The sequence below is a fragment of the Athene noctua genome, chromosome 28 (assembly GCF_965140245.1).
Source record: "Athene noctua chromosome 28, bAthNoc1.hap1.1, whole genome shotgun sequence".
Lineage (NCBI taxonomy): Eukaryota > Metazoa > Chordata > Aves > Strigiformes > Strigidae > Athene > Athene noctua.
This window is the reverse complement of record NC_134064.1, coordinates 6,288,017-6,407,211: the sequence shown is the minus strand read 5'-3', so window position 1 is coordinate 6,407,211 and position 119,195 is coordinate 6,288,017. Positions and strand designations below refer to the sequence as shown.

The 119,195-nt window shown below is 55.9% G+C and overlaps 10 protein-coding genes across 22 annotated transcripts; 6 read left to right on the top strand and 4 right to left on the bottom strand.

Annotated features, from left to right (window-relative positions):
* Positions 1–1,694: 1,694 nt before the first annotated feature.
* On the bottom strand, positions 1,695–9,646 carry LETM2 (leucine zipper and EF-hand containing transmembrane protein 2). Its single transcript, XM_074928618.1, has 10 exons — positions 9,182–9,646; positions 8,026–8,446; positions 7,726–7,869; positions 7,260–7,394; positions 6,646–6,849; positions 5,297–5,416; positions 4,576–4,686; positions 4,345–4,431; positions 3,557–3,631; positions 1,695–2,963 (listed from the first exon to the last, which is right to left on the bottom strand). The coding sequence occupies exons 1-10, from the start codon at positions 9,226–9,228 to the stop codon at positions 2,913–2,915; spliced, it is 1,395 nt and encodes a 464-aa protein (XP_074784719.1). The 5' UTR covers positions 9,229–9,646; the 3' UTR covers positions 1,695–2,912.
* A 4,421-nt stretch (positions 9,647–14,067) lies between these two features.
* NSD3 (nuclear receptor binding SET domain protein 3) lies at positions 14,068–58,801 on the top strand. 3 transcript variants are annotated; one of them, XM_074928621.1, is made up of 24 exons: positions 14,068–14,255; positions 22,511–23,238; positions 26,955–27,023; positions 27,449–27,608; positions 28,030–28,184; positions 29,001–29,495; positions 30,308–30,434; positions 34,351–34,451; positions 36,832–36,877; positions 37,371–37,501; positions 38,063–38,191; positions 38,810–38,936; positions 39,298–39,495; positions 40,054–40,224; positions 44,368–44,517; positions 46,703–46,859; positions 47,394–47,596; positions 48,059–48,171; positions 48,857–49,126; positions 51,800–51,916; positions 52,171–52,312; positions 52,878–52,984; positions 53,349–53,553; positions 54,884–58,801. In XM_074928621.1, the coding sequence occupies exons 2-24, from the start codon at positions 22,555–22,557 to the stop codon at positions 55,123–55,125; spliced, it is 4,299 nt and encodes a 1,432-aa protein (XP_074784722.1). In that variant the 5' UTR covers positions 14,068–14,255; positions 22,511–22,554; the 3' UTR covers positions 55,126–58,801. The 3 variants fall into 3 exon arrangements, with proteins under 3 accessions (XP_074784722.1, XP_074784723.1, XP_074784724.1); XM_074928622.1 differs by lacking the exon at positions 44,368–44,517; XM_074928623.1 differs by lacking the exons at positions 44,368–44,517; positions 46,703–46,859; positions 47,394–47,596; ... (5 more) ...; positions 53,349–53,553; positions 54,884–58,801 and adding an exon at positions 44,593–44,649.
* Positions 58,802–60,868: 2,067 nt separating this feature from the next.
* Positions 60,869–64,966, top strand: PLPP5 (phospholipid phosphatase 5). Of its 5 annotated transcripts, none has more exons than XM_074928640.1 (7): positions 60,869–60,938; positions 61,032–61,140; positions 62,438–62,528; positions 62,638–62,701; positions 63,303–63,427; positions 63,803–63,973; positions 64,261–64,545. In XM_074928640.1, exons 2-7 carry the CDS (start codon positions 61,036–61,038, stop codon positions 64,428–64,430), a joined length of 726 nt encoding a protein of 241 aa, XP_074784741.1. In that variant the 5' UTR covers positions 60,869–60,938; positions 61,032–61,035; the 3' UTR covers positions 64,431–64,545. The 5 variants fall into 5 exon arrangements, with proteins under 5 accessions (XP_074784741.1, XP_074784739.1, XP_074784738.1 ...); XM_074928638.1 differs by having other exon boundaries at positions 60,890–60,938; positions 62,482–62,528; positions 64,261–64,966; XM_074928637.1 differs by having other exon boundaries at positions 60,890–60,938; positions 61,032–61,180; positions 64,261–64,966.
* Positions 64,967–67,397: 2,431 nt separating this feature from the next.
* DDHD2 (DDHD domain containing 2) lies at positions 67,398–75,835 on the bottom strand. The gene is made up of 16 exons (XM_074928624.1): positions 75,371–75,835; positions 74,201–74,391; positions 73,439–73,528; positions 72,973–73,093; positions 71,997–72,086; positions 70,792–70,927; positions 70,025–70,233; positions 69,830–69,900; positions 69,603–69,722; positions 69,318–69,413; positions 68,845–68,955; positions 68,608–68,763; positions 68,425–68,527; positions 68,176–68,340; positions 67,767–67,929; positions 67,398–67,514 (listed from the first exon to the last, which is right to left on the bottom strand). The coding sequence occupies exons 1-16, from the start codon at positions 75,543–75,545 to the stop codon at positions 67,424–67,426; spliced, it is 2,088 nt and encodes a 695-aa protein (XP_074784725.1). The 5' UTR covers positions 75,546–75,835; the 3' UTR covers positions 67,398–67,423.
* A 3,423-nt stretch (positions 75,836–79,258) lies between these two features.
* BAG4 (BAG cochaperone 4) lies at positions 79,259–84,221 on the bottom strand. Of its 3 annotated transcripts, XM_074928635.1 has the most exons (5): positions 84,111–84,221; positions 82,792–82,926; positions 82,237–82,494; positions 81,627–81,869; positions 79,259–80,706 (listed from the first exon to the last, which is right to left on the bottom strand). In XM_074928635.1, the coding sequence occupies exons 3-5, from the start codon at positions 82,489–82,491 to the stop codon at positions 80,203–80,205; spliced, it is 1,002 nt and encodes a 333-aa protein (XP_074784736.1). In that variant the 5' UTR covers positions 82,492–82,494; positions 82,792–82,926; positions 84,111–84,221; the 3' UTR covers positions 79,259–80,202. The 3 variants fall into 3 exon arrangements, with proteins under 3 accessions (XP_074784736.1, XP_074784735.1, XP_074784737.1); XM_074928634.1 differs by lacking the exon at positions 82,792–82,926 and having other exon boundaries at positions 84,111–84,202; XM_074928636.1 differs by lacking the exons at positions 82,792–82,926; positions 84,111–84,221 and adding an exon at positions 83,683–84,098.
* Positions 84,222–84,332: 111 nt separating this feature from the next.
* On the top strand, positions 84,333–86,922 carry LSM1 (LSM1 homolog, mRNA degradation associated). The gene is made up of 4 exons (XM_074928643.1): positions 84,333–84,462; positions 84,859–84,927; positions 85,637–85,752; positions 86,416–86,922. Exons 1-4 carry the CDS (start codon positions 84,417–84,419, stop codon positions 86,584–86,586), a joined length of 402 nt encoding a protein of 133 aa, XP_074784744.1. The 5' UTR covers positions 84,333–84,416; the 3' UTR covers positions 86,587–86,922.
* Positions 86,923–88,235: 1,313 nt separating this feature from the next.
* LOC141971339 (G protein-coupled receptor kinase 5-like) lies at positions 88,236–95,552 on the top strand. Of its 3 annotated transcripts, none has more exons than XM_074928627.1 (16): positions 88,236–88,395; positions 91,068–91,163; positions 91,259–91,371; positions 92,088–92,165; positions 92,337–92,437; positions 92,518–92,610; positions 92,702–92,765; positions 92,842–92,982; positions 93,060–93,250; positions 93,334–93,371; positions 93,523–93,612; positions 93,706–93,914; positions 93,989–94,126; positions 94,209–94,346; positions 94,418–94,549; positions 94,653–95,552. In XM_074928627.1, exons 1-16 carry the CDS (start codon positions 88,344–88,346, stop codon positions 94,758–94,760), a joined length of 1,782 nt encoding a protein of 593 aa, XP_074784728.1. In that variant the 5' UTR covers positions 88,236–88,343; the 3' UTR covers positions 94,761–95,552. The 3 variants fall into 3 exon arrangements, with proteins under 3 accessions (XP_074784728.1, XP_074784727.1, XP_074784729.1); XM_074928626.1 differs by lacking the exon at positions 88,236–88,395 and adding an exon at positions 89,151–89,251 and having other exon boundaries at positions 91,264–91,371; XM_074928628.1 differs by lacking the exons at positions 88,236–88,395; positions 94,653–95,552 and adding an exon at positions 89,151–89,251 and having other exon boundaries at positions 91,264–91,371; positions 94,069–94,126.
* An 831-nt stretch (positions 95,553–96,383) lies between these two features.
* STAR (steroidogenic acute regulatory protein) lies at positions 96,384–101,133 on the top strand. 3 transcript variants are annotated; one of them, XM_074928633.1, is made up of 8 exons: positions 96,384–96,882; positions 97,984–98,177; positions 98,716–98,829; positions 99,105–99,232; positions 99,313–99,471; positions 99,959–100,143; positions 100,234–100,327; positions 100,404–101,133. In XM_074928633.1, exons 2-8 carry the CDS (start codon positions 98,114–98,116, stop codon positions 100,593–100,595), a joined length of 936 nt encoding a protein of 311 aa, XP_074784734.1. In that variant the 5' UTR covers positions 96,384–96,882; positions 97,984–98,113; the 3' UTR covers positions 100,596–101,133. The 3 variants fall into 3 exon arrangements, with proteins under 3 accessions (XP_074784734.1, XP_074784732.1, XP_074784733.1); XM_074928631.1 differs by lacking the exon at positions 96,384–96,882 and having other exon boundaries at positions 97,134–98,177; XM_074928632.1 differs by lacking the exon at positions 96,384–96,882 and having other exon boundaries at positions 97,134–98,177; positions 100,455–101,127.
* A 38-nt stretch (positions 101,134–101,171) lies between these two features.
* On the bottom strand, positions 101,172–110,540 carry ASH2L (ASH2 like, histone lysine methyltransferase complex subunit). The gene is made up of 16 exons (XM_074928625.1): positions 110,401–110,540; positions 110,022–110,091; positions 109,111–109,256; positions 108,252–108,340; positions 107,843–107,937; positions 107,616–107,711; positions 107,310–107,405; positions 107,009–107,084; positions 104,845–104,938; positions 104,313–104,530; positions 103,963–104,130; positions 103,427–103,620; positions 102,896–102,988; positions 102,449–102,547; positions 102,119–102,178; positions 101,172–101,739 (listed from the first exon to the last, which is right to left on the bottom strand). The coding sequence occupies exons 1-16, from the start codon at positions 110,532–110,534 to the stop codon at positions 101,632–101,634; spliced, it is 1,836 nt and encodes a 611-aa protein (XP_074784726.1). The 5' UTR covers positions 110,535–110,540; the 3' UTR covers positions 101,172–101,631.
* A 1,225-nt stretch (positions 110,541–111,765) lies between these two features.
* On the top strand, positions 111,766–113,555 carry NODAL (nodal growth differentiation factor). The gene is made up of 3 exons (XM_074928630.1): positions 111,766–111,982; positions 112,388–113,157; positions 113,239–113,555. The coding sequence occupies exons 1-3, from the start codon at positions 111,766–111,768 to the stop codon at positions 113,389–113,391; spliced, it is 1,140 nt and encodes a 379-aa protein (XP_074784731.1). The 3' UTR covers positions 113,392–113,555.
* Positions 113,556–119,195: the final 5,640 nt, after the last annotated feature.

Below are 119,195 nucleotides of genomic sequence, written 5' to 3'. Positions count from 1 at the left end.
GCGTTTCGTTGCCGCTCTTGGCTGGAGCGGGTCTGGGCTTTGAAGCTCGGCTGCTGCTGCAGGTGTGGAGAAAACAGGAACCTTTGAAGTCTGGTCGGTGCTGAAAACACTCCATTACGCTGCGGTCGTGAGTGGCCGATTCTGGGAACTGGCAATTCCTCGGCCGCGATGGGCTCTGCCGAGGGGGCACCTCTGGGTAACGCTCCCTCCTGCGGCTCCGGATTGCCCCTGGAGACACAAACCGTTTCTCAACGCAGCTTTGCCTGCCCCGGCACAGACCTTGGGTTGTTATTGTAGGCTCGCGTGCGAGGAGCAGACGCGCCATGTGCTGCTCTGTTGTTGCAGGGCTGCCGCCAGCTCCTTAAACCGAGAAAGGGCTCACAACGCGCCTCCTACATGTGGCGTTTATGTGCTGCTCGGGGAGCCGGAGCTTGAACCCGGCCAGGCTGTTGGCGGGCGCAAGCTGGAGGAGGGAGCTGCCCCCGTGGCGGTTCCCCTCGGAGCTGGCCCAGGAGCCCCGGGAACTGGGGAGCAGCGGGACCAGCGAGCGCAGCCCCAGCACTTACTGGTCCTCTTCGGAGGATTTTAACTGAGCGTCACCCGTACCTGGCGGCAGGACCCTGGGGTAAATCCAGGGGGTTTCGAGCGCCCCGGACGCACGAGGGTTTGTGGCTGGGTTTTGGCAGGGTTGTGCGTGGCCCCGCAGAGCCGCAGCTCGCCAGCCACGGGCTAGCGGCAGCCCTGCCCGCTGGGGCCGGGCGGCAGCCTCGGCTGTTCCCGAACACGCGGATGAACTCCGAGCCGCCGGTTGCGGGGCCTGTCGGTACGGGACCTGGCCGGCGCTGCTGTCTGCCGGCGGGAAGCGGCCCGGGCGCCAGGCCCAGCCCTCCCCGGGGGCACGGGGCGAGCACCGGCGGGGGCTGGTGGTGCCGCTCGCGCGTAACTAGTCCCGTTGTACTAAAAACCAACCTCCCTCGGCCTCGGCAACATCAACCCCGTGGACAGCGATGGGGCTGCTCGGGGCATCCGCGGCGTGGGGCTGGGGCCGGTCCCTGACCCCGGGGCGGCCGCTTCGGCTAACGGCTCCTCGGGGCCAGGACACGCGGCTGCGGCTCCCGCAGTGAGTGGTGGAAGATCAGGAACCTCCCGAGCTCAGGGCTGAGCTGGCCCCAACCCCCCAGTGACAACCCGCTGGAGGTGGTTTCACCGCTGCGTTTCTTTTGCAGAAAATCCCCCCAGTTAGACAAAAACCTTCCTCCCGTCTGCGACGTTCTTGCTTTGACAGGGCTTAGCGAACAAGGCTGGCTCTGCTAAGCCCGGTTTGTGCTTTAAAACAGGGAATTTCCCCTTGCACAGCCCTTCCCGCTTACCTTGGATTCAGGAATCCCGTCCATTTCCACGCCGCGGCCACCCGACGGGAATTACTCACGTTCCGCACAGAACCCCAGAGCTCAGCACCAGCGAAACCTCGCACGGAGCGGGTTGTTAGGGGCTGGAACGCTTCTCTAGACGAGGGCTCTGCAGGAGTGCGGTCAGTCCTGGTCCAACGACAGCGACTGTCAGGGCGCTCCAGGAGTCCAGGCCTCTGTCAAATGGCCAAGTAGCCACAGGCTACGGTCTCAGCCAAGTACTGGCCACCAGCAACACCCCACCCGTGCCACACAGAGGCAGGAGCGACGCCTGAGCAAGGGGGATTAGTTTATTGCAGTATCTGTTCTCGTTTACTGATCAGCAGTTCAACAGAGGGGCTGCGGGAGCCAGGCAGGGGCAGAGCCCAGGACGTGGCCACGGCAGCCGCCTCCCCCGGCTGCTCCTGCCTTGTCAGCAAGAGCCTGAGTCACACGCTGAAACGCTGATAACACCTGACCTTGGGCGGGTGTGCTAAAGGCTCTCTGACCTCTGGGAAAGACAGCGTCGTCTACTTAGCACCAAGTCTAACTTCAATTTTACAGTAAGTATAAATACACGTATTTAAAATCCGTAATGTAATTTCCGCACATTTACATAGGACAAAGTTAAAAAATTAACGAATGCTAAAAACAGCTTTCCAGCATCCTCCCATGGAGTCTACCAAAACACCAGCCAACACTGGAGTGCGTGAGGAATCCTTGTGTAAAGCACAGCAGGTCCGAGAGCGCGCGCCGAGCCCAGTCAGGTTTAACCCCTTGGGAAACGTGGGGGGTCCCCGGGTCGCTGCCTCACATCACCCAGCGGGACCTCAAAACCACAAGTCTCTGCCTTCGGTGCCTGGCACCTGCTGCAGCTCCTTCCGAGGAGTGTGAGGGTTTTTTCTGGGGGGAGCTCTCCTCTCCCCTGCTCGGCTCTCACCCAGCAAGTTCCAAAGTCTTTCTGAACAGTCAAGTTCACCCACGGCACCAAGGAGTGCTGGTCCCCCCTTCGCTGCCGCTGTTCTCGGCGCAAACGTGACGGCGAAACACAAGGGCTACACGGGTCGTTCTGTGCACTAGTTACTGGTTAAACCGTGCTAACTAGGGTCAAGAGCTCGAGCTCGTAAAGCGGCGGCAGGACAAGCTGCGAGCCCGGGGTATGTTCCTGCAGAGGATTTCAAACCGCAGCAGAGGCTTTACTGGACTCCCGGCCTAGCTCTCTCCGTGCCCAGGCCCGCACGGCAGCGAAGAGCTGCCTCTCCTCTGCTGGAGAGCACAGCCACCAGTTCAGCAGCAGCACGGACAGCAGCACAGACAGCAGCACCGTTATTAACATATTTACAGCAGAAGTTAAGCTGGGGGCAGGGGACGCGGTACAAGAGGGGAGCGGTGCGGCCCCGCCGGCCTTAGCCTGGCCGAGGAGAGGGACTGAGCCCTCCTGTGTCACACAGCCCCTGGAGAACCCTCCTCCAGCACGGGGACAACAGCTCTTCTCTCCCCGGTCAGGGCCTGCCCAGCCTCAGGCTAGACTCCGTTAGCACCCGCCTTGCTGCCCGGAGAGGCTTCCATCGCAGCCTGGGTGTGAAAGAAAGTTACAGACTTTAGGCCGTACCAACACAAATGCTGCTTGAAATTCAAAACCTTTTTTGAAGAAGGGATCCTTCCCATTTACTACGGGAAGCTGCTCTGCAGAGCAACAGCTAAGAACAAATTTCTCCAGGGTAAAGGAGCGTGCTCCTGTCGATAAAATCTAGACTCCCAAACTTGCCCTCAGTGGGCATCCCAGATGAGTAAACAGCTAAATCAAAATCAAATATTCACAGAATGGAAATGGGAAAAAAAAAAAAGGCAAGTCACTGTATAAATATTTTTACAGATACAAAACGGCTCTCAACACTCCCTGACGGGAGCTGCTCTGTCCTTGAGGTCCACAGCAGGTTGCTGGAGTGCACAGAAGGACGTACTGGTACCTCCCCAGAGCTCAGCACCCTCCCCAGCTGGGCTGCAGCCTCTGTCACACGTGCTATTTTCTGTTTAACAGCCCTCAGTGCAGTTCTCGTCCACAATTTTTCCAGTCACTCCTTGAACTTCGCATTCACAACACCCTGCAGCACAAATCTCGTTTCTGAATTGTCCTTTGGAACGTGTAAGGATTTTGAAAAGCTTACCTCTCGTGGGGGAGGCTTAACTGACACTTCTGAGACCGGCAATTCCTCTGTTGGTCGAGACAGAAATTCTTCATTCTTTTAAGGAAAAAGCAGCTTTAAGTGGCAGGACCCTCTCTGAAAACAAATCTCAGCTCGACCCCGTTCAGTCCCTTCTCCTTTCTTAGCGAGGCGGCTCCCTGCAACGCACCTTTGTGAAAGCTGCACGTCGGCGTTTCCACCATTTCCCCTCTGCAATTTAATTCAGCTATTTGGAAATATTTCTAGCAGTTGACACAATATTCTCCTTTAATTTCTGTTGCTGCTTTCACCAGCTAGGACTAATCTAAGGAATTTGCTTCAGCCTTATGCTGAGAACCGTATTCTCTGGCTTTCTTACTCGAGATACTTTTTGTCCTGGAGTTCACTAGAGAGCTGCAAACTGACACCTGAAAGTGGCTTCTCTGAGCGAAACGTACCGGACTGAAGTCTCTGTATTTATGTGAGTAAAGCAGCTTGGGAGCTCAGGGGTGCTCCTCTGCTGGGAGCCAGGAACATGGTACTGAACAGCCCCCTGTTTCCAACAACACGAAGTGCCCCAGCAGATCTCTGAACCCTCTCACTGTCTCTTACACCAGCTGGGAGGCTCTGGGGCAAAACCACGTACAGAGCGCGGGGACGGACACCGCGCTGTGCTCTGCACCACGTGGCAAACATCGGCTTTCGTCGAGCTCTGGGAGGTTTGTTCCCATCTCCCAGGGATTACAGCACTACACACTCATTTCCCGACTTGCAGACTCCGATTTTCTGACCTTTCTTCCCTGTACGACGGGCGCAGGATCCACCAGGGTCTCTTGACCTTCAAGAACAGATGTCACCACTTCAGCAGTGTCACCTGCCTATGGGGGAACACACAGTTCAGCACAGCTAAAACCTCACTCCGCTGGGAGGATCAAAGAACAAGATTCATGTCACGGTGCTTCGTTTTCTATAATGCATAATGGTTAAACTATTAACCTGAAAGTTTTATTCAAACAACTCACCTTATTCTGTGGAACTGGAACAGATTGTGGCTTTATATCTATTAAGTACAAGGCACGGGAAAGCAGGAGCAGAGAAGGTGGAACGTTCTCTTTTAAATGCAGATCCAGCCACTGTTGGAAGAAGCCAGGAGGAGAAGTTATTTCATGTTGGCTCTGCGTCAGTACTTATTTGGATAGTACTCCTTGTCCTTGCAGATCTCAAAGCTATCTTGAATTTGGCTAATCGGTTTAAGTTACCACAATGAGAAGAAATGGTTTTGACGAGTTAAGCACACCGCGTGGGACACACCCCAGAGAGGAAGCTTCCAGCTACTAGTGAGGCACCAGCGTCACCACTGAGAGCCAACAGTGACAGCCAAGCACTCTGAGTTACCTACAGCTTGTCTCAAACACAGCACCCGCAGCCGTACCAGCTCCTTTGAGTGCTTACAAAGGAGCAGTGTTGGCTCTGCCACAGCTCTTGGCTGCTTCAGAAGGTTAAAACGTATTTCACCCCTCACACTTCATCTTGCTTCCAGCAGGCCCTGATGCTACTCGGTTTTTTCTTTAGCCCAAGACATTATCTGGGTACTTCACGCCTCACAGCTCGGCTGTGCAGGTGAGGGCCCATCCAGAAACACGTGTGTGTGTTCCTGGTGCCCCCACACCTGCGGGGTCTGCACCGCAGCCCCCTCTGTCCCGGGGAACCTTCTCCCACAAGACCAGACCAGAGTGCACTTGCCTGCCCGAGCTGCTCCTTCAGCTGCTCCTCCGAGAGACCCAGCGACCGCATTCCTCGGGCTCTGCAGGCACTCTGCAGTTCAGACACGCTTAGACCGTTGACTCCTTCCTTGGCAATCATCTGAAATGAAAAGGAATGTTCCTATCTGGGCCTAGAGTAAGCCAAAACCCTGAGGTACCCGATGAGCTTGAGCCCAAAGAAATGTCTGAAATGTGCATAAAGTCTGACCAGCACAAAGCTGAGACAGAACTGACTGGTGGTAACTCATTCTGTCCTTGAGAGCTGCGAGTCTTCAGCTACAGAAGATGAACAACCTTTGATCCTGATCATTTTGGTTTTCCCCCCCAAAGTCGTGAGACTTTCACTTTCACCTGCAGGTTTGAATGAATCCCACACTTTTCCACGAGATCCTACCCCCAAAGGCCGGTGACCCCGAGAACTGCCCGGACTGCAGGCTCTAAAGCAGAACCTGTGCTCAGCTGCACACGCCTTGCAGAACTGGCCACCTCCTGCAAGCAAGAAGCTTTCTGGTCCTTCCTCTGTGTCGTAACAGGATTCTTAGCGCCATTTCAAATTCCAGTTCCTCCACCAGCACAAAATGTCGGCTGGAAGGGACTTCTGGAGGTCCCCGGTCCTACCTCCTCTACAGAAGAGGGTTAACTTCAACGTTCCTTTACGCTGCTCAGCCTCTTCCATTTATGCACCGAGCCTCTCTAGGGATGTGGATTTCACAACCTCTAGACAACCTGTTCCACCCTTTACCCACTCACTGATTTTAATTTTTTTCTTATCGAGTTGGAATTTCCCTTGACCCTATGACCATTACCTGTTGTCCTTTTGCTGTGCACCTGTAAGTCTGATTCCATTTTCTAAATAACGCCATCAGGCAGTTGAGAACAGCAAACAGATTCTCCTTTGCCCTTCTCCAGGCTAAATAAACCCAGCCACTTTATAAACTAATATAAACTCATGATTCAGCATGGTTAAAATCTGGTGTTTCCATGCATTTATTCCAGAATTGGAACCTCTCTTTTTTACAGGTTAGCATGACTCCAGAATAAAAATATAAGGGTGTTCTAAACAGTGACAATATCTGCAGCACCACGCTCCTTAGGGGTCACCAAAGGCAGCAAGGGTGCAGGAAGATGAACTCTCATTCTGTTTTCTCGTGGAACCTCTCGCAGGGAGAAGCCGACCCCCACCAATATTAAACTTCCCATGTGGGGAGGGAGCGTGGGCAGTGACACAGGCCTTACGTAAAGCAGGCAGTGATTCAGAAGGCAGAGCCTGCGATTGCGAAAAGCCTCCCTGCCTCCAAAGCAGCTACACCTGCACTGTTGTAAACTTACTTCATCGTCTGCCTTGATAGTTCTGAGTCTCAGCAGAAGCTGAAAGCGGAGCAGGTTGTTGGTGCCAATGGGCTGCAGCTCCAGCAATTTGCAGAGAGCCACCAACTGCGGCCGTTCCAAGTGCTCCAGGGTCAGCTCATCCTCAAAGAGCTTGGAGAAGCGTATGATCTCCTGGGTACTGGGCTGGAGGCCGCTGTGACGGATCTAGAGAGAGCAGAGGCATCAGGGCCGAAAGCCAGACCAGGCAGAATCCCAGCCCGTGAATCCCCTTCCCCCTCTAAGGAGAAGCCCTTCCCGCCCTCACACCGGTGCTCCCGTCTCTCGATGAAAACAACGACACAGCTAAAAGGCCAGAGTGAACCGGTGGTTCTGAGCGGCCACTGAAAGGATTTCACAGGGTGCAACTTTCAGTGTTGTTCCAGTCTGCAGCGAGAGCTGTGACAGAGGCAGCGCCGGGAGGGCGTCCCGCTCCCCCCCCGGCAGGACGGCTCTGCGCCCTCACACCTCTCCGCAGCCTCTGCCCAAAGCCCCAGGTCCCACGCTCTCTGCCCAAACCAGCAGCACCAAAGCCGGTGTGAGCACCGCTGCTGCCATCCCCAGCACAGCCGTCCTACCTGGTGCACGTACGAGGAGAACTGTTTTCCTTGGCCTGTATCTGCTTTGTTCCTTTTGGCCATCTCTGCGATGGTCTCCCGCAGGAACTTTGCTAACTCCAGCTTTGCGTTTAATTTCTTTTTCTGCTTTTCTTCCTTCATTCAGGAAATAAAACACAATTAGAAATTGCACGTGAAAGTCAGAAGGGAGGGGATTCTGGGAAAAAAATAAGTCTTCAGTACTGAAAGCAAATAGGCTTTGGTTACCATAGAAAATGAAATTGCTGTGCCCTTTCCTACTGATCACTGTTTACACTACAGTCTCCAAATTCTGCTGTCCTGTACAGGGGTGAACTGGGAACGTCTGGCCTAGACGTGTGTGTGAGGCTGACGCTCACTTCCAGCAGCGGGCAGGAAGCTCTTTATTGCAGCTGTACAGACGTTCGAACGAGCTGGAGTAGTCTGCATCTTCAGAAAGGACACAAACCTTTTTTGACTCCGTCTCAAAGGTCGAGGGCAGCATTTCAGGGAAGAGTTTCAAGAATACAGGTAACAGGAATTCCATGAAGGGGACGATGACAAACACCAGGAAGGGAACCAGCCGGAAGAGATCTGCACACGTTCTCAGCAACTGTACAGAGAAGAGCACAGCGGAGATTACTGGTCAACCTGACACGAAGAAAGGGTATTCCAAGGAAGTGTGGAAACCGAGCAGCTAAACTTCCTTCATTATAATAAGCCTCTTAATACATCATCTTAGCAAAGTGTTCGCGTGTCTGGCACTTACCCTTCGCCTCTCCCTCCTAGTGAGGACCTGACCATGTAAGAGCCTCCACACCATCCTGGCAGCCACCTTAGTGTCGATCCAGAGCAAGTGGAATCCATTGTAATAATGTTTCAGCTCATCCACGACTTTTTGGCGTAAAGACCTTTTTCCCACGGGAGTCTCCACGACTTGTTCTGTCGGCGTTTTCGCAGGCTTGGTACCCTGGTTTGCAGCACTCTGGGGCGGGGGGAGTTCATCCCGCAGCTCCCGGCGCGGGCAGGCGGCCGTGTGAAACCTTCGCACAACGTCAGCCGGGGAGTGAGGTCGGTTCTCAGAGTTTCTTACGTGAGTCCAGTTCAAATGAGAATCCACTAGTTGGACAAGAGCAACTGCTGGAGCGTATGGAGAACTGGAGTGCGCGAGGAGATGGGAGCCTCTGAAACTGCGGAGGGATTTAAGGAAGTGATAGTGTGTTGTGGCCAAGGTACCCGGGCATGACACACAAACCAATGCTCTTCGTGCCAAACTGATTTTGTGGCTGCTTCAGTATCTGAGACTGATCCTCCAGCAACGGATAAAATATTGAGAATCTGTCCCATGCTAACAACTTTCCTCTTGGGGATCCTCTTGGGGACAGTAACTCAAGACTCCAGAGTGCCTCTGGGAAGCCCTTCTACCAACCGTATTGGTAAAATTTGCCAGTTGCAGACAAAGAAAACTCAAATTTCCGTCTCCTCTCACCAAGCTCTCAGGACAGGGTTCGCTGCATTTCCCACCCCCTCCCTCCCCTGGCAGCCTCAGCTGGAAAAGACGGGCTGGAGCGGCTAGCGCTGACAGTCTGCTCCCTTTTTATAGGACTGTGCAGGCTGCTGTGCATGAAAACAACTGCCAAAATCCCTTAGTTTTAGACAAATCAAACTTTGCCCTTCCCGCGCTCAGCTAATTTTGTGCAGCAGTTTGCAGCACTCTAGTTTAAAGCGTTGGTATTACAGCAGCGTCTGTCTCTGCCCGAAACATCCCAGCAGCGCCCGTCACTGTAAGGAAATGGCCGAAGGAAGGCGTTCCCGCGCCGGGAGCTCCCTGCCCCGCTCCCTGCGGTTACCCTCAGCCCGTTCCGCCCCCGGCCGGGCTCAGGGCACGGGAACGGAGCGCCCGGGAAGATCCATCCCCGCCTTACCTGGCCCTGGCGGCGGCCAGGAGCGCGTTCCAGCCGCAGGCGGCCATGGCTGCCCCGGAGGCACCGGCTCAGGCGGGCCGCGGGCGGCGCGGGGCCCCTCCTCTCCGGCGGCGAAGGCGAGCGGCCGGGGAGCGCTGCGGCCCTCGGGGCGGCGGGGCCGGGCCCTGGCGGGGCCCGCCGGGCCTCTGGCGCATCACCCGCCCGGCCGTGCCGCTGCCGCGGGGGCGAGGGGAGCCGTGAGCGGGCGCGGCGGGGCGGGGGGACAGGGCCCGCCCGCCGCACCGGGACCAGTTCCCGGGGGATCGCTCCCGGTCCCACCCCACCGGTCCCCGCCGGGCGGGACAAGCCCCGGCGGCCCGGTCCCTCCCCGCCCGCCCGGCTGGGCCGCCCCAGCCCCGCTGCCCCTCCCCGGGGCCGCTGCCCCCGCCCCGCCGGCCCCGCGCCCCGCGAGGCGCCCGGTCCCGGCCCCGGTCCTCCCGGGCTGTCCCATCGCGCCCTGCACGCGCCGCTCTAGCCCGGCAAACTCTATGGTTCCCTCTCCGTCACGCCATCGCCCCGCGTCACGGGCCCTTCGGAGAGAGCCAATCAGAAGGCAGAACCGCGGCCCTGACGGAGGCCACCCAATGGGAGCGGGGCAGGGCGGGGCTTGACCCGAGGTGCCCTCAGAAAGGGCCACTCATTGGCCGCGAGGGCGGCGGCAACGTCAGAGGGGGCGGGCCTTGAGGAGTGATGTCACGGGCCGGTGCGTGACGCCATCGCGGGGTCGTGGGGCTGCGGGTGACGTAAGGGAGGGGGGAGGGGCCGCGCCCGGGGCCGGCTGGGGGGGGCGGGGGGGCTGAGGCGGGGCCCGAGGCCCACGGTGAGGCCCGAGGCCCGGCTCTCCCGGCCCGGCGCACACGCAGGCCCCGGGGTGGCGGGGCTGGCCCCCTCCTTGGCCCACACTCCCCGTCACTGTCATTGGTTTTCTGCCTCAGCGCGCTCCCAGCATCGGCAGCGCTGCTGCCCCAACCGCGGGGCCCGAGGAGCCCGGCTGGTGGCGGATCTTCACCTTTCGCCTTTTTGCGGTGATTTATGTAGCACCTGGAGAGCGGGAGAGGAACCAGGAACCATGTGCGGAGTCGGGCTCCTGCCTGGAGGGGACCCCCAGGCTCTGCTCCGTGTGCCTGCTGCTTCCCACGAAGCCTCGGCTCCAGTCCTGGCGAAAGGTAGGAGAGTTAAGCAGCCAACTCGCACACTGTAATTGTTTCTTCAGCGGCCACATCGGATGTTTCCTGGTGCATTCGTGGGGTTTTCAAAAGGGAAAACACCATCCGTGGCTCAGCAGCTCGCAATAGCTAACCATATATCCATCAAAATGTCAACATCCCTTTGGGTTTTTTGCGTGGAACAAAAATTTGCTTTTATGTGAAAGGTTCCTGTGGAAGTGATAGCAGTTTGTATCTATATATAGAGCAGAACACGTTCTGAGCAGCTGCGGGTACGATGGGGCCTCTAAGAGTAGAGCCTCCCTTTGTGTGTTATCGCCTGGGAACAGCTTCGCTTGGAATTAGATGTCAGAAGGAAGTTTCAAGCCCTGACGTGTTTGAGAGAAATCCTGTGGGTCTGCAGATCTGATGAAACACGCAGGCAGCTGCAGAGATGTTCTCGATAGGTGACGGGAGACTTGGTTTCTCGAAATGTCTTCTGTGTTTGAGAGACTAGCGGGGAAAAAACATTTTGTTGCCCACAATGAAAAAGGTTTATAACTCTTTGGTGGCTTTGCTAATGGGTGCCTAAACAGATGAATGACATTTTAGAAAGTAGAAAATAAAATTGGGAAAGATGGGTGAGAAATGGGACAGAAAGCTCCCGAGGTCTGCCACCACAGCTCTCGGCACGTTGCTGTGTTTTCCATTGGTTGGAAAGCATGTTTCCCATAAAGGGCTGGTCTCCAAGTCTTTTAAATCCTGACAAAAACCGCCACCCCACCATTAATTAAAATACTTCTTTACTGTCAAAAACATCTCTGCATTGTTAGTGCAGACCATGTAATAGTACAATTTAGTTCCTGTGTGCTTTAGTCTGCCAGAGCTGGTTCTGCTAAACCACATCCCCGGGGACTGCAGAAGAGAGTTTTGTTTTGGTGGGTTTTTTTTTCCCTTGGGAGAGGCTGTTGCTTGAGGAAGTGACAGAACTGGAAATTAAAACTAGATGAGTAGGCAAACACAACCTCCCGTCCTCTGAACCCAGCTCAGGAAGGTGCCCTTTGTTCGTCTCGCTAGCGGGGGATCTGTGTTTCTGTACCAGTGCTCTGGCTTTCAAAAACCTGGAAACGCTGATTTTGTCTCCTTGGGGATGTGTTTCAGTGTGAATTTGTGAGGTGGCTTCTGAGACAGGGCAGACTGGAATCTCTTGGATGTGCTCATGGACCTTCTAGTTTTCATGGTGTTCAAGACTGTGATTTAAACACATCTAGGTTATGTCTTCTAGAGTTTTTCCTGCATGAACGAGGGCCAGACGCTCCTGTGCTGAAGGCAGCTGGTACATGGATGCTCCCTCGCTGTGCCAAGCGCTGGGCCTTTCGGAAGGTCCCTGAAGCGGTGAGGGGTCAGAGCCCTCCACCCCGCCCGCTGAAAGCCCCGCCAGGGAGCCGCAGCTGTTCAGAGCCCCCTTTCCAAAGCCACCCCTTGTTTTTGGGAACGGCGCCGGGCGCAGATCGTTGGTCCGGGAAGAGGCGCCGGTCCTGAGCTGTTCTGAAGGAGGCAGCACGGTTCAGGGCACGGCGTCTGGAAGCAGTTAGCCTGCTGTGCTCAAAGGGGAGCGTTCTGCGGGGAGAACACGCCACCTCTCTGCTTGTCCCACAGTGTTGTTTTCTATAGCGCCCGTCCGCGGGGCTGGTGTGAAGCGCTCGAGTGCGCGGCGCGTGCGGAACGCTGGGGCCTGTCCCTGGCGGAGCTGCGGTCCATCTCCTGGAGCTGGCAGTGCGGAGGCTGGGGGCGAGGGCCCCGGCACAGACGTGCTCGTTCGGGGGGCCGGGGACAAGCGCCCCCAGGTTCCTCAGGGCGGGCTGATCCTGGTAAGGGCTGCAAATCGCCGTGGTGGTACCACGCAGTCCCCGCGCAGGGCAAGCAGGACGGGGGTTGTGTTTCCCTTAGTCCGTGTTCTGTGCTGGCCACGGCACAGACCATCCCGCCTCCCTCGGGGCTGAGGAGGGTGAAGCTGCTGTCGTGGTGTTTCCCTCGTCCGTGCTTGGCTTTCGTGCTGCCTGTGGGTTCCCAGCCAACAGAACATTTACAGTAAAAATGATCAGGAGGGGGAAAAAGTATTGCAAAAGAAAACTGAACAAGAGAGAAATGGAGGAAAAACTAATGCCTGTCAGAACGTTCATTACTTGTCAGAAGGAATCAGAAAGAAATACATTCCCTTGCCTTGAGTGCTTCAGCTGCAGGAACATCAGGACCCACCATACATGAATATTAACCTTAATATTAAGCATTTAGAATTTACAGAAGGGAGGAGATGAGAGAGAGAAGCCTTTTCTAGGTCACCTCCATTTTTGGTGCCTTATTGTGTTGAAGGAGGAGGAGAATTGCTTTTTAAAGTCACTTTATTCCGGCGATTCCCGCCCTCCCCAGCGAGCTGAAGGCCTCCCGGCTCTCCGGGCAGCGGGAGGTGCTGTCGGTGCGGGGGGCATTGCTCAGGGCCTGGCCCAGCCCCCGTCTCCTCAGCTTCCCCTTTCATGTTGGGTCATGTCTCTCTTCCTACCTAATTCTTCTTGGTTTATTTTCTGACTTTATTTTTTTTTCTGGTAACAGGCATCATCTTATCTCCCCATCTTGTTTACTTTCCATTCTCTTGTGCTTTTCTTGCTTTTCCGTTTTCCTTCTTTTTTTTTTTTTTTCCTTGCATGTTAATGCTTTTGCTGCAGGAAAGATTGATTGTGTGCACTTCAGTTGTGTTTTCTTCCACAAAAAGAAAGACTTGAGGGTTATGGAGGAGGGGAATTAATTGCAAACATCTCAATGCACAATTTTTCAGCCAAAATAGGATTAGAAACCACTGAGGATGACAGCATTTTCTTTCACGATCCAACCCAGATGCCAAACGTCAGCAGCCAGACCTAGACTCCGCGAGGCACGTTGTGATCTCCCCGGCAGAACCAGGGTTTTCCCCCCGGCCCTCGTGCCGCCTGGCCATCGTTTGCCCGTTTCCTAGCCCACAGCGTGGTCTGGGGGCTCGGGGGGGCTCGGCGTCGCCTCGGCGTGTGCTGGGCTTCTCCGTGCCGGGCGCTCGGTGCCCACCGGCCCCCGCGTTGCTCGAGCTGCCGTTGTGCCAGTAAGCGGGGCCGTGCCGGTGGGGCCGTGCCGGTGGAGCCGCCGTCCTCTCGCCGCGGCGGGTCTGTGCCGCGTGTGGGGCCGGCCCGGGGCTGAGCCCCGGCGGCTTCCGGAAGGTGCCGGAGCGCGGCTGGGTGGGCGCAGCGCCCCGTCCCCGCGGCCCCGGGACCCGCTCCGCGGGGTTTGTGGTGCGGCGGCCGCGCCGTGCGCCCCACGGGGCGTCGAATATCCACCGCCCGGCCCCTCCGAGCGGGCGGCGGCCGCGCTGCCCGCCCGCCCGCATCAGCGCCCCGGGCCCGGCCCGCCGGACTACACCCCCCATGGTGCCTTGCGGCGGGCGCCGCCCCGGCGGCCAATGGGGCGCGGGGAGGGGCGGGGCGGCGCCTGCGCAGTGCGCGGCGGCGGCGGCGGCGGGGGGGCGGAGGCGGAGGGCGCGCAAGCGGGGCCGGGACCCGGGCAGAGCGGCACGGAGCGCCGCCTTCCCCCGCCGCCAGCGGTCGCCCGCGCCCGCCCGCGCCCCGCCGAGCGCCTCCCCTTGGCCGCACCGGCCGGGAGCGGGCGGTGGGGGGGCGGGCGGCCTCCCGGGGCGGAGCCCGGCGCCAGCGGCGGGGGCGCGGAAATCGAGGCCGGGGCTCCGTCGCGGCCTGCTGCTGCGGGAGGAGGCGGGGAGGCCCGCCGCTGCCGCCGCCCCCGCCGCCGGCCTTTGTCTCCGCTGGGCTGGGTGGACGCGGCGGGGGCAGTTAGAATGGAACAGACTGAAGGTGAGGGCAGCGGGCGGCCGCGCTGGCGGGGGCGGCGGCGCCGGCCCGCCCGGGCTTAAAGGAGCCGCGGCCGCCATGTTTGCTGCCGGCGCTGCGGCGGCGGCGCGGTCCCCGGGGCCGCCCCCGCGGAGGGAGGGCGGGCGGTGGGTCCCGGGCCGAGGCGACCCCGCGGGCAGGACCGGGCCGGGCCGGGCGGCGCGGCGGCGACTCGCCGCCTCTCCGTCTCTCCGTGACGCGCGGAGCCGGGCCGCGCAGGGCCGGGCCGGGCAGGGCTCCGCGCTGCGGGACCCGCTCGCTTGTCCCGCCCGGCTGCGTTCGGGCGAGCGGCGGCCTCCGGCGCCTCCCGGCCGCGGGCGGTTCCGCGGCAGGTAGCTGGGGCGAGCGCCCGGTTTCGGGGCGGGGCGGGGGGAGCCGGTCCTGGCGAGCCCCAGACCTTCTGCTGGGGAGAAACTTGGGGTGGGAGCCTGCCCCGCGCTCCCCTGAAGCGATGCGGAGCCGTCTTTGTGACCGAACCGCGTACTTGTCAACTTCTCCCATAAAAAGCTTCTCGGTGCACGCTCTTAAGAACTGCATATAAGGATTTGTTGTTTCATGGCTTTTTTTTTTTTTTTTCCCGGTACTGTTGCATTGTACTCTACTTTGTTCTGTGTCTCGGCTTGCTTTTGACTGTCAACACTCAGCAATTTTAATACAGGTTTAAGATTTTCAGCTTGTGCTTAAAAAAATCTGAATGATAACATAGTTCTGTATATACCAACCAACCCAAAAGACAACGTAAAGCAGTCTGTAATCAGAGCTGAAGAAAAAATTGTAGCCTGTTTTGGTGATTGTTTAGGTCTTCGAGTGGCTTATGGCAGAGATGCACAGATAATGTTTTGGCAAATTTAATTGAAATGAATTTAATGAACTGATTGAAAAGATTTTGCGCTGGAAAGTGAGCTTGTGCGTTACGAAGTTACAGAGTAAGAGTAGAGGAGGGTGATCAAAGACTCTATGTTTTGTTGTAATACAACCACGTTTCACGTTTTTCAGCTGGCAAGTTTGCCTGAGTTTGCAGCGATTCACATGAGATATGTTGCAGTCATTACACTGCTTTTGAGAAGTCAGAGCATGTCATGACTCTTGCAGTACTTGGTATTGCCAAAGATCTGACTTCTGGGTTTATGTGAATACCAATCCGTGACTTTCCTTGAAGAACAAAAGATTTTCCTCCATGTTTCCTCTTTGAATTCCAGGGCTCTAAAAAGAAGTGAGTACTCTAATTTTCAGGACAAACCCCTTTTCTCTTTCCTTTTCAACACATAGCACTTTGCTGCTGTCCCAGTTGTTTCTTTCCATGTCACCATGGGAAACTTGTTAAAAGTGGCCTTATCAAAACCCTGTTACAGGCATGACTTTTTCTTCTGGCATTTAAAAAAACCCAAAGCACCTTTAAGAAGGTACACAGGGAAGTACTCAGCCTTACCACATGCTTTAAAGTTTGTCAGGAGGCCTCTGATTCACCGTCAGTGTCTGCCAGAAGAGATGGCTCAGTACAGCTGAAGTCAGTAGAAATCCACAGGCTACAGTTTTTCTGCTAATGAATCTACGTGTTGCTGAAAAACTTGGCGTTGTCTTAACGTGTGTAAATAAAACTTTCCATGCGTGATTTCATAAGGACATCCAGCACAAAGTGGGACAAAGCAGACTGCCAATACTGAATGCAGGAATCAGTAAGAATAATTATTTTATTTCTGTCTACAGTTCATATAATTTGAACATCCCGGGATGCTGTTATGGGTGGTAAAGGTGGCCCTCCAGGTAGTTTTTGGTGTGACTGTAGCGAAAACATGGGCCTGTTCGGTGACAGGTGTGTATGCTGAACTTCAGCAAAGTCATAATGTGTTGAGAGGAGGAATGGAAACGCCACAGAAGTCAATTGCATCACTTAAAAAACCTGACTGACCTGGCCTGGCCCAGCCAAACGGCTGGCTGTCTGTCTGTCTGTGGAACACAGGCAGCAGTGACCCGCTCCTGAGAGCGGCTGCTGTGTGGATTGGAGGTTTGAGATGACCAGCACAGGTTAGATATGTTGGAGTGAAACAGCCCAGAAAATGGCAGTAGATGTACGTGTGGTGACTTGGGTAACGAAGTGGTGGTAGGATACGAACAGATCTTTGACTCTCTCTGATTTAGGTCTCTATGGACAGGAGCTGGGTTGTTGTTTGTGCATAAAAATGGCCTAGAACTTCTGCTTTCGAGACTGTTGATAGAAAGCCCAGCTCAGGGTGACGAGGCAGTGACACCATTCACTGAACACATACGACTGACTCAAATTACTGCTTTTTCAACTCAGTCAGTGAGCCAGTAGGACAGTTTCTGTTCTCGGAGCAGATACTTTCCACCTGTGTCAAATGCCTCGTCTCTAACAAGCGCTAACCCAGCTGCTTCGGGCAGGGCTACCCACGTGGTGGTTGTCAACAGAAAAGGGTAAAATTAATTCAGAAAGGCGTCGTGGAAGCTCAGATTAAAATAGGTGCATGCTACACTTGATCAGCAGCTGTGGTCAGCTCAGCACGGTGTGGTAGCTGTGCTGGCCAGCACGGGGCTGTGCTGGCCGGGGCAGGCGTCGGGGGCCGGTAGCCGTGGGCAGAAGGCACACAGCTCCCCACAGGCCTCAGGCTGTCGCTGGGCTGCCTCTGGCTCAGTGCGGCCACTTCCTCCGAATTCTGCATCCAGAGGGCTTTGGAGACAGTCCTGGTGCCTGGGAGCATTCGCCCCGCGCTCCTGGGTGGTGATGAATAGTGGTGGGTGCTTCTGACATTTAGGAAATTCCTCTTACGCATCGCGTAGTTACCGTGTCTTTTCTCACTTTTTTGAGCTCTTCCTGATTGAGCAGTAGTGCAGTGGATAGATGCGTGTTTGTGTACTTTATAGGTAAGTCCTACGTTCTCTGTATTTTGTGCACACCTTCCCTCGCTGGGGGGAAGAAAAGCTTTTCCTCAGATGGTATCAGCATTGTTCAGAATCGCTCGATAATCTGAGAGGCCAGTTATTATTTAGCCTGCTGCAGCATGAAAGCAGTATCTGAGGACTGCGGAAGTATCTTGTTTTCCGAGAGAGAAGTTGCAAAATGCCCATGCTAAAAATGCACTTGGATAAGTGCAATTGTTGGTGAAAAATGTGAACCCAGAGGATTGCTAATCTCTTTGAAACTTTCCCCTAGCTGGGCGCTCGCTGTTGAAGGTGTAACTCATTTTTTCAAGATATGCTCAGTCACGTTGAGAAGCTCGGGACGGGAAGTGAAACAAACAGTGAGAATTTAAGAAAGAGCACTGTAAGAGCTCAATTAGCTTGACCTGCCTTATCTTGCACTGCCTATATTTTTTTATTTAATTTACTTTTTCTTCTGATACTTTGAACTGTGACTCTTCCGAAGGCAAAATGAAAATATTTGCTCAGTGTCCGTAAACAGCTGTGTTGTCCTGCTCGACCAGAAGATCTTACAGCCATGGGAAAGGACAAGTGCAGAGTGCTGGCTACCCAGTTTCAGAGAACAAACTCTTTTTCTATTATTAGGAAATCTAGTTGCAGTTTTGGAGGTATTGTTGATTTCAAGTTGTTTCCCAGCTTGTATAAAGTATCCATTTCCTATAAACCTTGAAATAATTTAATTGTTTCTTTATCTGTTGGTTGAGTTCCAGTGTCATATCAGTGCAGTATCTGTTGTGGGTCATATTTAGAAACTAAATTTTACAGCTTGCAGGAGGCTGATACTGTACTTCAGCAGGGTAATTACTCGCTGTTGTAGTGAGAAGAACTTACTCTGAAATATTTTTTTCTGCAAGATTAACACGTATCACTGAAAGTCACCTTCGCTTGTGGTTTTAGGTGGTGGTCGTCTGCTGAGGAGGGATAGGTGTGACTCTTGGGCCTGCTGTTGGTAATTCCACGACAATGGGGTGTTCTTTGCGTTAGAGCTTGGGAGCGACTTACAGAGTAATCCTTCCTTAGGTTTCAGTGCTGAGGTTGCTGTGCGTTCAGGAGTCGTCGTTTTGTTCCATTATTTCGGTGCTCCAGGGACTGTCCTTCCCCTGCAGCTCAGCCCCTTTGCCGCTTCGCTGGGTGGCAGCTGAGAAATGAACAAACTGATGCAGAGTTTTGGAGAGGAAGGAGGGTGGGAAAATCTGGGTGTGTTAACTGTGATGACAGCGAAAGGCTCGGAAGTAAGAAACTCTGGGTGATGTCAGCTCTGTGGGAGGAGAACAGCCGCTTGTGTTTTAAGACTGTTGAGAGTAGCAATTCCGTGAAGCAATAATCCTGCTTCTGCAGCCTGGATGGGAGGATAATGAGGCAGGTGCACAAATCGCCCGGGCTGTGAAGCACGGGCCGGCATCGAGGACTGTTTTACGTGGGTGAGTTCCAGAAACAAATTACTTAACAAAAAACTAATAGTCAAAACTATTTTCTTTTACTGGTAACTCCTAAATCCAGCGTGAGTCGAGTGTTACGAAGTTCGTTAATCCCCAGTTTCTGTGACGTAACCCGGAGCACGTGACGACCCGCCCCCTGCGCGCGGAACCCAGCGCCTTGGCCGCCTCAGCACCCGGCGCGGCGCGGGCCTGCCCGCTGCCGGGAGAGGTGCGGCGTGGGCAGACTTTGACCCGGAGGGCGGGATGTGGGGCAGATAAGAGGGACCAGGCACTGTCATGCAGCTGTTGAATTCTGTTAATACTGTGCATCTGGCTGTCGCTAAGACCACTTTGGTGGGATAGCTCTACCAAGGTGTCAGCAGAGAACTTCTGCTTCTCGACACTGGCGTAACTGCACTGTTGTTGCCATATCTTATTTCAGCCCTTCTGAGAAAAATAAGCTGTCCTGGCAAGAGCATCCTTTGTCTGTGTACAGGTAAGGACTTTTGCTGGTTGTGCTGACCAAGTGTTGCATCTCACAGTAGACCCAGATGGACGTGGCCGTGACGAGACGCCTGTAGTGTTGTCATAACTTAGTGCTGGAGCTGTGTGACGGGGAGCTCTTCCTACCAGGAGCAGGGCCAGGGCTCACAAACAGTCCTTGTTAAATCCCTCGCCAGTCTGCAGATCATCAGCTTCTGAATGGTGTTTATAGGTGGAATCAGAAGGGTGAACATGAATAGCCTAGTGCAGTACGTTGTAATCAGCCAGATTTGTGCTTGCAACATCCCAGGGAATAAGTAAACCTTGTGTCCCAGTTTATATCCCAACTTTTTAAAGTGTGGAAGCTCTTGTAAGGAAAGGCTGGGAGTTGCCAGTGAAATAGAAAAGGGTCTGTTCTGACTTCCAAGAGATGGGGTAGGGTAATGCTTTTCAGGGCAGAAACCTTTTGCTTAGGCTGTTGTACAATTTCAGTGCTTCTCAAACCGAAATGTCTGGCTGTGGATTGTCTGAGCAGCTTCCTGGTGTTCTGTAAGCAGCCTCACCTGACCTTGTGACTAATTGTAGAGAAATTTTTAAGGAAGAATTAAGTTAATTCAACACACCAACCCAGCAATGGGTTGGACTTTCTGTAATGTTGTCTGCAGCAACGTTAAACTGCTGCCGGAGGAATGAATTGGGTGACCAGATCGTGTAAACCCACAGGTCACAGTAGTACGAGGGGGGATTTTTTCCCTCCCTGACACAAGTTCTCAGTCTGTACTTGGTGAGTTGTGTGACTAGCAGATGGTTGCACAGATGACAGCTCCGGGGCAGTCCCCTGAATGTACATATCCACTGCTGATGTGAAAACCAGAGTTTGTGGAGGCTCTAAATCTGATAGTGGTGGCTGTGTGGGGATTAGTTGTTCTGGTAGCGGCAGGGAGGGTTTTTTCCCTCTTACACCATGAGATACTCGCTTGTTAGGAGTGCAATGAGTAGTCTGCCTTGATATTTAGTATTGTAAGTAAGGCCAAAAAACTGCACCTGTGTAAAAAAGTCTTTTAAACAAATGATCATCCTTTCTCTTTCCTCTCAAGAGAGAAATCAAAAGTGTTAAAATTATTTTACCCCATCAAATTAGCATCCTCCAGCAGGACCCAAAACTTACAAAGTTTCCACTTTTAGTCAGACTTATAAGCAGGAAAACATAAAGCATAATTACTCAAATACCATGTGACATTGGCAGAGTTATTCTTAACAAAGCACAGAATGCTGTATAGTTTGTTTCGCTTTCTGCTAGTTGATTTTTGCTTTTTATAATTCTGGTGTGGCCACACCAAAGTTTGGGTCCTGGCGTGATGTACTTGGACAGATCCTTTATTTAACGGTCTGGTGCTTAGTTCAAGTCAGGAGTAATTCTAAAATTTCTTAAACTCTATCTGCTTTGATTCTCTGCCAGGATGACTGAAGGGCTGTTGCAACTTCTCAAGATATTTATTTTTTTTTAAGCATTCGGAAGAAAAAAAAAAAAATTGAACCTGGTTTTAGTAACAGGTAAAAGCAGCCTAGGGTGCAGTTTCTTACTAGTGTGAGAAATCTGTTGCTTGCTCTGCAGTTTGGCATATGTAAAGCAACAATTAATTGGTAAGTAGTACAAACAGTCCCACTTCCTCTTCCTAGAATGGGTGGTGGTTTCGTGTTTTTGACCTTGATCTGCGATCCTGCCGCTCCGCGCGCTGCCCCTCAGATGTGCTGTCGCCTCGACAGAACCGTTGTGTTGGTTTTGTGGCTGACGTGCAGAGAGCTGCTGGAGAGAGGGGATGGTTTTACAGCCACGAGGTTTAAAAGTTACTGCAATGAGTGAATTTTGCTGCATAGCGTTGTGCTATTAAGTAGTTTCCCTAAGTCACTTAATTGCGGTGAGGAATGTGCCCCTAGTTGATGGCACAGGGCAGTAAAGATGAATACAAACATCAGTTAATCTGAGTATGGAGTCCACAAAACATAACAGCAAAATTCTGGTCGAGTTCTCACTTGTTATCGTTATAACTTAATTTTCTTCTGCAGTCTCAGAGGAGGGAAGGGTTCTGAGTGTTTTGAAAACTATTAGATAAGGTATTGAGATGTGTCGCACTGGGAGGGTGAGAATTCAGTGTGGGCAGGGTTATATGTAGATTCTTATAATGAGAAATAGCTGTGGGATGTGTTAATGTCGCTTCAAACCCTGGCCAAAAGGGCACAGTAACTCTCCTCTATGCCTACACAGAGACAGAATAAATAATACAGAGCTGTGTTTACTTTGGAAGGGCTAAATTGACCTTGCTTGGAAGTAAACTTGTATTTCGTACCTGAAGTTTAGGTCACTTTCTTGTTAAACATTGAGATTATTGAGGGGAATGTCTCTGAGCCAGTAGTTGAGACTGGAAATGTGACTTTTCTAGTCTGATTTTGGTGTTTTGATATGCAGTGGAAAATTGAAAGTGTGTATGACAGCTTTCTCAGCTGTAATCTAATTCTGCAAATAACCTCAGGTTTTGGTGATCTTTTGATGCTGAGACTATTTTTCTCTCCCTCAGAACCACGTAGTGTTTAAGTGTTTAACGTGAAAATAAAGTGGAGGGGTGGGGAGTGAGGAGAACAGCCCTCCCCACTTAGCTGCTGAGAGCCAGCGGGTGCAAACTCTGCTCTGCTCTTCTGGTGAGGGAAGAGGTTGGGAAACCCCGTCTGAGGCTGTCGCACAGTATGAGCTGGTTTCCCCGGGAGCTGAGGTGGAACGACCTATTCCCTTTAATTGTGCCATTGTCCAGAAAAGCCCGTGGCTTGGGGCTCCCGCTGGCCTGCGGGCTGCTCATCTGTCTCCAGTGTTGGTGGGGAGGAAGAGAAGAGCTCGCTCTCTTATTCAGGTGGTCTTACTGTGCTTTCTCTGGCTTGTTCAGTCTGCAGTGACTGTGGTGTCAAGAGAACTTGGTATCTTCTGTAGGCTCGAGGGTCAGAGTCTGCTGTCTTAGTGCTTTGTGTGAGAATAATGCTTCCTAGTGCCAGGCTAGGAGGGCTGTGGAGAGCAGTTCAACTTCAGCACCGTTATTCTGACTTTGTAGCACTTGAGCTCGTAGTTTTTAAGCACTCGTACATGCTTATAACATGTCTTTAAATGTCGTGGAGAAGAAGAAAGTGGTCGTGTAAAAAAGCTGTTCTGCAGAAATGTGTAAATAGCGCTTTTTAAAGGTTCAGTATTACCAGTCCTCTCTAAATCCATGAGAGGGTGGCTACTAAATGGAGATGGGGAAATTGGTCTCTTTTTTTTTTTCTCAACAATTTAATTTGCTTAATTACTATCTTCTGATTTACACTGACTTCTTATTTCCCTTCCCCCGCCTTTAGGCCCTATGAGAAAAAGGGAAAGCTAAGGATGCTGGAGCAGAACAATGGATTTCTCTTTCTCTTTCATGCAAGGGATCATGGGAAACACAATTCAGCAACCACCTCAACTCATTGACTCAGCCAACATCCGCCAAGAGGATGCCTTCGATGCCAGCAGCGACATTGCTGAGGATGGTGGGCAGACGCCCTACGACAGCGCCCTGCAGCAAGGCTTCCAGTACCCGACGCCCACCACGGAGGACCTGCCGCCCCTCACCAATGGCTACCCGCCCACAATCAACATCTACGAACCTCAAGCCAAATACCAGACCTACAGTCAATACCCCAATGGTTCAGCCAACGGATTTGGTACAGTCAGAAACTTTAGTCCCCCAGAGTATTACCAAATGGAAAACTCTAATGCAAGGCCGCATGAAGTTCTGGAAAAATCCTCCCCTCCGCAGCCGCCACCTCCGCCACCACCTTCAGTTTCACAAACGGTGATTCCAAAGAAGACTGGCTCACCAGAGATCAAATTAAAAATAACCAAAACTATCCAGAACGGCAGGGAATTGTTTGAGTCCTCTCTGTGTGGGGACCTTTTAAATGAAGTACAAGCGAGTGAGTATGCTAAGGCGAAACATGAAGGGAGAAAAGAGAAAAGGAAAAAAAGTAGCAAGCATGACTCTTCCCGATCGGAAGAGCGCAAGTCGCACAAAATTCCAAAATTAGAACCAGAGGAGCAAAATGTAAGTGGAATAATGGTTTCGGCCATCTGTATCCCTGATATTGTTGATGGAGTATGCGCCTTCGGCAGTGGTTTTTCCCTTACTTCTAGTTGTGTACATGCTTAAAGTCACGAGGCTTTATTTACTTGTCAGATACCTAATATTATGTTGCTAGGAACCGTATTTCTAGGACAACACAGTTTTGGTTAAAAGACTGCATATGAAAAATAAACTTTAGAAAAGGTTATGTAATGTTTCTGAACGTTTAGTGTTTTAGCATGTTCAGAGTTTGCTACGCTTTGGGCGGTGTTGAAGATGGAGCTTTTGTCCAAAAGCGTACAAGCATACACAATCCTGACGTTGCCTCGCAAAATAAGGCAGGGTTACGCAGTGGAAAGTCAGGTTGCTTGGAGTATTCAGCACTGCAGCTTTTAATTCATTTTTGAAAGATACTCTGACTGTCGCGTTGAGGTACAAAACCCAAGAGCTGAATGTGGAAGCCAGTAGAAATTAGTATTCTAAAACGGTCGGCAAATGAGAAACATCAGTTGACTCAGCAAACTTTGGGAAGATTCAGTATTGATGGTTATTACCATTTCTGTCCAGTTTGTAATAGAGTTGTGCATCTCCAGGGTGTGTATATACAAGTGGTGTTTTAACTCGGATTCCAGGAAGTAGAGACACAAATCACAGGTTTTTGATGCTCAGCCATTCTTTTTTTTCTTCAATTTTGTAAGCCACTTCTGTTTTCTTTTGTCTTGGAATCTGCCCACGCTGTGGTACTGGTTTCTGTTTCCCAGTCTGGGGGGAATGGGTAGCAGCGTGGTGAGTGTCCGCAATGGGGAAGTTGCCCTGCCAGGCCAGGCCAGAAATCGCCCGGGGCTGGGCTCTTACAGTATGTAGCTGAGTTTCCTGTAAGTTCTGTGAAAGCCCTCGGTCCTTGCTGCTTTGGGAGGTTTGGGAGGAGATCCTGGCCCGTAGGGCTCAGGACTCATCTAGCAGAGCAGGTTCGTGTGCTTGATGTGGTGGTGGTGTTTTTAGCGGCAGACACGCTGATTTCCATACGCACCCTCACCAGGAACATCAACAGGGTTTATAAGTGTTCCATCTCCTTTCTGGTAAGCCGACCCCTTCCGGAGATCAGGCTGGGGATGCAGCAGGATTTTGAGGTTCCGCTCCAGCACAGCTGACTCTCATCGAATGTTGTCATCCAGACTCGGAAGGGACCATCCAGTTAAAACGAGCCCCCCGTGGGTGCAGTTGTACGCAGGTTCCTTGAGCTGGGAGGTGCCGTTTGAGGCCGTTCCCAGTGCCCGTAGCAGCTGCCGTGCCCAGCTGGCCCCGGCCCCCGGCAGCAGTTCCCGTGGAAGGGCAGAGCCCCCCGCGGCCCCTCCCTCGCGCTGGCCAGGAGAGGGACAGCGGCTCCGTCCTCGCCGCCGGGGCTCTGCTGCCCCGGTGCTCATGCGCCCCTCCTTTGCTGCTGGAGTCAAACGCTTACCCCCGGGTTTCGCGTAGATCAGGCCTCAGTGAGTCTGGTTCTTTCAGAGTTCAGCTGAACACACGCTCCCGTATCCAGGCTTCGGGCCTCTTCTCTAGACTCCCCCCCATCAGGCTGCCAGTTTTGCCTTAGCGTTTTGTCCTCCCTCTGACCAGGGACCCAGTTCCACTCTTGAAGCTTCAGCTGTGCCCGTCCCTCTGACTGGTGGTACCTGGTTATCATCGGCACAGAATCTTCTGGCTTTCCCAGGTTGAACTCAAACCGTGCCTCTCGGGTTTCGAGTTCCTACTAGTCACATGTGTCACACAGAATTCACCAGAACACTTGGTCTTGCTTTTTTCCTCCTTGTAGCTTCCATTTCCCTTTCAAAAGGTGTTGTTGCAATAAAATCTTCTGTGTTCCTCACCCTCGTTTCAGACAGCAGATCGCTCTGACGTGAGCAGGATTTTGCGCTGGTGGTTTTTGTTGCAAATTCTCCAGTGCAGTCTTAGTTTCCTCCTCCCACCATTTGGCTTTCCACTACACGGTTTCATCTTCATGTACGTTCATCACGTGCACTTTCATCATCTTTAGTGTCAGTGCTACGAGACTTGTGACTTAGGATCATCTTAATAGGAACAAACAAAACTTTTGGTACAACTGTGGTTGTTTTACACTGCTGCACTCAGCCTGGCTATTGGAAAGGAAGGTGGTCTGCACTCGTTTCCTCGTTCTGACATTACAATCTGTGGAAACCCACTGACTCTGTGGGGATGCTCATACTGGAAAGGTTGATTTGAGATGAAAATGTTATGAAAACACTGTTGAACTTTAAGCTCTGAACACTTGTTTTAAGAATAAGCTGCTCTGCTCGTCAGTTGTATTCTGCAAGGAGATGGAAGTTTGCAATCTGTGTAATCAGCTTGGCTCTCCTGGCAGAGATGAAGTTGCCACTAACTCACTGTAGCAGAAGAAAGGCAGGAGTCCTTGCTGTGCTTTCTGCTGTACCAGGGAGGGAGGATTTCTGCCCAGCAAATATTAATATGAACGGTCTTAAATGATTGTTTCTGCAGACAGCTCTGAAGGAGAGGCTGACCTGTGCCAGAGCTGCCCTTGTTCTAGACGACACTTACACACGTGTTCCCTAGTTGCTGTGAGCTGAAGCATGCCGTGTGACTCGCAGAGAATCACTGAGGTTGGAAAAGACCTTTAAGATCGAGTCCAACCGTTAACCCAGCACTGCCAAGCCCACCCCTAACCCGTGTCCCTCCCTTCTAAACACCTCCAGGGGTGGTGGCTCAGCCGCTTCCCTGGGCAGCCTCTTCCCGTGCTTGATAACCCTTCAGTGAAGAGATCTTTCCTAACACCCACTCTGACCCTCCCTGGTGCAACTCAAGGCCTTCGTTTCAAATGGGCTAGGCGTCATTTGGATGAGCAGCGGTATTAGTTTCTCACTGCATGTGTCTGACTCCTCTTTTTGCTGCTCTTTGAGTGCTTTGACCACCGCCTGCTCCTGCGCCGCAGTACAAGCGAGTGTCTGTCTGTCTCGTTAGATAGTTCATGGGCCACCTCTTATCTTCTCAGCTGCTGTGTCATCACACTTCCTATCACAGCCGCTCCACCGATGGTGTGAGCCTCTGTTCTGTGGTGATCTTTCTTCTGTCAAAACCTTTTCCTGTCCTCCTCTGCCAGAACAGACTGCGTGCGTGCCTCGCTTGTATATGCACTGTAGGCTTTATGTTACTGACTTTTGATCCTCCAAATATATTTGTCAATTATATGCGATTTAACATCAATTTTACGATTTTCATATTGTGTGTTTACTCTGATTTTTGTAATGTAGTTTTTGCAAAGAACTGGTGTACAGTGAGACTCATCACGTTACTATGGATATCCTTCGTATGTTCTTCTCTGTTTCTTTGAAATTGTGTATTAATTTAGGTGGAAAGTTATTGGGGTTTTACTGTCCCTGAGTGTGTGTTCTTCTATCGCCTGTTACAGGAGAACGTCGTTGTATGTAGGTGTGGAGGCAATGTAAGTAGTGTAGGGAAAAAAGGTGTTTTTTGATTGTGATGCTGCTATGTTTTGAATCAGGCGTAAAGAGTCATCGTATTCGTATTTTTCCGGGTTTCTGGTTGCCTTTCTCTCTGTGAATTATTTTATCTGCCTGGTTTCAATATTAGCTTTTTTGTTTTATTGTCCCCTTACCTTGTTTGTGTTTGTTTTTCCTTTTTTCTCTTCATTGTTACCCATTTCCTAGAGACCAAATGAGAGGCTTAGCATGCTATCAGAAAGACCAAGAGAAGATACAGTGTTGGAGGAAGCCCCGGTTAGTACATACACTAATTAACACTTGTTGAACTTCTGGTGTGCTACTATTTTTGGACTAATTATTACGGGGATTCTTTAATTTGTCAGATGAATCAGTTGCCATTTCTTTGAAACTCTTAATAATCATTATTGCATCAAAACATCTCTCATTGCTCTGTATTTATTGCTTTAGTTTATCCCAAAAGCAACATTCTTAACTCCTGAAGCAGAAGGGGTTTTCTTGGGTGGGGGTGGGAGTGGGGTTTGCTGTTGTGTGTCGTGGTTTCAGTGAGTATCTCGTGTAAATCCTAGCTGAGTATAACTCCTTTCTGTCATGTTTCTAAGGAGTGTTTCTCTCGTGTTAGGTTATCAAAGCTCAGGGATACCTGTGGGTTGTGTGTGCGTCTCTGAGTTCTGTGGCTGAAGCTTGCATTTTCTTTCTAGGTCCAGCAGTTTTTGCCTTCTCTTCCGACACAAGTCACCCATGACATCAAGTTTCAGGTTGGCGATCTGGTTTGGTCCAAGGTGGGAACGTACCCGTGGTGGCCTTGCATGGTTTCATGTGATCCACAGCTTGATGTTCATACCAAAATTAATACAAGAGGTAAGGGAGGAAGATCTTTGCCAGAGTATATCAGGTGTCTGTAGCTGGTCCTTTACTGAGAATACCTTCTCTTTAAACTCGCTTTGCAGGATGAATTCTGCTCGTGTGTTTGCTAAACAGGAGTATTGCTGAAAAGTGTAAAACTAGTAGCTGTCAAACGGCCTGTGTGGAGGAGCCTGTGCGAACTAGGCCTGTGCACAGGTGCTCCTGCTCCTCTCCAGCCAGCGAGCTTGAGAGGGGGCTGCTCACGAGGGGTGCTCACCTTCCCGTCTCCAGCTGTTCTGAACCTAGGCCTGGCTTACTTCTGAATGTTAGCCAGGCACTTCCACCCGCAGGAATTGAAGGATGTGGAGGGGGAAGGCGTAAGCTAAACCAGCAAAGCGATGTTATAAAACCGCTGACTCGAATTTTTCATTTCCAGGTGCCCGTGAATACCACGTTCAGTTTTTTAGCAACCAGCCGGAGAGGGCGTGGGTGCACGAGAAGAGGGTTCGGGAGTACAAAGGACACAAACAGTACGAGCAGTTATTGGCTGAGGCTGCTAAGCAAGCCAGCAACCACTCTGAGAAACAGAAGGTATGACGAACGCTAATTGTGTTGAGGGTTACGTGCAGGGCCTGTGAAACTGAAACTCTTGTGGGGCAGCTCTGAAGCTGTAGTGCTGTCCCTGCGAAGGGTCTGCATTTCATGGTGGTTTACACAAAGATAACAAAAATGTTTCCATGCTCTTACGACTTTCATGTGGAAAAGGCTGACAGCTGAACCTGCTTTGTCGGCTCTTCGTGCTGGTAGTCCTCCTGGGCAGTGGAGATAATTTTACATCTGTATTAAAATCCTAAATAAAAATGGTGCCTGTGTGTTCACTGTTAACCTGTTCTTTGGAAAATACCGTTTTTAAAGGACACTCTTCCAGCCCCTGATACTAGTGGATGTGTTCTGTTCCATTGTCCTATTGGAAAGGAAGTGTTAGCTACAGGAATTACGTACTGTGTAGAGGACTACTTCAATCAATATTTATGCTAATCAAAATATTGATGCGGAAGGAAACGTGTGTGTATAGAAAAATGAAGAGGATTTAAACAGTAGATAAATTAGGATTAATTCTGTGTCTCGTAACAGAATTACAGGCTCGAATACTGCCTGTTCTTGTCTTTAGTGAGGTTGTAATTCAGGACAGACACTTTTAATTGTGATGGTCATATGATCCAGCTCGAGTGTCTGCTTGTACTCTGAGCAGGGGATTCACTGTCCACCTTTCAAAAAACGCCCTGAAAATGGAGAGCAAGCTTAAATCTGCTGCCTGAGAGATGTAAAGAACCTCAGGGCTGCATTTTAAGTGCTATACGTGGCGAAATCTTCAGTGTAATTTGCTGCTTGTCTTTGTTCCTTAAGATTCGCAAACCAAGGCCGCAAAGGGAGCGTGCTCAGTGGGACATTGGTATTGCCCATGCTGAGAAAGCACTGAAAATGACTCGGGAAGAGAGGATAGAACAATACACCTTCATTTATATAGACAAAGAGCCAGAGGAGGTTTTGTCAAAAGCCAAAAAGACTGCTGCTTCTAAATCAGAGACCAAGAAGAACCGACGCCCGAAGCCGGCGCTGAACAGCCAGGCAGAGCAGGGCGGCACCGCGGCGCCCAACGCTGAGGGGCGCAGGCAGAGCCAGCGGAGACAGTCCAGTGTGGAGGAGGAGGAGCCACCTCCTGTGAAAATCGCGTGGAAAACAGCCGCAGCTCGGAAATCCCTACCAGCCTCAATAACCATGCACAACTTGGATCTTCAAAAATGTAACATGTCTCCGGTTGTTAAAATTGAACAGGTTTTTGCCCTTCAGAATGCTGCTGGGGACGGAAAGCTCATCGATCAGTTTGTGTATTCCACTAAGGTGGGTGCCTCGGGTAGTGACTGCTCTTTGTTGGTGAATTCTCCCGAGTCTGTCTTACTGTGGAGCTTAAGGCTGTGTCCACCAGGCTTTCACAAAACATGTTCCTTTCATTGGAGAGAATCAGTCTAGCAAAAGACAGATGTGAGAACAGAAACTTTTAGTGCACTGAACTCTTAATTTCGGTGCATCCCGAAGTCTCTGGCAGTCACCCCTTTGACTGGTGGCAGGGGAGCTCCCTACAGACGGTCACGTTTTTCCTCGGAACACATTCAGAATATTAAAACCGTTTAATTCCAGCTTCCTAGTTGAGATAATCCAGAAATTCTCTGTAAATGTTAAAGTCAGTGGATTTGTGGGAAACAGATGAGACGACAAAACTGTTAATGATGTCCTAAAAAGTAATAACTACATTTTTTGTAACAGACTTTTAAAATGAGTTCTGCCTCCTAGCTTCCTTCAGGTGCACAGCAGCTTCTCACAGTCAGTGTAAGGAAAAGGTTTAGGACTATTTCTCTGCCTCCTTCTTCTGCCTCTCTACCTGGAGGGTATTTATTTCATCCTAAGCATTTTAGAGAAGGTAACGTTTAGAAAAGTCACTGGAATTTGATTTTTTTTTTTTTTCCCCTTGTGTATAAGGGGAGATGGCGAGGGATGGGAAGTTCTGCAGGGAAGCAGCTCAGCAGTAGGTCTCACCGCGTGTACGTGTCGCACTGGAGAGCGTTCTGATATTTAGGAGTAGATAACATGGCTGTCAGCAACGACACCTGTATAAATAGGGTAAGACAATCTTATCTTTTTTTTTTCTTTTTAAGGGAGTTGGTAACAAAACAGAAATAAGTGTCAAAGGACAAGAGAAACTTAATTCTTCATCAAATCAGAGAAATGAAAAAGCAGCGGTGCAAAACGCGTCCTCTCCTGAAACAACTTCTGGGTCAACAGGTAGGCAAGATGCAGAGTCCTCGTCTGAACGTTAGCAGTCCAGCATTTAAACCCAGAGATCGAAACCGACCTTTTCTCATTAGTTAAAAATGATTATTAACGTCTTTCTGTTTACATACTAGTTGTAACAAGCATGGCTAATAGAACGCATGATGAGCCCAGATGCTTGGGGAGCGCGGGATGTCTTTGGGATTAGCTGGTTTGGCCTCTGAACTGTTAGCGTCTGCCGCGCATGGTGTCTGAGCCAACGTGTGAGAAGGATGGATGCCTTGTGGAGAGCAGATGGCACGTTGTTGTAGAAGACAGCACAGTGGATGGATGTGTGTTAGCAGAGTATCGTAATGGCTTTTGGCACCAAATGTAGAATCCAACAGCAGGGATCAGAGGAGGAGGAGCTGGAAGTGGCGTAGCTCAGTAAGGAGCGGCTCTGAATCGGGACGCGTGCTTTCCTAGACTTTGTTGTTGAGTTCCTGCATGACCTTTGTAAAGGATAGTGATTTTTTTTTTTTTTTTTTTTTTAATGGCTTCAACTAACTCCACCAGTGAAATGAGGTAATGCTTGCTTTCTGAAGGCAATTTAGGGGTCCTGTCATAAAGCACTAAGTTGTGAAGTGTCGTGTCTGAGGGAGAAGAACCACTGAAGCAAATAACGGAGCTCGACACTGGAAAGGGAAACCCTGGAACAAGCTGTTTGAAGTTTGGTTTGTAGTAGAATAGTAGAGGAGAATGAGAAGGATAAAGGGGATGAGTGCTTTCTAGGCTTGAACAGAAAACCAACGTTTTTTTCATGTTTTGGTTTTTGAGACAGAGCTAATGGGATTTCTTCCAGAGGGATTGAGCCTTTCCCCACCAGCAGAAGTTTGCAGTATGTCCTCTCGTCATCCTTGAGAGGAGACAGAGACCCTTTGGTGAAAGGATGGAGGTTCCTGAAAAGAGGCAGCTTTGAGTCATCCTAAACCAGGAGCTTTTCAGGTTCCTCCAGTCCTTACAGTGACTTCTGTATTTCAGCCGCAGGTTTTGTACAGGCCAAGTAAACTCCACGTTAACTGTTGCGTGTTTGTTACTGTGCTTGTGATCGTATCCTTGGTATAGTCTCAGACGTAGGTAGTTTTACATTGGGCATGTAAAAGTCAATTTTAGGTTGCAGCAGAACACCTTGATTTCCTCTCCCAGTAGGGTGTTTGCTCACGGTATGGAAGCAAAAAAAGATGGAAGACTGAATGCAGTACACGTGCCCAAACCCCCTCCTCTTGAGAAAATGATCTCACGGTGCTGCCAAGTGTCGCTCCCACTTTGTCTGTCTGTCTGTTGGGTTCCTTCTCCCTTTCCAAATGTAAAATGAGATTCCAAGTCAAAAACCTCAGTGGTCAGCGTGCATGAGATCCCTGTCCTCTGCAAACACGCTTCAGTTTCTGCAGTTTTAGGTAGGCTTATCCTTACACGTGCTGTTTTGGGGACTGTGTTTGGGAACTGCACAGTACAAGCTGAGTACTCCGGATATTCTGGTGTCAGTGGGGTTTCCTTTGCTGTTGTCGACAGTGGTTCTTCTTTCCAGGTCTAGTTGCTGTAGCTGCTTCAGTTTTTTCACACAGTTGCTACTTTAATTGCCTTGCAGCAGGAGAGGTGATCGCTGTTTTGTTTCTCTCACCTGGGAACTAAAGGCTTCACCTTCACAATGGCTCTTCAGACGTAGGGGGGTGAGAATTCTGAGCCTCTCTTTTTTCATTTTCTTAGGTTTTTTGGATACGTAAAACTCCACCTGATAACACCCTATAGAGTGCATGAGCTTTCCTTCAGTATACACTCCAAACAGTCACTTTCAAAGCCATTTCCAAAGTCCAGACAGTTATTGGTCCCCTCTCATGGAACATAACTGCGAAGTCCTTTTTTCAAATTTAAGGTCACCGGAACTTCAGAATACCTTTACGGTAAAGTATTTTACAGAATGACTCTGGGAGTCCTTATTAATAACCTGCAGTTAGATATGCAGAATTCCATAATGCCGGGAAAATAATTCTGTAACTTGAAACCTGATGATAAGAGAACAACTCTGAGAGTTCGTAGTGCCTCTGGTCTCCACGTACAGCTGAAACAGGATTAACCTGACCTGGCCAGTAGGGAGGTAGATCGCTGGTCTGAAATCTGTCCTGAAACTCTGGATCAAACTGTGCCTGAAGACGGGACAGGAGCATTGTGGAGGTGATGCTCTGCATCCTTGGAGAGCGGGAAGAGGAGGAGGTGCCCGTTGCCTTGGTCAATGTTGCTGTCAGCCAGCGGTAGATGCACTGATGCTGGAGTTTCTCCTCTCATACAGGGCTTGCATCTTATTTCCTTTACTCCAGTGGGGCAGCACAGGGAGAAAATACGTTGTTGGTTAAATGAACTGTTTGGTCACGCTTGCTCAGATTTACTTTCAGCTGCTTCAGAGGATTTTGGCCGAGTACGAAGGTGACAGAGGATGGCCCCTGGCTCTAGCGTTGGGCTCCCTTGTAGTTGTGCGTGTCTCAAGGGACGCGGCTCCTCGGAACCGGAACTTACACGTGTGCTAACATGAAGGATCTTGAGCCGAGTTATTAATTTCTGAATTATTAATAACTCATTGCTATTATTAATTAGTTAATATGCTGTAAAACTTTTTCCCTTGAAGAAAAACAGGGTTTTTTCCCCCTCAGAAATACAGCTGTTGTAAAATGAGTTTTTCTCATTTGTTGTTAGTGAGATCCTCCTGAGCCATGCAACCTTGATAAAAACGCTCAGCTAATTAATCAAGATGGTTTTCCCTTTTTTCTTTTTCTTTTTCTAGACTCCTTTTGAAAGACTTTCTTTCAGTGTCTGATTAAACCCTTCCCCTCCCTCTAGATATTTTTTTCTCCTAACAAGAAGATGCAGGTTTACAACTTCTAACAGTAAACTAACTCCTGGTCCCAAGAGCTTTCATTTTTGCTTGGAAGAATACAAGGTATTTTATATTTGTATTGTCTTCAGGTGAAACACCCAAAACTGAAAACCAAGAATAACGCTTCACAACAGCTAATTGTAAATTTTCAAAGCGCAGTTTCCTACCAGCTCAGCTCGAAGTGTGTACTTTGTCTCAGAAGCGTTGTGTGCATGTTTCTCTATGCCCTTTTTGGGGGTACTGTAGCATTGAAAGGTCTTCTGATTTTTGCCAGCCTTAGTGTCAAAGTAGCTCCTACTTCACTTCTTGAAATGTCATGATAACCTTCGTTAATCTGAGTTTGTTTTCCATGGTAATACTTTTTAAAAGTCGTTTTTCATGTTAATAATAATAACGCCACATCATGATCGCTGCTTCTGCTTGTGCTGAGTTTTCCTTCACCTCTCAGAATCTTCAGCTGAGCGTTCAGATGTCGTATTGATGACACGTGTTATAGCGTGGCTCCTGCTTTAAGTTTGTGTTAGCCAGGTCTGAGAGCAGGCCACCCCCGCAGAGCAGGGGCCCAGAACTGGTGTTTTGAGTGAAAACTTGGAAGCTGTGTTTTGCGTCTTAAATTTCTAACTTGCTTTAGTTCAAGAAGATGATTGTGATAACCTTCCCATAAACACCAAAGATGGACTATTTGGTTAAAAAATGCACCAAAGCAAAGACTGTGCTTGAGAGGTGTGTTACGAAAATCGGCTTGCCCTAAACTGGATTCCAGCTTTTTGTTTTGCTGTTACTGGTGTCTTTTTTTTTTTTTTTTCCTGAAGCTGATCACTCTGTCTATGGAATCAGAACGCATTGTCGGCAGCCACAGCACCAGTTGGCAAATAGCTTGGAACTGAATTTAAAAATAAAACATTCAAAAGAGGAAAAAGTCTTGGTTTCGTTACTTTATGTGTTAATTTGGTGTTGAACATCTTTCTGTACCGCAGAAATACAAGGAATCGTATAATGGAAACCTTTTTCCTTCTTCAGGTTCTGTAGAAAAGAAGCAACAGAGAAGATCGATTCGAACCCGCTCAGAGTCTGAGAAATCCACTGAAGTTGTGCCAAAGAAGAAGATCAAAAAGGAGCAGGTTGGCTTCCTCCATGTAGAGAGTTAAAATATATTGTATTCATAAATGTTGTGGCTTATATTGGTGCCTTTTTATTTTTCTCCATTTTTCCCCATCGGGTTTCGTTTTGGACTATCCTTCATGAAATCCCCCTGTCAATACCATTGCTGTGACTCTGCTACTGGCATCTTCACAGTATCAGTCAGGCTATGGAAATGGGAACTCAATGATGCAAGACTCCTAACGAACCTGCCATGTTTACTTTGAGATTTCTGTTATGGGCAAAATGATTTTGTTTCAGTAATTTCTATTTGATGGAATTGCCACCAGGTTCCTTCCTTTTGCTCTTGATTTAGCTGCTGGTTTGTATTGAGGTTTTGTTTTTCAAATGAAGTTAGACTGATTAATCCGACCACTCTTGAAAATGGACTTTAAGAATGATTTAACTTAAAGATGAATAGTCAGACTTTTATGTTGGCAGACATCAGCAAAACAGATCTTCTGAGATATACGTTTTCTTTTTCCTCAAGTAGATCTAACGTGTACAGGGCATTCCTTTAATCTGGATGTCAGACAGACAAATGTTGTTGCTTTAAAAAAAAAAATATATATAAAAAAAATTCTGCGTGGAAATGAGTAGGAAAGTTCAGTGGATGGACGTTAATATTAAAAACTGAATACACTTTTTTAACAAGTTTGTCAAAGTTGTTGGTTCTTTTCCTTACATGGTCGATTTTCCCTCTTCAAGGGCCTCTCCACTTGAAACCTGAGAATTTTATATAAGATATTTTGTAGTATAGCTTTTACCAGTGAGAATTTTTAAAAAGGGACAGTCAGGCTAAAGATTTATATGGGAAGGGGAAAAATTGTTTTTATCTCTTTTAATTTATTCTTTGCTCTTTATGCTTTGTTTTTGCACTTCATTCACTTCAGAGATTGAAAGTGGACCCCGTTGCCTTTTCTTTCCCCCATATTTTTCTTCTGATGCCGTAGCATTTACATCTGTTCAGCAGAAGAATGCTCTAACTCTGGAAAGTTTCTCAGTGAAACTTTAAAGCAACTTAAATGTTGGGCGTAAGATACCTGACGTAGTCCCTTAAACCTCTTGTCACGAGGTGCTGCAGCCTCCCTATTTTCAAATGAGTTATTTTATGTTTGTAAATGTTTCTTAATTTAACAAAGGTATAAGAACCAACAATATGAACTTCATGGATCCCAGTTAGCTTTGCTTGCTTATATTATCTAGCTAACTAAGACTATGAACATGAAAGTGCTTTTCTCAGGAAAAGTATATGACTAAAAATTAAACACAGATGCACTGTAATGCGCATAACCTTGAATGTATTAAGTTATATTAAAAAAAAAAAATCTTACTAACTTCTTACAATTATGCAACAATATTTGTTACCCAAAGTCAAGTTTTCTTGCAACTGATTCCCCAATTAGTCTGCAACAACTTGGTATAAAATCATAACTGGAACGAGTACAATTAATGGGAAAAACAAAATGTTAATGCTACTGTTACAGTGACTAGTGGAGAAATAAAAGTGATTGTTTAGATTTTATATTTGTATTACGAAATGTATCCTATACAAATCCTTCTATTGTATGTTTTTACCTATTGTACAACAAAATAAAATATTTTTTAAAAAAATTATAGAATAATCCTTAAATATTTACTAAATGTGTTTCTCCATGCATATGTAACCACATTGTAAAGAAATAACTTGTAATTCTTAACCTTAAAACCAGGATTTTAGGCAACAGCTTTCTTCTCTAGTTATGATTCAGTCGCCAAATTCTGACGTGTTCCATGGACACTGGCAGAGCAGTTTCTAAACTTGCCCTCCTGATCTAGGGCCGAGAACTGAGGCGCTTTGGCGAGGTTGTGGAGGTTTCTGCCGGGGGGGTCCTGCCGTTGAGTTTCCAGCTGTATAGAGCCCTGCAAGGCTGCGGAGACCCCCCGCCCGGCCCCTTGCAGGGCTCTATACAGGGGGGGCCGGGCCGCAGCCCCCGCAGGCTGCGGAGGGGCCTCGAGGGTCCCCCAGCCCGAGCGTCCTCCCGCTTGAGGGGAGCCTGTGCTTACCCAGGCGTGGGGTTTGACAAAAGCGTCAGGGTTGGCTGCCAAAACGAGCCCCGCTCCTGCCCGCGGACACGGGTAAAGCTTTGTCACCTTCGTGCCCCAAGGGAGCGATGGGGAAGGACCTGGCTAGTGAGCGTGTGGCCGCCCTGGCCTAGGCACTAGGATTAAACCCAGCAGGACCGAAGGCTCCCCCCGAGAGGGGATGGCAGACTGCAGCCGAGTTCAGAGATGCTAACCGCTTAAACTTGAATGTTTTCTTTTTAATACTAGGGAGAAAAATTCCTCTGGTTTTAACTCTGGATTTTCCTATTCAAACAGGTTGAAATGGTTCCACTGACAGCAGTGAAGACAGGATTGCAGAAAGGTGAGTTACGTACGAAAATAAACTTTATTAAACCTTCCTGGCCGGTCGCACTTGGGCAGTGCTGCTCGTTCTGTGTCGGAGGCAGAGGTCGTGCTTTCTGGTGACGAACGTGAGAGATGCTGATCTTAGTTTCTCCTCTCAGGGCTTTCCAGGGGTGTTTCTGTTGTTGCTTGTTTGTGCACTGCTAGTTGGAAAGAGTGTAAGTCTTTGCTTAGCCTTATTGTAAAGGTGGATGAAGGGGAGGTAACTTCATAAGGTCTTGTCCTCTGTTACAGACAGTTAAGTGGCTTCCTGTGCTCTGTCAGCATGTTCAGAAGTTTGTCAGAAGGTCTTCTTAAGGTTTTCATTTAATCAGCTCTTCAGGGAGAATTAAACTAGTATCAGAATTACAAACAAAATTAAGGCTAGCAAATAAAGTGCAGTTTCAGGCTATTAATTTTAAGCAAAAAGTTGAGAACATATATTAAAACTAATTTTAGTATGTTGTGTTAAGGTGCCAGCGAGATTTCAGATTCTTGTAAACCTTTAAAGAAAAGGAGTCGTGCCTCAACTGATGTAGAACTGACTAGCTCAGCTTACAGAGATACATCTGACTCTGATTCAAGAGGACTTAATGATTTACAGGTAAAGGCATATTGTTTCTCGCAGGGACTCGTTTCTTTAACCTGTCAGCATAGCAGGCTTTTCAGATGTGTATTGCTAAACACGTGACTGCTGTATTTTCTACAAATTTCATGTCTTTTATTGTCTAAAAAATTAAAGCCTAATCTTCTTTCTAATCCCCTTCCATTGTATTGATATAAAAAACCCCCAATATTTCTTTACAAATTTTCCTGTTTCCTTGTCTGGCAAAACATTGCCTTAGATCGCTGACTCGGTTTGCTCTTCGGGAGGTTGTTGGATTCTTTGGGAACTGGGGGACGCTGCTGTATCTTGGTGTAAACCTGAGGCGTGGGGGGAAGGCGAGATGGATACCTGTGGGGTTTTTGCTTGTGCAGGTGAAAGACGTCAAGAAGGCAGCACTTCTGTATCATTCTAACGAAGTTCAGCGATTTTCAAGGGCCTTTGTATCTCATGACATGTCGAATGATCTTTCTAATCGGCGGTGACGTAAAAGTTTTTTCACAATGTGGTTGTCCTCTGCAAGTGTCTTGTTTGAGTGCCTTGGATTTTTCCTCTTTGTAGGGTAGTTTTGGAAAACGTTCAGACAGCCCATCAGCTACTGCCGATGCTGATGCTTCTGATGTGCAGTCGGTAGACTCTAGCTTATCGAGGAGAGGAACTGGAACAAATAAAAAAGACACTGTTTGTCAGGTAAATGATGGTACTGTAAAGAAATGGATACTAAAGATGTATCATCCATTTCTGTTAGTCAAATTGCACTACTTTGTTTTAACCATGTCTCATAATTTGACATCAGATAAAATATCAAGGCTTTTAGGAGTTTTTATGCTCTGGAAATTATTCCTAAGCCCTCCTGCATGCTCAAAAGCTAGAAATCCGTACCTGCTAGCAAAAGTAAATCTCATTTTCTGCTCTGTTCCAAGATTTCAGATGGCCTTTCAGGGTAGGGCAGAGTGGGAATTTTCCAGTATTCTGGAGAGAAAATCCTGGAATCTCTGGCCAGTTTCCTGGTCGATAGCAGAGGGAACAAGCTGCTTTTGCTCTTCAGGTGCATGAGAAAATGAGGGGTCCAGATGGATCCTGTAGTGCCTCTCCTCTCTTAGAAGAGCAAGATGCAGAAAGTGCTGGGATTGTCTCCAGCCCAGAGGCTTCCCAGGTCCGCCCGTGGGATGTAGGCCAGTTCTCCTGCCTTATCTTGGCCGTGAAGAGATTTCAGCCAGTTTCTGGTCTTTGTTAGCATCTGGTAGTTGTTTGCACCTAAGCATGTCAGTACCCTTTGTTCTCTGACTGGCTCTCTGCATGTTTAAGATCTGCGAGAGCTCTGGCGAGTCTCTGGTGTCCTGCGAGGGCGAGTGTTGCAGCGTCTTTCACCTGGAGTGTCTGGGCCTGAAGTCGATGCCTGATGAGAAGTTCATCTGCACCGAGTGTAAAAACGGTGAGTGTGTTCCTGTCTCTGAAAAACGGGATTTCCCACTCTGCGGAGGAGCCATGTTCTGGTCTTGGCTTATTCTATTACTTTTTTTAACCTCCGAGGCCAGATTCTCATCTTCTGCTTGGCAAGTCCCGGGTAAGAAAAGAAGTGATAAACTGCTTAGAGCTTTATTCAGAATAAGAGGCTTTTATGTTAACAGCCATTATGTAGTTACTGTGGATTATAGTAACTTGCCTGGTGAAGGGAAGGAGCCTGTGTGGCTCAAACCAGTGTAACTGTTAGCTTTAGAATTATTTTTTTTTGACCACAGTATCTCAGAGAATTGGCCGTTACAGTTGGGCTTCCTTATTCCTTCTTTTCCAAGGAGAACACACGTGCTTTTCCTGCAAACTTCCTGGCAAAGACGTGAAGCGCTGTTCCGTCAGCACGTGTGGCAAGTTCTACCACGAGGCCTGCGTGCGGAAGTTTGCCACGGCGCTCTTCGAGGCGCGCGGCTTCCGCTGCCCGCAGCACTGCTGCACGGCCTGTGCCGTGGAGAAGGACATCCACAAAGCAAGCAAAGGTGAGGACGGAGCGGGGCGACGCTCCGGCGCTGCGCGGGGCTGGCTCTGCCCTCCGCAGCGCCAAGGCTCTCCTCCTTAATGAGCTCGTTAACTTAAATCTGTCACGGGTGGGAAAGGGGCGGCCTGAGGCTGCTGCTGGAGAATCCCCGGACCCACAACACTCGAGTTACCTTTTGTTGCTGCTTTAATGGAAGCCGAGGGTTAGTAGCGCAAGACCAAAGAATGTGGTGTGATGATTCATTTTTAAGACAGTTGGTAGTGGCCTTTCGAAGAATTATTTCTCAAAAAAACCCAGAATCCTTTTAGAAGTCAACCAAAATATTAAACAAGTAGACTGTAGAATGATGAAAACCATGTATTTTTTTCTTAAGAGAGTTTAACAGTGAAAGTTAAAAGTTAACTTTTGTGAAACCTTTTTTTTTTTTTTCCTAAATGTTTCTTTTTAATCTAGTACTCTGATGGGAATAAAAATCAGCCTTGCATCTGTCTGTGGTGCCTTCTGCCATATCCTGCCTCCAGGGTGACATGGTGCATTTTTCTGCATTTATATTGCACAGGTCGCATGGTGAGATGTTTCAGATGCCCCATTGCCTATCACTCAGGAGATGGCTGTATTGCGGCAGGAAGCTTGTTTGTGTCATCCCACATTCTCATCTGTAGTAACCATTCCAAAAGGAATCACTCCTCATCAGCTGTAAATGTAGGCTTTTGTTTCGTTTGTGCAAGAGGTGAGCACACTTGTTTTTTCCCCTGTTTTATAGTTCTGTGGTCACTTGTGCAGTTTAGTGATACAAATAATGTATTTCATAAAGAACTCCTCCCTTAGGGCTCTCTGGGATTTAAATGCTGCCTGTGATTTTTGTTTGTTTGGTTTTTTTATTTTGGTCAACAGTTCTCATGAGACTTCCACTTGCTATTTTGGTCCGTTATATTTGATATTCAGACACAGCGATAGGTACTCAGAAGCCTACTTGTTTTGCCAGTAGGAAAAAGTGGATGCCAAGCCCCCAGTTCCAGCCATTGCAAGCTGAGAATGGATGCTGTGTTATTCACTGTCCGTTAAACGGAAGGGGATTCTTTCACCAGTCACAAACTTAGAACTGTTTAAATTTTTAAGGCTAAAAGGTAGGATTTACTCATGAACTAGAAAAAATCATTTTAATTTATAACTGCCATCACATTTGAGAACTTTGAAAGAGAAGCATTTGCAGTACCGTATGAACAGGTTTCATGCTGGGATTTTCCATATGCCAAAGTTCTCTCTTTTTTCTTTTTCCTTTTTTTCTTTTTTTTCCACTTGTTACTTTTATGGCTCTTAAGCCACTAGTCTTCTGCCAGCTAGCAGGTTGAAAAGCTTCAGCGTATCAGTGGCTTTAGTCTCATAATGCAAAAATATCATTATTCTCTCAGGTTGATCGAAGTGACATGATTAGCTGTTTGAATAGTAATACGTATCTTATACAGTATTTCCAAATTGTTGGATGTATTCTTTTGAGCCCCTTTGAGAGTCACTAGTAAGGAAGTGAAAATGAGGTGAATCCTGGAGCTGACTTGTTTTCACTTGTGTTCATTTGGTTGGAGGTTTAGTGTGGGAAAGGTTGCCTTGAACTTGCAAGAGCAGAGTAGTAATGAAAGATCTCTGATTGGGAAGGGAAAGATGATGCCAGGGTAATTTCCTCCCTACCTCTCTTCTTTCTTTCCCTTTTCTCATTTCTGAGTAATTTAGGAGCCATCACAAAGGATCGAGTTTAAAATAAAATATAAAAAAAGTTCAGAAGCTCAGAGAGAAACGGTAACTTTTAGAGTGAGCTTTAGAAAAGTTCCTCTGAATGGGTAAAAAGACGTGTATGCCATGGTTCAGTGTTTCTCCTTGTGTGGGCTTATTTAGACATTTTGGGGCCACCCCAAACCAGGATACACGTGATGAGAATCACCTCAGCATAAATGTACCCGTGCAAATCTGACCTGGTACGTGTCTCTACACTCTTTTATTTTAGGTCTTTAGGTAGCCTTATGTATGTTCTTGAATTTTGCTTGGTAGTGTTGTTACCTGTACAGTCTGAACTACTAAAGCAAGCCCGTTGCCGTGTCTCTGGAGCGGAGGAAGGTGCAGAGGTGGGAGGGGGTGTTCTGTGAGCCGGGGGGGCTCTGGGTGTCCCACCAACACCCAGCCTGCATCACTGCTTGAACCAGTGGTTGTGGGCAAAAGCCAGCCTAAACAGGTGGCAAGAGGCGGTTTGTTCTCTGGAGCTGGAGTAGAGTCATTAGAAGCCATTTCTGTGGTAGGCAGAGCAGTTCCAGAAGATTTTCAGTACTTTGGTTTTGGGGTTTTGATCTCGGTTGTCTGGAGTCAGTCTGGTACAGCCTCAGACAGGGGTTTATGACAGAAGAGTTTCTGTGGGTCTTCCCAAGATTCCCTAATCGGGGATGTCAGATTAGACTGTCTCCGGGCAGGGGCCAGGTCTGCCCCTGTGAGTACCCACGGGGAGGTGGGTGCCTGGCGCCGCTCGGGGCTGGGACCGCAGGCGCGAGGGGACGGCGCCGGGGCGAGTGTCGCTCATCTCGGTCCTGGAGGCCGAGTTTGTCCTCGGCTCTGAGCGCGGGCCTGGGCCAGGCTTCTGCCCTTGGGCTTCTCCTGAAGGTTCTGGTTTCTGCCAGTCTCAAACACCGTGAAGCTCTAGTATCCAAACGCACTGGCCGACCCGGGAGGGCTGAGTTTCTCTGAAGGTGCTTTACTGGACCTTGGCCAGCTGCGACAGGCGCCTGAAGCTGGCCTGAGATCCAAACCAGAGAAGAACCTGCTGAGGTTGTGAATCTGCCGTAGTTTGTTACAGATACAGGTGAGGGTGAACCTCTTGGGGAGTTTTTTCTCCAAGTTTTAGCGACTTACTCTGTGACACAAAGGTGTGAAATTAGAGGCCTGCTACTTCTCCTGGGCAGAACTTATTTCAAAGCTTTATGAAAAGCCATACCTGCTATATTTGGCATCCCTCTTTATATCCAACACAGAAATCGGAATTTAGGAGTAGAATTACAATAGACGAGTCTTATGGTTGCTGAAGATGCAGACCTGCATTTATTTCTAAAAAAATAAATGACGTGCAGAAGAAAATTTTCATGCTTTTTTCTTTTTTTTTTTTTTTCTTTTCATTTGACATTGCTTTAGTAATTCTGTTTATACCTGAATCTAGCTTCATCAGAGATGAAACTACAGAAGTCTGTATTTTCTCCTGGCAATATAAGTAACCTCTGAACCCCGGCAGATGGAATTTCCTGTCCTGTATATCCACTGAGTCTTAGTTACGAGAACTTTAAAAAGTTACAAACCACTTCCACTGACTGAATCCTCTGTATTTTACAGCAACTGTGTACTTGTTCTTCTAGAAAATTTTTGTGGGGTTTGTTTCTAGTAGGCATAGCTGGAATCGGGAGGCAGTGTGCTTCACTGAAGAAAGATTGTGTGAGGTTTGCATTTAGCAAACGCCCCCGGCTGGGTTGAATTGAGTCCTCTCTAGTCATACGTGGTCAGCGTGAGGGGCATGAGGTGAGGACAGTGTCTGTGGAGCAGCACGGAGCACCTGCTCAGAAAGCAGTGGGGAACTGAATGCTCCAGAAACACTTGGGCGTCTGGATGGGAGAATGGTTATTTAATTAGTTTTAGTTGATGTCAGATGGAGAAACTTTGTATTTAGATCCAAAGCATTACTGAAGTGAGGAAATGCAGATAGGAGACAATCTATAAAATACACAAACTTGCTTGGCATGAGGTACTGCAAATACGGTATATTTTAAGACTTCCTGTTCACCTTCCTGAAATATCCTTCATTAAGAGTTCACCTAATGGCATGTGTAGGTCATACTGGGTTTAGGACTCCTGAGGCCACGCTCTCCAGGTAGGCTGATGCCATTCTCCTCACAGCAGTTTTTCAGGCACCCCATTTCCAAAGCTCCTCTACAGCACTCAGCTCTGCGTGTGTCCCACGAGGGGGAGAATTGGTGGCTCTCTTGGTAGCTCATCTTTCCTGCCTCTTTGGGTCTCAGTTGCTCTGCTCTTCCCCTGAATTACTGGCCAAATGCTTCTCATCTGCAGCTGTGGGGCTCTCGCCTGGGCTGCCTGGCTCTTGGGAGCGATGAAGAAAAACTCTTCTTGGTGGGGAAGGACAGAGAAATGCAAACACGTTGCTCGCAGTGAAGGCGTCTGGGGGAACAGGGAGCTCCCGAGGAGCTGTGGGAGGGGACGTGGTGGAGCTTCACTAAAAACAAGTGGTGTAGGGCAGAACTCTCGCCTGTTCTTTCCCCTCTGGTGCCTTGCAGAATCGCTGACCTCCCCCTTGATATTTTTCTTTTTCGACACAACTATAAAGGCAAAACACTGTCCTAGATAAGATTTGAGAGTCAGATTTGTAGTAAGTGGGATGATGAGCTCTTGTATGCAGCATCTGCTTTTTCAGTTTGTAGCCCCAACTAACGGCGTGGCCTTTGTCACCCCCCAGCTCTTCACATGAGCTTGCTTTTTCCATTAGCTGGGGGGGGGGGGGGGGGGGCATCACACAGATTTCACATTGGTTGTTTTTCTTGTGCTTTTCTATAAATGCACAAATTAAGGGTAAAAAACACAACTGAAATTCCACTTAGAAGCAGCTTATTCATCGTAAGTTATTCCAGTTAAGTTTAATTTAGTCTCTCCAACATAAAACCTCTTTCTTAGCAAAGAAACTTTCTGTCAGACTTTTCTTTTTCTTCATTTTATCTTTTTTTTTCATTCACACATATATGCATTAGAGGTGTTCATTTGATTTATTTTATTTTCTCCTTTATGGAATCATGGGTAGTTTCATTGCAACTCATCTCTTTCTGTTTGTTTCGTATAGGGTTGGTAGTGCAGGATCATTCAGACCCCCTGTTCAGTTCATATGCCTATAAGTCCCACTACCTACTGAATGAATCAAATCGTGCTGAGTTGATGAAATTACCTATGATTCCTCCTCCTTCGTCAGCTTCCAAAAAGAAATGTGAGAAAGGTAACCAAAATAGTTTCTTTCTCTTTAATTTACTTTCGCTTTTTCTATTATTTCTCTCTCTTTAAATCAAACAAGGAATGTCTGCTTGTCAAGCACCTCTTACTGCTTTTCAGTGAACTTCACTCATTGATTATTGTGAGCCTGTGTTCATGTTGTTGGCAATTTTTTTTTTTTTTTTATTACAAAAGGGCTTAAAATAATTGCTGTCACTAAATTCTCCTCGGAAGAGGTTAAATCATTTTGTCCCTGGCCCAGGCTGTTCCAGCCTCAGGGCAGGGTCTAGGCAGTGAGGTGGAGAGGAGGCAGGGAGGTGAAGAGGTGCTGTGCAGTTCAGTGCTCGCCAGGGTGGCGTAACCAGCTGCTTCACTTGGTTTCACGTATGACAGAGGGGGGGTGCTTGTGGCAGATCTTCCCGGCAGCTGGCGCAGAGCTGAGCGAAGAGAGGCGCCGGCAGGTTGAGCGGGGCGGGTGGCGCGTCCGTCCCGAGGCCGCGGGGAGCAGCGAGGCTCTGCCCGACACGGATCCGTCCGTCCTTGGGCCTCGCCCTGCGCCTCTGCTCGCCCGGCCGGGACGGGGCAGCGCGGGCGGGCGGGGGCCGCCTGTCCCGCCGTCACCCCACGCTGCCGCGGCACCTCCCCGTGCCTGGCATAGCTCTTGTCTGTCTCAGATACTCAGATCTCCCGATTTTATTCCCCACAGAAATTTGGTTTCCCGAGAGCGTTCAGAAACGGTGCCCCGTTAACCAGTCTGAAGTTAGGTTATTTTGAACGTTGCTAGATTGATGGCTTTCAGTAGTTCCTGTAATTCCTGAAAACAAAAATTATTTTGAGCCCTCTGCTTAGCTTGAGCAGTATCTTACTAATGCATCCTGAGAGCAAAGTGTTGGGTTTTTTTCTTGCTTAGCACTGAAAGTTTTGTGTTTGATTTCGTTTGATTTTTGCATCTCTTGGCATTTTACCATGTTGGGTAATGTTTCAGTAATTTACACTGGCTCTGTATTTCCTCTGAAATAACGTTTGCCAAAAAACATTTTAAAAGTTAAAATTTTATTATGGGTTTGGGGAGCTCTGGAAAATCCGTATCGTTGGATTTTACTGGTTTTTAGCAGAGGAAATACAGTATTGGTCATGCAACTGATTTGTTTAAGGAATGCTTATTGTGACATGCAACAATCAATTAATGCAGTGATGTTTTTGAAAGTCTATAGGTGGACAAGATTTTCTGATAAACGTTTGAAAGTTAGGACTCACACTTTGGTATTGTGATTGAAAATTGCTTCAGATACTCTCAAGTCTCTCCCAGATTTTCCATCTGGGACACAAAAACTTGTTAATTTTTTAAAATATTTATATATGTAGAAAACCGTGTTATCTATATTTTATATATTTACATATATAAAATATTACAGAATGTGTAATGTATGAAGTCTTACTGTATGAGCTTAGAGATGTGCTGTGGCTCTCCACATTGAATACATCTGCCAAAATACAAGCCAGCCAAAAGAACTTTTGTCCAAATAAGTGTAAACTTCAGAAATTAACATCAACCACTGCACTAAGATTTCCTTTGTGCACAGAAGGAACGTTTGGGATGGGGACAGCATGTGTGGTGTCTCATTCTGCACTACGTACCGTGCTCATGCTGCTGAACTCTTCTTTTTGTGGAACACACACGCTTAATCCTTGCAATTCTTTTATCATGTCCTTGGTACAGAAAAGCATTGATCAACCTATAGGCTGTGGGGTTTTGAATGCACACTAACTGATTGCTGGGGGATTCAGTCATAACGATGTTGATTGAAAAAGTGATTCTTAAAAATATGGTTATTTGTCGTTGTTTTGGCCGTCACCAAAGAAGCGAAAGCTGGCAGCACTGCTTTCAGGTGCAGCGCTTCCTTCAAGGGTGCTGCTTCTGCCAACTTACCTCACCTTTAAAAAACGCTCAGCTGCTTTCTTGTGTCTCTCCGATGCAGCTGAGAGCCACAGCTTGTACGTTAGATGATTGCCCTGCACGGCCTTTTTTAACCAACATTGTTAAGTTTGACTTGATCCCTTTCTTTTGCCTTTTTTTTCTGTGGGGCAAAGGAGAATGTGGAAGGGGTGATTTAAAATGAATGTCAGTGGCAATGCACAGGGGGAAGCAAACGCTTACTTCTATAAACCAAGCAGGATTTCTTTGTTTAAAGGTGGAAAACTGTTGTGCTGTGAATCCTGCCCAGCTTCCTTTCACCCGGAGTGTCTCAACATAGAAATGCCTGAGGGATGCTGGAATTGCAATGACTGTAAAGCTGGCAAGAAGCTACGTTACAAGCAGATCGTTTGGGTCAAGCTTGGAAATTACAGGCAAGTTCACTATTTTTGTTGAACGTTTTACGTGTTCCTGGGGAAGCACAGACACAAGAGAAGTGCTTACTCCAAATTTTGGAAAAGCCTTTTAAGAACATCCGTGGTGTGAGAGCGGACTTCTGAGATCACCTCTAACCGCCTGCACGCCTGCAGTGACCAACAGCAAACACAAACTGGGACACGCTGGTTCAACAAGTCAGCCCCTGTTTCTCCATATCACTGTTACACTCTACACTAAATGCAGGCACGTATCCACCATTGCCTGGAAAAAGCAGGAGAATTCAATTTCAAGGGCAACATTGACGTCTGACACAAAGTAGATGAATTATTGTATCTCTAATCCTTGTTTACAAAGACTGAGCTGCTCTGAGTTACCTTCCTGTCATTCTGTAGTGCATTAAAAACACGTGAAACGTTGCCAGAAAGCGCCTTGGTTGCACAAAGGAGGAGTTAATTTCTTTAAGTCAGGCAAACTCAGAAGCTAAGGCTATGGTTCAGGCAACTTACATTCTTTTTTTTTCTACCTTTCAGGTGGTGGCCAGCAGAGATCTGCAATCCCAGGTCTGTGCCTCTCAACATACAGGGCCTCAAACATGATATCGGGGACTTCCCAGTATTTTTCTTTGGTTCACATGACTACTATTGGGTACACCAGGGCAGAGTTTTCCCTTATGTTGAAGGAGATAAAAGCTTTGCTGAGGGGCAAACTAGTATTAACAAGACCTTCAAGAAAGGTAAAATCAAACAAAGTTTATAGTGGTTTATGACAAAAATTCCACGTGTTTGTGTCTCCATCACCACTTAACCTGCATGGGAATATTATGTGACTAGTGTTCTGTGTTCACGTAAAACTGCAGACATTATGTAGATCCCTTGACTGCAGATAAAAATATGTTTCTTTAAGTGCCTACTCATTGTGTATTGTTGTGGGCAAGTTCAGTTCTGCCACAAGCTGGGAAATGTTAAGATGGAGCTTGGGCTCTGCTGCATGGGATCATTGTTCAGTATCTCAGTACCTACTGAAAAGTACCTGATGATAGATTCATTATATACTGCAATAACTCATTTTTAGCCTGTGTTTTTGTTTATAGAGTTCTATTCCCAGCTTTAAGAAACGAAAATAAATACATACATGTATATAGTTGGTTAACAGCAGCTGGTGCTAATTGCTTTCCATTCTGAACTCCCTTGCACAGCACTTGAAGAAGCAGCAAAGCGCTTCCAGGAGCTGAAAGCACAAAGAGAAAGCAAGGAGGCATTAGAAATTGAAAGGAATTCAAGGAAACCTCCACCTTATAAACACATTAAAGTGAGTTGGCCTCATTCTTTTCCCGTTTTTATTCTGTGCATGGGTAAGCTGTGTATTTAAACCAGTACTTGCGACAATCCAAGTTTAAGGAAATTCAAGTAAATCATTTTGCTGTTCTTTTCAGGAATCTTTTGTTCTGTCTTATAATACTGTAAAACATTCTTTTAGCAGAGTATTTGTGAAAGAGTTAACAGCTGAAGAAGAGTTTTACCCCAGGTAGAATTTTGCTGATGGCAAGTGCATCTCCTGTGCCTTAGACACCGGCTATCGCAACTTACTGAACTTTGTCAGGCTTAGCTGGAAGAAATCCCAGTCATGTACCTGATAAACTTTGTGCGCTTTGAGTTCCTGAAACAGTAATTTTACTGGGGAGAGACTCACATTGTACTGTCTGGAGTCAGGAGTTTTAATATTCTTTGCTTAAATTCCTTGCTGCTGGTTTCTCTGAACAGTGTGTCCCCAGTTAAGTGAGCAGCAGAGGCAAAAGCACGTGTGTGTGTGTGTGTGAGAAGCGCAGGAAGTGTTCTTGTCCTGCCACACTGTCCTTCAGAAGGCTCTGGAGGAGAAAGAGTGAGGTGATGGTTATTTTCTTGCCTTCTGTCAGCTGACGGTTGGTCTCCAGTAAAGCTGTCAGTCTATGTTCTTTGTGTGTTGTCTTCATAATTCTTTTCTTCCTCTGTTGCAGTCCAACAAGGTAATAGGGAAGGTTCAGATCCAGGTCGCTGATCTGTCGGAAATCCCTCGCTGTAACTGCAAGCCGTCGGACGAGAACCCCTGCGGCCTGGAGTCGGAGTGTCTGAACAGGATGCTGCAGTACGAGTGCCACCCCCAGGTGTGCCCCGCCGGGGAGCGCTGCCAGAACCAGTGCTTCACCAAAAGGCTCTACCCTGACGCTGAGATCATCAAAACTGAGCGACGTGGATGGGGCCTCAGGACAAAAAGGAATATTAAAAAGGTAGACTTATGAAGGGCAAAGGTTGTGTGTGGTTTTACCTGAAAACACTGTGACTCTGTGCCCCTTAGGCAAGGTCATAGAAAAATTTCAGCACTTGGAAGTCAATGCTTTGTGTGAAAAAGATGAAACTTCTGTAGGTGAAGCAGTAATGGTGAAATCTGCTTAGCTGTTTTGACAGAAGCGTCTTAACTTTGATACTTGCAGAAGAAAAGCTTGTTCCAGGTGATTGTGACTTTGTGAATTCTGTTGGTGGAGGAAAGGATGTGTGTGTGTGTTCTCACTGCCTGCTGGGCGAAAAGGGAGAGAGCGTTCTGGGGGAGAGTAGTCAGAGTGATGGCTTCTTTCCCCAAACAAGGGCACTGATGATGATGAAATCTTGGAGGACTGGCAAAATAACTTGCCTGAGGGTTTTTTTTTTTCTCTTTCTCTCATCCTTGTCATAAGCCAGCAAATGACAATCACAAAATGTGAGAGAGGCTCAAAGGGTGGGTGGAGTCAGTTTGACTTGTGAGCCCCTTTTCAGGGGGTTACTCCTCTGTTCCTTTTGCCTTTTCACGCTGTTACACACCAACGTGCTGACAGCATTTTCCCCTTAGTGGGTCGCTCGGAGGGAGGGAGTTTGCTTCAGGACAAGTTTCTGTCATGTAACGCACATCCTCAGGGCTCTGCTCTGGAGAACTCTTTTGCCCTTGGTTGCCTTCGTATTTTCTGCAGTTTGAATTTGCGCTCGTCTTAACAGCAACAATATCCTGGAGCTTCTCATCCCGAGGAATTGGGCCCCCGGTTTGGTGGACTCGGCCCTGGGGGGAGGATTCCGCTGCTCTGCTCTGTGGGGAGAAAGTGCCTGCTCTCACAGAATCACCGGGGTGGGAAAAGAGCTTGAAGATCATCTAGTCCAGCCAGAGCTGCTCCAGGCTGGAGGTTCTGCCGTGACGTTTTGGATTGGGTGGTCACTGTGGGACGGCGCGTCGAGCTTCCAGTGTAATCGGAAAGTGGAGAAAAAGCAAAGAGATCTTGAGCTGATTCTTTCATCATTAAGGAACGTGGTGTTGAAGTGTCTGTGCAGGGAGCGTGTAGGATGATCCACCGAGGAGGTCCTGCAGTGCCAAGATGAAAGCTCTGGGTCTGTGTGTAGTCGTTTCAACCGTGAATTCCTTGCTTTTGTCCATTTTCACTAGACGTCTACCTCCTTGGCTTTTCAACATGTAATTTACAGTCTCTAGAAATCTGAGATGGGGAAATATTTTGCAGCGGTTGGTGACAGGCGTGTGTGTGAGCAGGGTGATGCTGGAGGTGTTGCGGCAGAGCGGGTGTGGTGAGGACACTGTCGGTCACTGCAGCTACAGCTGCAAACTTCTGGCTGCATTTGGGACTTTTTTCAGCCCCTGCACGCCTGACTGATGTGACAGGCAGCTGGAGGAATAGTGGGGGGAAAAGTCGTGTTGAAAAACCTTTCAGTACACTACGGTTGTGCCTGTCCCAAGTACCTGGCGAATTTTTATAGCAGGTTTTGGGGTGTTTTATAGTAGAGCTCCTGCGAATTTAATGTGCCGACTTCATAAATGCATTTGTGTCCTGTAAGAGCTTTACTGAAAACTGTTCTGGCTCTGTTGGGTTGTCCAGGTGTTCCCAGACACACAGGCTGCACTGAAAGCAACTTGGCCCTGAAGGGACTTTGGTTTTTTCCCTTTAATTTGGGCTAAAGTTTTCAGACGCATCTAAATGATTTTTATCAAGCGAGTGTGCATTAGATAAGACTCGGACTATTCCAAAGGGCAAATTGATCTTAACAAGTACTGGGCTGCTGGGTCACTGAGGTGGCTTTCCCTCAGAACCGTGACCCAAATTGCCGGATTTCCACCCTTACCCTTCCTCTTACCACTTCTGGGGGGGGGGCTGTGGCTGCGGGGGAGCGTCTGCCCGAGCACGGCTGACAGCGGCGCGCTCGATACCGCGTCAGTGCCGCACGGGAGGAGGTTTTCTTGACATTCCGGGTGCTCGGTGGGCACTGAGTACTTCCAGTAGCTGCTTTTACCCGTGGTGGAAGCCATCCGCAGCTCTCTGACGCCCGGAGTGCTGAGTACTGGCTCCCTTCTGTCAGGGCACCAACCACGTCCCAGGCCTTCGGAATTTCCTTAGGGAACCGTTGGGAACACGCTGCTGGCCTGGAGGGCTGCTTTGAAACGGGGTTTTTAGTGATTAATTTTTTAAAATTTACAATTTTTGTATAATCTGTATTTCATTAAAACTTTATTACTGCAAATGTTCTGAGTTTATTGACTGCTAAAAGTCCTAATAAAAGTGAGGTATGTAGTGGAAATACTCGCCGTTGTAATAGTTCACGTTTCCTTAGGAGTCTGAGTGTTGTCCCGTTGTAAAGAGGAGGCACGAAACCTTGAAGGGTTCTGGAGCACTGCCAGCAGGGCTTGTGCAGGGGACACAGAGCAGTGCTTGCCTCCGCTGCCTTTTTATTTCAGGTGGGCTCAGTGCTTAGAGCACAAATGCCTGGTGCACGTGCTCACTTCTTGCCTAATAGATGGTTAAAGTCTAACGCTCTTCGTGATGGTTAGAGTATATTCTTATAGGAAGTGCTTTTTCCTGTGCTGCTTCCATTCACCATCATGAGAAATAGTAAGTGTGGATTTCTTAATTTTATTTTCCTTTACTTTTCAGGGTGAATTTGTGAATGAATATGTTGGCGAGCTAATTGATGAAGAAGAGTGCAGATTGCGGATCAAGCGTGCACATGAGAACAGCGTAACCAATTTTTATATGTTAACTGTAACAAAGGTAAATATTATGTCTTGCTCAATATAAACTGTCTATCGGGGCAAAATACTGGCAGAGGCATCATTCTGTGTTTGATGTCATCCCACTGGAAGCTAACTGCAGGGAAAACTTACCAATTTTAACTAATTTAAAATAAGCGTATTTTTTACTGCCTAAGACATTAGTCATCGCTTGTGAGCAGGAAACCTTTTTGTGTTTGTGAGTACTAAATACATCTGTCTTTTGTTGGTTTTGTTTCTGTTTTTTATTTGCAGGACCGGATAATAGATGCTGGCCCAAAGGGGAATTATTCTCGCTTTATGAACCATAGTTGTAACCCAAACTGTGAAACACAGAAATGGACGGTGAACGGTGACATTAGAGTTGGATTATTTGCTCTTTGTGACATTCCTGCAGGTAAAAAAGGGCCCTATTCTGCATGTAAACTTTTGTCTTGAAACGGCCAAGTTCCTAACTTGGCCGTGGGTTTTTTTCTCTGAAGTTACTCAGTGCCAGTGACGTTTATAGGAACTTTGTCATTCATTGGAGGGGAGGCACATGTGTGAGTTCAGCTTTAGCAGGGACCTTAGTCAGCAGTAGTGTGAAGCTGAGAGCTGCTGTTAGAGCTGACTGGAGGGTTTGCTGCTGAGTCCAGTGTTAACTCTGTCGTGTGAACACTTAGCGTTGGGGCTTTGACCAGTCGTTGTCCGGTGTGGCATTACCTTTCCATGTTGGTGTTTTACCTGATCTGTCATTTCAACTGGCTCTGCCTGAGGGTACAGCTGCTACCTGCGTCTCATCCGGGCAGAACTGGCCACCTCCAGAGTGTATGAAACGGAGGCACTATTTCTAGCTTGCCCTTAAAACATCTTGCTGCCAGGTCTCACAGACTGTGGGAGGTAAATGCTAATGCAATGTCCTTGTCACAAGCCTGTCTTGCCTCGGTGTCCCTGTGGGTGAATTGTTTTTCTTTGACTTTTAGGAATGGAATTAACATTCAATTATAACTTGGATTGCCTGGGCAATGGCAGGACCGAATGTCATTGTGGAGCAGAAAACTGCAGTGGTTTCCTAGGAGTGCGTCCCAAGGTACATGGACGGAAAGTGAAGCTTCTCTTCCCAAATCCAGAGATCTAGTGAGAGCAGGGCAACGAGAGGTCTTTGTTTTATTTAACTTCTCACGTCTTTGTAGTTCTTCTCACCCTTGAAAGTCTCTAAAGATTTTAGTTGTGCGCTGTAGTGCTGTTGTGTCTAGGGCGAAGTTAATGTACCAAGGGGGTTCATTCTGATACGTGTGGATGGGCATTTCTGGCTTTTAGAGTTTAAAAACGGTTTTTGAGTGGATTTAATTTAAGCATAGTTCATGAAAATCATTACCCAAAAGTTGATTAAATTAATTTTAATGCAAGGGGTTTATAAAGTGACTGTATGCTGTGACCTTTGTAATTGCTAGACAGCATTTGCAACGGCAAATGAAGAGAAGGTGAAGAATGCAAAATTAAAGCAGAAGAAACGGAAAATAAAAACAGAACTGAAGCAGATGCATGAAGACAACTGTTTCCAGTGCGGAGATGGGGGAGAACTGGTCATGTGTGATAAGAAGGACTGTCCCAAAGCATACCACCTCCTATGCCTTAACCTGACTCAACCACCTTTTGGTAAGAGCAGTTGTATGGCTTCGACCCCCCTCTTCCTTCCTGCAGCAGGACAGTGTTTGAGCTGAAATGCAGAATTCGTTGACATTAAATGCAGCGTTTTTGCTTTTGCAATACCACTCATTTTTAGAAATACATCGGGGGAGCATTCCTGAATGAGAACCGATGGCCAGAGAGGCATTGTGATACCTTTTAATGTTCTTGTTGCATCTCTTTCTTGGATCAAATATCCCTCTCTTATTTTGATTGAAATATAAGCCTCATCTTGATGTCCCAAGGTCACCAAGCACAAATCAAATGACAGTTCAAAGCACTGGTGTTCCAAGCGTGATGTGTAGGGCTCGGTTAATCAGTAAATGTGTTAAAATTATCTGCTGTAACCTGATGGCACTTATCTTCTATTTGACTTTTTTCCATGTTAAGGCATATATTTTTGTAGCTGGGGCTCAAATTACTCAGCAGTGCTACACCTTAATACGATTGCAGGATTTTGTACGTGTCCGTATCTCTTTAATCTTCCCTATTCCAAAGACTTCAGTGAAAATAATTGGAAGTCCAGTTTAGTCTATGATTAAATTAACCAAAAGGCTGCCACGAGTGGAGCTGAATCTCAGGTGCTCTGTCCGTGGGGTGTCCCTGTGAAGGAGGGTGCTGGCTGGTTCCCAGCAGTGGCCTGGCCAGGAGGGATCAGCGAGGCCTGGGCACAGCAGCAAGAAGCTTCGGAGGTTCCTTTTTTGTGCTGTTCAGTGTCAGTTACCCCCGTGGTCTGAGAGTTCAGCACACGGTCACACACACATCTCTGACTGGTTTGGGGGGTTTATGCTCAACCATATTTTCACACAGCTTGTTCTTCTCTGAGCCATTTCTTGGTTATTTTTCAAAACTAACACGTTCGGTCTTCTACACTGAAGGGCACTGAGGGTGAACTAAAACTTAATGTGGAGATGCGGGTCTGAGCGAGTGCTGTGCCCCGGTCAGTGAGAGATGCTCACAAATCAGGAAAGTGTACAACCCAGACTGTCCGTCTCGGAAGGCCGTTTGGTGTTCTCATGCCAGAGGAGGTTGATCTAACTGTTTTAAGCATTGGTTATGCATGCAGCAGTGTTTGGAGCCAAATGAGACCTAAAAAATGCAAAATAAGAACTGTTTCCAGTCAGCTTCTTGTAAAGGAGAAGCAGGAATAGCAACTACAGTAGGAGCTGATTTTTCTGAACTTCCTTGCGTTCATCTGAACAATTACAACACGGAGCGAGGGTTAAAGCCAGTGCTGTCCCCAGAATGCACTAACTTCAGCTTCCTGTCTCTCTTTTCTCTCTTCCCCTCCCATCCTCAGGAAAGTGGGAATGTCCGTGGCATCAGTGCGACGTCTGTAGCAATCCTGCAGTTGCGTTCTGTGAGTTTTGCCCTCACTCATTCTGTAAAGATCACGAGAAGGGAGCCCTGGTGGCATCAGCGCTGGATGGCCATCTCTGCTGCTCCGCACACGACCCCAAATCTCCTGTGGCACCCGAGTACTGGAGCAAGATAAAGTGCAAATTGGAACCACAGAATCCTGTAGAAGAAGCGAAGGAGTGAATTTGGTTAAAAACAAAGAATGGAGGGGAGAAGAGGGGCAAACAGGCGATGAACTTGAAGAGACTGCTACGTCACATTCAGTCTTTGTCATCGGAGCCGTTGTGTGTGAGCTGGGAACGGGACCACTAATCTTAGCAAGCAGAAGCAGGCAGTGGTGTTTGTTTTTTATTGTTTGATCTTTCTTTTACCCTTGAATGTGCTACAGCAGCTCTTACTGTTGGAAACCAGAACGTCTTGGCCTTCAAAGAAAAATCTCGACCTTTTGACAGTGAAAAGAATATTCTGTTTAAAAGGTGTTCTTTTGAGTGTAGAAAGCAAAGCATAGCAACGTATTTATTTATTTAATTTTTAAAGGGTATTGAAGATCTGGTTTTGATCAGTCAGTGTGTCTTTAAAAACAAAATAACAAAGCCAACGTAACTTTTAGGTCTGGTTTATGAAAAGAATAAAGCCTCCCCACTCTGTGTAACGTTGAGATGCCATAAAGACAGATGTGGGTTTCAGACCAGGTGACCCTGAAATGCCTCCATCCCGTACTTTATTTTTAAAGGCATTTTGAGAAGGTAGGTTATGTATCATGTTAACTTATGAATATTATTGTAAAGCTTTTCCTGTGAGAAATCAGGTGTACAACTTCTTGGGAGTGCTTGTAACACGAGATCTGGCGTTGTTGAAGGAGAGCAGAAACCATGGTTCCTTGCTCCAGGGCTGTAATCTGTGTTTGCAGACAGGTGGAGACTGGGAAGGAGCTTCACTGCACAGTGGTCGTTTCCTTGTCCCGCCTCACGTGGATAAACCTTCCTGGTTAGGAGTGTCCTGGTCCTCCCAGCCTCGCCCACTGCTGCAGCACACTGGGACTGAAGTGCTGATCCTGCCACTGGGAGCTCTGCCACCGACTTCTGCAGGTGGAGGATTGTTCTGTGCGTTTGTCACCTGCCAGGTCTGCGCTGGCCTTGTGGCCGTTACGCTGGGGGATTCGTTCCTGCTGCCCTCTCAGGCTCCCGTTAGCCTCGGAGAAGATCGGGGCGCTTAAGGAACCCGACCCGTGTGCGTGTTTGTTTTGATTGAATGTTTAGATTTTTTTTAAGGTTTTTTTTTTTTTTGCTGAGAGACATCTTCTAACTTCAGTCTTCGTTGTTAATGAAGCTAAGAAAAATCTCAGCACTTTTTCAATGAACAGGGTATTTTCTGTCTGGGCAACGGGCCGTATTCACAGCAGCCAACCTCCGCCTCATGAGACAGCGCTCTCTCGGATTTCCTGTTAATCGAAGAGAGACAGGCTCCTTCAGTGAGGCTTTTGAAGTGGCTTAGGTGGGCTCCAGCTCCAGATTTTGTTTTGAAAACCTATCCTCCTCCATTTCTCATGCGAGGAGCCTAGGGGGACTAGTTAGTCTTTGGTGAACCTCCTCCCCCGGCCCACAGTCGCACAAAGCGCTGGGCGTCTCCCCCTGCCCTGGGGTAGTTAAGAGTGTACTTCTGACTTGCGTACTGATACTAGCTAACAGTCGTGCTAGCTTTTTGCTAATGGGTATCAAAAATAATCCTGAATGAAAAGAAATAACACCAAGTGTTGGTGGCATCAGGCTAAATTAAGCCTTTGAGTTAAGAATTAAGAATCTTGTCTCTGGAAAACCGCTTACAGAAACCTACAGGAACATGGTGACTTCTCAGTTCAAGGAAAGAGTAGGCTGAAAAAGTACAGGTGGGATTTTAGAACGTGTCTTGCCTCTGGCTGGTATCCTTCTCATCCTCAAATTTATGTACGGGAGGGAGATTTTTTTTGTGTGCAATTGTAAAATTACAAAATACACTACAATCCCTTCAAGCAGCTCCTGTGCCATTTAACTGATCTGGAGGTTCATCTTCTGAAGGTCTGCAGCGGGTGCCTTTCCGACAGACTTGGGGTGTCTGGGGTGGCATGACTGTGCAGAGCTCTCGTGGGTCAGCTGATGGCACGGGGGGCTGGTGGGATCTATGAAGCACTTCATCTTGTGGTCCGTACTACAGTGAATGTCTGAAACACTAATCTTGCTTGAAAGCAGTGCTATATTTTGGTATTTTTTACAAAAAAAAATTTACAAAAAGGATTTTATTTTTCTTAACATTTTATGTGATAAATGTCTCTTTTTAAGCTCTTACTGGGGGTGTTTAACCTTTTCAGAAATTCCAAACAGCTCTTGCTACAGTGTCTGTAAGGCCTGATGTGTTTACTTTATATTATTTATTAGGCTTGGTAACGTTCAAATGGTTTTTCTCTTGGGAAGTCAGAGCATTCTGAGTATCGCAGATACGCCATCATGTGAGTGCACCTACATACGTTTTATCATTCTGTGTCTGTGGTGACTTACTGAGGGGAGGGAGGTGGTGTGGCAGCACCCCGGCCCCTCAGGAGCGTTTCCCGTGGCGGGAGCCTCGACCGTCCGTCGCCACAAGGGACGTGCTGCTGCGACCTCAGTATGGCAGAACGTGGGAAGGTTCACAGAAGGCTTAAAAACTTGTAAAATGCTGTGAATTGAGGCCTGCTGCTACTCCTGTGCCATGCCACTTGATGTCTTGGTTAACTTTGTTTTCAAACTTCTTACAGGTGCTCCTTTTTTTTTTTTCCACCAAATAAAAGATTAGTAATAGCCGACAGCTGGGCTTGGACTTAAAAGGGAAAACAGGAGATTGGTTTATAAGCTTGTACAACTTGCAAACAAAACGTCTGAACTGGATCTCATGCTGTTGGAGAGAAGGTGAATCTTTCAAAAAACTTTTAACATTCTGAGATAAGGAAATACCTAATTCAGAGGATCTTGATAACTGTAGGGGGTTGGTTCTGTATGCCAAACACAAAATGTTAAAATACACATTTTAGCCATATCTTTGCAAACTGAATCTCAATAATGCCATTCCTTTGTAAGGAAAAGATTGAACAGCTCTTCGGGTTAATTGGCATCAGCAGAGGGGGAGTCAGCTGCTGAATTAAATTTGTGTGGTCTCTAATATTGGACAGTTTGGTCATTGCAGGCTGAGACAGGAATCACCACAGAACTGCTGGTGATTTGGGTTGGGAACTTCCACCTGCTGGTTGAGACTGTCCGCTGTTCTGGAACTGGAATGCCCCGTCACACTTTTTTTTTCCCTTTTGTTTTTTAAATTTTTGAGATAGCACCACGCTTCTGGCGAACACCTGACTCCAGCTCTGTCGCCTGGGCGCTCTGTGTAGTGCGGCATCTGAGCTGCCCTGCAAAGTTAACGGGGTTTTGTTGTTTACTGGAGCCTTTACTCTACAGTTTGCACCTTAGCACAGCGCAGACGTTCTGCAGACCGTGGCCAAACGGTGCAACGGCTGGTAACAACCATTTTCTAAATACATGGTGCACGCATTAGTTATTGTAGCTTTCAGATTATTAGTCTAGACTTGTCCTGTCAGTAGACTGTTGAAGGCATTTGCAGCTCAGGAAGGATAATAATGTTAAAGGCAATTTTGTGGGCAAATTACCTTCTTTGGTCACTATCACGGTCTTAGAGAATCTGTAAAAAAGGAGTAATAGGGCTGGAATGTTTAATTTTGGCCTTTCTTCTAAAAAACTTCTTGTATCTTAATTTCAGGATAGAATGGGAAAGACACAATTACTAGACGTAATTAACAACAAGCATAAAAATCTGTATATATTGAAACTTTACAGAAATATGTGGGTGGGGTGGGGGAGGAGGGTGGGAGGGGGGATGTCCAACGCTGGTACGAAGTAGTCACTTTAACATTGAAACCTCTGCCTCATTGAATTCAGGGTTTAATGTACTTGAAGCTCTGCGGTTCCTTTTACAGCTTTTTTTTATTTATACATAACTTTTTTTGTATACTACATTGAAAATGTCTTTTGACTTCCCTGAAGTTAGTTTCTGCTCCCAGTGTACAGTGAATCTATGGCAAATGGGAGAGTTTTTCAAAGCAGCTGTCTCAGACTTGTGTGTGTTCAAGAAGTGTGTTGCATGAGAGACGGCAGCCTTGGAGTAATGCTGTCCGTGTGCTTTCGGTTCTCCATCGACTTTTCCCTTACCATTTATCTTTGTGTAGCAAAAACATTTGCACTTATGATACACTCCTACACTTTGGATGTATTCACAATGTTGTTCTGGGATAAAAAGAAAAAAAAAAAAGGATAAAAAAGGAAAAAAAAAAAGCAAAAAAGAAAAAGAAAAAAAAAGCTGTTTCCTATTATATTCTATTCCTGAGTGACAAGCTCAGGTCCTTATTACCCCTGTGAGGGGCTATCTCACTGCTCTGGAGAGAGGGGAGTTGTTAAGCTGAAACTCTGTCTGTGCTTTGCATAGAAGACTTCTGTAACTAATGTGAAATCAAAAAGGGAAAACGCGTATGAATTTGCCAAAGCCATTCACTCATTCACTGTTGCTCGTGTGGTCCCACCGGCCGGGGCTCGGTGCACGGGGGGTGTGTGTGAGCTGCCGTGTCCTCCGGCCCCCCCCCGAGCAGCTCCTGCTCGCTTTTATCAACAGGCTGGATGGAGGAAAAACAAAACAAAAAAAAAGGTTCCTCTTCACCGGTCGAGCTGTTTCTCATCTCTGGTGTCACTTTTCCTTTCCAAACGGAGCGATGGCGTTGCCGCAGAACACCAGGCGCTCGCTGCCCGTTGGGGCTGGCTGGTAACGGGGGTTGTCCCCGTCGGGTGCGCGTGTACCTGGGGGTGCTGTGAGAAACTAAACCCGTTTGTTTCCGCGCGAGTGACGTTGCACAACACAGATACCTGCCGATTCCGTTTCCATTCCCATGTACTCTTGATCTGTACGGATGAACCTTTGTAGAGTCGTTATTTCCGTAGACTTTGTTTCTCTGTAACAAACTTTGTAGATTCTGTGAAATGTTATTTTAAGGAAATCACTCGAGTCTTTAATAGCAAAGCATCAATATTCACTGAAGTCGGTATCCTAAAGAGTTTTTGGAAGTTGACTAGAAGCTCTTGACACTAAGGAAGTAGTGTTACCTTTCCCTGGCGATGTTCCACTGGGGCATTACTGTATTATGACTTGATGTTGCCGCATAGACTTTGAGATATACGATATTTTGGGGGTTTTGTTGTTCGGCCTATGTTCTCTTGCATAGTGTGAAACCTGTAAAGCTTGGTTACCCTGTATATAGCTAGCTTACTGTCGACTAGTTATAGCGTATCTAGACTTGCCTGTAATATTTTAGCTTCTTACTGAATGTGTGTGATGGTAGGAACATATAATTTTTGTACATTATATTTACTGAGATGTTGCCTTTTTTATTTTACAAACACTTTGGAATTCAGATGTGGTTTTGCTTCCGTGAGGATTAATTTGGAAAGGTTTTTAATGACATTCCACTGATTTGAACTTTTGCTTGAGGTTGACTTCAATAAATCGTTCTGAATGTTCCAACGACGAGAAACGCTCTTCCATCCGCCTCGGGGGGGCCCCGCTCGGGGGGGACGGGCAGGGCGAGGGCCCCGTTCCCTGAGGGGGGGACGGGGCGGGAGGGCCCGGGGCCGCGGCCTTGGCGGGAACCAGGCCCCGCCGCCTCCCGCCGCCTCCCGCCGCCTCCCGCCGCCTCCCGCCGCCTCCCGCCGCCTCCCGCCGCCTCCCGCCGCCTCCCGCCGCCTCCCGCCGCCTCCCGCCGCCTCCCGCCGCCTCCCGCCGCCTCCCGCCGCCTCCCGCCGCCTCCCGCCGCTCCGCCCCGGGGAGGGTGGCGCCGGGCGGGCGGGCGCAGCGGCCATGCGGCGGGCGGGCGGGCGGGCGGCGGAGCTGGCGGGCGAGGCGGCGGTGCGGGCCCTGCTGCTGGCCGCCTTCGCGTGAGTGCGGCGGGGCCCGGGCCGGCGGCCGCGGTGCGGGGGGGCCGGTGCCGCCCGCCCGCCACCGCGGCGTTTGTGCTCTTTCCCCCGCAGGATCATGGAGTTCTTGCCGCCGTTCCAGCGCGTGGTGCAGCCCGAGGAGATGTGGCTCTATAAAAACCCCTACGTGGAGGCGGATCGCGTTCCCACGGTGCCCATGTTTGTGAGTTTGGCTCTCGCCTGCGTTGCCTTGGGCTTTGTCTGTAAGCGACCCTTGGAAATCAAAGCTGGTAAAACCCTTGTATTGCGCATGCCGCTCCTTCTTGCCGCGCGGTACTGAAAGCGCCAGCGAGGCACCGTTTCCAGGCAGGTTTTGTCATCTAGGCTTTACCAGCCAGGGTCGTCTTTGAGATTTTAGCTAAATTTATAAAAACTAGCGGGGGCTTTTCACTCGTGTTCGTAACCAATTTCACATCCGGATTACCGGGACCACGGCAGGTGGCACATCTCTCGCTGCCAGGGGACCTTTAGCTTGGGAGCAGTTATTTCCAGCAAAATAATTTTATTGTGAAGATGTTTTCCCTAGAATTCTAGGCTCCGTTAAAAGGGTTTAATATAAAACTGTAAGCGTTTAGTTTCCAGTAGACGCCCGTCCGCTAAAGCAGCTGTCTCTGCCTCGGAAGCAGGGGGTTCGGTGAGACGCTGTGGCTCCTGGCTTGGGCAAGCACCCACTTTCTTAGCAAACAGCATTTGGGATTTTCTGCGAGAGCCGGGCGCTGAACATTAAAGGACAAAACCTTGGTGTCGCGTTTGGATGTGGCGGTGTAAAGCACGACGGATGCCAGACTTGAGGTGGCAGCCTGTCAGACACCGTGGATGTCCCCGGGGTTAAATCCCACCACGGCTGTGATGTTGTGAATGGGAACTGGTTTCCTCTGAATCAGCGGCTCCTGGATTTTTTGCTGACAAGCAGCATGGGTGCTGCTGACAAAGAGCTAATCCTTGTGCTTGCGGGGGTGGGAGAGCTGAGGTGCTGTGGCTGATGCTGTGGAGGGGTACCCGCAGGCAGGAGCGATGCTCCCGTGGCAGAGGTGCTGTTTGAGAGCCTGGGGAGCGCTGGGCTTTCCTCAGAGGAGGGAAGACACTGCTGTGCTGCTGAGCATGTGCTCGAGTGGGTAAAGCACGGGAAGGAGTGGGATGCAGAGCGGGGTTTTTTAGTGCACTGCGCTATTTATGCTGCCTGGGGTTGTTTTTCCCCTCGCACTTCGGTACAGGCAGTGCCCAGCAACCTGTGGGGTTTGGTACACGAGGCGCTGGATGGCAGAGGAGGAGCAGCCGTGCTGCTCACCCTGCTGCGGTGCAGCTGGGTTGGTTTGGCTTTCTGACGGGAGTGTAACTGTGTGTGGGGAGGACAGGCTGCTGCTTGGCTCCAGGGAAGGAAAGGTGTGTAACCTCCCTGAGCAGTTGCTGCTGTCTCCTGGCGAGAGTGCTTAAGTCCGCTTCTTCTCGATTTGCGGCAGTTCATCGCGTTTCTGTCTCCTTTATTGCTCATTGTCCTGGCGAGGGTGTTCATGAACGCCGACCAAGACGACACGCGGGAAGCCTGCCTGGGTGAGCTCCTCCGTCCCCCCGCGGGGTCCGCCCTGAGCCGGGGCTCTCTCAGACCAGCCCTTTGTTCAGGTGGGGGCGATGCTGATGTGACCTCTCTGCTCTCTCGTAGCTGCCAGCCTTGCTCTTGCCCTCAACGGGGTTTTCACAAACGCCTTGAAGCTCATCGTGGGGAGGTGAGAAACGCTCCTGTGCGGGGATGGGACACGCATCTGCGCGGTGGCAGAGCTCCAACTGCAGGAGCAAGGTCCAAAAGCTGAAGTTGGACGTACTCAGCCTGGGACGAGTGTGCTTTTTCTAGCTGTAAAGGCAATTAAACATTAGAACAGACACTGGTGGGGGGGACCTGCTGTCTCCAGGCATTATTTAGGTGGGTTTGTGCAGGCCTGTGCCAGGGGGCTGTGGGCAGGGCAGTGGAAAGCTGCCTGTGCCGAGCGCAGCTGCAGAGGTTTCTCCGCCGTGTGCCGAGGCCGCTGGGGACTCGGTTCTTGCAGAGCGTTTGCTGTGCCAGGCTGGGCGGGAGGATTGGGATGGGGCTGACCCGCAGGGCCTGACAGGTCCTGCCCCAGCTGCGCTGGGCTGGCGAGGGTGCCCTGCCCGCGCCCTGCCCGCACCGGCAGGAGCAGAGTGGGGCGCGATGCCCAGTTTTGTGTTCTCGCAGCCCGGGTCACGGCACTGTCCCTCTGCACCGTGGAGGGAGCTGGGCGAGGGCTGGTGGCCGCTGGGATGCGGGAAGCGCCGCACGCCCCGGGGCTAATGCCTCGCTCTCTGCCCTAGGCCACGGCCGGACTTCTTCTACCGCTGCTTCCCCGACGGCCGAGCGAACGCGGAGCTGGTGTGCACGGGCGACCCTGGCGTGGTGACCGAGGGCCGCAAAAGCTTCCCCAGCGGACACGCGTCGTGTGAGTTCTCCGTGTCCCCCACCCGCCGCAGCCCCAGCAGCGAGCTGGGGTGAGCAGCAGCCCCTGGGGAGGGCAGCTTGGGTCTGCGTTCACGCACCCCGCGGCTTTGCCTGCGTTCGTCGGCCTGCTGGGAGGCCTCAGCGTTCCCTCTGCCAAGCGACGGGGTGACAAACGTCGTGTGAAGCTGCCTCGTAGCTGCTGGGAGGGGGGATGCTTGCCAGGTACCGGCTTCTACAGCTCCTGTCACTCAGGAGCTGGTGCTTCCCTTGGGGCACAGACATCCCCTTCCAGCGCCGCAGGGGAGAGGGTGAGGCTCTGCTGAGGGCCCACGGCGGAGCCCGGTGCCGTTTCCGAAGCGCCGCGTTTCTCTTGCAGTCGCCTTCGCTGGCCTCGCCTTCTCGGCCTTCTATGCAGCCGGGAAGCTGCGCTGCTTCGCGCCCGGCCGGGGCGGCAGAGCTCTGCGGCTCTGCGCCTTCCTCCTCCCGCTCTTCCTCGCCACCCTCATCGCCGTGTCCCGCACCTGCGACTACAAGCACCACTGGCAAGGTGGGTGCTGTCTGCCTGCAGGGTGCCCGGAGCGTGGGGAGGGGTTCAGAGCCCACGACAGCGGCAGCTTGGGGTTTCGATTGCTCCTCCCCTGGTAATTTTTTTGCTGCCTGCAAGGCGACGCCGCCTTTCTCTTTGGTTTTGAAACACATGCCAAGGTTCCTTTTATAGCCAAGGGTCAAGGTGCCGACCCAGCTCAGCTCTGAGCAGGCTGAAAAGCTGCAGGAGTGAGTCACAGAGCTTGGGAGGGGAACGGGAAGTGAACTCTCCTCTGGTCTTGCCCACAGATGTGTGCGTTGGCTCAGCGATCGGCTTCCTGCTTGCATACCTCTGCTACAGGCAGTATTACCCTCCTCTGATGGACTCCATGTGCCACAAACCACTTCTGTACAAATCCAAAGAATTGCCAGCGCACCAAGAAAAGCCTGCGGCTTCCAGCTTTCACCTGGACGTCTAGTGACGGGCTCTGTCCTGCCGGGACCTCCTGCCCTTCAGTGCCGGGGCAGGGCAGCGCGTGGGGAGGTTGCTCGCGGGCTGCAGGAAGTAGCTGGAGTAAGGACGGACCTGAAGGCCAAGCAGGTTTCTCTGCAGCGCTGGTGAGTTGTCTGCTCCGGGGCCTGTGTCGCTCCTTGTCGGGGTCCCTCCCCTCGGGCCTGCGAGAGGTCGGACCCAGGAAGGTGCTGAAGAACTGGAAAAAAGGACAATCCGGTGTGTCCCGTGCGGGGGAGTTCGGGCGTCCGGGCCAGAAAGCACCGTCGGTCGTGTCCCTTCTGGTGGGAAGGAAGAGCGGGACCGGCTCCCGGCGCCAGGCCTCAGTCCGTCTTTTCAATTGCAGCTGAGCTAATTGGAGTCACGAGCAGGAGGTTGCAGGCTTTAACCGTGGATTAAGCAGGGAGAGGGAAGGTGAAGCTAGCGTGGTTGTTATTTGTGTTACTGTGCCAGCCCTGATTTCTTCTAATTGGCCAAATAAAGGAGTTTAATTTTTTTAATGAACTGTGGTACTAAACACCTTACTTAAGGACTCCAAGGGTTGACTGCTGTACAAACCACTTCCTTTGCTGTGTCTGCAGGGCTGTTGACTCTCTATCTCTTTCCTTGCAGCTCTAATACAGTTGTAAAGAGGTGACAATCAGCAGAAAAGGAAACGGTGTCTGAGATCAGCCCTTCAGAGGCGCTTGTTTCTCTACACCATGGTTTGTTTGCTCAGACAGAGCCGAGGCACAGCTGTGTGGCAGGACCGTTGTAAGTAGTTCCTGGTCACTGGTCTCCCCAGAAATGTCTGTTCCTGACCAGGCGTGTGCACGTGCAGGCAGCAGAGGGGAGGCTGTGCCCCAACACGCGTCTCTGCCAGCCTCGGGACGTGACAGTAATGGGAACACCACCCCATCCTCCTCAGTTTGGGCCACGCGAGCCCTCTGCAACTTCAGTAGAAGTTACAGAAACAGCTTTACTTCCCCCTAAAAATGTGCACGATGGGAATTCTTCAGCCCCCTCCCCTCCCTCTCCCCCCAGACAGGCACCCACCACAGTCATCTACTTATTTATTTTGGCTTTTGCTGGAAAAGACATTAAATAACATTTAAAATGTATTTAACTTTTTTTTAACAAAGTGCTTAAATTAAAAAGCTGATCGTGAGAGTGTCCCGTGTTAAGACTGTTCCTTTTCCTACTGTTGTAGGAGATGCTTTAGCAATCGGTAGTTCAGGCGCCGGCTGAGCAGCGTCTCTTTCTGCAGTCAGGTAAAAGAACAGCTTCTGCTCCTTTGGGGTGGGAGGGGGGACGTAGGCTGCAAACAAAACCTTTCAAATAGTGCATGATGAAGGACAAACAAACAGGCTCCGGAAAGAAGGCTCCTTACCCCATGCAGGGCAAAAGTCAGCGGAAAGTGGTTTGGCTCTTCCAAAGGCTGTGGCAGCGCCCGCCTCCACATTGCCCACAGGCCCCGGCCCTGGGGGGCTCTGGTGGCAAAGGGGGGTCCCCGGGGCTCACTGGCCCCCACCCCTCGGGCCAGAACAGAGGGAGCTGCAAGCTGAGCTGCCGGCAGAGCCGGGGCCGCTTCTTCACTGGGGACACGCTGTCTGGACCCGACAGGTCTGGGCCCCCGCCTCGCCGGCCACGGTTTGTGTATTTAAACCAAGCCCCGCGGCTGGAGCCTGCCCGGCACCAGCTCCCCGCGGCCACCACGAAAGCCACACTGCTCCGCGCCCACAGAGCGCGGCAGGGCTGCCCCGGCAGGCCCCCCCTTCCTGAGGAGCTGCTGCTTTCCCCCAGTGTGAGCTTTCCTCCCGCCCGGTTAGACCTGGGCGCCAGCCTGGCCCTAGGCCTCAGGGAGGCCCTTGGCTTGCGCCCGGGTGAGGGCACCGAGGGGTCTGGGTCCGGCGCGCGGGAGATGGTCGGTGGGATCCAGGGAGCTGGCGGGGGGACGCGCTCCCCAGACGCCTGTGCCCGGGCTCCACCTCCCAGAGCCCGCAGCCCGTTAGGCCAGGGAGACGCCGGCCATCCCCCTCCCTCGACAAGGCTGCTCCGGCTCTCCCCACGCTGCACCGTTAAGGCTTTTTTATTCCTCGAGGTCACGAGTTCCCTCGCTAAGCCAGGAGCAGGGTCAGGCCCTCGACGGCTGCTTGGGGCTGGAGGAGCGAGCGTGGGAGCTTGCAAGGCGCAGGGTGGGAAGTACACGCTGCCGCAGGGAGCCACGGCACAAGTGCTGTGCGCGCGCGTGTGTGTGTGAGCAGAGGGGATCTCCCCTGATGGTTTTCCCCTGGCCCCTACCCAAAATGGAGGAAAATCATCCTTATCTCCGGGTAGCGGCCCGTACTTGGGAAGCAGCATGCGGGGACAGCGGCAGAGGGGAGAGGAAGGCAGAGGAACAGTCTGGACTTTCCTGGTGAGTACTTGGATCTAAGAAAGCAACAGGCGAACACGGGGAGACCAAACCCCAGCACTAGGGCAGCCCAAAGCCCAGCCCAGGCCCAGCAGCCAGAGCTCCAGGGCAAGAAAACGAGGACAGCCCTCACCTCTCATCTACCCCGGGGTCAGCAATGAGCAGCAGAGGGTGGAATCCCCCTGCCAGGGCCGCGGGGCCCCGGGCTCTCGTTTGTCACCTGTAGGTAAGAACCGTTCAGGCCCGGAGGCTTGGAGCAGGGGCCGCGCACCCGGGGGGGCCCTTGGCCTGAGCCGACGGAACCGCGCGCGGGTGCTGCCGCCCCGGTCTGCAGCAGCAGGTCGTTACCCCGCTCCTGTCCGCGGTGCTCGTGCGCGGGGCGGGAGGAAAGAAGCCGAACATGGTGACAGGCCAAAGAAAAAACCCGACACAAACTCCTGCGTTAGACACAGCGCTGTAAATAAGGTCCCTCAAAGCGAACCGGGTGTCCTCTGGGGTGTCCTGGGCAATCCCCAAGGAAGGTGCAGGCGAGGTGACTTACGGCGGGCGGCCACAACAGCCCCGGTTGGTCACTGGCTGCCTGGCAAAGGCTGGTCCAGCGTGATGCCTTGCGTCTGGTAGATCTCCTTCAGAACCAGCAGAACCGTGTCTTCTGACTCCCTGGAGGAGGAGGACGGGGGAATTAGAGGGGGACACTTGGCTCCCCGCTCCCTCAGGACTCCGGGCACCGCTGTGGGGCAGAGGCAGCGCTGGGGGCACCAGTCCCCTTCCTCCGTCCCCCCCCGCCCCGGCCCTGTCTGCGTTACAGCCCGGACACACCTTAAGGCTTCTCTTACTATGTTGGCTTTAAAGCGATGCCTCGGCTTACGTCAGACATGGACTTGAAGCTCTGACAGTCAGGCAGACTCTTACCAGTAGCAGAGGTGCCCTTGTAGTGCAAATAAATACTCATTAAAGCTCTCGATGGGCTTCTCCTGCAGCACGTAGTCTATGCGCCTCCCTCCGTTCAGCCTCCCCACGTTAATGAGCGTGGCCTCTTCCTTCCCTGCCGGGGGGGTCTCCTCTGGCTTTGTGTCTGGAGGGACGAAGAGCAACGTGGTTCAGCCAAGGGGCAGCAGCAGCTGCGAAATGCCACAGCGTGGCCGTGCCACCCCTGTGCCCGCTCTGGCAGAGGAGAGGGCCAGGTCCTTCCCCCAGGGCTCTCCCGCTCTGGGAGAGCAGCTCTGCCAGGGGCAGCCAGAGCTGGGGGACGGGCCGAGACCCCGGCCCGGCCGCAGGGAGCCTGAGCGCGCTGCTGCGTCCCCCCGCCCGCGCCGCCCACCTGGCGGCTTCTCCGGGCCGGCCTCTGCCTCCGGTTCGGCGTCGGGTCCTGCCGCCTCCACGGCTGGCAGCGGGGCCCGCGTGAAGGACTGCCAGGCCACCCGCAGCGACCCCAGCAAGTTGTTCTTGAGGTCCACGCTCATGCGAGTGAGCCCCTCCTTCAGCTCTGAAAGGCAGGGGGGCCGTGTTGGGCTGCGGGGGCCGCAGCAGCTGCCCGGGGCAGGGCGAGGGGGGCTGCCCCTTCCCTTACCCAGGTGCATCCTCTTCCTGCCCTTGTGATGGGGCAGCAGCATGGGCTCAAACTCCAGATCTGGCACAATCAGGGGCTCGATCCTGTAGGCCACCGGGTCGTACTGCGCAGAGGAGGGGGGCAGTGAGCCAGGGCTCGTGCTCCGCGCGTCTCTCGCGGGAAGGCTCTGCCTCCTCTACCTACGGGGTGGAAGATGTTGAAGAAGCCCCTGCAGGTGGGCAGGCTGTAGTCCGGGTTGATCCGCTTCACCCCTCGCACCGTCAGAAACATCCCGATGGGAGACCCGAAAGCAAAGAAGATGGTGGGTTTATAGTCCAGCTGCGGGTAGTTTGCCGAGACCTAGGAGAGAGGGAGGCTCAGATTTGTTCCAGGACAGAGCCCCGCGCTGGCGGGAGGAGCCTCGCCGCCAGGACACGTCACCTGTCCTAAGCCGATGTCCCAGAACTGGCAGTTCCTGCCGCCGTCTGCGCTGCCGGGGCTGCGCCGCGATGGGGACCCCGGCCTGGCTCCGCCGGCCGCTGCGCCCTGGTCCTGCAGTGACACAGACGGGGACCCCTGGTAGCGTGGCTCCTGCTGCGAGCCCACGCCACGGCCCGAGCCCCCCGCCCGCCAGCGAGAGCCCCCTGACCCCCCGAGCCGGGTGACCTGCACCGCACCATCACCCACCCGCACCGCCGCCTGCACCCCGCACCCGGAACGAGCGCGACCGCCCCTACGGGCCGCGGGATGGAGCCATCAGGGAACGGGCGGGAGCAGCCGAACACGAGCCCCCGAGAGCCGCCCGGGCAAGGGTGGCCAGCAGCGAGGAGGTCGGGGTGGTCAGGGACCGACAGTACGCGGCGCAGGCTGACGGGAGGTGACCTGGGAGGTGACGAGCTGCGTGGGTGACAAACCTGCGTCTCCCTCTGGGAGTTGAAGTAATGGAGGATCTTCATTCTTGGTCCTAAGGGAATCCCCATTTCTTTAAAGTTCTGGTCTGTGCACAGGAACTGGAAGGGAAGCAGCCCAGGTGTTGGCAGGGGAGCAGCGCGGCGCGGGCGGTGAGGTGTCGCTCTCCTCTGTGACTCTGTTCCTGCTGCACTCCTCGGAGACACTTCACGTGCCAGCAAGGCGTGCACAAGGCGGGAGGACTGGGAGGAAAAGCAGAGAAGAGACAGCAGAAGAGGAGAGCTCCTTACGCTTGCCTGCGGGTCCATCTTCTCCTTCTCAAAAACACCACAGTATTCAGACAGGTCCAGCTGCTTCAGGGCTTCTATTACTTCCTCAGTAACCCTGAGGTCTGAGGCTGCGCCGGGCCCCTGCGAACAGGACAGAGCCATCGGGGTCACTCCCCTCCTCCCCGCGCTCCGGGGTCTCTCCCCGCTGCAGGCGCCGAAGGGGGGGTCGGTGTGAGCTCCCCCCGTACCTCCTGGCCGCGCTCCCCCTCCTCGGGACCTGCCTTCTGGTTCGTCAGGAGGTCAAACAAAATGAGCGACCCTGGAAACCAGGACAGAGCATCAGCACCTCGGCGGGGAGGAGCCTGTCTGGGGCGAAGGGCCGGTGCCCTCCCCGCTCCCCCGGTCCGGTGGCCTTCGCCCCACCCGTGGGTGAAGCCCCGTACCCAAGCTGTGCCCCGCGATGGACACCCCCCCTTTGAAGAGGGGGTTCCTCTGCCGAAAGAGCTGGTACAGGCGGTTCATTTCGGACGCCACCGTGTCCAGGACGGTCTGGCAATAGGTGGAGCTGTTGTAGAAGAAGACGTCCAGGATGGTGTCGTTGATGAAGTGACGCAGGCGGTGGATGCTCGGCAGAGTGATTCGCTCCAGGTCACTGCGAGGGGGGAGGAAAAAGAGGAGAGAGGGAATTGCAGTCAGGGGTGCTGGCGAACCCCACCGCGTTTCTAAAGCAAAGGGCAAGTTCGGAGGAGGATTGTCACCGTCTCAAAGGACGGGTGTTGTAATCCAGAGCCTTGGCTCGTGCCGAGGCTGAAGGCAGAGGACGGCCTGTGCTCTTGCGCTCCAGGCAGGGGTAACGAGCCCAACCTCCCCCTCCCGGGAGCTTCCCGGGGCGCTGCAGAGCAGTGTCTGCCCGCAGAAACAGGGCACTGGGTTTCCAGCGGCCTTTGGCAATGTGCAGGTGCCCAGGGAAGGGCAGGAGCCTCTCCCGGCCGCTGGACGCCGATCAGAGCAGGCACCGCCTGCGCTCTGCGAAACGGGGCTGCAAGGCGATGGCGGGAGGGAGCCGGCACGGGGGAGCTCTCGGGACCCCGTCTGTCCCGCTCACCCCTGCACGCTCACGGGTTTCCCTTTGCCCGCGGTGGCCGCCAGAACACTCAGTTTCCACAGGAGGAGGCTGCCTGTGCGCTCTGCCACTCCCGCGGACACTTACACGTCGACGCCGGTGGAGTGGAGGGAGCTGTGCCAGTTGACGGGCAGGAACTCCACCCGGCCGATCTGCTGCTGCTCCTGCGCCTTCCTGAAGTGCGCCTGCAGCATGCTCAGGGAAACGTTCCTGAAGTCGTTCACTGGGAAAAGAGCACGAATTCTTAGCGAGATCCAGCGGGCCGCAGGGCACGGCTGCTGCATCAACAACGCTTAATAAGATAAAAGAAAAGATCATTACCAGGGGAAATCCCACCACGGTCTTTAATCTGCTGCTGCTGCTACCCTACGACCTTGAATCTTTAACTACAAGATCAGGGGAAGGCTCCACGTCCCTACGTGTGCGCTTACTGGATCCCATCTGTAACAAGCCTCCCCTCTGCGTGGTCAGGGCATGAACACAGCGGTCAGGATAACAAAAGTACTTTTAGGGATGTAAAAAAAATAAATCTGTGCGGAGATGCACGTGTTAGGGAATCCTGAGGGAGGATGTGAACTTGAAATGACTCTGTTCTGCGGGAGAAAGGCTGGTTCCTTTGTTTCAAGTGGTCAGCAGCCTTCAAAAAAGTTTAATCAGATGCACGTATAGAAGAGACTGCATTAAAGCAGAGGTATATTTTATAGGAACTAAACAGTCCGCTGTGAAAAATCTCAGCTCCCTTGATTCTACAAGTTAAATCACGTCGGGCTTCCAGGCAGTTTCAGTGATCACCTCCCCTGCAGAACTGAAGCCCTCGGAGCAAATGATGACTGGGTCAGAGCGGAGCCGCTGGGTTTGGAGCCCTGTGGCCAGCACGGACCCGCAGCGGGTGCTCAGCGCAGGGCCAGGGCCAGCTCCCAACCTCCAGGCAGCCTGCGGGTTCCCCGAGCCAGAAGCAGCATCCCTGGGTTTGCTCTAAAATCCCTCCGGAGATTGTCAGACCTCCCCCAGTGAGACTGACCCACAGGCGGAGCAGGTTACTAATTTAGCAGGTTTAGACAATTACTGGGAAAATCTGCATCCAATTTGGAAAAGTCCCTATTCTGAGCAGCAGCAGGACACGGTAGTGACAAGCGGCTGCCAAAACCTTTCCAGATGGTGGGATTTAAGGGCTCGGTGAGCGTCGCGCTCACGCTCCCCCCGCGGGCAGCACACGGGACCGTGCTGCTGGCCGGGGCGGGGGCCGTGGGGGCCGCAGCCGGGAGGGTCACCGGGCCGGGCCCCGCACCTACCGCACTGGATGATGTTCCTGAAGCGGATGTCGCAGGCCGGGCCGATCCCGTGCACCACGAAAACCAGGTGGTCGATCTGCAGCGGCTCTCCTGGGGGAGGAACGAGACGGTCAGAGCACGGGCCCTGCGAGGGACCTGGCTGCAGGCGGAACCGCCCCGCTGCACCCACGGGCTCTGCGCAGAGCGGAGCTCCCACCCTCGCCTCAGCAGGCAACGAAAACCCCTGAGCTAGCGCTCGGGCTCTGTGGGATCTCTCACGTTCCTGAGCTGTCTGTCCTGCTAGGTTCAGCTGCCCACCCTGGGGCATGGAGGAAGGCGAGGAGACTTGAGGAGCATCTGCCACTGTCAGGCTGGTCCTCGCGGCTCCCAGCCCCCGGCCGCGGGGCACGGGAGGGGCAGGACCAGGCGGACGGGGCCCGGCTGCCTGTGCCCTGCCCGCTCTGCAGAGCCCCCCGGCCCCCCATGCTCTGGCGTAGGCACCAGGAAGAGTCACGTCCTGTTCTCTACTTCCCACACACTTTGGTTTCCATATGTACTCTCCCGGTTAGACGGGACTAACCGCCTGTCCCCGGCACGGGGACGAGGCCTGAGGCCGCAGTGGGAGCTCAGCGAGCTGACGTGCGGCTTCAGAGACGGGGCGAGCATGTGCCCCAGCGAGTCACCGCCAGTAGGTGGGTGCTAAACCCGTGTCCCCACCACGGGAAGAAACTCCTCCTTCACGAACATAAGCGCCGAGACCTCCGGGGTCATTTCAGGCGCTGCCTCCCGCAGCTCTGGTCTCGGGCAGGCGCTGGGAGCTCCCCACGGGCCTGCTCCTCTGGTGCTGGGAGTTTCTCAAAACCATTCAGCTCCTTTCAACAGGAAGTTTTAAGATATGCCTCTCGTTTAAAAGGATGGTGGAAGCTTCATTTTGAAAACACAGGGCGGAGAACAGGCTCTGTAGCTTTGTGTGGAGGGGAGGGAGAAGCGAGCTCACCGTTGGGGATCTCGGCAGCGATGTTTTCCACTCCTCTCTTCACAGTCCGAGGCCGACCTTGCTCCGTGGGAGTGGAGCCCCAGTCGTCGGAGGTGGCAGCGGGGTGGTAGTGCACCATCAGCTTATAAACAAGAAGAGCCTGTCATTAGGCCGCCCGGCACCCGCGGTGAAGCAGAGGGGAAGTTCCGCTGCAGGAGCCGGCGGGTGACGGGGTGGCACCAGCCCGCGACGTTCGCCCGCGCCGCTACGAGCCCTTTGCACAAAGGGAGCGAATGGCGGCTCGGGCAGAGACGCTGGGGGGTGAAGCAGACTCTGCTGGCGCTGCCCTCGGTCTGCGAACGTCCTCTGGACAAAGCTGATCTCTCAGCAGGCGTGGTTAAAAGCAGAAAGGCAGAGCAGAAAGCCTCAAGAGAACAGAAGGGACGTCCGTGCTGGCCAACACAACGATCACCAGCCCCCTCCTCACCTTTGGGTTGTGCAGGATGATGATTTCTCTGCTGGGGGACTCCAGCTTCTTCTTCCACTCATCCAGGGTCACAGCAACCATGTAAGCTGCCTAAGGAAAAGCACACCCTCCGTGAGTCAGCTGAAGGATTCCCATGAATATTCACCCACTTGGGACATTCCCCACCCCATTTTACGGTGTCTCTTATCAACACGCTTTGCGAAAGAGGCAGAGAAATCAGGCAGGTCAAGGTGGAGGAGGCACAGGTCACCTGAATCGCCTGCTAGAGAGCAGCGGATTTCCCCATCAATTTAGAATTGTATTTTTTGGTACGTCAGAACACGGATTATTGTGAAGATGTGTATTTTTACACACACATATCTCCACATAGGTATCTTTCCAGAGAAAAGCCCCCGGCCGCTCACAGCACAGGCCACTGAAGTCTCTGACACTACGTGGCCTTCAGCAGGTCCCCGTGACGACGGTTCCTCCTTCTCCCCTTCACAACCCCCTCGGCTTTGGTGACACCACACGCGTAGCGGGGCCAGGGCCGGGGCAAGGGGCGGCCGCCCAGCCACAGCAGCTGGGAGGGAGCCTGGCGCTGTGCACAGTCGTTAATCAGCTGCAAACACACCACCCCAAAGCCTCTTTCAAGTTCACGTCCTCGGGTGTGACTCTGGTGCCGTCGCCCCATGTGCAGTTTGGGATGTGGGGGCCGGGATGTGACAGTGAGAAGCCCAAATGCATCTCGGCAAGTCGGATGCTCCCCGACGGCGTGTTTACCTCCAGCTCTTCGCTGAAGGTCTCCGAGTAGGGAACGTACTTATTGTCCTTGTCTCCCTTGTAAAACCAGGTGCAGCGACGCACTTCAGACACCTCCTCCTCCCAGTACACCGCGACGCGCTGCCTCTTCTTCAGGTGCACGTCGTACCTACCCCCCGAGGTCGGCACAACCACGTCTTCTTTGTCTCTCCCTGCAGGAACCAAGGCCTGAAATTAATCGCGAGAGGAGCGGGAAGGCGCGCCGCCCCGAAGCTGTGCACGGGCCGGGACAGAGGGACGAGGCTGGAGCTTCTCCTGCGGGCAGCACACGCCAGCGGGCCGAGCTCCAGCGGCAGGCAAGCGCGGAGCACGGCGCCGGGTCAAAGCCAAACCGAGTCAAACCTCCCCCGCGGGCCGAAGGTAAGACGAAGACGTTCAGCTACAACCGTCTTCCCCTCTAGCTCAGGCACGGGCTTACACGGACTCCTCCCGCCTTGCTTAGACGGCAAAACGTGAAACTGGGGCCCCGGCAAGCGCGTTGCTTAACGCTGGAGCTGCGGGTCTCCAGGGCTTTAGGCCGTTCCCCTCTAAAATGGAGAGCTCGGCTCAGATCCCAGCGCGGATTTCCAGTTCCCTCCGTTCTGCTGCCCTTGGGGTCCGCGCTCGGCTCGCCAGCAGCTCCGTCCAAAGCTCCCCCGGGGAGGGCGGCCGGGAGCCCCCCCCGCAGCCCCGCGGTACCGGGCAGCACCTCCGGGAGCAGGGAATTGCTCCGCAGCGGGATTTCTGCCGCTGGCGCTCCCACCCCGCCGGGGGGGCTTTGCAGCACGGGTATATATAATTCAGAGCGTGTATCGGGTGAATGAGGTCAGAGCAGTCGATGCAGCCCAGCAGCCCGGTTGTTCACGCGTTCGCAGCGCCAGGAGTAGGCGCGTTGCCAATAAAAATAAAAAAAAAAAACCCAACCAAACAAACAAAAACACAACAAAAAACCAAAAGTCCCGGTTTAAAGCTCCCGAAGGAAAATTCTGCATCCCGGGTGGGAGCCGGGGACGCGCCCGGGGAACGTCCCTGGGATGGCGCTTCCCCGCGACACGCACCAGCGCCGGTTCCCCGCGGCGCTCCGGTCCCTCCGGCCCGCTCCACACCCGAACCGCGGAGCTGCGGCCCCCCCGGCCCCGGCGCGGCTTTTACCTGAGGCGTGAGCCTGCTCCAGGCGCTCCGAGTCCTGGGCGCTGAAGGGGACCCAGCGCTCGCGGCTGGCCGTGACCTTGCGGTAGAACCAGTGCGGGGCCACCGCCTCGTACCGCTCCGCCGGGCCCGGCCCCGCGCCCGCGGGCGGGGGGGGCTGCGCCTCGCCGCCGGACATGGCGCCCCCCGCACGGGGCGATGGCGGCGGCCTCGGGAACGCGTATTCCGTGCAAAATGGAAAACGCTGCCCCCCCCCCCCCCCCCGAAATAAAACAACAAAATCCGCGGCGGGTGCGCAGCGGCGCTGGGGGGGTCGCGGGGGGACGGAGGCTGCGGGTGGCCCCCGCCGCCCCCCGCGCACACGCGTGTCCGTGGGGGTGCAGCCCCCCCCCACCCCGCACACACCCCCCCGGACCCGGCTGGTGCCGGCGCGGCCCCGCGGCTCCTCCGGCAGCGCAGGCCCCGGCCCCCGCCCCGCCGCCCGCCCAGCCCGGGGCGGTGCTGCCGGCCCGGCCCGGCCCCGCGCTGCCGTCACGGGTGGGGCGGGCGCCTGGTGCGGCCCCTGCCTGCGGTCCCTGCCCGTGATCCCTGCCCGTGATCCCTGCCTGCGATCCCCGCCTGCGATCCCCGCCTGCGATCCCTGCCCATGATCCCTGCCTGTGATCCCTGCCTGTGATCCCTGCCCGTGATCCCTGCCCGTGATCCCCGCCTGCGATCCCTGCCCATGATCCCTGCCTGTGATCCCTGCCTGTGATCCCTGCCCGGATCCCTGCCCGCGATCCCTGCCTGCGATCCCCGCCTGTGATCCCTGCCTGCGATCCCCGCCTACGATCCCTGCCCGTGATCCCTGCCTGTGATCCCTGCCCGTGATCCCTGCCCGGATCCCTGCCCGCGATCCCTGCCTGCGATCCCTGCCTGTGATCCCTGCCCGTGATCCCTGCCCGTGATCCCTGCCCACGATCCCTGCCCACGATCCCTGCCCGGATCCCTGCCCGCGATCCCTGCCTGTGATCCCTGCCTGTGATCCCTGCCCGTGATCCCTGCCCGTGATCCCTGCCTGTGATCCCTGCCCGCGATCCCTGCCCGTGATCCCTGCCTGTGATCCCTGCCCGTGATCCCTGCCCACGATCCCTGCCCACGATCCCTGCCCGGATCCCTGCCCGCGATCCCTGCCTGTGATCCCTGCCCATGATCCCTGCCCGTGATCCCTGCCCGTGATCCCTGCCTGTGATCCCTGCCCGGATCCCTGCCTGTGATCCCTGCCCACGATCCCTGCCCGGATCCCTGCCCGTGATCCCTGCCTGTGATCCCTGCCCGTGATCCCTGCCCGTGATCCCTGCCTGTGATCCCTGCCCACGATCCCTGCCCGGATCCCTGCCCGTGATCCCTGCCTGTGATCCCTGCCCGGATCCCTGCCCGTGATCCCTGCCTGCAATCCCTGCCCAGATCCCTGCCTGCGATCCCTGCCTGTGATCCCCGCCCGGATCCCTGCCTGCCATCCCTGCCCGCAGTGCTGCCCGCAGCCGCAGCTCTGGGGAGGGTCGCGCAGCCCTGGCAGCGGATCCCTGCCCGAATGCCAGCGCGGGCGGGCGATGCCAGCGCTCATCGGGACTCTCCGGCCTAAGCCCTGACTTAGGCTGCTCATCGCGGGCCTAGGCCGGGTGCGGGCGGGCAGGGCAGCGCCTGCCTTCGTGCCGGCTGCCTCCCGCTCTGCCGCAGAAGCCGCGAGGTTCTGCCCCGGCGTTCGTGTCCGGGCCCTCCCGCGGCCCTTGCGCCCGGCGGAGGTTGGGAAACCCCCTTCTGGCGGCGGGCGCGGAGCGAGAGGCAACGCCAGGACGGGCGTTTGGTTTCTGCCGAGATGAGCCTCGTGATAAAGAGCGACACGCTTTCTAATTTGGGGTTCTGTGATGTGGGTGGATGCTGGAAGATAAACCAGTCGCCGGGGATCATCCTCCCAGCGCTCAGGGAACGGCCGGGAGGGTGAAAATCCTCACTCTGGCGTCTGCAGAGCGAAGGGCCGCGAGGGCCATCCTGCCAGCGCGGTGCTGACGCGGCTCCGGCCCGCGCCGCCGCTGCGGCATCTCTCTCCCTTCGCATCGTCGTCGCGGCCGTGACCCACTTTGGTGGCGGCTTTGCAGGAGGCGGGAGGCAGCGGGGACGGCCGCGGGGGGTTGCCGCAGGCTGCGGGGTGGAAGGGGCAGCCTGAGCCCTGCGCTCAGCGCCGGGGGGAACGTAAAACCCACCGGGGGACGCGGCGCCGTCCCGCAGGCACCGCTTCTGGCCGAGCTGGTCAGATAACCGGCCCCGCCAGGGTCCTCTGTCCCAGGCCACAGAGCACCGCAGAGCCCCGCTGGCGTGTGCGTCCCCCCCGCGACTGCACCGTGGAGCTGCCGCGTTCGCGAGGCCTCGGGGTGGCTCCGCACTCCTCCTCGCACAGCCAGAACCCGCTCGCCTCCTCTCCCTGGCAACTGACAGCCGAGGGAAACGAGTACAGAGCAAACAGGAGGCTGTAAACAACACAGTCTGGGGCCTGACGCAATTCTTGCCGCTGGAACAAACGCAGAAGGTGAAGTTTCAGCATGGCCACGGAGCCCGGGTTGACTGACGCCGGCCGCGGGCTTCTTCCTGCCCCGTACCTGTGAGCGGTGACTTGCTGCAGCACTTCTGGTAACTCCCCGTCCTCCAGCTCCACGCGCGGGACTTTTCAGTTTGTGACTTTTCTAGGAAGTGGCCCGTTATGTCTCCTTGGGTATTTGCATTCCTTTTTCATCCCCTTCACAGCCTTGTACAGCCAAACCCTGTGGGAGGTGCTGAAGGATGGGAACGGGGCTCGGTCATGGAGCCCAGTCTGATGGCAATCCTGTAGCACAGGCTTTCTGCCCCCACCCCAAGGACTGCTTCGGTGTTCGATGGTGTTTGTTGCCTGTATTCCCTTTCAAAAAACCTAAATAAAGTTATTGCTCTATCAAGCTAATTCAATGAACCCGCAGCGGTCTCTTGGGAAAGATTTCGGGACATGAGAGGCAGCGTTTAACGAGACCCAGCGAAAAGATGAAACGAAAGGGGCAGAGACACGGCAGCGCTCTGAGTGTAAAGAGCCACCGGCAGCGAGGCCGGTCGGGTGGAAAGCAGCCCTACCACGGGGATTTTCACAAAAAGAAACAAACCCAAAGCACGGATTAATTCCTGGAGATGCTGCTGACACTGCTGCCTTTATCAGCGGAGGAAAGCCGGCGCTGTCCGGGGCCGGGCCAGCGCTGCTGCGTGCGGGCGGTGACAGGGCACTGCTCTGTCCAGGCTGAGCTGCTCTTTCTCCCAGTGTAGCCATGGAAGCTCAGAATTTCACGCTGTATCCAAGGCACAGGCAGCCTGGCCTGGCTGCTCCCTGCCTGACAAGAGGAAAAAAACCAGCAGCCGAGCACTGACCCGTCCCAGAACGTTCGGCTCTGTCCTGGCTGCCTCGGACGCGGCCGTTTTTGCCGGCTGACGGCCACGCGTGACCACGGACACGTCCAACGAGCTGCAAAGGTCAGTCCCGTGTGGGAGCGATGTGGGACCTGCCGGATGCCCTCGGGACATCGGCCACCGTCAGCCCGCAGAGGCCATGGGCAGGGCCCTCCCAGCCTCGGGCACACCGAACCCCCCCCCAGACCCCTCCAAAACTCGGCCACCGGCCCCAGAGCCGCGGCAGAGGCTCGCGGAGCACCCGCACCGCTTGGGAGGGGAGGGGGCACCCCCAGAACAAGCATTCCCAGGGGTAACTGGCTGCGTTCATCCCTAAGCTGGGCCGCTGGGACCGCCTGGCATCTAAGTTACACAACCTTGCCCGCAACTTTAAAGAAAAGAGACTCTGACGCCTTAATTACAAAAGAACATTTAAAAGTTGTCAGGGTTTATTATCTCGTCACACAGAGTCAGGACTCAACACGTTGTGACCAGGTGAACAGTGGGCCGAGCTGCTCCCGGCCCTCGAGCGGGATACGGAACCTGCAGCGTGTGAAGGACGTTACAAGTAGAAAGTGGATTTTCACCCAAGTGACCCGGAAAGCATCTCCAAGCACGCCGCCGTCTCGCGTTGCTCTGCTCTGACGCCGTTCCTCTGGTTCCACCTCCCCGTTTCAGCCCAGAACTGAGGTTCCAGCCCGTGTCCCCGTGTCGGGGGGGGACACACCACGGCCTGGCGAGAGGAGGAGCAGCGCGATGCGGCGCGTGCCCGCGCCGGAGGGCTGCCAGCCTGGGCCCTTCCTGCAGCGCTTTAGCGTCGCTGCCTGAGCGCACCGAGACCAAACAGAACCCCACGACGACACCCGAGGTTTTATGGCGAGGAAGCTGAAGCTGAAAATACACGCAATGACCAACCAGCCCAGAGCCTTGGCTCGTGGCTGCACGCAGCGGTGCCACGGTGACCACATCTGACAGGTGCTGCGGCGGTTTGAGGAACTGCTGTGGCTGCAGGAGGCGCCGACCGAGGGGCCTGGTTTGGGCAGCTCTGTGCCGTCATCTTCCTCCTGCTGATGAGGAGGACGGGGACCCCCGCGGAGACCTCTGCACCGTCAGCACCTCAGGTGCTTCTGCTTCTCCGAAACCTGGAACAAACAAACAATCCAGTTTGCTGCTCCAGGCCTCTCGTCGTTTGTCCATTGCCAAGTTATTTGTCGGGGCTGGGCTTCTGGGTGGGTTATTTTTGGTGGTTTTGTTTTTTCATTCTGTTTTTTTAACTCGGGGCTTATTGCTATTCCATTGTCAAGAGTGCGTAGCAGAAAGAGCTGAGATTTAACAGAACTAAAACTCTTTGGAACCTCAACAACAGGCTCTGTGTTGTGGCTGATGTGCTTTCACAATCCCTTTCTTTCCAGTGTTTCCAGTATGGCCTGAATTCTGTGGACGGACTCTTTCCTGGCCTGCCGAACACTGTCCTGGCCACCGGTCTCAATGGAATCCAGTTCCAACAGCAGTTTGGTCAACATCTCCTCCAGAAGCCGGTAGGATTTATCTGTCTTTTTTCCTACAAATTCATCCACCTCTTGCTCCAGCTCTTCAGCCTCCCCCATAACGTGGAGGATTCTCTGAATCTCTGGCTGGATGGCTGCAGAATTTGTTGAAGGCTGCTCACCAGGTTTAGAACCAGCCTCCCGGTTCCCAGCCGACAGCTTCCGCGGCGCAGCGTCGTACATCTGGGGCTGTGCGCTGTACTGCACCCTGGGGGGCAGGGGGGGCGGCCTGCTGTGGGCCGGGGGGGGCGGCCTGTGGGCGTTCATCGTCCCAGGGTGCTGGTGATCGACGTCGGAGTAGTAGTTGTGCTGGTTCACACTTTGCTCGGCTTTGTCATAAGCAGCATCCTGCAGTCAGAAGGGAGAAAAAAAAAAAAAATAATCTTGAAGTGCATTTCCCTTAAAGGCAGCGTTTAATCTCCCACCCCGTCCCGGCGGGCAGGGCTGAGCTGCGTGCGCCGGGGGACAGGCCAGGGACGTCACACACCGGGACGGCCCCGCGGGCTGGCTTCTGCGGGAAGTCCCGGAGAGGGACACAGACCCACAGAACAGATCCCCGGCCAGAGGCGCGTGTCTGGGAGAACCAGCGTGAGCCCTGCGCGCGTTACCCGTCAGCGGGGAGGTGGAACTAGACTGCAGCAGGGGCTGGAGAAAGCCACGTTTCTCTGCAGGCAGCACACGTCGGAGCTGTTCCCCCCACCCCCAGATCCCCCCGTCAGGGCTTGCCAGCCCTGGGGACCAAACCTCTGGGGAGTCATCTGACTCCTGATCAAACCCAGAGAAGGCTGAGATGAGCAGATGCCCCCAAACGCATCGTTTCTTTTCTTTTTTTTGCTTAAAACATTCCTCAGCAGAGGACGACTGTGCCCAAAACAAGCACCTGCAGAGGAACACCGGAGTCTGCTGCAGCAGCGTCTGCAGACTGACCTGCGGGTGAGCCCCGTGCTCTGGGCTGGAGGATTTCTGACACTGCTGCTGCTTGAGAGAGGAGTTGGACAACCGAGACGAGGTCTGACCCATTTCAAGACCTGCCCTGAGATGTCTGGTATCTCCAGTACCTTTCTGGAATTACAACCGTGGATTTGGGTCTCCTGTATGCAAATAGGTTTTGCCAGCAGCGCTCTGGATAACCTGCTGCTTTGTTTCTACCTGAACTGGCTGTGCGGGGAGAAAGGGGCACTCCCAGGAGAGAGAGGCGGGTTTTGAGGAAAGCTGTGTGATGTGGGAGGCCTGGCCCCGGCCACGCGCCGTGGGAGCACCGACCGTACCTTCGAGTCCCACGCGGAAGGGAGGGGGGGGCCTCCGCTGCCAGGCCACGGCGGATGCGATTCGGAGGCGAAGGGGCTCCCGTGCGCCGCGGCGGCGGCCCAGGCGTAACGCGGCTGCGCCCCGTAGACGGCGTGAGGAGCCCACGTGTCCTCCGGGGCTCGGGGCTGCGGCGGAGGCCCCGGCACCGTGACCCCCGGGCTGCCGTCTCCGTACGGGTACTGCGGGATGGGCATTCCCGGGGTCTGCGAGAAGAGAGGGGGGGGAACAGGCGTTACCCCCGGAGTCACTCCGAGCCCCGCTCCCTCCAGGCAGCACTGGGAACAGCCGCAGCCTCGGCCTCGCTGCCTGATTCCTGCTCTCCTGGCCCACGAGCTTGGAGCCTCTGGAGAACAGGGCGACCACCAGTTTTTATAAGACTAGAACCAGGCAGGGCAAGCTGCTCAGGGCACAACGGCCACCAGGACCCACGGATCCATCGGGGGAGGCACTGGGGGCTTTCTCTCCTCTGCAGCCCCGTAAAACAACTCCTTGTGCCCCAGGAACTGCAAACCCAGCAGCTGCACCAACACCGGGGCTGGAAATTCCTGTGGCCAGTGCTCGGCCTCTTACCTGCGGTGGGGAGTAGCCAGGAACCTGCGGCCTCCTGAGAGAGGACCCTTCGGCGGGGCACTCCGGCGCGGCGTAACTCCAGGGGGGAGCCGGCGACGGGGGCCGGTACATGCCCGTGGACTCCACGGGGTAGGGGGGCTGCGGGGGCCCCGAGCAGTAGTACCCCCGTGCCTGCGGCAGGCCGGCGTAATGCGGGGCAGCGGGAGCCGGGGGGTACGGGGGGCTGTAGGCTCCGTTGGCGTAGGGAGAATCCATTGCCTGGGGAGGAGGGAAGAGCAGAGGAAAGGTGACGGCCGTGGGGAGGGGCAGAGTGTCCGGCCCAGCAGCAGCCGGGGGAGAGGACTGGCCCTGCCCGCGGCTTTTCTGTCCCCAGGCGGATCTGCCCCGGTTTTAGGTTCTGCTCCAACACAACGCTGTTGGCCGCTGTCAGTAAACACCCGTCGGGCTGAGGCTTTGCCCCTGCAGCGCGCGCGGGCAGACGGGAGCGCCGGGGCCTCGCAGGGGGACGCGTTTGTCGGGAGGGCGGGAAGAGGGGGACGCTAAGCTGAAACCCACCCGTCACCCCGCTGAGCTTCGCCCACAGACAGGCGCCCGGTGCCTCACAGCAGGCAGCTCTGAGGAGGTTCGACCGCGTCGGTGTAGTCACCGACCGGGGGGTGAAAAACACGCCAGGAAAGTTCCTTTCTCGGTCTGCAAACAGAAACGATGCGAGCGGACGGGATCTACGAGTGCCGGGACCCGGGGAGCGGGTGTTCAGATCCCCCGTGGGAGCCGTCGGGGTGAACTTGACCCAAAGGTCCGTCCGGCCAGAATCCACCTGAACACGCCGCGACGGACATCGAGCGCGAGTTCCCACCTGACCACGGCGGGCCAAGTACGCGCCAGGAGCTCGGGGGTGATCCCGGGAGCTTTGGGCAAAGCCGGTTTGTGCCTGCGAGGAGGAGAGACCCCATCCCCGGCGGGCTGGGAGCTGTGGCGGGGCCGGATCAAACCTGCACGTCCCGCAGGATGAAAACAAACACCGGGCGGCAGACGGGCTCTCCGGAGAGAGCAAAGCCTTTCTCTCCGCACAGCGTTTGTGCAACGGCCCCTAAAAACTGCTGCTGCTGCGCCAAAACCGATAAATCACCGACCCGGGCGGCGCAAGTCCCGGGAGCGGGGCCCGGCGGTGCCTCTGCCCCCCCCCGTCCCGCCGGAGCGGCTGCGGTGGAAATGCCGCCGCCCGCGGGGCTCCGCCGTGTCCCGACGGGGTGGGGGGCGGACGCGGCGGGGGGCGGCTCCCCAGGGCCCCCCGCTCCCGCCGGGGCAGCGGCAGCTCCGTCCGCCGGCGCAGGGCCCGCGCTGCCCAGCTCCCCCCGGTTCCCCCCGTGGCCCCGCAGGGAGCCCAGCCGGGCGGCGGCACCTCCGCGGCCGTCTCCGCCGTAACACCCGCCCCAGAAATGTCACCTTGAACCGGGTGCGAGGGCAAAACCTGGGGCCGTTTCGTGTTTTTCTCCAGTTTAACGCCCCGGGGGGGCGATTTTTAAGGCAGACGGGTCCCCTCGGAGAAAAAACTGCGAGAGCGCGAAGGAAACCGGCCTGGGGGAGGGCGAGGCTGAGCCCGCAGCGCGGGGCCGCTCCCGCCGCGGCGGGCCGGGGGTACCGGGGGGGAGCAGGTACCGGCGGCGCAGGGCGGGCCCCTACGGGCTCAAACCCACCCCCCCGGCCGCCCGCCGCGGGTGGCGGAACCGGCCCGGCTGCGGGCGGGAAGCCCGTTACCGGCGGGGCGGCAGGGACAAGGGCTCCCGCTCCAGCGGCGGGCGGGCTCCATCCCCGCTGCGCCCGGGACCGGGCTCGGGGCGGCCGCCGCCCCCTCCCGCCGCCCCCGCCGTTACCTGCGCCGCCGGCGGGCGGGGGGACCCGGGGGGCCACGGCGGGCTCGGCTCGGCGGCGCGATCGCGGGGCTCCATGGCCGCCGCCCCGCCCCGTCCCGCCGCCAATGGCCGCCGCTGACCAATCACCGGCCGGGTCCCGACCGGCGCGGACCAATCAGCGGCCGCCCCGCGCGCACGGCCGCCGCGGCTTAAAAGGGGCAGCGGCGCGGTGGGCCCCGCCCGGCGGCGGCGGGGCGGTTCCGGGGCGGCGGCGGCGGCACCGGCGCATGGCGGCGCTTCCGCTGGGGGCGGCGCGGCGGCACCACCATGAACTACATGCCCGGCACCGCCAGCCTCATCCAGGACATCGACAGTGAGTGCGCCGCGGGGCCGCGCACCCGCCACCCTCCCACCGGCCTCCGGGGGCCGGCCGGTCCCCGCTGCCCCCCCCCCCGCGGGTGCCGTTCCCCCGGGGAGCGGTTGCCCCCCCCCCCCTCCCCCCCGCTCATTCCTCGCGGGGGCTGCTCCCCGCTGTAGGGCCGTCAGACATCCCCGCCCCCCAACCTCCTTCCGCAGGGGCGCTGCCCCCCCCCCCCCCCCCCCCCCGTGGGCACCGGTCCCGCGTGGGGCCGCCGCGGACGGCGTCGCTGCGGGGGGGGGGACAGTTACCGCACGTCGGTGGTCTCCCCGCGCTGGATATTGGGGGGTCGGGGGCGTTAATCCCACGCGCGGTCGTGGCTGACCCCCCCCCCCGCTCCCTGTCCCGCAGAGAAGCACCTGGTCCTGCTGCGGGACGGCCGGACGCTCATCGGGTACCTGCGCAGCATCGACCAGTTCGGTACGTCCGTCCCGGGGGCTTAGGCCGGGCTTTGGACCCGCTCCGGTGAGCAGGGCTTGGCGGGGAGGAGCGGGGGAGCCCCACGGTGCCCGTCGGTGTGAGCTGAGCGATGCTCCCGTCGGGGCTGCGCTACCAGAGCTGTGCCCATCCCAAGCGGTGGCTTAACAGAGCCTGGCTTTGGGGAGGGGTCCCCGTTTGGTGGTCCCCGCTTGGCGCTGGGCCAGGCCCGAGCAGGAGGACACGTTTCCTTGGGGAAAACCAACGTGAGTTGGACAAGAAATCCCTTCACTCGCGCGCGGAGCGGTGGGGCCGCAGGTCGCGGTTCCGTGTCGTGGGTGAAACACCCGCCTGCGCGTCCCCCCGGCCTCGGAGCTCCACGGGGGCTTCTCCCGGGACCGGCTGCTCCCCCCGCTCCTGGCAGCGCCCGGCGCTGGTGCTGGGACGTCCCTTCGGGGGCAGGAATAGCCCGGGATGCGCGGGGCGGTGTCTGCGCTCGGGCCTTACCCAGACCCTGCGGCACCAGCGGGGCCGGGGCTGCGCTCGATCCTGCCCGGGGGGGGCTGCCCCGCCCGTCGGTGCCCTCGGTCCCCCGGCCCAGGGGATGTGCTGAGGGCTGGGACGGGGCTGCTCGGGGTCCCGGCCGGGCTGAGCCGCTTCACAGCTGGAGAGCAGCGGAACTGGGACCTGTCCTCTCTCCCGATCCCTGCAGCAAACTTGGTGTTGCACCAGACCGTGGAGCGCATCCATGTGGGCAAGAAGTACGGGGACATCCCTCGGGGCATCTTCGTCGTGAGAGGCGAGAACGTTGTTCTGCTGGGGGAAATAGTACGTAAGGAGCTGCCCCTGCCCGCGCCGCCCCGGTGTTTGCGTGACTCCAGGCAGCGCGGCGGAGGCGCGGGGTGTCTGTCTGTCTGTCTGCTGTCAAATAGTCACTGTCCTGCTGCGGGGGGGGAAGTTTGAGCCCCCTCCCGGGGCCGGTTCAGCTGAGCCGTCGCAGAGATGCCCCCGTGCAGCCGAGGGGGGGGCGGAGGTGCCGTCCTGCAGCTGCGGCTCCTCCGGGACGACACGGGGGGCGCGAAAGGCATCGCAGGGGGTGGCGTGGGGGAGCCCCGGCCCGCGTGTGGCGTTGCTGGAGGGTGACATTAGTGCCTGCCCATGGGGCTGTCACCTCCCCGCTGCCTCGGCACCGGCGGACACCGGGACGGGCTGGGGAGGAGCCGGGTGCCGTCCGCTTTGGGCTGAGCTCGGGGAGCCCCCTCCCATGGACGCCTGCCCCGGGGGGGGTCCCAGCGCCTCCAGCACCTCCAGTTTCTGTCACCTCCACCTTTTGCTGGGACTCGTGGAAGGTGCGTGGGCACGGGCTCGCCTGGAGGAAACTGTCCCGTGCGTGCAAATCCGGGAGCGTGACCCGGGGCGGGGGACCCGGGTGCTGACAGGCCCGAGCCCCCCGGCCGCCCTCCGGCAGCTCAGCGGCTGCTCCTCTTGCAGGACCTGGAGAAGGAGAGTGACACGCCGCTACAGCAGGTCTCCATCGAGGAGATCCTGGAGGAGCAGCGGGTGGAGCAGCAGGCCAGGCAGGAGTCGGAGAAGCTGAAGGTGCAGGCGCTGAAGGAGCGGGGCCTCTCCGTGCCGCGGGCGGACACCCTGGACGAGTACTGAGTGCCCCCCTCGGACCCTGCCCCCCCCGCGGCGAGGGCTGCTCCGCCGTCTGCCCGTGCCCGGGCACGTCTCTTTGGAAAGGAGGTTTTTTTTACTTTCAGATTGTGTTTTCTGTGGCGCAGATCACAAAAAAAAAAAAAATCATGCCTTTAGCTTCTCCTTGCGGAGAAGGAGGAGAGGAGGCATTCGCCTGCCCTCGGGGGCGGCCGAGCGTGAGCGTTTGTGTTCAGGAGACAAATCGCTGGGTCCTTCAGGTTTGTTTGCTTTTTCCTCCTCACGGGACTCTGGGTGAGAGTTTTTCCTTGACGTGTAAATAAATCCTTGATCTCAACCGCAGTGATTTTGCCCACGTTTGGGACCTGGTGCTTTCCCCTCTCTTGGGACAGTCACCCTCGTGCCAGCTCCTGTCCCCGCCGGGCGCTGCACGGGGGGAGATCCCTTCGGGGAGCAGGGCTGGGGTTCCCCTGGGTACCCCCTGCACCCCAACAAGGGCTGCCAGCTCCCCCCAGCCCGGCTGTGGCTGTTCCCCCGCAGCTGAGCCCACGAATTGCTGGCTGAGGAAGAGCTGCTGCAGCTGGGCTGGCACAGCCACACCTGGGCCACCGCCAGCCCCTGGGCACTGGCAGGGTCTCGGTGCTCTGGGGGGGCTGGCGGGGCCGCGGCAGGTTGGAGGGTCCCTCGTGTCGAGCTCGTCCTGGTGCTGTTGGGGTCTTGGGTGACAGGGTCGGGCAGGAGCCGTCCTGCGCCGCGGGGTTGGTTTTGGGTTGGTTTTGGGCAGCTGCCAGGCCCGGGGAGCCTCGGTGGGGTCCCCCTGTGAACCCCCTTTTTGGTTCATTTCCCAGTGAAGTGAAACTCTCTCGAGGGAGCAGAGGGGGGACCCTGTGAGTGTGTTTTCTCTCCCCAAGTGGCTCCTTTCAGGCAGGACGAGCCCCGCTCCGCTCGCCGGCCGTGTGTGAGCGGGTCTGGCTGCAGCTCCCCTGCCCGCCTGGGCACCCCGAAACCCCTTCCCTGCGCCCTGGGGTGGGGGCTTCTCGCTTTTGGGGAGAAAAATGCATCTTCCCTCTTGTGTTTACTCGCGTAGGCTGGTGTGGGATAGTGCGAGTTGAGTGGTGGAAAAGGCGTAAACAAGGAAATGCAATTTCTTGTTTAACAAAAAAAAAAAAAAAAAAGGACTTTCTGGAGAGCGGGGTGGGGGCCCTGCAGCTGGAAAACCTCCCCCGGGAGGAAGCGGCTTCTCTGGGTTTGTTCTGCTGCCCCTCCTGCTAGGGGAGGGGGGGCAGGGGGGTGTGTTTTGGGGGGCAGGGGGGGGTCCCGTCCCCGGGCTCAGCCCCGCGCTGGGGGGGTGGATGGGGCTCCCCTCCCTGTGGGTCTGGGGGGGCTGTGGGGCGCCGGGCAGGAGGAGGAGGAGGAGGAGGAAGGCTGCTGAGGTGCCTCCTGCCGCTGCCGGGGGTCCAGGGGTCGGTGCCCCCGCCCCCGTGGGGGGGGTGCGAGGAGCTGCTGCCGCCCGACCCCCAGCCTGGGGCGGGGGGGCCCGAAGCGGGGCGGGCGCTCCCGTGCGGCGGGGCGCGGCTCTGCCCTTACATAAGCCCGTGACGCCAGGGGGCGGCCCGTGACGTCACGGCGGTGACGCACCCCCCGGTCCCGGCGCGGCCGGTTGCGGCGGGAGGCGGCCGGACCGCCCCGCGCCGCCGGGCCGGGCATGGTGGGTGTGTGCGGGCGGGGGGGCCGCTGCGCCGCCCGCCCCCCCCCGCCGCGCCATGGAGCTGGAGAACATCGTGGCCAACACCGTCCTGCTCAAGGCCCGCGAAGGTACCGCGTCCCCCGGTGTCCCCCCCGGTCCCACGCTGCATCCCCGCTCCCCTCCCCACGCACCCTCCCTGCATCCCCCCCCCCTCAGCGGGTACCCCCGGCCCGGGTCACCCCGCGCACCCCCCGGTCCCGGGGGGGCATCACCGAGCCCCCCCCCCCCCCCCCGGGAGGTCCCGGCCGCCCCGGTGCTGCGGGACGCGTCCGTCCGTCTGTCCGTGCCGGGGTCGCGGGGCAGAGAATTCGAAAAGGCGTTTCGGTGCCGAGACACCCCGGGCTGGGGCGGGGGGCGGCCGCCAGCCGCCCCGTCGGTCCGTCCGTCCGTCCGCGCCAGCGGGACGCGTCTGGCGGCGGCACGGGCAAAACTTGGCTGGTGCCGGGACGGTTCAGGCCTGAGCGAAACGGAAAATCCCGGCTCGGGCGCCGCCGCCGCCCCGGTCTGAGCCTGGCCAGGACCCGGGGCGAGGCCGGGGGGGCCAAAGGCCGCGGGTGTCCGCGCCCCCTCCCGCGGCGGGGCCGGGCACAGATCCCGGGGCGGTGCGGGAGCCTTTGTTTGCTTTTGGTTTCCTTCGGGAAACCGGCGCCCTCGTCGCTGAACCTCTGCGACCGAAAAGCCCCGGGAGGCACCGGGGCGGGGACGGGGCGGCGGGACGCGCCCCCGGTTCTGCCCGGGAATCCCCCTCCCCTCAAGCCCCTCAGCCCCGCGGCGGGCGCCTCCCGCAGCTCCGGGGACGCTCCCCGCTGGGGCTGGACCCCGCGCCCCGGGATGCGCCAGGGCCGCCCGCGGGACCCGGGGCTGGGGGCTGTGGCCTCGGGAGCGAGGGGGGGCTCTGCCCCCGCGGCCGCCGAACGCGTTAAGGTCGGTGCGTGACGGCGGCGAGAGGCTGCGGAAACCGCGGAGCGGGACGAGGGCCGGGTCCCCCCCGGCGGCGTGGGGGCGACCGGAGCCGCCTCGGCGGAAAGCTGAGACCCCCCCAAGTCACGGCTGGGAGGTCCCCACGCTTGGGGGTCACGGGCCGGCCTCGTGACGGAGGTGTGGGGGGCTCGGCCAGCCCCGGCACCCGCCGCAGCCACCGCCACCACCCGAATTCCTCCGTCCTGGGGTGTGCCGGGGGGCTTGGCCCGGGCAGGCGGCTCCGCGCTCCCGGTGCTTTTGGGGGTGCTGCCTGGTGGGTGCCGGCACCGGGCTGGGCCGTGGCTTCGGGGTCTCCATGGTTTGAGGGGCTCCCCGAGCTGCCGCCGCCCTCTGCACCCCTCGGAAGGGCCTCGCTCTGCTGCAGGGCCCCTCGCGGCCCTTCCCGCGGCACCGCCGGGGGCTTCATCACCCCAAAGGTGGTCTGGGGGGGCTGCTCCCCCCACCCAGCCCCGCGAGGGCTGTGCCCGGACCCCCCAGGCTCTCTGCCTGGGGCCTCGGTGGGCGCTGGGGCGGCTCTGCCGTGGGTCGGTTTTGGTGCAGTTTCTCCCGGGGACGGTGACCCTGGGGGGACAGTGCTCTTCCCGCTCCCCCCGGCTGTGCCGTGCCTGGACGCTGCGGGGGGGTCCAGGACGGGGGCAGGAGGATGCTGCCGCCTGTGAGGCTCCGGCTGAGAGCACGTCCCCGGGCTCAAACGCCTTGCGGCGGGTGGGAAGCGTTAATTTATTTTTTGTTGTCGCAGCAAACAAGTTGAAATAAGCGCCGGGCGGTGCGGGGGGCTGGGGGCTGATACCCGCAGAGTCCCCGGGCGAGGCGGGGAGGGAGCTGAGTGGCCAACGTGCCGCTGAGTCCGGCCACGGAGCCACGGCCTCCGGGTATCCCCCCACCACCTCGGGTGGCTCCTGGGGCGGGCGAAGGGTCCCTTCCTGGGCGTCCCGCCTTTGCCAACCGCCCGGGGGGCTCCGGCCTGGGCAGTGCGGGGCGAGGGGAGCGGCTGCTCCTCTTCCGAGGGCTCAGGGCCGCGGCCCGCCAGGGCTATTCCTGCCGGAGGAAGCGAGCCGATGACGGCAGGAAGCTCTGCCCGGCCGAACCGCCGGAGCCCAGCACCGGGCGTCCCCCGGCCTCGCCTCGGCGTCGCCGGCTCCGACCCGCGCTGATGTCAGGTCCCTGCCGGGGTGACTTCACGGGCCAAGCATCCCCCCGCCAGGAGCGGCTGGTGCGGGGCGGCCGCTCCTCTGCCCCCTCCTCGTCCCCGGGGAGTCCCTGTCCCCGAGGAGGCCGGGGCTGGGCTGCGGCGGCCCCGCGTGCGGGACGAGCGCCTCGGCGGGGAAATAAGGAAACCAGATGTTTACGGGAGGGAGCGGCGTGGGGCCGCGGCATTGTCTGGGGAGGAAGCCTCACAGGCCGGGCTCGGCCCCCCCCGGCGCCAGGCGATGCCGAGAGGGATCCCGTTGATCCCTGGAGCGGGGCTGGGAGCTCTGACCTGGGGGGGATCCCCTCGAGTGCTCAAGGCGAGGGGGTCGGGGCCCTCTCCAGGGCTGAGGGTGCGTTTTCCCACGTTGGTTTTAGAGTTGCCCAAAGCCCCAGCGCTGGCGGCGTGCGGGGACGTGTCCGAGCGGTGGGTTTGGAGACCGGCAGCAGTGGGATGGGGGAAACCCCAAACCGGACGGCTCGGCCGTCCCGTCCCCCCATCGCCAGCCGGGCGGGGGCCGTGACGCCCGTCCTGCCAGCGTCACCTCTCCCCGCTCTCCCCTGGCTGCAGGTGGCGGTGGCAAGCGGAAGGGCAGGAGCAAGAAGTGGCGGGAGATCCTCCGGTTCCCGCACATCAGCCAGTGCGACGAGCTGCGGAAGGGCCTGGGTGAGCCGGGGAGGGCACCGGGAAGGGCAGAGCCCGCGCTGGGGGCACGGCGCGCGCGGGGCACGGCGCGTGGCACGTCCCCCCTTCCCTTGCAGAGCAGGACTACGGCAGCCTGTGCCAGAAGCAGCCCATCGGCCGGCTGCTGTTCCGGCAGTTCTGCGAGACGCGGCCGGAGCTCCTGCGCTGCATCCGCTTCCTGGACGCCGTGGTGAGGGACCCCGGGGGTGCCACCGCGCCGGCTCTGCGCCGGGACCGCGACGCGTTTTCCCGGGATGGGGTTTTGCCGAGGGCTGTGGCGGGTTGGCAGCGTGTGCCCCAGGGCCCCGTCCCCGCGGCTCCTCTCCCATCCTCCGGCACGACCTCTCGGTCCCACGAGCTCAAAAAGCTCCTGGAGAATCCACCCGCCGCGAGGTTCTCCCCGGCGCCGGGAGATTCCGGCTGCTGGCCAACGGGAATCCCGAGCCCCATGAAAAGATCCGTGTCCCCCGTTTCTGCGCCGTTGGTGTCGGCAGCGGGTGTGCGTCCTGCGCCGCCGGAGGGGCCTCGGGGGGAGCAGCCGGAGCCTCTTGGGCGTGCGGAGACCCGACAGCCGTGGGGGCTGCTCGTGGGAAACGCGTCTGTAAACCGGCCTCGGCTTGTGCCGGCTCCCGGGGCTCTCGCGGGAACATTTATTTTTCCCCCTTTTGGAGAACTGGAGCTGCCCAGGCTGCAGCAGGCCGGGGTCTGTCCGCCCACCCCCCTGCCCCCCCCCGCCTGCTGCAGGGACCAATGTGAGAGACCCCCTGGGGCTGCCGTGAGCCCCCCTGCCCGTGGCGCGGGTGCAGGCAGCTCTTCGCCCCACGGCTGGGCCGAGCGTGGCTTGTTCGGGGAGGCGGGGGGCACAGGGCAGAGCCTGCAGCCCCCTCCTCTCCCCGGGCGTCCCAGGCCGACTACGAGCTCTCCCCGGATGAGAAGCGGAAGGAGATGGGGGAGGAGATCATCCGCCGGTTCCTGGAGCAGGAGGTGAGTCCTGGGGGGCTTCCCCCCCATCGCCGGGCAGCCGAGTGGGATGGGGCTGGGGGGGGCTGGGGGGGCTGCATCCCCCCTATCCCGGCATCCCGGCAGCTCCCATCGCCCAGCCGGGACCCGGGGTGGGACGTGGGGGGGTGCATCCATCTGCTCCCCCCTCGGCAGTCCCCAGATTTCCTGCCCGAGGTCGGCCAGCCCCACGCCCGCCGGTGCCTGCAGGACCTGCAGAAGAGCCCCTGCAAGGATCTCTTCAGCAGCTGCCTGCGGTGAGTGCCCTGCCCGGGGCGGGGGGGGCAGCCGGGGGGGGGCTGCGGGTGGTGCTGACCCTCCCCTTACCCCCCTGCAGCCCCTTGCACGAGTACCTGAGCGGGGACCCCTTCTCCGACTACCAGGACAGCATGTACTTCGACCGGTTCCTGCAGTGGAAGTACCTGGAGCGGTGAGTGGGGGTCCTGGGGGGTCTGAGGGGCCCGGGGGGGGGTCCAGGGGGTGGCGGGGCTGATGTATGTGCCCGGGGTTGTGTCTTGCAGGCAGTCGGTCACCAAGGACACGTTTCGGCAATACCGGATCCTGGGCAAGGGCGGTTTTGGGGAGGTACGGCCACGGGGGGAGGGGAGGGGGGCGATGGCGGGGGCTCATCCCCACTGTCTGCGTGTGTCCCCCCCCCCAGGTGTGCGCCTGCCAGGTGCGGGCCACGGGGAAGATGTACGCCTGCAAGAAACTGGAGAAGAAGCGGATCAAGAAGCGCAAAGGGGAGGCGATGGCCCTCAACGAGAAGCAGATCCTGGAGAAGGTCAACAGCCGCTTCGTGGTGCGTGTCGCGCCCGGGGGGGGCCGTGAGCTGGGGGGGGCCACGGCCGGCGCTGACGGCCGGGGGGGGGCACACAGGTGAGCCTGGCGTACGCCTACGAGACGAAGGACGCGCTCTGCCTGGTGCTGACCCTCATGAACGGCGGCGACCTCAAGTTCCACATCTACCACGTGGGCAACCCCGGGTTCGAGGACGCGCGCGTGGTTTTCTACGCGGCCGAGATCTGCTGCGGCCTCCAGCACCTGCACCAGGAGGGGATCGTGTACCGGTGAGCGCCCGCGGGCCGGCGGGGGCGGCTGGGCCCCGCCGCCGCCTGCTGAGCCGCCCGCCTGTCCCCGCCTGTCCCCGCAGGGACCTGAAGCCCGAGAACATCCTGCTGGACGATGATGGTGAGGAGGGGGCTGCCGGGCCTGGCTCTGCCCGCGCCCGTGGCTTTGGGGATGGGTCTCTGTGTGCCTCCGGGGGGGCCTCTGGTCCCTTAGGGAGGAGGGGGGCTGGTTCCTCCCTGGGACGCTGCCCTCGACCCCCTCCCTGCCCCAGGCCACATCAGGATCTCCGACCTGGGGCTGGCGATCAAGATCCCCGAGGGCGAGACCATCCGCGGGCGCGTGGGCACCGTGGGCTACATGGGTGAGCGCGGGGGCCGCGCTGGCCCCGGGGCGGGGGGGTCCCCAGGCGGGGGGTCCCCGGGCCGCTGACGGGGCTGGGCCCGGTGCCTCGCAGCCCCGGAGGTGATCAGCAACGAGCGCTACGGCTTCAGCCCCGACTGGTGGGGCCTGGGCTGCCTGGTGTACGAGATGATCGAGGGGCAGTCGCCCTTCCGCGCCCGCAAGGAGCGGGTGAAGCGGGAGGAGGTGGAGAAGCGGGTGCGGGAGGAGCCGGAGCTCTACTCGGACAAGTTCCGCGAGGATGCTCGGGCCATCTGCGCCGCGGTGAGCCTGGGGACACGGGACCCGCGGGGGCCGGCGCCATCCGCCCGCCGTGACGGCCCGTCCCCCCTCCCCAGCTCCTGGCCAAGGACCCCAGGCAGCGGCTGGGCTGCGGGGCCGACGGGGCGGCCGCGGTGAAGTGCCACCCCTTCTTCAGGAGCATCAACTTCAAGCGCCTGGAAGCCGGGATCATGACACCCCCCTTCGTGCCGGACGTAAGGGGAAGGGCAGGGGGCACACCCGCGGCGGGGGGGCAGCCCCGCTCCCCCCCCGCTGACGGCCCTTCGGCTCCCGCAGCCCCGGGCGGTTTATTGCAAGGACGTGCTGGACATCGAGCAGTTCTCGACGGTGAAGGGCGTCAACTTGGACCAAACCGACAACGATTTCTACGCCAAGTTCGCCACCGGCAGCGTCTCCATCCCCTGGCAGAATGAGGTACCTGGGGCACTGGGGGGGCACTGGGGGGTCTCTCTCTGCCCCCCTGCTGACCCGAACCCCCCCCCCAGATGATCGAGACCGAATGCTTCAAGGACCTGAACGTGTTCGGCCCCAGCGGGACCCGCCCCCCCGACCTGGACTGGCGGCAGCTGCCGGAGCCCCCCAAGCGCAGCCTCCTGCAGCGGCTCTTCCGGCGCCACGTAAGAGACTTGGGGGGGGATTATTTGGTTGAGGAATTGTCCTGGGGTCTCCCTGAGACCCCCCCAGCTCACTGCCTGCCGTCTGTCTGTCTGTCCCTCGCAGCCAGCCGACTACACCATCGGGACCACCATCCACCCCCCCCACCCGGCCGCCGTGAACTCGCACCCTCCCGCGGCCAACTCCACCTGCCGAACCCCGGCACCGTCCTGACCCCTCTCACCGCCCCGGGGGAGCCCCCAGCCCCCCCGGGTCCCCTCAGGGTTACCTCGGACCAGCGCAGGGGCCGGGGTCTGCGGGTGGCACAGGCTGGTGTGGGCAGGGGGTGACAGAGGGGCAGAGTCTGCCTGACCCCAACCTGCAGCTCCCCGGCCCCCCCAGCCTGTTCCCGGGGGCTCCCACTGCGGGACCACCCCCCCAGCAGGAAGGGGCCAGGGCAGGGACCTATTTTTGCTGTGTTTGAGCCCGTTATCGCCAGCTCGGTGCACGACCTCTGCGGGCACGGGGGGGCTGGGGGTTTATCTGCGCTCTCCAAATAGAAACAAAGGCAGCCTTGGAATGGGGGGGGGTGGACAAGGGACCCCCAGCTCCCCCCAGCCATGCTGCAGCAGGAGGGACGGGATCACCCCAACAGAGCCCCCACCCCCCCAGCCACCACAGCGTCAAACCGGCTCAGAGGAGGGAATTTTCTCCAAGAGGGCTGGGCTAGGGGGGGTTGGGGGGCTCCCCCCATCCTCCCGGAACAGCTCAGGGCGGCCTCGGGGTGCCCCAGCCTTGCCCCGGGGCTGAGGGGGGGGCACAAGGGCCCAGTGCGAGGGGCCGTGCCCGTGCGCGCGTGAGGGACAGCGCACAGGGGCTGGGGGGGCCGGGCCGGGGGGGCCCCGGGCCCTGCGCCTTTGAACCCCGGGGATCTCCGCTCCTTTGGTTTACATTCGACCCGGTTTTGTACATTTGTAAAGTTGTGAATATTTGTACGGCCAGCGCCTGGATGTACATTTTTAAGCTCAAAACTGCAAACGGAGCCGCGTGGTGACTTTGTGCGGGGATTGGGGGGGGGGGGGCGTTTCCTGGGGGGTCAGGGCCCCAGCGGGGGCTTTCTCAGCTGTTTTACCTCCCCCAGCGTTTTCTCCCTCCTCCTGCCCCCGCGGGTGGGGGGTGCTGGGTGCCCCGGTGGGAGCGGGGCTGTGCCACCTTCCCGGGCAGCCCCTGGCTGGCGTGCAGGGTGCGGCCACGCGCTCCCCTTGCCCCCAGCACAGGGGCCGGGTGCGTCGGGGCCTCATCCTGCCCCGGGCAGGTGAGCGGTGCTGGAGCACGCGTGGGGTCAGCCGTGCCCCCTCCTGCCCAGCGCAGAGGCACCTTCCCGGTGCCCGAGGTAGGTGCTGGGACCCGATTCCCGTCCCCGATGCCTGTGGCACCGCGTGGTGCTGGTGCCGTTCCCGGTGCCGTCCCCGGTGCCGCAGGATTGCTGCCGTCCCTTCCCCTGGCAGCAGCGTGTGACAGCGGGACCCCGAGCGACATCTGGAGAGATGCCAAGGTCCCGTCAGGAGCCGGTGAGTGTCCTGGGGGTGTCCCCATCAACCCGACCCCCCCCCCGAGGGCTCTGGGTGCCTTTCGGCACCGCTCGGGGCACTGGCTGTCCCTGTGTCCCCTCCTGGGGGGCGCAGAAGGGTTTGTGCCCCTCCAGCCCCCCCAGCCCGGAGCTGGAGGAGCCGCTCTGCCCGGGCTGTTTTGGTTTTCTCACACACAACGGCGTGTCCTTGTGCCGAGGCCTTGTGCCCGGCGGCGCCTGCTCCCTCCGGGATAACCGCGGGCCCGGCTGGTTCGCAGCCGGGGGGTCTCCCCGGTGCTGTGTCCCCCGGCCGGGGGGCTCCAGCCGCCTCACCAGCAGGGCAGGGGGGCTGCGGGAGGGCCGGGGGGCGACACACCGTGCTGGAGGGTCTCCCCCACTTTCCCCAGGCACCCCAGACCCCGTTCACACACGCTCCAGGCTGGGGGGTCCCGGCAGCAGTTCAGGGATTTCAACCCCTCCTGATTTTTCCTCCCGCCGTGTGCAGGCGTATGGGGGGGCGGGTGGAGGAAGCTCAGCCCGAGCGAGAGCTGCGGGAGGGACCCCGGAATCGCTCCTGCGCGGGGCCGCGGCACCAGTGGGCAAGAGGGAGCGTGACTGCGGCGGGGCTTTCCCGATAAACCTTTGGGAAGGGGATGGTGCAGCTTCTGGCTTCCTCCTGGCCCCACCAGCATCGCCAAGGCGTCTTCTCTCGCACGTGGTGAACAGCAGCCCCGGCGAGGAAGAGGAGCTGTCCCGGGGCGCAGTGGGACCGTTCCCGGGTGGCAGGTAGGACCCGACTCATCCCGGGGGGCTCGACGGGCAGGCTGCGGGACGCGAGAGGCTCCCCGGGGCCCGGCCGCCGGCGCAGCGAGCGGTTGACCTCCCCCTTGGCCAAGTTGTTGCAACAGCGGGGAGGAAGGTCAGGTTCCCCGCAGGAGGGTGCAGGGGCTGACGTCAAAGGAAGCAGATGGTGATTCACGGGTTCTTGGGAGCGCTGGTCTCTGGGGCCGTAACTCATCCCAGAAATGTCATTTCATCCTTGAGCGTTATCGCTCCTCTGCCATCACCCACCGCTCCCAGCCCCGCGGCAGATAAACCGGCCTCTGGGGGAGGTACGAGGGCTGCCCTGTGCTCCAGGCCCAGGTTCTGCAGCTTTAATAATCTTAATATTCAGCTTTACGGAGGCCGAAGACGGGCTGCGCTCACGCGGGGCTCTGTGGGGTGAGAGGGAGGGCTGTGCGCCCTCCAAAGTACTTGTGTCCGTGCCAAGAAGCCTCCCTGGTGCTGCCCAACCGTGCACGGCCATCCCGGGTGTCCCCCGGTTCCCCCAGTCCCCCCCACCCTCATGGGGTTCAGGCTCGTGCACTGGGGCTCCAATGTGCCACCGCGGTGGGGTGCGGTCCCCTGGTTCTTGTGTCCAGCCTCAGCTGGGGTTGGGCTGAGCCTGGCTCCGGTTATTCCGGGATAGTTGTGCTGTGAGACGGTGTTGTCCCGCGTTATCCGTCGTTGTTGTTATCCGTCGTTGTTATCCGTCGTTGTTATCCGTCGTTGTTATCCGTCATTATCTGCCGTTGGCTGTCAGAACTGATCGTTATCCCCCGTGATCCGCGGGTGATGATGGAGCAGGTCCTCGTGGATTATCCCTGGCCCGGGGATCTCCCGCAAAGCACCGTGCGAGCGGGGCAGGGCGGCCGCGCCTCTGCCGGGGCCCCGGGGCTGGCCGGGCCCCACCGCGCCAGCGCCGAGCACCAGCACGTGTCGGCCCACGTGTGCGCGGCCGCTCGCCGGACACGACCCGTGGCCCCGGCAGCTGCGTGAGGAGCCGGGGCTGGCCTTGGCCCCCGGGGCCCTGTCGTAAGTGATGGCTCTTATCTCCCTGCTGACAAGCCAGCATCCTTCAGCCGGCGTACTTAAGGCCGAGCGCCCGGAGGGCCGGGGCAGAGGCACCCGCTCGCCGCAGACACCCGCTCGCCGCAGACACCCGCCCGCAGCCCGCGGCTCGCTCCGGCCCAGGGAGATGCTTCCCGCCACCTTCAAGCTCTGTGCTGCCATTTCCTACCAGAACCTGCGCAACATGACCGGTGAGGGGCCGGGGGGCCGGGCGAGCCCCTCTGCACGGGCTGCCTGCGGCGGGAGGGGGCTGGAGGCTCTGGGTTCGCTCTCCCCACCCCGTCCCATGGCGCTTTCTGGGGTTTGTGTTTTGTCTCCGTCGCCCTTTTTGCTACCAGGACTATTGCCGGGGTCTGGGGCGGAGCTGAATGCGGAGGGTCGCTGCAGGTAACGCTCCCGCTGGCTGTAAGAGTTTTATGTTCTTGCACTCCATTTCCTACGGCCTTTTCCGAGCATCCCCGCGATTGCTCCTCGGTATTTTTACGGCTCATCTGCTCCCCGCACGCTGCGTGGCTTAGCCTTGGAGCAAAGCCCGGGTTTGTGTAGGACTGCTTCTGTCCCAGAGCAGCGCTGGGGCAGTCGCCTGCTCTCTGCGCCTGTGGGGACTCCAGCAGAGGTGGCAAGCAGAGACTTTTTCAACGTCGTTATGTTTAAACAGGAAAAAGATAAAATAAATTAGCCAGCCCTCTGCGGTGCGGTGCTGGCGGGTGACGCGCTCTCTGCTCTCAGGTCTGAGAAGACAAGCTGCCGTTGCCATCAGCCAGGAGCTGAGCAAGCTGGCCTGCCGCGGCGCGGGGCCCAGCGCCTGGGTCAGCCAGGTTCGCAGGAGAAGCTCCTTGCTCAGTAAGTGACCAGCGGACGGGGCTCTGCCCCCTCCTGGGGGGGGGCGACCGTCAGGGCTCGGGGGAGGGCTTGGAGGAAAACCTGCTCGCAGGGAGCCTGGGCGTTTGCCAAAGAAAGGGCGAAGGCAGGCAAGCACCGGGAATTGATTTCCTTCTCCAGCCCCCGGGCAGGGAGAAGTGTATTTATTTGATGCAGATAAAGCTCATCTGGCGCGAGGGTGCGCTCGTCCGCGGCGCAGTGTCCTGACACTCCTGCTTCTGTCTGATCCCGCGCAGGCTCGAGGCTGGAGGAGAAGCTCTTCAGCGAGGTGGAGATGTCTTACATCAGGCAAGGAGAGGAAGCCCTCCAGAAGTCGCTCAGCATCCTGGGGGACCAGGACGGCTGGAAGACAGAGACGGTGCTGGTAGGGGCTCTGCTTGGCGGCAGCCTGACGCGCTCCTCCCGCACGCGGTCGTGGTGTTGACTCTGCGCCCCCCTCGCCAGGGTAACGGGGACAGAGTCCTGAGCAAGGTGCTGCCGGACGTGGGCAAGGTGTTCCGGCTGGAGGTGGTGGTGGAGCAGCCGCTGGCCGCGGTGTACGGCGAGCTGGTGGACAACATGGAGCAGATGGGGGACTGGAATCCCAGCGTCCAGCAAGTCAAGGTGGGAAGCGGCTGCCAGAGCCCAGCGCCGGGGCTCACACCCGGGGGCTGCCCCGGGAGGGCTGAGGAATCGCTCTGCCCATCCCAGCGGGAGCACAGGGATTGCTCCACATTTTTAAGGAAGGGAGAAGCCAGACTTTCTCTCGGCTGCTTCCTCCGTGCTGCAGCTGCTGCTCTGCGGGTGACGTGCTCCCACGTTACGGCGCCGCTGTCACCCGTCCCGTTACTGCAGGAGGAACAGCACCGTGCCCCAACAGGCAGGGACGAGCGTTTTGCTATTTCACAGCTTCTCTGGAATAAGAGAAGCATTGAGAGAAATACCTTCCCTTTGCAGATGTTGAAAAGTAACATTCTGCATTCTGGGATGAAGCAGATATTTGCCGGTTTTCTCCCAATAAATGCTGAGGTTTTGCATTTCAACACGTGAGCTGTCAGCCATCTTTGCAGCAGATGCTTCAAATTAACATTTTTAATTCTGAACTCTGCAGATTCTCCAGAAGATTGGGAAGGACACAGTGATCACCCACGAGAAGGCGGCCGCTACCCCCGGCAACGTCGTGGGGCCACGGGACTTTGTGAGCGTGCGGTGCTCCAAGAGACGCGGCTCCACCTGCGTCCTGGCTGGCGTGGCCACAACGCACAGGGCGATGCCGGAGCAGGAGGGGGTGGTCAGGTGAGCAGGCGCCTTTGGCAGGCACTTAGGGGGGTCCGGGGGGCGCGGGTGAGACGCGGCGCTCTGAGGGGGGCTCCTGTCCCCTTGCAGAGCCGAGAACGGCCCCACCTGCATGCTCCTGCGCCCGCTGCCCGGCAGCCCCTCGCACACCAGGCTCACCTGGCTCCTCAGCATCGACCTGAAGGTAAGTCTGTCCTGCAGCTCAGTCCGTCTGTCCTGCAGCTCAGTCCGTCTGTCCTGCAGCTCGGTCCGTCCTGCAGCTCAGGCCGGGCGGGAGGTGCAGCCCGGGCTCTCTCCTCTCCTCTCTGCAGGGTTGGCTGCCCAAGACCGTCGTCAACCAGGTCCTGGCCCAGACCCAGGTCGACTTCGCCAACCACCTCCGGCAGCGCCTGGCCCAGCCGCCACCTGCTGCCCCCCCTGAGGGGTGTAACAGGCAGAAGCATGTTAATTAACACGACCTTGGTTAATTAGCACAGGCTGTAAGAGTAGACACCACTAATTGGGAGAGTTTCAATCAATAAATAAACCAACCCTTATTTATTGAACCCAACTGAACTAGGGCCCCGGCTCAGTCAGCACCTGCTCGCTGTGCAAATGCAGGACCAGAACTCGGCGGGACGAAGTCAGCCCACCCTGCCCTGGCCCCGCGGAGCAGGAGCTGCCTCAGCCAGGCCCCTGCGCCCGCCCTGACCATTTAGTCTCAATGACTAAAGCAACCTTTGTGTAGTGGTGTCTCCTGTGGCTAACGAGGGAGGCAGGAGGACCAGCACATGCTCAGCTCCTCCCCTCAAAACACACGTTTTATTCCCTTCTCCCCCCACCCAGTGAAGCAGCTCTAATTTATTTTTCCTGTACAGCCACATACGACATGTCAAACTATTTATTGACTCAAAGCTCTGCAGTGATGATCATGTACAACCTGTCAAGGAGAGCGTCAGCTTGAGAGATCTCTACCGTGTAGCTGCTTTGAGTTTAAATCTCCTTTGTCACGAGATAAAAGAGAAAAAAACAAAACAAAAACACACACAGAAGAGTTAAAGCCTTTATTTTTAAACTGGCTTCCAGTTTGTGGGAGGGGGAAAAAAAAAAATAGTTTGGACAGAAGCCCAAATTTCAGTCTTCCATGCAGTAGTCTTGTAACGACACCCTCCCTGGGCTGGGAGCTGGGGGGTACAGTCAGCCCCCCCAGCTGAGCAGAAGGGGGGTGCTGCTGTACCCCGCGTAGGCACAGCGGGCAGGGGCAGGTCCAGCCCGCGCCGGCTGCCGAGGGATGGGGGCAGCAGCGGCCGGGACACCGGGGGGGGTCACTGAGGGCTGGGGGAGATGCCCAGGACCAGCACAGCACCCACCCCGTGGGGGGGACACAAGGCAGCGGCAAGGCCCTGGGACACCCGCCCCCAGGACGGCTTGGGGGTGTCCGCTGGTCGGTGCTTGCTCCGAGGGGCACGTGTTCCTCGAGAATAAAACCCCCGGGCCGCGGCTGGTCCCTCAGGGCTCCCAGGGGGGGCTGCGCCGCCCGTCCACCTCCGTCTCCACGTGGTAGAGCACGTCAGCCAGCGTGTGCTCCACCACCGCCCCCCAGCCCATGTCGCTCATCTGCGGGACGGGAGGAGGGGACAGGCTCAGGACCAGGAGGGACAGGCCCTGTCCCAGGGGCCAGGACTGCTTCCCTCCTCAAAACACTGGGGGGACAGGGGGGGGAGCTTCCAGGTGTTCCCTTAAACCAGAATTCAGCCTCTTACTGATAAAAGAGGCTAAACCAGGCAAGAACAGGGACTTTATCTGTCAACAGGAACAAGACTGGTTAAAATTTAGCTAAGGTGTTTGTTAGGCTATCTGTCCTTAAATAATTTTAAATGCAGTCTGAGTCCAAAGCCTGAAGTGGATGGATAGAGCCTTGGTATAAATCAACACCCACCCCCTCTGGTTTAAACACTTGAAGGGGGTGGGGGGAGAAGCTTCAGTTCTTACTCACCGGACGGTAAGTGATATCTCTGGGTGGATACTTGAAATACGGCCCAAAGTTTATAGAAACCTGTGGAAGGCACGGTTGTCGTGAGCGCAGGAAAACCAGGCCAATTGCTTTAGTCTAGGCCCTCGCCCCCTCCTGCTCCTGAGCCTGCCCGCGCCCCCTGCGAGCCCACGGAACATCCCGGGCAGGGTTTGGTAACGTCCCATCACCCAGCAGCCTTGGCCCAGAGTCGCTTCGCTGACGGAACTCCCACCTTCCCCTCCCGGACACACTCCCCCCGTTACTAAAACCACGGCGGGCTTCGGAACCACCTTTCGGAGCCACGTTACTCACCGTGCAGCCTTTGTACAAAGAGATAGCGGGAAAATAAACCCCTTCAAAGATGTCTTTAAAGGCAATTCCTTGGCTGGCACCGTTCTTGAAGAATATTATCTGAGAGAAAAAGCGAAGAGGTTTCTTCCACTGATGCCAACACATTCGTGACCTTGTTGTGGGTGACGCAGCGACCCTCGAGGGGGCTCAGCCTGCGCGGCCCCTTCCCCGACGCCAGACCACCGGTTTGGTGCCAGCAACAACGTTACAAGCAAAGGGCACAGCTGGTTTGTTAACTTCACATTTATTGCTTTAATAAAAGCATTCCTGGTTTTGATGAGGAAGTAACGATCGGCCTCCCTCTGTGCTCATTAAATGCAAGCAATTAATACACACAATAAGCTGGTCTCAGCAGGCTCTCCACTCCTCCTAAGCTCTGCATCCTCCACCTACCACCTCTTCACTCACCTGGCTCCCGGGTGCTTGCTTTAGGCTCTTCTCTGCTTTGTCCACAAAGTCCTTCTCTTCAAAGTACAGGTAGCTTTTGAATTTGATCAGAGCCTGGAATATCAGAAAACAGCCACTTCAGAAACAAGCCAGAGCTACCTTTAGTGACAGACTAGAGCGCGGGAGGCCTACGGGAGCCCTGCGCTGGGACGGGGGGGCCTGTCATGTCAGAGCCCCCGCGCAGAGCGATTCACACGCCTCAACTATGTGAGAGCCAGGAGGGGAAGAGAAGACGAAATGAGATGGGGGCGATCTCGCTCAGCAACCCAGGCAGAGCCTTCCCCTGCAGAACCCCTGGGGGGGTCCTGGGTGTTTTGTTTTCCTGAGATCAACAAGATGCACACTTTGGATCTCTCCACGATGAGCAGCAGTGGTGCCGGGAGGTAGGATGGGAAGGATGCGCCCCAAGGGGGCAGAGTTGAGGCTACAGCAACCTGTCTTCCACTTGCCCCCCAGCCAACGCTTAACCTGATCGTGGACTCCACACCTCACCTTATCTTTGTAAGTGTCGGGCAGGGATTTGGCAGTCTCGGTATCTTCTGGCAGACTGATGTAAAATCCCAGAATGTCACCCTGCCCGTAGCCAGATGAATAGTGTTTCCCTATCGACTGGTGAAACTTTGTTCCCTTTTTGCTGCGCCAGGAGTAACTGAACTTGTCATATCCCAGGGGTGCCTGGAGGTTCCCTGCAGAGACCGACGTTTCTTCGTGAACACGGAGCGGAGCAGGAGCAGCCCTGCCCGTCCCGCTTCACGGTTTGGAACAGCAATTCCGTGCAGTTAACAAATAAAACTGCCGTTAGTACAAATGTGTGGACCACAGCGAGGCCAAGAGTGCAATAGCATAGAGGATCCACCCGTAGGGCAGTTCTGCAGGGCTGAGATCCCCTTCAGGAAGGGCTTCCCCTCAGGAAAAGCAGCGAAGTCAAGCTGAGCACAACTGGCCCTCCTCAGGTCTAAATTACTGGGGGAAGAAATACAGAACCGGCTGGAATCCACTGCTAAGAAATATTTAGTAAAATTATTTACCTAATGGCTGCGACCAGCCTAATCTGGCAGCTGTGTCCGGAGGCATCTTGTCCATGGATATTTCGAAGTACCAGGCCCCTTTGCGCACCCCGTGCGAGGCTCGGACCATGGAGTAGCCCTTCTCGCCGACCACCGTCAGTCTGTCGTCAGAGATCTTCAACTGCGGAGCTGCGGCGACAGAAGTCGGCGTGAGCAGTTCTTTTGCCGCCTCCAGCACGTGGCCGTGTCGGAGGGCAAGTGAACCCCCGGGGGGGTTGAGCATTCCCGCCTCCCGCGGCCGTGACGCGCCCACGCCGGGAGCTGGGGGCTCCCGAGGACGCCCCTCGCGGGAGGAGCTGCCCGCGCCCTACCTCGGTCGTGCAGCGCCAGGAGCACCCGCTCGTAGAGGCAGGCTCTGTAGAGGTCCCCGGGAATTGGTTTTCCTGCCCAACAATCCAGCTCCAGTTTCTCCGGGTCGGGCGCGTGGGGGTCGGGCTCGGCCAGGATGTAGCGGTATCCATCTTTGTTAAAGGGGTGCTCCAAGGGGTACCCGTGGGGGGGCAAACGCTGGGCGGAAAACAACGGGTCGCTGTGAAACACAAAAACTACAGGTTGGCACCTCCCGGTGGCTACGGCTCAGTCACGGGATACCCCCGGAGCCCAGGGCCCCGCCGCGCTCCGCTCCCCAGCGAAGGGGGCGCGGGCTCCTCACTACAACCACCACACCCCCACCTATTTCTAGGTATTTCTAGCACGTGACCTACCAGCAGCACCACGCGGTTCTACGCGGGCACGACTCCGCACAGATCTACCGAGGGCAGGGGCGTGCGGCCGCTGGAGGCATCAGAAGCCAAGCGGAGCCGCCCCCCGCGCGCGGAGCCCCCGCGGCACCTTTCCTCGTACCTTCTGGTCTTCTTGGCCGTGCCCGTGGTGCCCCCGTCCTGCTGCTTGCGCTTCGCCCCCCGGCCCTTCCCGCTGCCGCCGGCCGCGATCCCCCCTGCGCAGAGACAGCGGCGCGTGAGGCGGCTGGTGAGCGGAGAGAGCCCGTGAGCACGGCATCTCCACAGCAGGAAGGGGCAGGAGCAGCCAAATCAAACCAGTTCATGAGCTCCGGTACCTTCCTGCACAGTGACACGGGAGACACTTTACTGGGAGTGGGCGGAGCAAAATCCAGACCTCGCATAGCTGCTACTCAACTTCTGAAACGTCTGGATTTAGAGCGGGAGCTAAGCGAGATTTATCAACAAAATGAGCTCAACTCAAGCTCTTAAGGTGAGAATTAAGAATCTTTTCTGTCATCAGATCTACAGACAGCAGCGTGGGGATCCACTTCAAGAGCACGACTGTTTGCTTCCATGGAGATTCCAGTCACAGTTCAAAATTTAATTTCTGCAAAAGCAGCAGAAAACCCAACCTACAGCACACACCCGCTGATCTGAAGCAAAGTCGCCATCCCAGTGACACGCTCTGCTGGAGAAACACTCTGACAGCAATAAGCCAGAAGCATATCACATTAATTTTCCCATCTATAAATGAAAACAATACACCTAAGTTGAGGAAAAATGAAAAGCAAGGGAGGTGTTTCTCTTCAGTATTACCAAAACCAGTGCTAGGACTGAGCTGTTCCGTATTACGGCACCCAATTTTTACTCATAAATGTAACTGGAGTGTAGGTAAAGTTACATGCCAAATGCAATCAGACTAGATCAGTGTAACATTTTAAACCATTAAACTGTATAGGCACTTAGTAATCACCATTACACTATTTCAGAAAAGATCACTGTTGATTTACAGAGATAACTACAGAATTTCTAAGCACTGCAGATAAACACCTTTACGACCTGCACACTGTTGGAACTAGAAACAGTCGGCTTTTAAAGGATCAGCGTTCCCTTATGGTGTAAGGCCACCGAAGGAATACCATATTCTGCACAAACATGACATGATCTCAGCCGCACTGAGTTTCAGCGCAGGTAAGTGTTTAAGCTCTCCAGTTTGTCATCACTTACTTGCCTAAAAAACCCCCAAAGTCACATCGCATCAGCTCGCAGACTCAGACCACTTATTTAGGTATTAAAACTGCAACAGCTTCAGGTCAAATCAAAGTGAAGCACGTACGTAAGTGAAAATAAAACTTTAAACCAGTCAAGTGGGGCAGAATATGATATTTAAAAGCTTCTAACTGCTAAAGATTAAGAAGTGGAATAGTTGTTTTGTACTGAAGTATTATTGCAATCACACCAGGGCACACTTTGGGGTTTTAATTAACTTTAGCTTCTAAGAGAACTGAGCAAGAAAGCTTTGCAAACAATAATACTTAAGTTTTAGAAGCTGAAAGGTAAATATTCACCTCCCAAAGAGGCTCCATCTGTAAGAACAGAAGTGGCACCACATATTTGTCAAATCTTCCAGAAATTAAACAAAAAACAACCAGTGCATAAAACGGAGACAAGGCAGCCCTGGGTAGCTACAGCCCTGTTCTAAGGAGCCCCCAACACCCCCTGCCAGGTACTACCTGAACGTGTTTAACAGCCGTGGAGCCTCACACACCACGAAATCTCATCGGCAGTTAACGTTACCACTCAGGTTACTACCAGTGGGAGACAGCAAAACCACTACCAGTAAGATTCCCCTCGGGAATCTCGGGGAGCTACGGGAAGTCGTCAGCGCAGCCGTCACCCACGAGCTGTGATTATAAAGTATAACAGATACTTTCCTCAACTTCTTTCAAATCTCAGAGTGAGGGAAACAGGGAATATGAATAATACAAGTAGGTAAATTAAAATCATTATGGAGGAAAACTGACAAGCTCAGCTTTCTTGCAAATATCCTGAGTTAGCTGGCTGTCCTGAAAAATCTGAACCTTCACAAGGAGTAAAATTAATCCATCTCTACAGAAAGGCACGGTGAGACTGGCTGAACGTGTTGTCAACACAATAAAACCTGTCCTGAGCTGAGCTTAACTGCAGCATCTCATCTGATGGAACCACACAGACTCCCAGCTACAGGGCTGGGAAAACACAGCCCAGTCTCAAATAGTCACAAGCCACCTGATGAAAGAACTTGCCATTTAAGTTCCCGCTGGTGGATACAGCATTGTTCTGTTTCTGGTTGTCATACGCAGGACCAATATTGGCAAGATCCTGAAAGAGATCAAAAGAATCTGCAGTATAGACTCGGTCAGACTCACCACTCGGAGCCTGAACTCGGCACCTGCGGGCGCCGGAGCCTCCAGCACCTCGCTCGGCCCAGCACAGGCTCTGGTGTGACCCAGCTCAGGTGACTGAGCAAAAGGCACCCGGAAAAAGGCCCCGCTCCCTCCTCTCAGCCCCCCGCAGCTCGCTTTACCTCCAGCTCTAATTACATACTTGGTCTAGAAGCCCAAACTTGGGGTAATCTTCTTCGGGGTCTTTACTCCCTGGGTCCGGATGCTCTTTCACCAAGAACACATCCCTTTCCTTGCACTGAGGCAGGGGAGGAGTTTAAGTTACAGAAGGTAAGATAGTGACAAGTTCATTAACAAGCGTTTAAATCATGGTACTTACTATTAGTAGGTGTATCAACTACATAAGAAACATAAGAATCTTCACCATTTGGCTCTAAGTCCAGACCTCAGCAAACACAAATGTACCGTTCGCAGAAAATCCTCCACAAATTCCACTCCAAATACTTACCATAGTTTTGACAATATTATTAGGCCAAGTCATTTTCCCAGGTCTCTGTCGTGTTGTCATACACTCCCAGTATTTATCAATAAACGGGATAATGTCCTAAAAAAATAAAATCAAACTGAGTCTCGACAGTGCGGCCCGAAAGCCTCGCTGCCAATATTTGTTTGAACTTGCCCTTCACTGAAATCTTAGCTTACGTAAACGCGTGAGGATTTCCACAACAGCCATACCTTATCTTTTGAGAACATAGTTTTCGGGTGCTCATCTTGTGTCCTCGACTGCCACGTTAAGTTGGCCAGAGCGCTAAGGCACATTTCCTTGAGATCTGAAAAACAAACACACGCCCACGGAGGCCGCTGTTACGGTACAGCACCACGCCGTCTCGGGCAACAGCAAAACCCTCACAAGTTCTGGCCAAACTCAGCAGCTCTCACCAAACAGAAGATTTTCATCCTCTTGATAAGTTATCCCAAACTAGCAAAAAGTTTTCAGAACAAGCTGAACATGCTTTTTGCCCATATGGGATTCTTTTGGTCATTTTTCAAGAGTTTCAGCGGAACCCTCCCACCGACTTCAGGTAAAACAAAGCCTCCACAATTATCTTGCACAAAACGTCAACAAACGTGCTGCCGCGCTTACTCGCTTGTTTTCTTAAGAAATACGTGTTCCCACTGTGATGGCAAACGTTGCAGTGGAAGCTGTAGTTGGTCATGAAAGGCAGACAGGATCTGGAAAAGAGCACGTCCATTTGTAAGTGCTGGTGCACACCTCACTACGTCAGGGTAAGAAATTAATTATTCTTTACTAGATTGGGTTAAGAAATTAATTATTCCAGGCTAAGAAACTAATTATTCTGTCTAAACATCTTCAAAGGTTCAATGGTATTTTCATCAAATTAGATTTACCCTGGGCAGCAAGAAAAGCCACAAAGCTCTTAAGAAAAATGTAAGCAAGCGTCATCATCTTGGTTTAGAGTCCTGAAATTCATCCAGCAAAATAAGAGACAATAACACAGAAGATCTGGACAAGGAGCTCCATCTGAGTCAATTATTTTAACGGGAAGTCAACAGTACTTTTTAGAGACAAAATATTACCAAAAACGTTCAGTTTTTAACAAGTCTAAGGTCAGTACCACATAGGTTCTGGAAAGAAAGCTGAATTTTCTTTTCACTTACAGGAAGATTTTTTGTTCACACCAATTGAAAGTGTCTGTTGAAGCCCCCTCTGCTTTTCAAATAACATTTACGGGCCCCTAAAGCACGAAGTCCAAGGGTGGCTCTGACAGTCCTGAGGTCGGGACAAAGATTATTTTTAAAGCCACAAGGTACAAACACAAACACTTTTTGCTGTGCTGGGTAAAGCTGCTGTTAGTCACAGAACTCGCTGGCTTCCTAGTGCCCAGGGACCTGGGCAGGGTCCTGGCCCTTGAGAATTTACACTCCAAATTCTTTTTTGCTAAGCAAAGTCTGAGGCCCAGCGTTAAGCAGAGCTTACGCACGTGGTGTCGATGCCGAAGGTGTCTGCCGTGAACCACTTGGTGCAAATCCCACACTGCAGCTCGATCTCCCCGAGCTGCCGCCCGTTTTCTTCGTCCACTGAGCCTGCCTGAGCGTCCAGGACTTCGGAGCTGTCCCCGGCAGCTTCCTACAACCAGAGCAGAGCAGCAAACTTGGGACTGGCTTAAAGACTGACTGAACCAGAGAGGAAAGAAGCTTTGGGCAGCAACCTGTTGAGAGAGGTGAATTTAGAGGGAATACATTTTTTTCTTTCCCCCCTAACACACAGCCATGCTGAGTGAGCTGGAACTATTCTGTAGATTCACTTAGAACTAGTCAGACAGGTGAGGATTTAATTTCCAATTTATTTCTTCAAGGAACTAAAACTAGAACTAGCAGGATGGAAAGTCCTCATCTGAGCCACAGGAACGTGTTCAGATTTTGGTTTCTGAATAACTAACTACCTTCTTACCGTCTAGATCTTTGTCTTACCCCTGACTTAGTAATCTTGGAAAACTGAGGATGCTTATTAGTCCTGACACGTCAGGCATGGCCAGACATCTGCTTGTTAAATAGAAACATTTTATCTCCTGAAAAAATTTCTCTATACTTGCCCATTTTCTAGGCTACGTACAACCTGTGACTGCCTTACGCCTTTGCATCTCCCCTGTCACCTGTGCATGGCTACCAGGTAAGAATCCTTTGGGAAAAGGTGCTGGTGGCGAGGGGAAAAAAATAAAAACAAACAAGAAAACAAACCAACGGCTGAAGGAAGAGGGCTACAGCGTGATGAAGAGGCGGCCCAAGGCCAAGCCTCAACCCCGGCCCGCAGGCACCCCCAGGAGGGAAGGCCGGCGGGCAGGGCCCCCCCAGGAGGCTGCAGCCTCCGCCGGCCCCAGCCCCGGCCACGTACCAGCGCGTCCTTCCCGTTGGCCGACTCCGTGTCCAGAGCGGCGGCGACATCGACCATGGCGGCATCTCCCCTGCGGAGCAGAAATGAGATCCAAAGGGCCCCGGCGGAACGGGGCTGCGGCACAGCCCGGGCCCGGCCTCCGGGGGCGACCGGGGGGGCGCCGGGGCCTCCCGGCAGCGCGGGCCGGGGACCCTGAGCGCGCCCGGTGTCCCCGGGGCAGAAGCGCCACCCAGAGCCCCGCGGCTTCCCGGGGGAGGGCGCGGGGGCCTCCCCTCGGCACCCCCGTGGCTTCCAGGGTAACGGCGGAGAGGCCCCCGCTGACCCGCACGGCCCCCGGGGTGCGCGGGGAGCCCGGCCCCGCGGGCAGGGAGGGGCCTACCCGGTCTCGGCGTCGGTAACGCCCGGCTCCGGCGGGGCCGGAGGCTCCGCGGCGGGAGGCTCCGGGGGGGGCTCCGCACCCTCGGGCGCGGGAGGAACGACCCCGGCCGCGGCCGCCGCCGGCGCTGCCGCCATTTTCCGCCGCGGCCGCCGCTCTCGCGAGAAGACGCCGCTCCCGCGAGACTCCCCCCCCCCCGCTTTAAGGGGCAACGGCCGCGGTGGGGCCCGGCGCGGGGCGGCGCCACCTGCCGGCGGGAAGGGCCCGGCCGTGACGTCACCCCGCCCGGCCGTGACGTCACCCCGGGACCGCCTGGCAGCAAGGCGCGAAGCTGACCTGGGGCGGGGGGAAGAGCCCCCGCGCCAGCACTTGTCCCCGCCGGGAGCAGGTGCCCCCCGTTCCTCTCTCTGGCCCCGGCCCCCCGCCGCACGGGCGGGCCCCGAGTGGAGGTTTCGCACGTTTCTCCCCCAGAAGAAGGGGCGTGGCCCCGCCAGCCGCCGCTCTGCCAACCCCTCCCCACCGGGGACCCCCCCTCTCGGCTCCTCGCACCTCCCCGGGGGCCGGGGGGGACGCGCAGCCCCGTGTCCCCACGGCCACTCCCGCTCCCGCCGCAGCCGCGAAGGTTCCTCAGGGCAGGGGGGTCGCCCGCCGCATCCCTCCGCCCGCCCCGGCGGCGCCCCCGGGCCCCCAGCGATGGGCTTTGGGCAAGGCGCACCCGGGGGTGGTGCCACCCCCCGCGCCGGCATCCCCCCCCCCAGCACCCGGCGGTACGAGCCCCCTCGTCCCGTGCCCTCGGTGCGGCGGGGCGGGCGGTGCTCAGCACCCTCCGCCCTGGTCCCGCTCCGGGCGGCGCTGGGAGAAGGGGAAACCGAGGTGGGGGCAGAGCCCCTGCGCAGACGGGGGTGGCGTCCACGGGAACCCCCGGTCCCGGCCCCTTCTGCAAGGAGCGGGACGGGGTGGGTGGGGAGGGGGCGCTGGGACCACCCATCCCCCAGGGCTCAGCGCAGGGGACAGCGGTGTCCCCGCACAGCCAGGGGGTGGCCGCCCCCCCCCGGCAGGGCAGGGCTGGCGGTGGGGACGAGCCCGGGGGGGGATGGATGGAGAGAGGGACGGGGAGAGGGAGGGATGGGCAGGGCTGGAGGCGGGGGGGGGAGATGGGGAGAAGGACGGAGGGAGAAAAGAAGGGGCAGGGGAGATGGAAATGGGGAGGGATGGTGGGGGGCAGCTGGGGGTGGAGGGGACGGGGGATGGAGATAGGGACGGAGGGAGGGAGGGGGCCGGGGCGCGGGGAGGGGGCTGCCGGGGCCGCCCGGGGCGGCGCTCGGGGCCGCGGTACAAATAGGGCGGCTGCGAGCGGCCCCTGCAGCCATGCGGGACCCGCTGCGCTCCGCGCCCGCGCTGGCGCTCTGCGCCCTCGCCCTGCTCCGCCTGGGCTGCGCACCCACCCGCGCACCCACCCGCGCACCGACCAGCGCACCCACCCGCGCCCCGCCGCGCTGCCCCCCGCTGATGCTGCAGCTGCTCCGCGCCCCTCCCGCCCCGCTCCGCGCCGCCGCCGCCGCCGCCCTCAGCCTCTCCCCGCACGGTGAGTGGGGCCGCGGCCCCGACCATCCCTGTCCCGGGACCCGCATCGTCCCCGGGACCCGCACCATTCCCGAGCATCCCGGGACCGACACTGTCCCCGGGACCCGCATCATTCCTGAGCATCCCGGGACCGGCACCGTCCCCGAGCATTCCTGTCCCGGGACCCGCATCGTCCCCGAGCATCCCTGTCCCGGGACCCGCACGGTTCCCAAACATCCCTCTCCCCGGGACCGGCACCTTCCCCGAGCTCCCCTGTCCCGGGACGGGCGGTACCCGGTGCTCTCGCCGGCTCTCGGGGTGCATGCGGGTGCTTTCCGCGCCGCTCGGGCCCCGGCGGCAGCGCGGGGGGGCACCGTCCCTGTCCCCGGCAGAACCGCGCTGGCCTCACCCCGCGCCGTCCTTCCAGGCTCCCTGCAGAACGGCTCCCGCTGGGCGCTCGCCTTCGACATGTCGTCCCTCTCCAGCAGCCAGGAGGTGAGTCTGGCCCAGCTCCGCGTCCTCTCCCCGGCCCGCGACGTCTCCCTGGACATCTACCACAGCCGGCGGCGGCGGTGCCGGGCCGGGGGGGCCTGCGCCCCCCAGCTCTTCCTGGGCACCGTGGCCGGCAGCGCCGCTTCCACCCAGGCCTCCTGGAAAGTCTTCGAGGTCACCAACCTGCTCCGGTCCTGGCTCCACCAAGCCGTGGCCCCTGGGCACCACGGTCCCACGGGAAGGGAGGCGACCGGATTGGCCGCCCCGGCCACCACCGCCATGCGCTTGCCCCCCTCGAGTGACGCTGGCCACAGCGAGCCAGCCCTGCCCCAGGACGTGACGGACAGAGTCCTGCTGCTCGTCTTCTCCAAGGACAAGTCTCCGGGAGGCCACAGCCTCATCAGGACAGCCGAGACCTCCAAGCACGTCATGCATGACAGCGGCTCCCAGGGCGCGGGGACCCGCCGGCACCGCAGGACCAGGAAGGAGAAGCAAAGGATCAAAGCGAGCGATGCCGCCGCGGCCGCCCCGGGGGAGGAGGGCAGGTCCTTGTGCAGGAGGGTGGACATGATGGTGGACTTCGAGCAGACGGGCTGGGGCAGCTGGATCGTCTACCCCAAAAAGTACAACGCCTACCGCTGCGAAGGGCTGTGCCCGTCGCCCGTGGACGAGACCTTCAAGCCCACCAACCACGCTTACATACAGGTAAGAGGGGGGGGCTGCTGCCCCGCGCCCCCCGGCCCGCGGCGGGGGCTGATGCTTTGCCCTTCCCGTGTCTCCCCGCAGAGTTTGCTGCAGCTCTACAAGCCCAACCAGGTGCCGTGCCCCGCCTGCTCCCCGGTCAGGATGAGTCCCCTCTCCATGCTCTACTACGAGAAAGGCGAAATCGTCGTCCGTCACCACGAGGACATGATCATCGAGGAGTGCGGCTGCAACTGAGGCCCGCTCGTCCCCGCCGGGAAGGGGCCTGCCTCTGCCCAGAAAGTGTCCCCGAGGACTGGCCGCCCAACCCGCGTCCAGCAACACGCAGACTGGGGCGTCTCTGAAGCCCACGAAGCTCTGGCTGTGCCAGGAGAGGAGTGGCGTGCCCGGGCGTTAGTCTGCGGCGCTGCACGGCCACGGCGCGTGGACGGATCCCGGCTCCGTGCGGGAGAGGCCGTCAGACGCCTCCGGCAGCGCCGGGGCAGCGGGTGCCCGACGGCTGCGTTTATCTGGGAGCCACGGTGCTGGCGTGTGCCGGGGCAGCCGGGGGCTGGTGCTGCACCACCGGGGCGCGGGGCTGGGGCCGCCGCAGCGTCGCTCCCCGCCACGACAGAGCCCGCGGCGACACGAACCGCCGGTAGCTCCGGGCTCTCGGCGGGACGCGGCAGCGCCGGTGTCCGGCCACACTGAGCGTCCGCACCGTCGGGATTTTCAATCTCCCCTGGGGTTTAGGCGTTTCTCTTAAGACTTCTATTATATTTCTATTAAAACTCTACCGGATTTGTATCACAATTAAGCCAACTTAATGCGTCAGCCTGATGTCCAGAGCCTGGAGCAGGCAGGGGTTTGTCACAGCCCGCTCCTGCCCTGCCCCGCGGGGCTGAGTGTGGCCCCGGGAGCCACAGACCCCGGAAAGACCGTCGGGGAGGCAGCGACCTCCATCACAGCCGCTCCTCGCCCGGGACCACACAGGCAGTGACGCAACAGATGGACCCGGGGCTCCCACATCCCTCTCCGAAGCACCGTGTGTTCGCCAGGAGCTGCAGAGGGTCTGCACGGGCAAACGAGATGCCCCTGGCAGCAAGGCAGCCCCGCGGTTGGTCTCGGGGGGGGTCTGAGTCCCCCCAAAACCCTCCTACCTGCCCTGAACAGGGCTCACACGCTGCTTTCCTCTGTAAAACCACGGCTTTGCTCAGACCTTTTCCACCACTCGCTGGATGGGGCGGTAATGAAAAGGTGATGGTTGTATAATTCTTTAATAAATTATATATATTAAAACTACCTGGTAGATTCTGCTGCTTTCCACAGCCCGTTTCTGCTGCTGAAAGGTCTGTCAGCACAGATTCCCCCCGTCTCTCTGTGCATCTGCTGCACCCAGAGGTTCTCCCTGCTCCGGGGTCGTCTCTGGCTGCAGCAGCTCCGTTACCACCCAGTGTTACCAGTGAAACCAGTAACACCCAGAGCGGGTGGGCTGCTACTGGAACTTGCCAGAGCAACGGGGTCCCCTCGGACGGTGCAAAAGATGCTCGACAGCTCCGTGAACAGGAAAGTTGGTGTGAGATAAGGAAGAAGCTGCCCCCACCCTGATGGGGGGTTGCTCAGGAGTGAGCGGGGAAGCACCTGCAGCCTTCCAGGAGGACTCAGGGGTTTTTCCACCTTTATTTACCCCGTGGAGGTGAGGGAAGGGCCCCGTGCTCCATTGGCGATGGATTTGACGCCCCTGCAGGCAGCTCTCCTTTGGGTCCCCCACCCAGGAGAGCTCCAGCCCCCAGCGCTGCCCGGGGTCTCAAGTGCCCCCGGCGGTGGCGTTGCCCCCCTGCTCGCCAGCCCGGGGGGGGGACGCTGGTCCCGGGGCGGCGAGGGGTCAAGCCCCAGGTCTGGCCGAGCTCAGCGGCCGTGGGTCTGGGGTCCCCCAGGCTCAGCTGCCCCCTCCCACGGCCGGAGGGGACGAGTGGGGCTGGCAGCGGGTGGCCCGGGGGGGCTGTGCCCGACGGGGCCATCCCCAGCCCTCCCCTCCTGGGACCAGCAGCTCCGAGTCCACATCCCCGGCCCAGCCTGATTATCCCCAATCCACATCCCAGCCGGCGGATAAACAAAGCGTGTCTGGTTCCCCCCGGCGCAGACCCCCCCGCGGCCGCTCGCAGATTCCGCCGGCGCTTCACCCCGGGCCCAGCCCGTCATTAGAGGCTCATTTGCAGGAGCTGTCAAGGGCGGCGCGGGGCTAAGCCCTGGCGGGAGGCAGCCGCGGATCTGCGGACCTGGGCTCTGCAGGAAATAAAATTCCATTTTTCTGCCTCTCCCTCCGCGGCTTTGCTACTCCCTCTCAAAAACTTGCCGCACCGGCCGGGAGGTTTCTCTGTCGCTCGGTCTCCAGCTCCTCGCCCCCCCTGGACCCCCCCTCGCCCTCCCCAGCCCCCCGCGTCCATCAGCCTTGCTGGAAGCTGTATCTTTGCCATCTCTGCCCCTCCATCAAGCCTGTTTGAAATCCGGCAGCGGGTTCAAAAGTTGTCGTGGGGCAGGGGGAGGCAGACAGCCGTTCCCTGGGAAGAGCGGGGTGGAAAAATAAAGGCTGAGATTCCAGGGCTGTAAGGAAAACATCAAAGTGTGGACGGTGACAATAAAGCTGCACCGCCGGGCTTCACACAAGGTATCTGCTAGCGAGCCTGGCTTTGCAAGGCTTGGGCTGGGAGCCGAGACCTAATCTCGGGGCAGAGTGCACCGCTGCCCGGCCCTTCTCCGGCCCCAATACACACCCGCTGCGTGGCAGAGGGAGCCCAGACACGGAGGATGATAAACCAGGGCCAGCCCCAGCCTTGCCCTGGGGGCCCTGCCAGGCCCTGGCAGCGCCAGGCCCCGCGCTCGGCACCTTCCAGCCACGGGCAGGGCCCGTCGGCATCCCGGGGCAGAAGCTGCCGGGGCAGGGACACGAGGTGGGACAGCGGGAAGGGGACACGGAGGCTTTCACCCCACTCCCGCTGCAGGGCAGGGGATGCTCCGGCAGCCAGACCTGGCTCTGGCACCCAGAGATGCTCCCGTGAGCCGCGCCGGGGCAGAACGCACCGGGTCTGGTACCAGATTCTCAGGGGAGTTTTGCTGCAGAGCAGAAGCTCCACCGCGGGTGCTCGGCCCGTGGAGCATCTCGTTGCCCTCCCGGAGGTGCCGGGGAGCTGGCAGGGTCTCTGCTTTTGGAAGGGGCTGGCTTGGCTTGAGCATCCTTACTCGCTGGCATGGGAAGGACGGAGCATCCCCAAGGCAGGGAAGGTTTTCCGGCAGGGAAAGTTCCCCGGGGTGTCCGGGGGGACAAGCAGCGACTGCTCAGGGAGCGCCGGGGCATGGGGCAGCCTCAGCCCGGCTGGGATGAGGATGAGGAGCTGCAACCCACTCTGCCTCCCAGCTTCCCTCGCCGTGCACGGGGCCAGGGCCTGGCGGCCCCCACGCTCCCCCCGGAGCAGGGTCTGCTGCCGCCGTGAGCGAGCTGCTGCCCGCGCCTCGGGCAGGGAGGGGACACCGGCACCCTTTGCTTTGGACACACGAGGAAAAAGTGAGCGAGAACAAACAGATCGAAGGGTTTATCAGCAGCCCAGGGTAATATTTGTACAAACAGTGGATTAAGGCACTGGCTGGGCCGGGCGAGTGTTGCTCGTCCCGTGACCAGGACACGGTGCAGGATGGAGCACGCTGGGCGCGCTGCTCTGCCCCGCTCCAGCCAAAAAGGGGCAGGGACAGAAAATGCAATGACAAAGGCAACACTTGTCCCTCGGACCTCCCTGGAGCATCCCAGCTGTGCGAGGCAGCCACCCACGGCTGCCTCCCCTCCCGCTGTGCGTGCCAGGCCGCTGCAGCAGCCTGGGCTCGCCTCGGGGCTCGGCCTGTGCAAAAGCAGCTCCTGGGCCTGTTGGTGCAGGGGCCGGGCGAGGAACAAACCCGCTCCAGCAGGGATCTGCCCGGGAAACACTGAGCTGCTCCTTGGGTGGCTTAGGCCAGCGTGGAGCGCTGGGAACACAGACGCAGGCAGGAGCCGGACCCAAAACCACCCGCTGGAGGATGCGGCAGCGGCCGGGGGCGCAAGGGAGGGAGGGGGACGGTGACGGAGGGGAGCAGGGGGTGCCCAGATGGCGCGGTCCCATGCCACGGGTGGAGGAGAAGTTCCAGGCAGGGGCACGGGAGCAGATGACACAAATGCCACCGGAGCGACTCGCTCTGCCCCCAGCGACTCGCCGATGACGGGCCCGTGGCCCCAGGGCCCCGCAGCGGGCAGCCAGCAGGAGCCCTGACCCGCACCTGGGCGGGTGCTTCGCAGGGTGCTCTCCCTCCCTCGGAATTATCGGCCATGAATTGCTTTCGGAGGCACCTGGCGCTTTGATGCTCCCCCCAGATCTACATAAGCACGCAGATACGGATGCAAAGCTACTGCGGGCACGGGCAAAATCCTTCACACTCACAGCACTTGTTACCCTCGAGGGGGGGCGGGGGGAGCAGGAGTTAAAAGCATTACTTGTGAGAACTGACACTCCAAAAAAGCCAGGCAGCCGCGTTTGTACCGCCACAAAAACCCGACACCACGAGGCTCTGACCACGTCTGGGCTGCTGCGGGTTGGAAACTCCCAACGAAAAACATCAGCGAGGCCGAAATCAGCTTCTTTCTCCCCAGAGAGAGAAACTCGGGCTGGCGCCTCCGCGGGGGCCGGGACAGCTCTGCCGCTGGGTCACCGGCACCGCGTCCCCCATCGAAAGCGCAGCAGGACGCTGCCCGAAGGGAGCGGGCGCAGAGCGAGCGCCGGTCTCGCGGCTGCTTGGCAAACAGCAGCCCTTGGCCGCTGGTCCACCGTCCCGTGCCAGCCCCGCGCCGTGGCTGGGGCCGCCCGAGCCAGGCCGGCTGGCTGCCAGGGTGAGCAGACACCTCTGCCCCGCTCAGAACCGCGGAGGCAGATAAAGCGGGTGTTAAATCGTGGAGGAGTAAGAGGGGTAAAACCCCGACCTGTTTCCAGCGGCCCTTTGCCAAGGGTTCCACCAGTACAACCCTTCCAGCTGCAAAGCCCCGCGCGAGCAGCAATTACAACCGTTTTGGTCAGAGCACGAAAACGAGCCTCAGCGCCGAGCGCCGAAAACCAAATCTGCGGCTGCCTCCCCCAGACTCGGACGCTGGAGGCCGCCGTGACGCTGCCACCAGGGCAAGAGGGCTCCGAGGCCACACGCACCCCAGGGTGCTGAGCAAGGCAGCGGCCCCGCGGTGCCATTTCCAGCTGAAAATATTAATTCAGCAAGGAAGGCGAGTCGGCCGGTGCGGTCACAGCGCATAGCCCAGCGGCCCTGGCAGCTCCTCTCTCAATGTACATCATAACAAAACCCGGCACTGACTGATAAAGCGACACCTGAGGGCAATAAATTTGAATCTGTTCCCATTAGGGTTTCAGAGAAACACTTGATCTTATCTTAAAGAAATGCAAGTTTATCTGCAGCAATTGCTTTGTCTCTCTTTCTTCTGTTACTCATTATGAAAGGCTTGCATATCATAATGTCACGATTGAGCTTAATTAGCAGATACTTAAATGCTATTGACCGAGACTGATCCGAACAGACACTCATTGTCTAAGGAACTCTGAGGCTCAGGCCGTGTCCTAATGTACCTTCTCCCTCTCCGCAGCAGCAGACGCTCCCAACACCTCCACCGAGCTGCACCCAGACGGGAAACGTCGACACTTGCTCTGGGGGCCCCAGCTGAACACTCCCACGGCAAAATCACTTCCTCAGATGAAGATTCCCCTCTCGAAACCACAGCGAACGGTTAAACCCTCTCTCTGCCAAAAGCCTTAACCCCTGCCCACCACGTCACGGCAGACGGACCAGCGTGAGGCTGCGGGGGGGTTCCAGCCGCCTCCCCCCGGAGCCGAGCCCTGTGCTCAGCGCGGAGAAAAGGAGCTCGAACACCTGCGCCACGACCCGGCGGAGGAACCCCCCGGAGAGCCGCGGCGGCGGGTTTCGCTATTTCTGGCAGCAGACCCAGAGCACACTGAAACCTCTGCGGCGACCAGGTGCTGCGC

What these genes read in the sequence shown, in the direction of transcription:
- DDHD2 (XM_074928624.1), bottom strand. Translation starts at nt 75,545, where the DNA reads ATGTCCGGCGGCGAGGCGCAGCCCCCCCCGCCCGCGGGCGCGGGGCCG. An exon ending in ACTCCCAGAGGGAGACGCAG is followed by an intron (nt 68,956 to 69,317) that starts GTTTGTCACCCA and finishes GTGTCACTGCAG; the next exon opens with GACCAGGGCGCAGCGGCCGG. An exon ending in CGGCCCGGAGAAGCCGCCAG is followed by an intron (nt 67,930 to 68,175) that starts GTGGGCGGCGCG and finishes TCGTCCCTCCAG; the next exon opens with ACACAAAGCCAGAGGAGACC.
- ASH2L (XM_074928625.1), bottom strand. Translation starts at nt 110,534, where the DNA reads ATGGCGGCAGCGCCGGCGGCGGCCGCGGCCGGGGTCGTTCCTCCCGCG. An exon ending in AGGCTGGTCGCAGCCATTAG is followed by an intron (nt 103,621 to 103,962) that starts GTAAATAATTTT and finishes CGGTCTCTGCAG; the next exon opens with GGAACCTCCAGGCACCCCTG. An exon ending in CTTTGTACAAAGGCTGCACG is followed by an intron (nt 102,179 to 102,448) that starts GTGAGTAACGTG and finishes TGCCTTCCACAG; the next exon opens with GTTTCTATAAACTTTGGGCC.
- STAR (XM_074928631.1), top strand. Translation starts at nt 97,958, where the DNA reads ATGGCTCTTATCTCCCTGCTGACAAGCCAGCATCCTTCAGCCGGCGTA. An exon ending in GGAAGACAGAGACGGTGCTG is followed by an intron (nt 99,233 to 99,312) that starts GTAGGGGCTCTG and finishes CCCCCTCGCCAG; the next exon opens with GGTAACGGGGACAGAGTCCT. An exon ending in CCAGCGTCCAGCAAGTCAAG is followed by an intron (nt 99,472 to 99,958) that starts GTGGGAAGCGGC and finishes TGAACTCTGCAG; the next exon opens with ATTCTCCAGAAGATTGGGAA.
- NSD3 (XM_074928621.1), top strand. Translation starts at nt 22,555, where the DNA reads ATGGATTTCTCTTTCTCTTTCATGCAAGGGATCATGGGAAACACAATT. An exon ending in TAACAAGACCTTCAAGAAAG is followed by an intron (nt 47,597 to 48,058) that starts GTAAAATCAAAC and finishes TCCCTTGCACAG; the next exon opens with CACTTGAAGAAGCAGCAAAG. An exon ending in TCTTTGTGACATTCCTGCAG is followed by an intron (nt 52,313 to 52,877) that starts GTAAAAAAGGGC and finishes TTTGACTTTTAG; the next exon opens with GAATGGAATTAACATTCAAT.
- NODAL (XM_074928630.1), top strand. Translation starts at nt 111,766, where the DNA reads ATGCGGGACCCGCTGCGCTCCGCGCCCGCGCTGGCGCTCTGCGCCCTC. An exon ending in CCTCAGCCTCTCCCCGCACG is followed by an intron (nt 111,983 to 112,387) that starts GTGAGTGGGGCC and finishes CCGTCCTTCCAG; the next exon opens with GCTCCCTGCAGAACGGCTCC. An exon ending in CCAACCACGCTTACATACAG is followed by an intron (nt 113,158 to 113,238) that starts GTAAGAGGGGGG and finishes GTCTCCCCGCAG; the next exon opens with AGTTTGCTGCAGCTCTACAA.
- LSM1 (XM_074928643.1), top strand. Translation starts at nt 84,417, where the DNA reads ATGAACTACATGCCCGGCACCGCCAGCCTCATCCAGGACATCGACA. An exon ending in GCGCAGCATCGACCAGTTCG is followed by an intron (nt 84,928 to 85,636) that starts GTACGTCCGTCC and finishes CGATCCCTGCAG; the next exon opens with CAAACTTGGTGTTGCACCAG. An exon ending in TTGTTCTGCTGGGGGAAATA is followed by an intron (nt 85,753 to 86,415) that starts GTACGTAAGGAG and finishes CTCCTCTTGCAG; the next exon opens with GACCTGGAGAAGGAGAGTGA.
- LOC141971339 (XM_074928626.1), top strand. Translation starts at nt 89,159, where the DNA reads ATGCGCCAGGGCCGCCCGCGGGACCCGGGGCTGGGGGCTGTGGCCTCG. An exon ending in CTCTTCAGCAGCTGCCTGCG is followed by an intron (nt 92,438 to 92,517) that starts GTGAGTGCCCTG and finishes ACCCCCCTGCAG; the next exon opens with CCCCTTGCACGAGTACCTGA. An exon ending in CACCCCCCTTCGTGCCGGAC is followed by an intron (nt 94,127 to 94,208) that starts GTAAGGGGAAGG and finishes CGGCTCCCGCAG; the next exon opens with CCCCGGGCGGTTTATTGCAA.
- PLPP5 (XM_074928637.1), top strand. Translation starts at nt 61,036, where the DNA reads ATGGAGTTCTTGCCGCCGTTCCAGCGCGTGGTGCAGCCCGAGGAGATG. An exon ending in CCCCAGCGGACACGCGTCGT is followed by an intron (nt 63,428 to 63,802) that starts GTGAGTTCTCCG and finishes TTTCTCTTGCAG; the next exon opens with TCGCCTTCGCTGGCCTCGCC. An exon ending in CTACAAGCACCACTGGCAAG is followed by an intron (nt 63,974 to 64,260) that starts GTGGGTGCTGTC and finishes TCTTGCCCACAG; the next exon opens with ATGTGTGCGTTGGCTCAGCG.
- LETM2 (XM_074928618.1), bottom strand. Translation starts at nt 9,228, where the DNA reads ATGGCCGCCTGCGGCTGGAACGCGCTCCTGGCCGCCGCCAGGGCCAG. An exon ending in CTGGCCGCCGCCAGGGCCAG is followed by an intron (nt 8,447 to 9,181) that starts GTAAGGCGGGGA and finishes ATCCCTCCGCAG; the next exon opens with TTTCAGAGGCTCCCATCTCC. An exon ending in TCTCCTCGTACGTGCACCAG is followed by an intron (nt 6,850 to 7,259) that starts GTAGGACGGCTG and finishes TGCTCTCTCTAG; the next exon opens with ATCCGTCACAGCGGCCTCCA.
- BAG4 (XM_074928634.1), bottom strand. Translation starts at nt 84,185, where the DNA reads ATGGAGCCCCGCGATCGCGCCGCCGAGCCGAGCCCGCCGTGGCCCCCC. An exon ending in CTGGCTACTCCCCACCGCAG is followed by an intron (nt 81,870 to 82,236) that starts GTAAGAGGCCGA and finishes CTCTTCTCGCAG; the next exon opens with ACCCCGGGAATGCCCATCCC. An exon ending in CTTCCGCGTGGGACTCGAAG is followed by an intron (nt 80,707 to 81,626) that starts GTACGGTCGGTG and finishes TTCTGACTGCAG; the next exon opens with GATGCTGCTTATGACAAAGC.